This window comes from Barbatula barbatula (assembly GCF_947034865.1).
Source record: "Barbatula barbatula genome assembly, chromosome: 23".
NCBI classification, from domain to species: Eukaryota; Metazoa; Chordata; class Actinopteri; order Cypriniformes; family Nemacheilidae; genus Barbatula; species Barbatula barbatula.
Window position 1 is genome coordinate 17,201,178 of NC_136786.1, and position 121,896 is coordinate 17,323,073.

At 39.1% G+C, this 121,896-nt stretch overlaps 2 protein-coding genes and 2 long non-coding RNA genes across 4 annotated transcripts; 2 read left to right on the forward strand and 2 right to left on the reverse strand.

Annotated features, from left to right (window-relative positions):
- Positions 1–12,610: 12,610 nt before the first annotated feature.
- LOC306912297 lies at positions 12,611–13,971 on the reverse strand. The gene is made up of 2 exons (XR_013788330.1): positions 13,560–13,971; positions 12,611–13,481 (listed from the first exon to the last, which is right to left on the reverse strand). It is a non-coding gene; the product is annotated as an uncharacterized lncRNA (long non-coding RNA).
- Positions 13,972–36,574: 22,603 nt separating this feature from the next.
- prmt6 (protein arginine methyltransferase 6) lies at positions 36,575–39,569 on the forward strand. The gene has a single exon (XM_079447806.1). It carries the CDS (start codon positions 36,669–36,671, stop codon positions 37,713–37,715), a length of 1,047 nt encoding a protein of 348 aa, XP_079303932.1. The 5' UTR covers positions 36,575–36,668; the 3' UTR covers positions 37,716–39,569.
- A 3,631-nt stretch (positions 39,570–43,200) lies between these two features.
- ntng1a (netrin g1a) lies at positions 43,201–116,681 on the forward strand. The gene is made up of 8 exons (XM_079487674.1): positions 43,201–43,979; positions 49,221–49,879; positions 78,532–79,175; positions 95,188–95,360; positions 102,578–102,604; positions 105,255–105,299; positions 105,960–106,019; positions 115,078–116,681. The coding sequence occupies exons 2-8, from the start codon at positions 49,634–49,636 to the stop codon at positions 115,341–115,343; spliced, it is 1,461 nt and encodes a 486-aa protein (XP_079343800.1). The 5' UTR covers positions 43,201–43,979; positions 49,221–49,633; the 3' UTR covers positions 115,344–116,681.
- On the reverse strand, positions 114,361–118,394 carry LOC306911945. Its single transcript, XR_013788289.1, has 3 exons — positions 117,841–118,394; positions 115,626–115,811; positions 114,361–115,372 (listed from the first exon to the last, which is right to left on the reverse strand). It is a non-coding gene; the product is annotated as an uncharacterized lncRNA (long non-coding RNA).
- Between the last annotated feature and the right edge of the window lie 3,502 nt (positions 118,395–121,896).

A 121,896-nucleotide genomic window follows, 5' to 3' on the forward strand; every position in this document is an offset into this window, starting at 1 on the left:
CAGTCAAACCATTGGCTTACCTTTTTCATGACAAGCGAAGTTCTTCGAGGGAGAGAAAAGATGTTGTGGAGAAAAGTCTTGCAACATAACAAGAATCAGTGTAAGCGTTATCTTTGTCAGTCTACTTGTTTTCTTCTTGTTCATCTTTTCGTAATTTATAAAAAAAAGAATAATATTGTGCTCCCGCCATCGCAGCATAAAATATCTGAGGGGTCCGTGCATGTAAATGAAGGGGCCTATGCAATTGATTTGAATATACGCATTCATATAGAGTAGGGCTGTTCAATTAATCCTATTTGATTCTCAATTTCAATTTTAGCGTCCAACTATTAATTATCGTGCCACAATACTTAGCAAGGATTTTCTCGTTTCTTTATGTTTTTTATATTATTTATTTGAATGTATGCATTCATGCTTTAATTTATCCACGTCTTACTTTCATTTTTATTGGGTATTAGATTGTATCCAGTGTTAGGGGTCGTTCACATTGTAACTATAACTATATAGTGAACCATGACTATAATTATATTTTAGCGGATGATGACGATAACCTTATGTTTATTTAAGCTTGCGCACTGCATTTTTCCAAATCACTAAAATCAATGTACTGTACACCTGCGGCTAATGCTATTATTTTTATTCCTAAACGTCTTTTCAGCTGGAAAAAAGTATAAGTGAACCCAACAATATCGTTCTCTGAATCTTTATTGTTATAGTTGTGATGTGAACCCTGCTCCTCTTCTAAACCGACTCAAATTTGATAACGTTTTATCCCACTTATTGTGCTTATACAGTAAATTAATTCTCAGAATTAGTATAATATATGATATACAGTAAGACTTGAAAACAACAAAAAGTATAAACAGTCATTATTTGCAACGGTGATTTATAGACTGTTGCAACAACATAAAACACTTTAAATGCCCCAAACTTAACTTCCTGTAGACCTCTGCAAACAATCAATATGAATATGAATTAAATATGAATAAAATATACATTTAAATTTAAAAAATGAATTATATATAAATAAATTGTTTAATGATAACCAAACACAGACCGAATGTAAACTTTGGGCCATGCGCGTGTCTGCTGAATCCATTTATATGATTTACTAGTTTTTTGGAAATGTCAGTTGTTTTCCAACAAATACAGATGTGTAAAATCACCTGAAATTGTATGTTTCAAACAGACAGAAGCAAACGTTACAGACTGCGGCTGTGAATAATTTCTGATCATCTGTAGCTATATATTTAAAGCCTTCATTACGTTTTGGTGTAACTAAACATACAAAAAATATGTCACATTGCGTCAGCTTGTGTTTTTTCACAACTGCTTATTAAAAAAGTCATCAACATGTACAACACAGCAATTTTCATAAATGTTAGCGAACGCAGCCTCCCACGGGAGTCACTGAAGTCAGCTTATATGTTGGCTCTCTATGTTGGAGACAGCTCGAGTCGAAGCCAAGTCCCAGCTGTCAGATTGATTGAGCAGGGTTCAATATGAACTGCACTGCAACATCTTACCACACGATCGATAAATCAGATGCATAACTGCCTCATTGGAGCTTTCACAAACCAAACACTGCTAGCCCTACTCTGTACTCGTCACTCCTTTGATTTCTAAATGTCATTTTATGTATTTTTTTCTGTGCAGTTACACAGTGTTTTTGGCAAATGCTTAGTAAGTCAATCCATACGATGAGCCATTCGATCGTTTGCTTGCACGAGACATAACATTCCGCATAAATAGTTTGCCGTTTTCCATCGCTTTATGCACATTCAAAACTGTCTGTTTCGGAGACTTATACAGTATAATTTCAGCTAAATGTATAACACTTATAGATTAATTCAGTAAGAATAAAGCACAAGCACTAAGGGTACATTTACACGACAAGGGCGTGTAAACAGAGGAGTGCTTTTTTCATAAAAATGATCCCCGTTCACACAGAGCCATGAAAATGGCCTATAATGCTTTGTTATGCATGCTAGTTGGCGTTCACTTTGTTTACATGGTGTCCGTTTAATTCACGTTTTCTGAATTGACACAGAGATTATAAAGGCATCCATTTTTCCAAAAGTTTGCACTTTGAAAACGTTATAAAAGTTTGTGTTTTCGAATGCCAGTGTCATGTAAATGAACAGCTTAAATGCACAAAATGGAAACGGCCCTAAACGCAGTGTGTTTTGCATGTGCTTTCTGTGATGTTTTAGACAAAACCTGATTTATCCACAGTATATAAACCCTAAAGCTAATGTATGTTTTTAGCTTTTCTTGTGTACCCTTAAAAACGTTCTTCGTGTGGTAACATCCATAGTTTTATCCAGAATGATTATTGTGTTCAACTGAAACAACTTGAATACATTACTTTACATATTAGGGGTCAGGTAGAAACCTAACAGATGTTTGTAATGAAACCCTACAGTGGCACGACCACCATTCGATATCCCCCCGTTACGCTCATTTTACCATTAAGCCACGCTCATTAAACATGTCAAAACCAAGAGCCCGTTTGTGCAAACAAATGATCAGGGTGTGAACCTACTGTGAAACATATTCAGCTGTAAATGAAACATTTCATTTGTCAGAACAAAGGTGCCCAGAGGCAGTTTACCATCACACTATAAACATAGCAGTTTTGAGAATGCAATCAACACGATATTCTCTCCAGCGCTGACCGCATCCCTGACCCGTGACTGAGGCGTTTATCACATCTCTTTAGCTGCCAAACGCTGAACCCTCATTTCCATCAACGGTCTGAGCCACGTCTTCCCCTGGGATCTCTGTTTAGTATTCTTGATGTCCTGCCACGATGCTGGAAAAGATGCTCCGGCTCTCTGATTCCTAGCTGGCGTTCTTTAGTGGCGTCACTAGTTCGTCTTTGCTGGCTGAATATCACGAACGCTCTGTTAAATTGAAGATGTTATTAAAAATGTTGCGTGTGTCATGACTCCAGATTATGTTTGGTTTGCATGAGCAAATATGACAGAATTGCATACTTCTAAAACAGTCTGGATCTTCAAACAGCATCTGTTCGTAAAGTCATTTCACATGACACTCGTGTAATTGTGGTGCATACATTGTGTGAAATGCTTTGATGAAGCTACATTATGATTTCATCTATTTTTTCCCACCTCTCACACAACCAATGAGCTTATCAGTGTTATTCAACATAAAGAGGATGAATCGTGCAAAGGTTAATGTAAATCGTAAAACCCAAGTCCATACAGAGGGTGCAACAATATGTTTACGTGCATTCTGCGTCAGGAAACCTTTATTAAATTTTGCGTATAATAGATGGAGAACAGATGAAATTTCATCCAATGAAATTGTGGCTTTGCGGTTTCGCAGACATCCGGACGACGTGGCAAGCAAATTACTGCGAATGCGGTCAGAAAAAAAAGAAACCATTCCTGCCTCACTGAGGACTCTCTCACAATCAAACCATCCGAGTGACTCACCCTCACAGGAGAAAGCTTTACATGCAAATACCGTTAACACAAGCTGACCCCAGTGGAGACACTTGATGTGGGGTCTTCATCGCTCAGTAATACAAAACCATTCGAGCAAAGCCTGTCAGAGAACCAGAAGCCCACGTGAAGATCCGTCTCATAATCTGCCAGTAAACGTGCTTGTGGACCTCTCAGTGATCACATTGATAAGTCCCTATGAATCGTACCTTCACGCAAAACATGACTGTCGCTCAGATTAAGGATAAGATTAGAAAATCATCTGTGATGGTTAGTGCACCATAGAATAGGGACGAAAGTCAGCGTCTTTTCAGCACACCGTGCAAGTTTATAATGTGTTTTCAGTGGTATTTGTTTTCTTAGTAAAACAAACAAACAAAACTAAATAATAGCAGGTGGAAGTTCAGTCATAATCAAATCTTACCTTTACAACTCTTATTTTTTTTTTTTTTAAATATTAGTTTTGACTTTTTTACATATAGGCTTTTCTATTAACAACCCTAGAATGAAGATTTTCTGTTTAGAGGAATATTCACAAAACAGTTTTTAAGTCAAATAGACTTTACTTGTTTTTCTACATTTTGTCCAAGGGTGTATTGCTGTAATTTATATAAATAAGTTACAATTGAATTGCCTTTCATGAGATGATGTACATCAAAAACATAAAATATTACATTAATATAACTTGTGCCATTTTTATACAGTGTCCATAACTATATTTTATAAATTCACTGTATTTATTGTATACAGAGATATTTCAGAACAGTTCAATTCAGAGTGAGCTATGGGTTTTGAAATACAGTATCGCGAGGCCTATTATCAGCTTTAATGGATCTCCATCAAACTCAACGTTCAAGTCACATTCTTTGAAAAGCATCAGTCCACAATGTCATATTTAAAATGTCTTGTATCAGATCTCCTGTCTGGCAGCCTCACCCGAGATGAAACCAAAGTCAGATGCCTTCTCATGTCCAACTGCTGCCACGGGTTAGAAGTCGTCCTTCATCCCCTGAATGTTTCTATTTGTCAGTTCTGTCCAAATGTCAGAATATCTCGCTGACTATCAGCAGCTGTCTTCTGTGGTGAGAGATCTCAGTTAGCTTTAAATGACCTCATGAGTGGCACTCAGATGAGACTGAGAGGTAAAACTGAGATGTTGATGCCACAGCTATACTGTTGATCTTATTCATGATTGAAGTTGATAAAAAGCTATTTGGTAAATGGCACCGATTTAGATTATACTGTAGCATTTTTATTTTGTGTCCATGAAAAACCCCACACTTCTTTTCTGAGGAAAAAAAGTATAGTTGATTTTAAACGCTACTGAATTTTTGTGGATTTAGAAAAAAGTTATTTTGATATCTCAGCTTGTTTTGGGAATTTTAGTATTTCATTAAGTATCGAATGGCATATTTTAATAAATGCCTCTGTGTTGAAAAGTATAAGTAACTGAAGGTTGTGAGTCTATCTAACTATATTTTAATCCACTTTATAAAGTCTTTTTATATCAAAATAATCTATACTAAGTGTAACCTTATTTAACTGTTCAGATTGAATGTTTTCGTCATTTTTTGCAAAGTAAATAATTGCTTTATCTGAAAAACAACAAACAATATTGATCGACCAAAATGACATTAATCGCCTTAGTTAGTTTGATAGTTTAATGAGTAGCTTGTAATTTGACAATCTACAGCCTCAAAGTAGCTTTTCCAACCCTGAACTGCAAACAAACTGAGATCCACGAGGGAAAACAATCTTCAGTGACCTTGTAATTGAGATTTCCAATGCCTCTCTCTCTCTCTCTCTCTCTCTCTCTCTCTCTCTCTCTCTCGCCGTCTCTTTTGCAGTAGTATTTTTATAAGCATAACATACTTTACAACCTTATGGAAATGTTTTGGAAATATGGAAATATATATATGTGTGCGTGTTTTATATACATGTGACGAGGTGGTGAAATTTGAGACACAGAGTAAGTTCTATTCACGAATAAAGAGTCCGACTACGCCACCCTAGGAATTAATCCCAGGGAAAAATACTCAAACTATGAGCAAAGCACACAGGTTCAGTTCCCTCATGGAAGTAGACAAGAGACGCGAGTAATACAAAAATACAAATGTTTATTACTAGGAAAATCCTTTAAAATGTTAGATGGGACATTGAAACCCCACTTCAAATAAAACAAACAGAAACACATACAAACCAACTTGATATAGAGCAGCTGTAAAACAAATCTAAATACCAGCAGGGCTGAAGCTCCCAACGGCAGGAAGCACTGGGGAGTTCGATTCTACGGGACACACTTCCACACGACACTCACACCCGTGCAGTTTAATCACACTTTCACACACTCGAGTGTACACTGCACACGATAGGACCACCACCAGAAAGAGCAATCCACCCGTGGGACCTCAGCTCCTGCAAAATAATAAGAAACTATAACAATAAAGATGGCAGTGTTGACATTAATAGAGTCCAAATTAATAAATGGAAATAACAAACATAAAGAAAAACAATCCAGTTAGGAAGATCAATTGTTGGTCTACTACGAGACTTTAACTCAGTAGATGCTCACACACAAATAGGATTTCACAAACAGATGGTTGATCACAGATATCCCAAGCTATTAGCAATTTACTGCCCTTACAATAAGGAGCAGAGAGAAAAGCAAATAAATAAAACTAAACAAACCGTAATTCATGGAAATAAAAGTAACAAAACAAAAGAAAAAGGTTAAATAACAGAAACAACAGAAGGGAGCTAGCTCCGCTGCAAGCAGGAGGAGCTTAATAGTCCTTCCACACAAGGCAGAGATGTATGAAGCGGGATTATATGTATATATAACGCCCCGATTATAACCAAGCGAGCAGTCCCCTTTTGTTTACGATGATGGTCGCGTATACACTGGCCGTATAAACTGCAGCACTTTAATCGCAGCGTAAAATCACGGCATAGAACGAGAGGGAGAATCCTATAACAAACAAACGGAGATGTTACCCATTATAATACTATGACCACTCTTAGTCATAGTTACGTTAAAAACACTTACCATCAGGTTGTCAAGCTAGATAGCACACTTAACGGACACGGATTGGTCAGTCATGCCCACCGCGAACACAATAGGATACAGGGAATCACACCTATTTGATACCCGAAAAGCATGTTAAACCCACGCAACCATTTTCGCACTAGATCACAAGCTTTTAACCATAAATGTACCTGAGAGGTGAACAGTCATCAAACCAACTAAGCAGTATGCCGGGCAACACGGCACCAAAGCTGCACTGATTAATAAAAACAATTAAAAACTACGCACAACAACAATTCCAAGAATTATCACATAAAAACATAGCACGCTTACCTACAATCAGAGTCAACGCGATCAAAACAACGGGGAAATCGGACGTGACGCATACCAGGTAACAGCCAATCAGCCTTTAAATGGAAGGTACTACTCGCTGATAGGCTAACCCTGCTGTCAATCACCTAATCCCATTACATTCCACCACCAGTTTCTGCAACGTCGACCCGACGGTGAACCACACAGAATCCCACCTAGGAACTCTCAGTTCCAAGGGCGAAACAAGGTACCTACTGCACTACTCACTATAAGGGAAACTGAACCAGTACCCACTGCTCGAGGGAGATGGTACCTATTAGAGTGCTGACCTGCAGTTCTTCTACCAGTCCTTCTTGCCATCCCCTCGCCTACCTCCAGTGAATTTGTAGGTACTTCTGCCGGGGGTAAACCCACATCAAGCCCAGTACCCTCGGTTACCCTGAAGGTCTCCACAATTGGCCGGTCACCCGATATCTGAGGTGGGCCAGGAACAATGTCCTGTAGCCTCAACCCACCTCTGACTTGTGGTGTCTCTGACACAAAGACAAATAAATCCTCATCACATCCCTCTTCCAGAGACGACACAGATTCAGCCACTGGACTATCAGACAATCCAATCGGCAGATCCTGATGGATCTGAGCCTTGAGCAAAGATCGATGCACATGCTTTACTTTTCCCAGATCTGTAATGGGAGCAATGGTATATACCGCCCCACCGTCCTTAGGTGCTCTCATTACCTTGTACACCACTGAATTCCACAGGTCCTGGATTTTACATCTACCCCTCACACTATGATTGCGGAGGTACACCAGCTGACCCTCCTTCAGTGGTGCTTCCTTCACCCGCCGGTCATGCCGGGCCTTTCGCCGATCGGCTGCATCACCCAACCGTTCACGAGCACCCTCAAACGCAACCTGCAACCGATCCTGCTGCTCTAGAATCCACCTATTAACCCCCCCAGCTAATGGCTCTTGGACTCTGCCAAGTAAGAAATCAACAGGAAGTCTGGGCTCCTGTCCAAACATTAGAAAAAAAGGAGATTCCCCGGTTGCCTGATGAGGAGTAGTGTTATACGCAAAAAGTACCTGAGGAAGGCAAAGTGGCCAATCACCCTTTTGGGAGGGCGGCAAAGTGCGCAATAGATTATGCAATGTTCTGTTAAAACGCTCACACTGGCCATTTCCAGCGGGGTGATAAGGGGTGGTACGTGATTTCTCGACTCCATACAGAGAACAAAGCTGTTGAATTAGGACGGATTCAAAGTTCCGGCCTTGGTCGGAGTGGATGCGCCCTGGCACGCCGAATTTACAAAACCACTCCACTACAAGAACCTGAGCAACAGTCTCTGCTCGTTGATCTTTAGTGGGGATTGCCAAGGTATATTTGGTGAAAATATCGGTCATGACCAGCACGTTCTCAAGGCCAGACCTCGAGAGCTCCAACACTGTAAAATCCAAGGCCACAATGTCGTTCGGCCGTGCAGCCAACAAGTGCCCCATAAAACTACTAGGGGCCGTGGGGACACCTTTAGCACACTGGCACCGCTCACACTCATGACACCAGCGGTCGATATCTGCAGACATACCAGGCCAGTAGCATCGCTGGCGCACTAGCTGGAATGTACGCTCGACCCCCTGGTGCCCATGCTGTTGGTGAAGCTGGGTTAAGACATAGTGTTTCAGATCTGCCGGCAATAACACCTGAAGGATTTCCTCTCCCCCATCTGAGCGACACACACGCCGGTAGAGCACACCATCAGTCTCCACTAGGCGGTCCCATTGCCGGAGCAGAACAATGGCAGACCTGGAGAGTTTCTTGCGCTCTTCAGGAGTCGGGGGCAACTTACGCCTCCAAAACTCCAACAACTCTCCTATGACTGGGTCTGCTACCTGCTGAGCACCCATGTCGCCATTTGAAGCATCAGGAAATGAGGTCACCTGATTGACCAAGGCCACAAATCCACCTTGGGAAGCTCGCTGCAATGCCACTGGAACGGCCATACCGGAACACAACTGGGGCACTTCACCTGTACCTGAAAAGTTTTGACGTGACAAGGCGTCAGCATTGCGGTTGCTTCTCCCTGACCTATACTTGATCTCGAAATCAAATGAAGCCAATTGAGAAGCCCAGCGTTGCTCCATGGCACCCAGTTTTGCAGAAGTCAGGTAACTAAGGGGGTTGTTATCAGTAAACACCACAGATTTCTGGCCCAGCAAGTACTCTCTAAACTTTTCAGTCATGGCCCACTTGAGAGCCAAGAACTCCAGTTTCATGGAGCTATAGTTAGATGTATTGCGCTCAGTGGGCCTAAGACTGCGGCTGCCATACGCTATAGGGCGCACCTTGCCTTCTTGCTCCTGTGAAAGGACTGCCCCGAGGCCTTCATGACTGGCATCTACCTCTAAAATGAAAGGTAATGAAAAGTCAGCGTAGGCAAGCACTGGGGCTGTGGTTAATTTACCTTTCAACTCCTCAAAGCCACACTGACATTCCGAGGACCAAGCTTCAGTAAACTCCCGACCTCCCTGTTTCGGGCGCTTTGGGCTTGACAGCCGTGCCACCAACCTGTGAAGGGGGGCAGCCAGCTTGGCAAACCCCTCTACATACCGTCGATAATAGCTAGCAAATCCCAAGAAAGAGCGCAATTCTGTAACACTGGTGGGACAAGGCCATTGTGCAACTACCTCCACCTTACCGGGGTCAGTAGACACTCCCTCTGAAGAAATGACATGCCCCAAATAATGCACTCTCTTTTGGAAAAAAGCACACTTTGATAGTTTGACCTTCAAACCTTCTGTCTGCAAGCGGCTCAGGACAACCTCCATCCGAGCAAGATGTTGATCCACCGAGGAGGAAAAGACAATAATATCATCGAGGTATAAAAGGAGGGACTGGCACTGCTGCTCACCAAATAACCGCTCCATCAATCGTTGGAAGGTGCTTGGGGCATTGCACAACCCAAATGGCATCCTATTCCACTCAAATAGGCCGAAAGGTGTGCAAAAAGCAGTTTTAGATTTATCGACCTCAGCTACAGGTACCTGATTGTACCCGCTGGCCAGGTCCATGGTAGAAAACCAACGGGCCCCAGCCAGCGAGTCCAAAGTCTCCTCAATACGTGGTAGAGGGAACGCATCCTTCCTAGTCTTTGAATTTAAGCGACGGTAGTCCACACACATGCGCAGACTACCATCCTTCTTTTTAACAAGGACAATAGGCGAAGCATAGGGACTGCAGCTCTCTCGAATTACCTGAGTTTCCAACAATTGATTGATATGTGCCTTTACCACCTCATACTCTGATGGAGGGATTCGCCGGAACCGCTGCCTAACAGGGATGTCATCCAACAAGGGGATTTCATGGGATATCCGATTAGTACATCCCAAATCCCCATCGTTCATAGAGAACACAGGCAAATACTTCTCCAGTAATGCCCTGACCTTAACCTGTTCTTCTTCAGATAACACAGATAAATCAAGCATCGCTATCTTCTCCTGTATGGTAGAGGGGGCCTGCACAACCTGTGTATTGACCTTGGCCGTAACGGTCTTAACTTCTGTGACCTCTGGTGGCAAACTTATCACATCAACTTTATTCACTGTGCCAATAACAGTGCTAGCGTACAGCACTACATCGACCGTGCCCACGTTAACTATGGGCACATAGACTGTACCACGGTCTACCCTTAAAAGAGAAGGAGATGCCAGCAAGCCCGCTGGTAGACCAGAAACTGGTGGTTCAAACAGTACTGTAACGCTCGAATATGTCATCGAGCAGGTTGCAGCAACAAATGTCATTGTGCCACCTGAGATGCGACACGCCCTACGTCCCCGCACTTTGACTCGTCCCCCACAATCTGAAACAGACTGGCCGTCAACCTGATGGCAATGTTGTAAAGCCTGAAAAACAGAGTGAGGGGCCTGTGACACGACTGGTAGGTCGAAGAGAGCTGTGCCATGCTGGCCAAAGAGCTCCTGGTAGCAGCGTCCCAGGATGTTCATGCCCAAAACCCCAGGAACATCTGCACATATACCACCAGGGGGATCTCTGACCACCAGCACACCACAACTTAAAACTACTCGCCCACAGAGCTCCACGTCTAATTCCAAATAGCCGACATAGGGAATTGAAAGGCCATTGGCTGCTCGAAGCTGTAACCAATGGCATGCTCTAAGCTGTTCCTGACCCCACAACCCAAAATTAGTCACAAACCAACTTTCAGTAATGGTGGACACCATGGAACCGGTGTCCACCAGGCAGGGTACCTTAACCCCACCCATCAATACAACAAGCTGTGGGCAAGACGACATAAAACGTGACATAAAATCAGAACCAGATACATTTTTGGAGCCTACCCTTTTCCCAACCAAATTTTGGCCCTGCAACTCGGTGGGAACTAGTTTTCCGGCGGCTGTACGGATAATGGCTGTCCACCTCTCATTAAAGCAGAAGTCACACGGGCTGATGGTGGAACGGATATCCGCACCCCATCGCAATCACTGGCAAAATGGCCAGGTTGCTGACACCTTCTGCAAATTAAATTAGCCCTAAATGGTCGCGAACGTGGCTGGGGATTCTGCAGCTGAGCCATACCTTGGGTTAACTGATTCAGTTGTTGTTGCTGCTTTCTAAGCATTTCCCGTAGTTCACTCATTTCTGATGTTGCTGAACCACTATTTCCATGCTGATGTCCCTGCACCCCATATTGAATGCCATAAGCGGATGGAACAGACTGACTTCGACTACGCACCCCACCCGGCATGCCTTCTCTTTCCCAACGAAGAGCTTCACTGCGAATGTCGAACAAAGTGGCAGTGGGCTGGCGACGCACCAATTGCTTAAGTTCACGTCGAAGAGCGCAATCATTAACATATTCAACGAACTGATCTCTTAGCAAAATTTCGGCGTTAGGCATACCATGGGGTGACTGACTTTTAACTTTATCCAGAAGACTCATCAGGGCCAAGGAGAACTCCACCAAGGTCTCCCCGTCCAGTTGTCTTCTGGAAAAGAATGACTCCTGAAGTGCTACATAAGACTTATTGCAACCATATAATTCACATAATACTTTAATAATTTCATCCGGATCCTCCCTCTCGTTCCTCGACCGATAACGAATTTCTTCCCTCGCCTCACCCTCCAGATGATCAAACAAGAAAAATGCCTGATCAGCTGTAGACAGATGGCGAAGCCGCATACAGGCCTGGGCCTCCTCCACCCACTCATTGATGCCAATACCCGACCGGCCACTAAATTTTGGGCACCTACGATCGCGAGGAACGAAAACAAACCGCTCCGATGTTGAAACACCAGCACCAATACGTGGGGGATCTGCACCGACAGGAATAGTAACACTAGATGGACCCGGCTGTGCAACAGACACTGGCTCTTGCCGCAGCCTTTCGTTATCAGCTTTTAATTGAGCTACTAAATCCCTTAACTCGTTCAATTCATCCTCCATTTCTGTAACTGCACAAGCACTTACCACAAATAGAGATTAAAGTTAACTTGTGCCGATCCACCACAGAGCAACTGTTACTGTCTGGTTCCTACCAGAGAACAAAGAAAGAAAGAAAAACAACAAACACAAAATACCCACGTCTCTGTACTACACCAGAGGGGACCCTGCCGACTACGCCAGAATGTGACGAGGTGGTGTAATTTGAAACACAGAGTAAGTTCTATTCACGAATAAAGAGTCCGACTACGCCACCCTAGGAATTAATCCCAGGGAAAAATACTCAAACTATGAGCAAAGCACACAGGTTCAGTTCCCTCATGGAAGTAGACAAGAGACGCGAGTAATACAAAAATACAAATGTTTATTACTAGGAAAATCCTTTAAAATGTTAGATGGGACATTGAAACCCCACTTCAAATAAAACAAACAGAAACACATACAAACCAACTTGATATAGAGCAGCTGTAAAACAAATCTAAATACCAGCAGGGCTGAAGCTCCCAACGGCAGGAAGCACTGGGGAGTTCGATTCTACGGGACACACTTCCACACGACACTCACACCCGTGCAGTTTAATCACACTTTCACACACTCGAGTGTACACTGCACACGATAGGACCACCACCAGAAAGAGCAATCCACCCGTGGGACCTCAGCTCCTGCAAAATAATAAGAAACTATAACAATAAAGATGGCAGTGTTGACATTAATAGAGTCCAAATTAATAAATGGAAATAACAAACATAAAGAAAAACAATCCAGTTAGGAAGATCAATTGTTGGTCTACTACGAGACTTTAACTCAGTAGATGCTCACACACAAATAGGATTTCACAAACAGATGGTTGATCACAGATATCCCAAGCTATTAGCAATTTACTGCCCTTACAATAAGGAGCAGAGAGAAAAGCAAATAAATAAAACTAAACAAACCGTAATTCATGGAAATAAAAGTAACAAAACAAAAGAAAAAGGTTAAATAACAGAAACAACAGAAGGGAGCTAGCTCCGCTGCAAGCAGGAGGAGCTTAATAGTCCTTCCACACAAGGCAGAGATGTATGAAGCGGGATTATATGTATATATAACGCCCCGATTATAACCAAGCGAGCAGTCCCCTTTTGTTTACGATGATGGTCGCGTATACACTGGCCGTATAAACTGCAGCACTTTAATCGCAGCGTAAAATCACGGCATAGAACGAGAGGGAGAATCCTATAACAAACAAACGGAGATGTTACCCATTATAATACTATGACCACTCTTAGTCATAGTTACGTTAAAAACACTTACCATCAGGTTGTCAAGCTAGATAGCACACTTAACGGACACGGATTGGTCAGTCATGCCCACCGCGAACACAATAGGATACAGGGAATCACACCTATTTGATACCCGAAAAGCATGTTAAACCCACGCAACCATTTTCGCACTAGATCACAAGCTTTTAACCATAAATGTACCTGAGAGGTGAACAGTCATCAAACCAACTAAGCAGTATGCCGGGCAACACGGCACCAAAGCTGCACTGATTAATAAAAACAATTAAAAACTACGCACAACAACAATTCCAAGAATTATCACATAAAAACATAGCACGCTTACCTACAATCAGAGTCAACGCGATCAAAACAACGGGGAAATCGGACGTGACGCATACCAGGTAACAGCCAATCAGCCTTTAAATGGAAGGTACTACTCGCTGATAGGCTAACCCTGCTGTCAATCACCTAATCCCATTACATACATACTGTACATAAGTGCCACACACAACTCACCTTTGTGTCTGTTTGTTGTGTTGTTTTTCTCAGGGTCAGTTAATAAGATCTGCAGGCTAAAGGGACTATGGACTGAAATTGCATTTTCCAGCAGTGATATACCGGCTGTCAGAGCAATCAGTGGGGTCACTCATGTTATCCCATGTATTATTCCCCCATCTCATGTTATGCTCACAGGCAGAACCTGCCACGAGAGAGAGAGAACCGAGGAGAATTGTGATCACAAATGTATATGTATATACAGTATTACACAGAATACTACAGAATTATACAGAATATGAAATAGGTCTACTGGAAAGAAAGCAGTACGCATACATTGTGACAGAATGTGCGATGTAGACAGAACATTACTAGACTATTTTGAAAACATATCTAAAGCGATAAAGAGTGTATTCGATTTAGCCATTTTGCATCAGCATGTGTGTCTTCTGGTATTTGAACGCCCAACCAACATCCTTTACACCAGTTGAGTCATTGGAACATGTTAAGTGGCAAAGGTTAAGAAAATGTTGTAAAGTGTCAATACTTTCACTTGGTTACCACCCAACACTGTTAGACTTCTGCCATTTTATGTTCTTTAAGATGTTAACTTTGGAACCAGAAGCCTTAATTACTGTAACAGAATATTTCCAATGATACTTATGCACATCACCAACTTCCAGACCTACTTGAATAACCGCGATTGGGAAATGTGGGGGAAATTTTAGACTTGAACACATTCCGATGGCAAATATTTATGAATGACAGATTGCACGGCTATACGGTTGCAGAAAAATCTTTACGGAACGGAACATGAGCCCGGGACAGGATCATAGAGGCCTGCAGGGGCAGAAGAAACTCAACCGCAGACCAACAATCTCTAAGATTAATGTGTTTCCTACTTTCATAGCATAGAGATAAGAGCGACACAGTCTGCTAGTGGATGTCATTTTTGGAACATGATATAATAATGCTCTGCATTATCATATAGGAGAAAATAGCACGAGAGCGTTGACCTCTCGAAATTTCAGCTTGGCCTTGTATCCGGGTTGGGAAGTGAGAGACTGCTGTTCTGGCTCTTCTGCGCAGAGCTGTTTGCGCAGAGATGAAGTTCTTATCAGAGTCCCGTGTGTCTGTTTTGGACAAAACTGATTTCTGTTGATCTCTCTGGAAAATGATATCAGTCTAATTTAGATCAGATATGTTATAGCGGGAATGAGTTTAGCTGGGAAAATAGTACAGAACTTTGTCTGGATAATTTCTGTTTGTAGGAGGTGTTCTGGCATTTAGTGTGCATGATGGCACGCAGAAATGTTTGCACAGAGGTTATTTAATGAGGCTCTTATCGCAGTCCCATGTGTCTGTTTTGGACACAGCTGTTGATCTCTCTGGAAAACAATGTTAGTCTAATTTAGATCAAATATGCTTAAGTGGGAAAGAGTTTAGAGTAGAAACTGCCAAAAATGTTTCAAACTGCATTTGATTTGGTTGATTTGCATGTCGAGTGAGTAAAATGTATTTTAACCAGCATTATGTATTATTTAGCTATTAGGTTTTTGTTTGTATTTGGGATTTTGGCAATTGGCTATTTTTTTACGTTTAATTCATTTAAGGTTAATGGCAGTTAAAAATGTATTGCCTCAAACTTATTTTAGTTTATTCTTGAGGCAACATTTCAAATTTTTGTCTTAAGTTTGTATTTTATTTCATTTTAGGTCATTGGTTGGAATCTCAGAAAACACCTGATTAAAAGGAAGTTGTATACATCGGATAAAATTGCCAGTCGAATGTCAAAATGTTTGCATTTTTCAGAGTTTTAATTTACACTTTTAATATCAATCGAATGAAACAAACAGCACCGCTTCGTTCTCAAAATTGTTCAAAGAACAGTGTGTCTGCTTAAGGGGTAAGCACATTTCAAACATGACACAATTCTCACAGGAGAGCGTCAGAACAAGTTTGACTCGAGAAATGTTCAGACCTGTCTGAGGTGTTCAGAAACAGACCAGCATTCTAAAAAGGCAGACATTTTGTCCTGCTTCTGAACAAAGTGTTAGCCAGAGGGGTTTAAGTGTTCCATTTGTGCTGCAAAACCCTGAAAGCCTATAGTTGAGAATAAAATGTGTTCATTAAATTTGGAGATCTCTTCCAATCACCTCATCCATGCTAAACAGAACTGAACAGACCATGCTTGTTTGGTACTGGTGGACCAGCCTTGTTTTCTCTGATAAGTCTGGTTAATTTAGTTTAGACGTACTATATTGGCAGCGCCTCAAGGTTAGTCTGAGGCTCGCAAATATAGATGCATATAGCCACAAATGCAACAAGATAAAAACTGAAAGGATGGTGGTTCCTATACCCCAGACACTCTCTGTCCCTCTCCACAGAAATCAATACCGACCCTTGGTTAAACTCGTCTTTGCCCAAGTCTTGCTTGTTGACTCTGAAGCCACACGTATGGTTTTGGTGTGGCCGTGTACAGAAATGGATGTCAATACAATTCCTTTCCACTCTTCGAGCTCGCCACCTTCCACCTGAGACCGGCCCCTGAGTTTTGATTGCATTTTGTAACTTTGTTCCAGGAAGATAGGGACTTTTTACCATCACATTTGACTCCAGTCCTTTTCCACATTTCCTTCTTCTAGTCTGGACCTGTCGTCATCGTTGTGACAAACTTTAACAATGTGTCATGGGGAACTTATTTCAGTTTAAATATTTAATTGATCAGCCTCTGCTCGGCTTTCGGATTTCTACCTCTATCTACCTACCTACCTACCTACCTCTCTATCACATATCAGCTATCAGCTGTCTGTCTATCTGTCTATCTGTCTGTCTGTCTGTCAGGTCTGTCTGCCTGCCTGCTTGACTGCCTTCCTGCTTGCCTATCTACCTACCTACGTACCTACCTACATACCTACCTACCTACCTACCTACCTACCTATCATCTATCTATCTATCTATCTATCTATCTATCTATCTATCTATCTATCTTTCTATCTATCTATCTATCTATCTATCTATCTGTCTGTCTGTCTGTCTGTCTGTCTGTCTGTCTGTCTATCTATCTCTCTCTCTATATATATACCTACCCACCCACCCACCCATCCATCCATCCACCCAGTAATAGTAAAATGCATTACATCCAATCCCAATCCTTTCCCATAACTTGCTGCCTGTGCAAATGTAGTACACCTACTTGGAAACAAAAGGGAGTCAAGGTAGAAGGGGTGAGAAAAAGACAGAACAGGCTGCTGAAAGTACCTACACGTATAGTCTCCTGTGATAGTCCTAATTTTAGAATATGGCTTGTGGCCTTGGTTCACACAGGGGCCTCTGAATACTTAATTCAGGGAAAAAGGGGCAGACATTAATGACTTGGGAAATCTGTCTTATTAAGACAGGCTAAGTAATGTTTAACTCACACAAGACTTAGAAATACATGGTCTAAGGACATGTGGTTGGCCTATTTTTGAGGGCATTTAAGAGTTACTTACCAAACAGACTTGTATTAAGTGTAAAAAGTGTATTAAGAAATTGTGTCTCGATGTGCTTTTGTAAAAAGAGTGTGGAGAAATCGATAGAGAAAAGCAGAGGACTGCACTGATTGGATGAGAAACCGGGCTGTGAAAACTAAGGAGATTTTCTTCTGAAGGTTAAGTGTTGGTATTCTGTGTCAAAGTAGTACTTAAAAGGCAACAAATCTGAACAAAACATTAAGAGTAAGAAACAAGACAGGACTTAAAGGTCCAGTGTGTAATATTAAGGAAGATCTAATGACAGAAATGCAATATGCATAACTGCGTCTTCAGAGGTGTAAAACGACTTAACATAATGAAGCGTTATGTTTTTAGTACATTAGAATGAGTTATTTCTATCTACATACACCGTGAGTCCCTTTACATGGAATTCGCCATGTTGTTTCTACTGAAGCCTTTAATAGACATAAATAATTATTTCCTTCAGCAAAGAAGCGTTAAACGTGACGACATCTTGGTCCTGTGCAGCTAATGTAGTGCTTCAAAGGCAGAGGTGTAGTGAGCCTTTGCTTGCAATTTGCAACCTCACCACTAGACGCCTTTAAATATCCACATTGCTCCTTTAAACCATGTCTCAGAGTACAGTATAATGCATGTTTATCTAAAACAACTTACCTTGACCTTGATCTAAAATATATCAGTGTCCCAAGATGCACATTTAATTTGACTTCATTTATCATGTTTTACGGCGTAATCTTAACCCTGTCCAGGAAACCGCACCAAAGTGTTTAGAAGTCAGAAGTACATTTTTGACATATAGGAAATAGATGGATCAAATCAAGAGAAACTGGATATTTTTCAATCTTTTCACATGATAAATATTTCACATTGTAATCTACATGCATCTCACGTGTGACCAGATGTTTTTGCACATACAGTAAATATTTTCAGTCCTTTCCAATTAAAAATTTTATATTGACTTGTTGCATCTACATTTTTCAATTGGTTTAGTTATAGTTTTGTTTATAAGCGCCTTTTAAAAAAGACTTGCCACAAGAAATACATTCATGAAGCCTCAGCCGAGCCAGTTGAAAATGTTAGACGTTACCAGTCACCAGAAAGTTGGGTCTGAATTTAATTTTTTATGATCCACGTGATATTCATGTGTTTTGCTTAAGGATCAGGGAGAGAGAAGTAGAGATGGGATGTGTTTTGGAGAAAATCCGTTTTTGTACTTCTGTGGCTCTACCAGGGTCTGTATATATGTGGTATATGTGGCAAACAAGGCATACAGGGTAAAAAGATGTCAAGTTTTGTCTTGTGCGTCTGCTAGTGCTCTTGGCATCTGATGCTGGAGTTGATTGGTGCGACTCTGTTTCTGTGGTGTTACAGGTCTGCATTAACTAAGGCAGCACCAGCAGTCTGGGCCTTGAAATGAAACACCACAGCCTGCAGTTCATTCAGATGCATGTTTGATCAATGAAGCGGCTCTGTATGGACTGGAGTCGAGTCTATAGGCGTCACCATCCTGATCTGTGTAAGGTACTCCACCTGTCTATTGGGACAATGATGAAAGAGAGCGGGAGAGAAAAAATGATGCATTGATCATATAATAAAAGTCTTTATTTCTTTACAATTAAATTTTTGGATTTGTCATCTTAGATGCTTTATCCAAATCGACTTGCAATGCATTCAAAATATACATTTTATCCATATGTTTCTTGTAAAACCAATGATCTTTGAGCTGGGCCAGATTTGACTAAAGCATCAATGACGATTGATGTCAATCAGATTTTATTTGACTGCTCTGATATGGATAATCCTTCAAATGCCAAAACCGCTCCAGACTTTTCTTCCATATAACTACTGGGATATTTGTTGTCTGTTTATTTGCCCCTCTTTGCCCTTTGGTTTATTTGTAAAATCCAATGCGAAATCAATGGTACACCTGATCACGAGGGGTTTGTAATCCCTGTCAAAACAGTAAGAGCTGTGATATATTAAGTTGCATTGAATAGTTGTGGTTGAAACCTTGTACATAAGTTCAAAATGTCATGAGTGAAGGCTGGGCATACGGCATTGATCTCTGCCCGAAAACTCTCCCATGACACAACGAAGCCAATCTAACCGACGACGATATCCAACATCTATGGGTTGCCAAGTGACAGCTACTTTGATCAAAAGCTTGATGGATGTAAGTCTACACGTCATAATAATAAGGAACAACGCTTCTGACCACAGCTCTAGACGTGAAGTTAGAACTTCCTACCATGCAACTTTGCGATGCTGCTTGCGATTGATCGTTGGAACGATGACTTTGGGAAACACTTAAATCATTGAACTATGCTGGAACAGCTGAACTTCCGACCATTGTTGGCTTTGGGAAGCGCACCCCTGAGCAGTTCAAGGAAGGAGATGTGTTTTTAAGGTTTGTTTGATAATCTTCAATAAATGATGGTGTTTGGCATCTGAGACTTGTCTGTAGATGAGTCATAGTTGAAAAACAGGAGGAAAGACAGTAAACATTCGTTTGATTCATAGATCTAGTTTTTTATGCATTAAATGTTTGTGCTTTGAATATATTTTGGATGTCTTGTAAATCTAATGTTGTTCCTGTGTGGTTTATTAATTCTCTGAAATCATTCAGATGCTAGAACCACAGGTAGGTAGATTCACGCTGCACCTATAAAATCTTCTAGCACAGAGTCAAGACTTCTGACTTGAGCTGGATCAGTCTGTGCTATATTAAATCATCCAACTGAGAAAGATGAACAAACAGCTTGATGGGAGAACTGTAATGGTCCAGACAGCGTGAACACCTTTGGATCCCTGTTCCTCTAAACATCGGTCATAATAAGCGATCATCCCTATATCCATTATTCAAGGTCTTCTCATAACCTGTGTCTTTCAGTAAAAAAGATTGTGTTTAATTGTAAAATATGAGGTCTGCAACATAGTATAGATACAGCATCCAGACATACAGTAGACACGCTTTAAAGACGGTCCACTGACGTTGCCTACAGTTCTTTATTACTGAAAAGACACAGGTTATGAGAAGACCTTGAATAATGGATTTAGAGATGATAGCTTATTATGACTGATGCCAATATGCCATAACATTTAAATTCCCTAAAGTTAGGATAAAATAGAAATCACAGGTAAATATGAACTTTTTAAAACCTGTAAATATAAAATGTACCAAACATTGTATTTGCTAAACTAATACAATACAACAAGGCAAAAGTGTTAGCTAACACAACATTAAAGTTGCAATATAACATTACAAAACGTAACGTTTGATATTTATGTGACTGAACTCAAAACTTCTTTTATGAGCCCCAAAAACTGAACGAAGGCAAATAATTTGCTATTTAATTATTTATCTGAAATATTTGCAATATATTTGTTTCTTGGATCGTTTCTTGGGTTGGATTTTGTTATTTTTTTTACGAGGCTCTTACACAATTACATTTATGTATTAATCAGACTTTTATTTAAACCGGCTCGACACATGTAAAAACATTCAACATTTTATATATTTAAAATTATAACAATCATAAAAATCACACTGACAGTGGCCAATCAGAAATAGGCCCATGTTCTATGTGTGACAGAAATTGGAGCTCCGATGACAGATTACAGACCACTGGCATTAAAAAGAAATGAAAAAGGAGTCACGGAGAGCCATCCCATAATCCTCCTGGATAGCCTGTCTATCCATCAAAGAGGAGGAATACAAATTCTTCAGGGAAATTACCTGAAACTCCTCACATTATGAGGAGGACATCTTAATCTCTCCCTGCTGAGACTCTTTGGTAAAACCACTTGAAGTGTGAAAAGTTTATCAACAGGTCCACCTTGTTGAACCAAAACCATTGTCACATACTGTATATTGATAGTGTTGAAAATGTAAAATTCTTATTATCATTTTAAGATTACACCATTATATACATATTCCACCCCAATTTTAAGAAAAGTAGGGAAATGTGCTTGTACATTTCATTTTTCTGTTGAACACAAAAGAAGATATTTTGAAGAATGTAGGAAAGCACTCAGTTCTTGGGCACTTTTGACTACTATTTTCATTTTTCCCACTGTGGTAGTCAATGGTGGCCAAGAACTGTTTGGTTACAAACATTCTTCCAAATATCTTTCTCTGTGTTCATCATAACAAAGAAATGTATACAGGTTTGGAACAACTTGAGGGTGAGTAAATATTGACAGGACTTTTATTTTGGGTGAACTGTTCCTTTGAGTCGCTTAGGTCCAGCAAAGACTGGGTTGTACAGTATATGTGGATGAATAGATGGACAAATGAAATCAAAAGCATTTGATTGTGTCATCATACAAACATATAATCATCACGTGTTTGTTTCATTTCGTGTCTTTGGTGAAACGGTACGCTGTATATTCGCCCTGCAGAGGAACTTCTGTCAACCAAAAAGAGAAACAAATCATATCGCGAGCCTCACCGATCTCTAGAGATGATGTAACAGCATGAGAAAAGCCATTATTATATTATTAGGCAAAACTGAGGAATACTAATAACACAGGAGGTCACTTTAAGGCATACGCTTTATTTTTACATATCTTTTATTATAATGTGTGTGTGTGTGTGTGTGTGTGTGTGTGTGTGTGTGTGTGTGTGTACTATACAGTATACGTAACACGCATGTTATGAAGTTGATGTGCGTACAGTCAAATCTCTTTATTATGTGTCAGGTGGTCAGACTACCTACAAGCAACGAAGCTTTTGAACCACTGGAAGTCGTGGGACCTCCTCAGAATGCAGGGGCCATGCTGAACAAGCCCTTTCTGTGTTAATCTGCACTCCCTCGCTCCTTCTCCTGGCAGAAACTCCCGCTGAACTTTAATTCCAAGCTTTCGTTCTCTTGCTCCAGCACACAGCTCAGCTCCTGGGCTTCAAAGGCTTGTGGGAGGAGGTGTGGAGAACACTGTCAGCCCTTTCTGCGCCCTTGGAAGCCCTGTCAATCTCAACCCATCTCGGCCCTGTCGCCTGACTCCACTGATACAGGGGGAACCGTATATAATGAGTCATCCTAATAGTGTTTAAAAGCCACTTGTGGTTAATTATGAAGCAGATGCATCAAACTGAGACCCTAGTAGATATTACGTAAGCAAGCATGTGTATCCGTTGGTATAACTGCAGGTCTTTCATTATTAAATAGATAGTTGTGACAGGACAAATTGTTGTATACTGGCCAATAAACGCATGTGAATTTACAATAATATATTGTTTATTCAGCGTCATGTCAATTCAGACCTCTATAACTTTCTTTCTAATGCAGATCACAAAAGAAGATAAGTTAGGCTATACTGTATATTGGACCCCATTGACTTCCATTGTATGGACTCAAAACCACTGAGACTTCTCAACATATCTTCTTTTAAGAAAGAGTTTTGGATAACGTGAGGGTAAGTTAATTAAAAAAATATATATTGTGGGGTGATAAACACATGTTAGTGACTTAATGCGGCAAACACCATACACCTTTAACAATGACTCAGTTTCATAGAAAGTTTCTCTATGACGGTCTCAGCATGTCGACCTGTAACTGAGTAAGCAGTAGCAATCCAACCATACTTTCTTAAATGCAGCTTTACGTTTGGAGAATAGTACCGTGGGAAGCAGGTGTGACTATATCCCATGAAAGCAGAAGGGCTTTATATGGTCCAGTCTTTCTCTAGCCTCCAGGGCTACTGAGTCAGCACTCGCTATCTTTTTCTAAAGGACCTTGCGTGAACTGCCGTAGGTGTATGTATATGCAGTTCTGACTCTACTGTGCATGCCATATAATTGTTCTGGTTCAGGGCTTATTAAACAATGTTATTAAAGACCTTTTATTATAATGTCACTTGTTACTAGGTGACCCTGTCGGGCTAAAGGGACAAAATCTTATTATGATTTTGATTTTGAGCATTGTGATCGCAATATTTGACATGGCTTTTCTCAATCCAAAATATCAAGGTTATATGTGGAATGTACATATTTAGAAAACACTCATGTAAAATGACAGGCAGGGTGACATATTTGCGGTTATCGTGGCTCTAGAATCAGACATTGTGACGTGGCTTAAAATTTAAACACGCAATAAACACACTTTGTAATTTTTTTTTTATTGTTTGTCTTTGCTAAAAATAGCAACACTTTGTAACAGATGCTGTTCCCTAAATTAGTTCAGTCACTAATATGAATCTCACTTTAACTCACTTTTGGTATTTTAATATATAAATTATCACAATTCGATACTTCTGTGTTTTTCTCTGTTGGTGAGAGAAGGGGATGTTTTTGAGTTTGATTTAAGCCGAATATCTTGCTACCATAACTTGTTTCAAATAAGCCTGCAAATGACAAACATCAGTTTTTGTTATAGAGGACAAATAAAATACATATGAAAAACATCTAGACATCTCGGTAGACAACCGACAGCACTGTTTTATTGTTAATAAACACTTGAAATATTTCACATTTGAATCTTACTAAATCATTAGTGACTGTAAAGTTTTAATGTTACTAAATATTTGGTTTATGGTATCTGGTTTGATGTGTTATTTATCCTAAATACGAGTTGTTTGGAACAGCAGAAAATAAAAATGTATATTTTTAGATAAAATAAAAATATATACAAAATTTTTAAGTTGCTTTCGATGCGTTTGTTTAATTATGTTCGTCATTTACAATGTCTGATTCCGTAGCATATTCTTCCCACAAATGAGTATCTATTGCACGGCACCAAAAATGAACAGTTTTAAACTTCGAACTGTATTTTTCCATTCCAGGTTAAAATAACAAAGAAGTGTCACTTTGGTTTTTGAATTCAGCCCCACACTCGCAGAGCAGCCACTGGATATGAAACACTTTTGAAATGTTGAGATGAGCTCTTTGGTTGCTGGGCGTCTGTCTAAGACAGACTCTTTGTTAAAGATGATATTCCCAGGGCTTCCAGTCTGCTCACTGCCTCCAGATTCCCCTCCCCATTCCACACAGTGGAACAAAGCACTTAAAGAGAGCATTTTCAGATGTTAAAGAGCCACTCGTTCCCCGGGTCATGCTTCTGAGAGAGCGTGAGGCAGAATGGAGAAGTCAATGTTAAACGTATTAAAATTTGTGTTCATATTTCACGCTGCCTGTATTAATACAGACGTAAGGAGCCCGAGTAACCTGACATCAAATATTTCTCTTTTCTCTCTTGAGAGCCGGGCCCCCGGAGAGCTCCTTCAGCCCATTTGTCTATCATGTACTGCAAAATGCTCATTTTGCATTGAAGAGCTTGGATACGGGGGACGCCTTTGCTTTAACTTTAGTGTCCGATAATGTAAAAAAAATCTAAAGTCAAGAGTCATTTCCGCAGGAATGAAAAATATGCGTGTTATGGGAGAGCGGAATATGAATACATTTTCACATGACTCAACTATTTACCCGTCCCCTCCGATTTTCAGAGGAGAATCGTGCCTTGTGGAATTCAGCAGTTCTTTGCCTTACAGCTGTTTTCAGAGTTGACCCCGACGTATACCTTAACTAACACAAGCTTTTACCGCCTGAGCGAGGAAACAGTAATCTTTGTATAAGAAATGCACCATTGACTTTTAAACGTGGAGAACATCCGCAAACCCTGACCGTCACCGCTCTTTCGCTAAACAGTAAAACTGCAGAATTTGACCCGACTCCTCTTTCGTGGCATCGAAGTGCACATTGAGATTGATGGGATGGTTGGTGTTGGAAACTATAGTAAAGTGTCAAAAGCCAGCAGTTACCGCCTCGGTCACACGAACATCTCTGCACAACTCATTACACATTTTATCTGAGCTACCAGGACATAAAGCAGAAACTCTCTCTGCTCTGAACGCTCGGCTGGCTGAGCAGAAGGGACAGGAAATCATTACAGTCAAAACATCTCTGCCAAAGGTCATTTAAATCAGGAAAATTCAATTAGTCACCTTGAGGAGCAGTGAGATGTTGTGGCACGCAGAGAGGCCAGGTTAAGATGCTCTTTCACATAAAAAAGCATTTTTAAACCAGTTGCTAACTGCTTTTGCATGTTTAGTGAAAGTCTGATGTCTTATTTGAAGGCAGAACGGTTGCGTATAGTTTTGATGGCACTGATATAGATTATGACTTACATCCATACATTTGTGTATTCATGCATACATACATACGTTTGGGCATTCGGCACGACTTACATTGCATTACACTATACATTTGTATCAGAGTATGTGCAATCCCTGGGATCGAACCCATGGTATAGTTGCTTGCGCCGTGCTCTAACCACTGAGCTACAGTGTTCATACAGTGTTAGAATCCAGTTGCCAGTCTGGTAGTACTAAACATGGTTCTGTCCTGAGACACAATTCAGTTTTACTGTAAATCAGAGTGACTCCCGTGTTGAATGACCTGCATCAGAATATATATTTTAAAGACAAAATAATAAGTGTACATTGGTTATATGTCACATACCGGCATTACGCATGTCACTGTGGGTTAGACAAGGGAATGTAAGTATATCTATAGAAAATCTGACACAGGTTGGTTCAAGATCTAATGCTTTAGACTACCAAATGTACGTACGAAGAAATATCATAATCCAAGCATGTTTTTGTTGGGATATCAAACACTGACATGGTTCACTCAGAGAGACCATTAGCTGTAACGCTGAAGTTAAGAATCTGGTACTGTTGTCATGACTTTTCTCTCCCACGTTGACTAAATGGATTTAAGGGGAAAGGGGTCATAAACCATTGATTCTGTTCTTTCCGTTCTTTCTTTTCACATTATCCTGTAGTCATAGAGAAATCGGAGTGATTTCTATCATCTATAATGTGCTTCTATTGTTGGAAACTGCAGTTCAGCAAAGGTCTTACATTTTTTTGGTCATTAGTGTGATCAGGTTAACAAATGTCATATGCACTGTAGCTTCCCGTTGTATTTATAGAATCCAAAAGAGGAGATTCTGAAAGGTTATATATAGATCATTATATGGTGTAAATTATGCAAAGAATTGTGACCGATGTGCGTAATATATCATGTTACATTATTAGGTCTCATTTGGTTTTCATGAACTCGGGTGGGAAGAGTTATGTAAGTTTCGGCTTCTTCCTCTGGTCTTTTAGTAGCAACTCAAATCTTAGTAGTCTTTAAACAGTGTGGATAAAAACATGCAAGTGCACAGTCATCCACAGAGTAACAAAGCAGCTTTTATAATGGATGTGACAAATTTTGGCTTTCTACACATCTGCATATTTTGTCATCTTTATTCAGTAAATTTTGTCTTCTACCCACCCGGGATTCTCAACTTCCATGCACCTTTTGCCAAAATGGATGTCATATATTTCTTGAACAGCATGGCTATTGCTACACAAAAGCCGAGTCTGAGGGAAGTGTAAATTCAGTTCTAGACTGAGGGACAAGCTGTGCAGCTTTTACTCATATTGTGTTGCATCAGGTAATATTAGGTTGCATTTCTCATTTTGTTGAGTTTAGCTCATTTTGTGTTTCATCGGATCATTTTGTCTTGCATTCATTTATTTTGTGGTGCATTGACTGATTTTGCATTGCATTGGCTCATTTTGTGTTGCATGGGATGATTGTGTGTTGCACTGGATGATTTTGGTTGTTCCATTTGGTTGTTCCAACGTTGTACAGTATTAGCTAATTTTGTGTTGCATATGCTCATTTATTTTTGCATTAGTTCATTCTGAGCTGCATTAGGGCTTTTTGTGCTACATTTGCTCATCTTGTTCTGAATTTGCTCATTTTGTGTTCCATTGGCTCCAACATTAGTTCATTTTGTGCCACGTTAGCTATTTTTGCACAGTGTTAGCTTATTTTGTGTCGCATAAATTCATTTTGTTTTGCATTAGTTAATTCTGGGCTGCATTAGGCCTTTTCGTTCAAAATTTGTGCTGAATTAGCTCATTTTTATTTTCTAAATTAATCAAGTATCAACATTTATTTGTGTGTGTTTTCAGTGTATGCTAGTAGAATTTGCCTGCACAATATAGTATAACGTCCAGGAAATATGTTTGATCATTAAATATAAGATATCCATTGTGTATTGCATTACAGCAGAAAAACTCCAGAGCAATGTCACATTAATTGGGGAATACATTTTAAAATAGAAAAACATATGCACAGAAAAGGCACAAAAAGCATGTGCGTTTAGTTGAGAAGAGCTGTATGATGTCAGTGCAAGTGCCTGTGTGTGCATCATTCCCAATGGTTTATGAAGAGCCAGTTAACAATCGGCACCGGTTCAAAGTGTCCAGAGACTCATTGAGTTTGTACTGTGAAGACAGTTTAAAATGGTTGATCCGGCTTAATTTGACTTTATTACACAGGGCGATCTCAGTAATAAAGAGTCAAGCTAGTCAAAGGACGTTATTTAGAGCTTATTAGCTGAATGCATGCTGTGCGATCAGACCCGTGTTCCAATACCTCACTGGATAATTCTATCAGCACAAATGCTTTCCTCACTGTGCATTCACTTTTCTTAAACAAGGGTGGATTCTGTCCGTATCATAAATATGCTAATTTGCTTGCTTCCAGATTTTAACAGTGGCACAAGGCACCAATTAAGTCCGATATTATTTCAAAAGTTATTACGGCTACTCCCAATATGGTGTGTGTTGGTTGATTTAATGAAATAGTTTGTAAATGCAAACACTCTTTGGTGTTCCTTTTGTTCTGTACTGGAAAAGCACAAATGCATTGGGGTTTAAGTATTCAGGCTTGTATATGGATTGAAATGAAAAGAGTGCCTCTTACTGCGCTCGAGTGAAAGTTCAAGTCTATGTTGGGTCCAGTGAACTGTTTGTCCTTTAGTGGCCCGCGGGCACATGCCCACAGCCATCAGCTGAGCCCATTACTTGTTCCCCCAGGCTAAATTTGACCAACAGTGGCATGCAGTGCCGAAAAACACTACCTGCCAGCGACTTTACAGCCAACTCAAATATGGTTCCCTTTCGACACCAATAGAATTCCATCTTTCAGGCAAAGAGTGTGTCAACAGCACAGGAGACAAATTTATTTTCTATTGGCAACGTTTTGACCTTTGTTTGGAAATGTGTGCAATCTTCTGAAAATATTTCTTGAAAAATATTTCAGTGACCAGTTAAAATTAGAAACTCGGCCACAACAAACTTTTAACAGCACGCTAAACTACATACATTTTCCAGAAGTCCTTAAACAATGTTGAGTTATTGTTAACAAGTAGTGTAGCTTGATATGTTTTTAATGCTTAGTTGGGCTGCACTTGAACTACCTTTGGAAAATAGTCAAGAGATTGCTAGAGTTTGAGAGTTTCTCCCCAACAAGTATGTACCTGTAATGTTATCTATTGAAAGAATCGATACAATTTTAATGTATGAGCTGAAAATATCTTGAAACATTCATAAATAGATCTAAGACCACCAAATACAGTAAATAACAGCCGACACCCAACATAGAAATAGAAATGGTTGGCTGGGGGTAAACAAGACGGGCGGCTGTAAGTTAGCTTCAGCAGAGCGAATGTCTGGAACTTTTTGACCATCTTGTATTATTCACAGCAAGGAGAAAAATTGCAGGTGGGCAGTGTTAATATTTCAGTGGTTTGTAGGAGCCTTGAACATGCCTTGCATACCTGAGGTAAATAGTGATTTCTGTCAGGAACGGTCCTGTTGAACGTCCACTGTGTCCAGCACCCAATCAGTCATTCTTGTGATTTATTTAGAAGCCTGTGGTACTGGGGAGATTAAACGCCATGGGAGTTGTCCGCGGCATCTCACAAAGACGCTGCTTACACAAACAACCGAACGGAGATACCCGGGAGTGTTTGCTGATATCCCGACACCTGGAGCAGAATCTTAGTCAGAGATGCAAGTGAGAAAAGTCCACACACCATAGAGAATAAGACGGCAAACCTGCTCTTCTGCAGATCTGCAACGGAGATTGGCTGTGTAGAAATAAACCAAGAGCTATATGAAGCGCAATAAGGCAGCTCAGAGCCTGTAGGTAAAATGCACAATGACAGAAATAGCTTTTTTTTAAATCTATCTATCTATCCATCCGCCCACCCACCAACCCACTCACCCACCTATACATAATAAAATGTAATTAAAAAAATTCTTCTAATTTTGACAAAATGATCGCTTCGCATCCAAAATGAATATGTGCTATTACATGAACAGTGTTTACCGTTTGCCTTCCCCTAAAGCACCATGGCTGATCTCTTATTTCTTGCCATTAATTTGAAGGCTAAATGGGCTTATGATAGACAGCATCTCTGTTTAGAGAGTGGGCTCAGGTCTGTATTCAGCCTGCTGTAAGAAGCCGTCTCATAAGGGCTCTCTCTGCTTTGGTCTGCTCAAGAGAGCCATGTTCTTTGCACAGCCATCTAGGGGTCACCCATTTTATTTATCGGACCTTCAAGGTCAGGTTTGAGGAAGCAACTTCAAGGAGTTTAATTTCAGTCTTTCCTGGAGAGCAGTTTGGTAAACTGTATTTGCAGTCAATGGCAGTCATATCAGAGGTACAGTTTAGCCTTTTAAATGAGCCTCGTGCATTTGAATATTTTTCTTGTCCCCAATGTGTTGTTTTGAATTTAGCCACTTTGTCGCTATAAGGCAAGGAGCTTTTATATTCATATTTATGTATATTAAAAGCCATAACAAAATGTCCTCATCCAGCATTATCCCAATGGTATACATTTATTCAGGTAATAAATTGAGTTTTTCATAATTTACAAACTTCAAGCAAGTAATTCTAGCCCAAGCTTATTTAGGTGTTCTGCGAAAGAAGGTGTCACACAGATTTGTATAGAGGGTAAGAAAATGAATGTAGAAATGAATTCACCCCAAAATGAAAATTCTATCATCGTTTATTCACCCAAAGCAATTATATTCTACAAAACACAAAACAATATTCTTAGAATGTGTTTTACCGAACATGAGTTCATACAATGGATACAATTACAAGAGGGTGACTAGTGCCGTGAATTTAGCTCGTGGCATCAATGCCTTATGTATGAAAAGCTCAACTGGTTTCATCTTAAATCTAGAAGAAAATTTCATTGGTTTTTATTTATCTTTAAATGTGTTCATTATGTTTGTCCTTGGTATTTGAAACAGTACTTGACCCCGTGCCGATCTTCTCAGTCAGAATGTTTTTTTGTACCTAGAATATCTAGTAAAGCAGGGCGTAGGTCTTTTCATCATAAAGCTCCCAATGATAGGAATAATCTTCCTCAATCTTTGAGATCGGTATCTTCTCTATATTGTTTCAGGCTAGCCTTGTTTTAACTTCTACATTCTTTTGATTTAATTATTCTTCTTTTTTGGTTTTGGTTATGGTATTGTTGATTGTTTTTTAAGTATGCTGTGGGTTTTTTGTTTGCATGTGTTTTGTGCCTATGTTGTAACGTCTATAGGACCCCCTTGAAAATGAGATTTTAAATCTCAAGGGGATCTCCTCTTAAAATATTGAAATTTAATTTAAGTAGGGTACGAATAAACTGCATTCAAATTCAGAGCTGAGGAAAAATAAATGAGATTATTTTCAAATTGCATTGCAACCATCTCCTTTAGTTATACTTATATATGAATATGAATTTGGATTTCTGTCGGCAACACCAAAACAAGCTCTAGTCTCTTTCTGCTCCATCTGGTTTGTGTCTACCTTATTAGCACCTGCCTGTTAATTGGTGATGTTCCGATAGTGTCCAGTAAGGACACAGTGGGACGCAAGCCTTTGGAGATAAAAATAGATGCACAAATTTCACCTCACGCTGACAAACCGTAGACCAAACACCAAAAACCGTCTGATGCTTAATTGGCACTGCACAATGGGGCTCTTGTGGGGTTTTTTCCCCCACCCATATGGGTTTGTTTTTTACCATTGATGTCTAAGAATAGAATATTTGACTAATAATAATCAGATTTTGGTGGAAAAATACCAATCTGGACAGCGTGTTTGGTGTCCACGCTGATTAGAGCTCAGCAGGCGAGATCTCTTCTGTAAATATCTTGTTCAGTCCAGAGGACATATACTGTCTTTTTTTCTAGAATAACAAACACGTACCTTATGCATTGTAAGTCATTTTGGATAAAAGCGTCTACTAAATGTAAACACTTATTATACTAGACGCCAAGCTGTTGAGGCAGCTCTGAGCTAGCCGATAGCTATTAGGGGTCACATTGTGTAATATTCAGTTGAATATTCAATCAGTATGTGCTTATCAAGTCTGGACAAGCCCGTGGATATATTTTAAGCCTGCTATCCCAAGATTACCTGAAACCTTTCCGGGACAGCTAGAACGACATAATGTGAAACCTTCTGGGTTTTAAGTGGTATCAGTCTTCTTGTTGTTGATTTAATATATGCACTTTATATTAAGTAATGTAATCAAGTACCAATGTGTTGCAACTGATTCTTGGAGAGAAAAACAGATTAAGGGGTTTTAGTGTGAGTGAGATCCTTCTGTGGTTGTGGGTGGTTGGGCTTATGTGTGTGTGTTTTGTGGTTGCGGACATTGATATCTACTGTATATTCAGGATTAAAAACATGCTTGAGCATTATAAAGCTAACATTTTCTTTAAAATGGTGTTACAACACACTTAGACACAGTTTAAAATCTTTTTTCTAGAATCCAGACTTTGGACAGGGAAGGATGGGTCAACTATTGCATCTGTTGAGTGCGTAGCAAGCATGCTTTCTCTTTTCACATGTGAGGAAAGAAGTAACAGAAATTCGTAAAGGCAGCTGTGACCCTTTAAAAGGCATGTTTATAAATTACATCATATATTGACAGTTAATATATAGTAAAATATACATATAGATAATATATTTAAGAGAAATTTAAATGTCAAAATTGATTAACTGTATTTATAAATAAATACATATAAATATTTTCGAAATATATATATATATACATATATATAAATGTATATGTAGGTGTACGTTTTCTGTTATAAATACACAATTAATATTCTCAGTAGAAAACATATATTATGTAGGCTAAATACGAACTAATAATCACTAACGATGAATAATTTGACAGCCCTAGAAATTAGATTTTCTTTGCATGAGTAGAAGTGCCATTTGGTTTTACCTTAACCAATAAGAAAAATCTACGATTGGGTGAAAAATCTTATATAATTATATCTTAAATAAATGTCTGAGGCTGAAAAACGATTTAATCACATCATTTTCTTTTCCATTAACATATAAACCGACTCCCACATACCTGAAGTGTTTATATTTATCAGCAAACACCTCACATCTGGGGCCTCATTTATAAAACGTGCGTATGCACAGATTTGATCGTAAAGCGTGTATACGTAAAAATCCCCGCAAACATTCATAAATATAAAAAAGGTCTTTGACGTGGAAAAGTGCTTGGCGCCAGGTCAGGGTCTGAGCAGACGTATGCACGTTTGCTTGTCCGATTGCTGCTGCTTTTTTTTTTAAATAAATATAATCATTCTTGCGGCTTGTATAGGATTTGGACGTTGACAGGTGCTCTTTCATTTATCAATGACATTATTTATAAAGGCGGAAATCTGAAACTGTTCAGCTGCGCACAATTTCACTATCATATGCGATTTATAGATTTCACATTTAATAGAGAGGCCTACACTCATTTTCTGTGCTATGAATCACACATATGCACTTTGACAAATGATCGTATAATCCAATTTAGGATGGTTTCTACGCAACATATTATAAATGTAATTTTTTTCCTTTTTTAGTTTGAAAGCCAAATAATCTATTTTCATTGCTTGATTCTTTAAATTCATAGGTCGGTTTGAAACGGATTGCAGCGGTAATCAATGTTCACTAAAGCACAGATATCGATAAACTGCTGTTGTCTAATATGTGCCTCAACGAGAGTAAAATATCAAGGCACTTCCACATTGATCGTGCAGGAATCGATCCACAGCCAGAGCATCATATATTAATTTCTCAGAAGGGTTTTATTTTTGAATGGGCCGGCGTGACAGTGGGCAGATTGGCAGGCAGCGCTGCCCGCGGCGGGCCTGATGCTGATGGAAAGCTGCAGAAGATGGTCAGGCAGGTGACAGGTTCGTTGTCCTGTCAGCACTAAGGATTTCCCCATAGGCATAGCCTGACAGCAGCTGCCAAGAGGAACGAAACACACATGCATTTTAAAACATTTTCGTATGAGAGTTTACATTTCATGAAACTTTTCAAATCTTGTGTTTCACAAATTTGACCATTTACCTCTGGAGGCAACTTAAGAGCGTTTGCATTTAGTGCATTGCTCAGCTACATCCGTTTACTGCAATATTACCTCATGCAAAGTGTTACACTTTTACAACCTCTTGTCATTTATATTTTATTTTTTAGTTATTAATACTTGATAGGATATTGCAAGATACTAACATTTTGTACTTAGGAGTGAGATATAAATAACAATGAATCAATGGGACCATGAACTTATACTAGAAAGATGATAGGGTGAATTGCGTTTGCATATTGACAATTGGTTAACATAGATGATACCGATATCGCTTTATTCATCTTAAAAAGGACTGACTGCCGGACAGTTTGCTTCCTCTGATGTTAATTTTCTCACTCCGGCAGATACGAATCAGATTCGTACCGCCCCGGTGGCAATGCTACAACTGAATCAACCTACCAATACGCCGCACTGATTGCGACTCTCCCATCTAGCTTCATCCTTTCAACAGACTTATCGCATGTCCTCACCCTTAACTGATCCAACCAAACAACACAAGCCGCCCTGGAAAAATCAGCTCTAGCTGCGTTATCAAATGTTTTCAGGACATCCTTCATTGTACGAAACGATTTGGTTTCCCGCCGTCGCACCCATGGTTGAAAACCAGGGTCTTCCCTTCACAGAGCCCACCGTGTCTCCGCTCTGAAATAATCTCAGGCTTTCCAGATGTGTTTCAGGACCAGTGAGCAAAATCTCTTTCTGCGTTGCCAGTCTATCCTCTTCCATTCAGCTCAGGGGCTGTGCTTTAGATGGGCAAACAGTGATGTGCACTTTTAATTAAAGAGAGATCAGGTGCCAACGTCTGAGCAAACACCTGTTTTTTTATTTTCCAGTTATTTCAAAATGTGTAAAAACATTTCCAGGATGTGGACTTTGTTTATATCGTAGCTAGGATTTGAAGCTGCTACCCGGGGGAGATATGAAAAAAGAGAACCAGTTAGAACCAGAGAGAAAAAATTTTGCCCTCAGCTTTGTGCTGTTTTTAGATCTAGGTTGTTCCCAGTTTTCTTTTATACTTGTGTGTCCACAATATAAAAGTAAACACTTCTTATTTGTTTGTGTGTGGCATTCTATTACAAATAATAAACTCTATTAGTGTAGGATAAAAAAATTATTCACGTAGTTGAATTTCTTTAACCCTGCTCTTGCATCACAGGTTAGGTTGTTCCATGCATCCACTCCTGGGTTTATTATTCTGGTATAGTCAGGTTGTATAATGCCGGGGAAGCATATATCTGTTATCATGTCTAATATCATGGTTGGACAAATAAGTACAAAAGCACGCAGCCTTTTTTAGACTCTTTCGTCTTGTAAAATGAATCAGTGTGGATGAAATAGAAGAATCATACTTTCTTCGTGACTCCACGTTTGTCATCGTCGTTTGACATTAACTGTTTCTCTCAGATGCTGAAACTTAACACGTCAGGGTCTATGCGGCTGTACCAAGTTCATGAATATTTAATGAGGTGAGCGCTGAGGCAGTTTATGATTGGCTGTATATGTTAACATTCTGGCACCGCATCATTTCACACTGTATATCTTTGGCACCACAATTCATTACATTTACTCATTTGGCCGATGCTTATCCAAAGTAGCTTACAGCGCATTCCCTGCAACTGACCCCATGACCCTGGCATTGCAACTGCATGCTGAACAGATTTACAGGAAAGCAAGGGTAAAAGCAGTTCTAACTTCTTTTAAAAGTTAAAACATTGCGTAACTTTTTAGACCTTAATGTCTTAAGGAGAGAGCAAACCAGTCTTCTGAGCGACTCCTAAATGATATTATCGTCCGCAATAAAATATAAGATTTCTATAGTTTTAGTATTTTGAACATGCTTCTCCTATTACAAATACAAATGTACAAACTGATTTTCTTGTCCTGCCACTTCACATGGACTGTCCCTGTATATATGTATACTACATGTCATTGTCAAATTTTACATTTTCTCTTTCAGGAATTATAAAATGCTTAATATGGCCATTTTTCCCCTGATTTCCCCCTTTTTGCTCCATCAGTTCACATTGGGGAAAATGCCAACAAGGACCTGATCTCATAATCTAACCATGAACATTTAGCATCCTATATAAAGCAGAGGAAATCATAAAACACATGGATTTAGAAAGAATAGCCTGCTGTCCGTGAATAGCAACAGTCGAGGGTGAGGCAGGGCTTTTTTATTAAGGTTAAAAGCAGATCATGCTATCCATCATGCTGGAATGCGTTTGGCTCAGACGTGCCCTGGTGTTATGTCAGTATGGCTACAACTGGGCACAGTTTCTCTAAACAGCTGTCCTGGAACTTATGCCAGAGAGGCTGACAGCAATGCTACACACTTGTCGTTAAAAAAGAGAGAATTTATCTAGCTTAATCCACTTATTTGTGTGGGCCAGTGTTTGCAGCATTTAAATTAAATAAACCACGGCATGAATTTTATTACTGGCACATTTTAGATGCATATGAACCCTTTGAAAAATTATTCTAGGTACATTATTTCAGGAATTATTATTCCAAATTACTTTTAGGAATTATTATAATAAATTTTTATCAGAATAAGGTAGACACTCATATCACATTTAATCAAAAACTCTGTTCTATTTAAAATTACTAGCAGGTTACAGCTTCTAATATGGTCACGTCATTAAAAAAAATATTTCGTTTGACTTCGTACTTTTTAATAACGTTTCTAATTAAATAACTCGTTAAGTTATAAAAAAACACTATTAAACAAATATATAGCATCCCACAAAGAAGAAATTGTATTTTCTGGGAAGTGCAGTTCGCTAAAATACACTCTCTCATTCTCCCCATAAGCGCGAACGCGTTCAGCACTACACCTCCCACAGTGCATTTCGTCGATTGCGGAAGTTTGGGCTAAAATTATAAAGACGCACGGTAAACTTTGGCACAAAAATGTCACAGCAGTGCATTAAGAAAAGAAAATTAGACAGGAACGCGGAGGACCACATGTACTTTGACAGCTACTCCGATGTAACTATCCACGAGGAAATGATCGCCGACGCCGTGCGTACCAACGCGTACAGATCTGGAATATTTCAAAACAGTAAGTCAATAGAGGGGAAAGTGGTGCTGGATGTGGGTGCCGGTACCGGCGTGCTCAGTTTATTCTGTGCCCAAGCTGGTGCCAGGAAGGTTTACGCGGTTGAGGCGAGCTCGATCGCCGATCAGGCTGTGAGAATCGTAAAACTGAATCAGATGGAGGACAGGATCGATGTGATTAAAGGGACGCTGGAGACAATCGATTTACCCGAACAGGTGGACGTGATAGTCAGCGAGTGGATGGGGTACGCGCTCCTTCATGAGTCCATGCTCAATTCTGTGATCTATGCCCGGGACAAGTGGCTGAAGTCCGGTGGCCTCATATTACCCCACAAAGCGGATCTCTTCATCGCCCCCATTAACGACCTGGTGGTGGAGGGCCGATTGAACTTTTGGAGCACCGTTGAAGGACAATACGGTGTGGACATGTCCTGCATGACCGACTTTGCCAGGAAGTGCATCATGAACAACGACATCACCGTTAGTCCGGTGACTGTGGAGGACGTGCTCTCCCATCCGTGCAAGTTTGCCGAGTTGAATTTGCACACGGTGACGCTCGAGCAGCTCAAAGATGTTCGGGGCCTGTTCAGATGCGAGTGCTTCGGGTCGTCCTCCATCCACGCGTTGTGCGTGTGGTTCACGGTCGCATTCCCCGCAGATGACAAGGCCCTGGTGCTCTCCACGTCTCCGTTTAAACCGGAGACCCACTGGAAACAAGCTGTTCTGTACTTGGATGATCCGGTGGATGTGATGCAGGACACTCAAGTTGAAGGGGAGATCAGTTTGTACCCCTCTGAGAAAAATTCTAGGCACATATGCATCCACGTGGACTATGCCGTAGGTGACCAAAAAAAGCAATCCAAAGCTTTTTCTATTCCCGATCAATATTTAGAGGTATGACAGATACGCCTCTTACTAGTTACAGTAGGGTCACCAAGTTGCACAGAGTGACATTAATTTGTTCTTGGGAACTGTAAATCTTTTAATGTGTCATGTCTGCAAGAGTTCATGGTTACAAACATACAGTGTTGAAAAATAAACAGCTTGTAAATGTTCTGGAACTGCTTATTAAAATAGCAGACACAACATTGCATTTTTGTCTTGAAGCCTCACTCAAAGATGAAACCATTTCTCTCAGGGTTGAGGATGGGGCGTGAGGAACAGATGTGGCAATGATCAAATCATTCACAGTTTCAAGATTTAAAGATAAAGATAGACCCAACTCTGGCATCAGTGATGTTAGATCAACCGAGTTTATCCTGCTGAATTACGCCAGAGAAGATTCGTGTAGGATTCAACTCTGTGGGCTGTGTAGGATATGCATTAAAAAATCTGTTTCTATTATACCCTTAGGAATATCAACCATACGTTTAGTGGAAGCAAGTTTTACTATAAATATCATGGTTAAACTATGAATACGGTAATAAAACTGTGGTTAACTTGTGTTAACCTAAAGTGATTTTGGAATATTGAAATAACAGTTCCAAAGCCATTTTCATTTAGCAGGACACTGTTCATAATAACTACTTTATATGACTTCTGTTACCTTTATATGAAGAAAATATACCAAATAGTGTAGAAACTAGATATGTACTGACATGTTTCTTGACTATGCAAAATAATGATTTTCTTCGAGGGTTCAATCTTGTGAATCGGATTTTTATAGTAAAATTAAATATATGTACATTTCTTTATGTCAGCTGTTCATAGATAATTCCTCAGATTGTTGATGATCGAGTCCATAGGCAATGTTCCGGATTATTAATGGACACATTTTGAAAATATACTGTAAATAAATAATCCTCAAATTCACCAGGTATGATTGTTGCAATGCCAAGTAGATTCATTCAATTTATGCATGTTTATGATTTGTCAGAAGCATGTTTTCAGAGTCACGCTTGTTTGATGTATTCCATTTAATACCAATAATCGAAATATATTATTGTATTTAACAATTAGACGTATTTATTTGAGTCCTGCTATTAATAGCTGTGTAGATTGCAAGCAAATTAAATCAAAGCAGTGTCTCGGTCTCCTAGACAGCCTCGGTGAGGTTCATCCGCATAGGCATATCATTTATCCAATACATTCCTTGGTATGCTAATGATGTTACTGTAAATAAACCAAGAGAAATCATTTGCCGCCTGCCACTTACAGTAACCAATATTTGTTGACATCTCCTGAGAAGACAAATTGCAAGCATATTATTGACAAATCCTAATTTGGAGGACCGCATCCCAAGGCACTGGGTGGATCTCCATGGCCAAGCGGCGATTTATCATCATTATCATTAGCAGGCAAGTTTGCTTTCATTACCGTAGTAAAAATCTGCCCTGTCACGCTGGCGAGTGCCCGAAGGTCTCAGGTGGTCGTATCTGTCCTCATGCGTGATTTAAAACACAGAATTTGAATGAACAGCAGCTGAAAATCAGAAGTCCAAATGGGTGGTTTCAATTTTGAGGGGTTATTATATAATGTTTACTGTGGGTTTGGAGGTTTTTGTGGGCTTTGTTTTGTTTGATTAGATCTGAGTTTGAGGAACATCATCTGCTGCTGTGAATATTACCTTATCATGCCAGTTTACACTTCTGAAAATTAAAGATGTATGAGTGTGGTGCTCATTAAAGACTGCAAATAGCCAGGCCAGGCATGTGTTTTTGGTCCCAAATTTAAAGTTGGGTATTTGCTGTCATCTGACTTTTTAGCAGTTTCTATTTCAATTCACAGTAAGCTGTGGTTCATGCTTAAAGGGATTACCCCAAAAGGAAAATTCTGTTATCATTTACTCACCTTGTCATTTCGAACCTGTATGACATTCATTTTTCTGCAGAACACAAAAGAAGATATTTTGAAAAAGTTGGAAACTGAACAGCGCCGGCACCCATTCACTTCTATTGTATGCACACAAAACCAATGCAAGGGAATGAGTGCTGGTTGACGACATTCCATAAAATATCTTATTTTTTGCTCTGTGAAAGAAAGAAAGTCATGCAGGTTTGACAAGCAATTGACAAGATGGCGAATAAATGCTGACATTTATGGGTGAACTTTTACTTTGAGACACCTTTTGGTGAAAAGTTCGAGATGATTAGAATTTCTGGATTTAAATAAAGACGACATAGTGTAATTATGAGATTCGTAAATAACTGAACTTCTACAAATACATTTCTGATCCAAATTCTGTAATATGCTAAATCTGAATGTTGCATTAAATTTGTCATGACTATTGTTTGGGAATTTCTTTTTTTACGTGTGGACTTGGACCATAAATGGTTTGTTTTTTTCCGTACAGGGAAGTCGGTTTCAAAGAATCTAAAAAGTCATTAGATATTCACCTTCAGAAGAAATGTGGTTCCTTTTCCTTGGTTTAATGCCTTAACATCCACAATCATGCGACCTGCTTTAAAAGATTAGTATATTATTGGAATAACATTGAATGTCCATAAAAGGGTTGAACCAACTGTAGAATTGTCTCACTGAACAGTGATTTCTCTTCATATTTCTTGCCATGTGACAGATATGCGCTGGATGCAACAGATGAAACTCAATACTCTCATCAGATCTGAGAGACAGTGATGAGCCACATGAGAGGCAGTCATCAATTCTCAGATAACTGATAGCTCTTACAGTACAGAAGGAAATGCAGGCTGATGCTACTGGCTGTTGGAGTCACGTGAGACGCCCGTCTGTGTCAACTGCAGCGCCAGCGAGGTATTGAACACTGATAGATTTTAAGATGCATAGCTGTGCAGAATATGAAATAGTAAGCACAGATACAACGGATATGCTTGCTCTCTAAAGAAAGAAAATCGATAGATTTTTTATGTATGTGTGTTCTGGAGGCACACAACACCTGGTGATATGCAATATCAATTTACTTGTAAAAAGACAGCATTATTTTTGTTCTATGAAGTATATTTTTGTGTGTGTTGTACAACTAAAGGATGCAAGTCAGTTGCCTTCATTTTTTTCACTGTAGGAGCTATTTATAAATTACACCAATTAAAGGTATATCAAGTTGATCAGTTTCTTTCATTCTCCATCACTAATTTAGAGCAACCGGTGCAAATCCAAACCTCGACACAAACAATACCAACAGTACAAGTAATACAACTTTCTTGATAAGACAATGTGTTCTTATGTTGTTCAGAAGTGCAATAAAATGAATCAAGTATACTACATTCACTATTGTATGAACAATTGTTCTCAAGGGTTTAACATAAATTCATACAGAATACATTCTACAGTGAATTCAGAATAACTTTATAAATCTTGGCAACCTGAAATGAATTCTTGTCTGCAAGGTTTTGGTTTATTTTCAAGTGTTCTTTGGTGACAGACTTGTACATTGGTAATTTTCACTTATTGCTGAAGGCCCATTTAGTAGAATATAATGTTATTATCACTATTTGTAGAAGCACGGTGCATTTGTTATTTATTTCATTAGCAAGAGGAAAAAATTCTAGCTTGAAGTTTCACACATAACAATTGGATATCCAAATGTTGCGCAATTAGCAATATCTTGTTAATGTTTTTATACATCGTTGATAGTATTACAATTATTAATGAATTCCCTGTTATGTAATAGCCTACATTACCCAGACTCTTTAATTAACTCGCAACCACGACTATCCGCCACATGTTGATAATCCCACCCTAACCATATCCATCTCAGCACATCCACCCGAAAGAAAATAAGGCTTCAGCAAAACGAAGCCGGCAAAGTGCTTGCCCGCCGTCGCATGTGTTTGCTGAGTTGTTTGACTCGCTGAAGTGCCATTTGTGCCTTCGATCAGACCACCATTCTCCCGGAGCCGAGGACAGGAGTGGTCGCCTCCGAGTTCAGCTCAGCACCTGCGCGTCTCCAAGATGTCCCGATTCAAACACGTTAAATATCGGTGCGCTACATGATATCTCGTCGCACTGTTCGGAAAGAAACTTTGGAGTAAAGCTTTTGAGAAAAGGTGAGATCAGTAAAGGTTTTTTCTTTCAATGCATGTGTGTGTAATGGGTGCGTCTCTCCAAACTTTTGATGTGCGTTGGGCATTTTGTGGGATCGCCAGCGCGATGTGAATTAATTATGACTTGCTGGCTTTGAAAGACATCGTTTTTGGGAAAATACCGCGATTGTAATACGGTACGAATCGTGTGGTATACGGACCTGCTGTTTTTCTGAATGGATGATTATATTGTCCTTTGCCTGCAGTGCGTAAATTCTACAATGCCCTTTTTGCGCACTTGTAACTCTCGCTGTATATTTATGAAAACCTGCCTGTTTCAGTGGACCCGGCCGGTGTGAAACTCTTTTGTGAGATTTAAATTTATCTTTATAATATGTTTTAACATATTACCCATGTGCTGAAAGGAGAAACGCAACTACCTTATGTCATGACATTGGCATAAAAGGCTTTCTGACAGAATCTAAATAAACGATCAAGCTTTTAATTTCTCTAAGTAGTTATCACTATAGCTATTTTAGCATCATTGCTCACCAATGTTTCTAATGTGTGGCAACATTTGGTGATAGATTTCACCCACAACTGATAAGTCATTCATTTTATAAATCTTGACTTTGGATTTCTAGCTAACTATGTGTGTAGATTGCCAAGAACGTGTACATGTGCTGTTCTTTGTGAAAAAAATAACTTTTTACACCAGTTCTTAGATTGGATCACATTCCTAACGCATGTAACTTTATAGAGCGTCCATGCATTAAAGAAATAGTCTTATTTATTTTTGGACCTTAATACTTGGCCTGCTTAAATTGATTCTAAAGAATATCCCGGCTTCATTCATAGCCAAAATCCATCACCTTTTCATAGCATTTTCTCTTTAGTTCTAGAAAATGAGCCATTTGTTACATTTATGCCAGAATATTTATTTTGATCTGTGTCAAAGAAAACCTGGCATTTATTTTCTGGTCACAATCTCCTTTCCCTGTATTCCCTGCACAGGGCTGTTCACACTTCTACACACTTAGTATTGTGTTTGTAGACCCCAATGGCATTCTTTTGTAAAGTTAGTATAATTCACAAATACATGAATTTGACTTTAAGAACAATATTGTTCAATTGTGATATTATATATTTTATTCGTTTGCAGGAAATACCAGCTGTATGACTGATCGTGATCTTATCCCAAATAATGTACTGTGCCCAGACACCATAAACAGACAAATAGGAAGTTTTGTATTACTTAATATATGTATTTTAATAAAAAATTCTCGCTACCTTTAGGACCCTGCGGATGGCATACCCTATTCAGTATTTTGTTAAGAGACTTATATTTGTCAAACTACAAGAACAAGGAGGCTGTGTTTTCTGTCCGTTTAATCCTTTGCTGAAGTCCCATCTGAGTTAAAAACTGCCACGAGAAAGAAAGAGAGGGAGAGGATGAGGATGAGAGGATGAGAGGATGAGCAGAAACAGTGAGGGTTGAGTGGATGTGTAAAAGCAGAGAGTGCGCGTGGAGTGTCCAAGTGCGTAATCTTCCCTAGCCATCATTTCCCGCCTAACGCTCACGGTACAGGCGCGCGAGGGAATGCGCACGAGGGGGGATCGTGGACGCTCAATTGGTAATTGGTGCCGTTCGTGTCCAGCTCGACTGACTGACTGAAACGACGAGGACAGGGTGAAAATATCACCAAAAAACCCTGTTTTTCTTATCTCCGCCATCAAGCGAGGAGGCTCTTGGTTATTTTGGATACAGGGCGCATGAAAACAGCTGCTAGGAGCGGCGGACACTCGGCTATTCAAAGTTTATTTAGGTTTACGAGGTGATTGTCGTATCACTCGCAAAAGTAAAGACGATGGAGAAAGAGATATTGTGGGATGTGTGAGTTTGGGACACAGAGAAATGGAAGTCGCGCGCCGGAAAGGCTCTTTGGATAATCATCTGTCGTGTTTCCCTTCGAAGTTTGCCTCAGAGATTCTCGCTCCGGTAACGTCTCGCGCTTGACGGATGTGGTACTCGAGGAAAGATTGACAGACGCCGTGTTTAGTCAGCCCGTTTAGTTCGGGTGGAGGTGGGGGGCTCGTTTTTTCCCGAACTCATCGCGTTATGATTAACACGCGCCTTTAAGAGGATGCCGTACGGTCATTCGTGAACTTGTTGAACACTCAGCCCTCCGCGGGACCCCTCACGACGAAAGCGAATCTCAATAACGTGAGTATTCCGTCCGTCGTCTTCATTTCAGCTGGTTTTTGCGAATTTTTGAGTAATAATTTACTTCTGGTTTCGGTGCATGTTTAACTTTCTGAGTCTTGATTTAAATGGGTTAAACCAGTGTGTGATTTATTGTCTACTATTGAATAATTTAATCTATAACCTGCACAGGTTATACTTGTAAGCCTATATATAACTAGAAAATGCATAAAGGGTTTCAGCACCTTGGACAGTTAAAAGCGGTCAAGCGGTGTAGCGCTGCCTATTACAGAATGTGAATGCGAGCGCCCACTTGTGGCGGTATGCGTTTTATTGACGCATGTGCAAGGTTAACTCTTAACTGATATGCCTTCATTTGTTTTAATCGGTAATAGTAAATTGCTTTGCGAAAAAGAAGGAAGCTTAGAATAGTTCAGTCAAGTCATAAAGTGAATGAACATGACAAATTAAAACATATACTACCAACACCAGCTAAATTGTTGTCGAAACTTCGTCGATTCATTGTCATTCTTATGTTTCAACGACACATTTGGATAAAAATCTTATTTATATGTATTATTAATTTAAAATAAATTACATTTATTTTGTAGAAATCTATTAGTGGCTTGTTAATTCATTATTTTAAACCTCAATTGAACAGCTAAATTCTATTACTAACGGATTAATTGTTTATTACTATCATTTAATGGAGTTTCTTGTTTCTAGACTTGTTCTCCAAGGGTCCAAATTCAAAACGTATAGCGTCTTCAAATTAAGCTTTTCATCAGAACTGCTTTGAAATTAAACGTTTGCTTTCAGTACCTGTCTAAAAACAATGGCGTAGGAGTAGATGTTGCATATGAGTAGTTTATGTTAAATGTGCATTGAGTCAGTGAACTGATCTTATTGTGAACGAGGAAATTAAGTTTCGGTTATCGAAGCTGTGTCATGTTGACAGCGGATTTAGGAGTAGCGATAATGTAACTAAAAAGCAACAGGAAGAAAAATAAAGCACTTGATCTGCTTGAATGTCTATAGTTCAGTGCAAAATGATTCTCGAGATCCCAAGATGATGATTTCAAGCTTCGTTCCCCTAGCGGGCTATTGTGAGCAGCCTGACATATCGCAACGGAAACTGTGTGCTACAGCAGCCTTTTAGGAAAAGTATATTTAATAATGCATAACTTGTTCCGATGTCACAGCAAAGTGTGTGTCTGGCAGTGGAGGGTGATGTCTTGAGTGTTTGGGAGTTGTAGGGAGAAGGTTCTGTGACAACAGTCTTCTTATAGGAGCTTTTGTGTGTGGAGATTGAGAAAAACACCCCTGAAGCTAAGCTGCACGACACAAATGCCATTGCTGGAGCCGAGAGTCGCCCTGTCAAGCAGCCTGTGCCTTCACACATGAACAGAAAGTGACAGAACATTCTGATGAGACGGGAAGGAAACGAAAGAAGGAGAGAGGAAGAATGAATAAAGAGAAGGAGAGAGAGAAGTCAAGCTTGGTTTAGCAGCTGCGCTCAGGGAGATTCTTTTCTTCCGAGGCCAGGGACCTGTCTGCTGACAACCATCAGATTGCATTATGGGATAGGAGGTCTGCCAGGTTCAGTGGCACTCATGGAGTGCAGACAAACCCGCGCTTTGAATTGGCAGTCTACTGATAGGCTGAATCACATGTAGTGACGCTTTTTATTCACGATTGCTACACATTAAGATAAAAGAAAGATGGCACACCTGAATATTAGGAGAGTTGACACACCAGAGTGGATATAGTTCTGCAGTGGATAAGTCTGGATTAGAGCAGAGATCATCAGACTCTGTGGGTTTTTGTGTTGGGCTGTCATGTTTAGGGAAAACATGTTCACTCCCTGCTGCACTGCATGTTTATTTATGAGACCTGTCATATTGGCAGACTGTTTATGTTAGAATCAGTGATCCTGTGCGGGCGGGTGCAGAAATCCCAAGATGCTGCAATAGCACAGATCTCATAGAGCGCCACACCTCCCTTTATATCACAGGCCGAGAAAACAAATGACAGACAGAGAAATGTGGTAATGGAACGGAGGGTTTTGGAGAAAGAGATTTGCATTATGGAATCTGATCTATATAAAACAAAACAAGTTGACATCTGGCAAGTATCTACTCGGGCAAGTCTGGTGGCTAAGTGTATGAGGAGTCCACTATATGCTTTTTAAGAGTTTTAGATGTGCAGGCACGCTTCAATGGCCCAGGGAATGAAATCAAAGTGAAACCATATGATTTCAGTTCATCCTTGTTCTGTCAAGGTCATGTAGAACCTATGATTGACACAGAAATAAAACATTTAGCTCAATCTGTTGTCCAAAACTACATAAACACCTACACGTGTGTATCAAAAACATGTTTTTGATGGATATTGTCAGTGAGTCACCCTGGGGCAAAAATAACAACTTGGAATTAACAAACATATAACTTACATGATTACTATTGCTTTTACTTTTGAGATGTAGACAAGTACACAATGCTTTATAAGCTACATGCCTTGTTACGGTGGAATTATTTGTGAATCCGCTCATCAGGGGCTCATGTTAAAAATAATAGATGTTTAAGAAGGTGACCTGCCTCAAAACCCCTTTTTTTCTGTTAGAATACATCCCGCGCTGTGTGCCAGCCAGCCACCCTCCCTTCACCAGAGGTAGAGCAGAATAATTAAGGGGACTCTTATGTGGATCATAGAAAGTGATAACAAGTGGGCATGTGTGATCTTTAATGTGCCCTAGACATTTATCTTCCCTGTTTCTCTAATAGCCCATTACACCATCCTTTCCCCTCAGTCTTTCTCTGTCAGTGTATCCGTCTCTCTTCGGTTGCTCTTTTACTGGACCTGTCTAGTGAAGTCTTCTAGTTCTGTATACTCGGGGCATTATTCCACAGATGCCAGAAGGTAGTTTGATTAATTTTATTGCCCCTCATGCCCCCCACCTTCAACATAACAACCATTAAGAGATTTGCCACACCCACTCCTTTTGTCTAAAACGTCTTCTTTGTCTAAAATGTCTTTCGCTCTCCTCCCTCTGTCCTTATTAAATCTAGAGGATCTAATAAGACCCTCCATCCATAGCCCAGGATAATGGTCATTGTGATGGATGTAATGAGTTTTAATAGGACATGGTCATACTTTAATTTACAAGATTCTTTAAAAAAAAACTGACCTTTACTAGTGCTGCCAGTATCCATTTAGATTAATCCATAGGTTAAATGTCTAAGCCAACGCGGTGTAATATAATTAATGGATAGTCTCTATTGGATGTTTTAAATGCATTTATTAAAGTTTAAATACAGCTTTGTTGTCAGCTAATAATTTAAATACACAGGCTTTAAACAGGCAGTTTTTATCAACAATCTGACTGTGATTCCATGCTCCGTGTTTGCCCAATTGGGAATTATGCTCTATTACACACAAGCCGACTCAACTCCCTGTTTGGTAATTTTACAGTGACAGCAATCGTGCAAATTATTTTTAACCCACTAGATTATTCTTGGCAGAGCTCTGGCACAGAGCTCTTGTCCGAGGCTGGTTTGCTGTGAGGCTGCGCTGTAATCGCACTCGCCGCTCCGCCTCTTTTGGGGCACACAAGGTTAATTGATCACTGTGGGGCTTGTGACGGAACGAGTGTGGGGTCAGCAGCTGTATTGACTGGACAGACTGATTAACAAGCACTAAAATGCTCCTGGCCCCTGCGTTCAGAGCATTTGGTAAGTCGTCGTCAATTATCCCCCTGCCAGCCTCCATCAGGGGGAACTGGCAACCTTTGCTCTCTCTTCATTTTGGAGCTGTGCAGTGCAGAAACTGTGATTTTGCCAAACGTGCATAGACGACTCTAACAGCTCTGTATCGATTGCTCTTACTGGACAGCCAAAGGATTGCGAGCAGATTGAATCTGACATGTTGAATTTGGCTTCAAAAGGACAAAAAGTGATTGAAAGAACTTCATAATTCATACTGCACCCATTTCCTGATAACCGAAATCTTAAACGACAAGAAATAAGTAAATCCGCAGATGTCATGATGTCAAACTTTACTACATTTCGTTACACTGTACTTGTATATGTGTAATGACAATAAAGTTGAATCTAATCTAATCAAAGCTCAGTAGGTCATGTGTGTGGAAACATGTATGTACTTTAATAAAGTTTTAAAAACAAAGCAAGAAATTCATGAGCCAACAAGATTTATTATTTAAGATGTTTTTTTTAAAGAAGCCTTAAAGCTTTAAAACAAGCTTAAAAAAACAAGCAAAGATCTCACAATTACAGTCTTTTACTTTGCCTCTGTATACTGTAATAGTATTTCGCTCTTTTTTTATAATTCTTCTAAAGCAGCACATAAGGGCAGAACCTTTTAAAGTTTTTCATACATTTCTTTACACATTGAAGTTTTGTGTTTTAAGATTTAGAAAAAAAGAAATCGACGGACCATTGAGACTGAATGAAATCTCGGATGAGATGTGTATGCAGGACAATAAGATCATGAGAATGAAGCTCATAAACTCAGAAAAAGGGCCTTAAGTGCACTTGTCATCATAGGAATCCATCTTTAATTTACACTTCAACCCAGCTCTGCTAAAAGCTAAAGATTCAACAATTATTAAGTCAATGAAAGATATCACTCACCATTGCATTGATTACACTTAAAAGGCAGTTCTTTCCGCAAGTCATCCCTGTTTTTCAAGTATTGATGTAAACCGTAAATTCCATTCCATGATGTGTTTGTGGTTTCCGTGCACAGTGCTTGCTGTGAAATATTTAGATGGTGAAAATATAGCATGGTGCAGAACAGCCGATAACATGTGTCTATAGTAACTTTTGTGAGAGTAACCCTGTGACTTTTCTTATTCACAATTTCATCAATTTCTTCACAAAAGGCTACCAAGCAATCATCGGCTTTGCGGTGTTGGTCTGAATTCTAACCTCTTTATATTCCGTATTTTCATTTTGTGCCATATATCGGTGTCTGTCTTATATTTAGAATCAAAATATATTGTTTATGATCTTAGGTGTGGTGGAAGAGAATGGAGCCACAGGGGATTATGGGTAATGTCAGAAGTGGATGCATGGATTGAGTTTTCTTTGATGGCCTTTTAGATATCGGATATTTCTCTTTGGGGCACACCAGACACCTGACTGGCACCACCATAGAAAAGTTGGAGCGCAAATTTCCCCGTTGCTGTCAAACACAATCCCCTAGCTGATATTCACCATCTCCTCTCTTATTTTTTCTGTGCAGAGTGCGGATGCCAGGCTGCAACAGAGGATGACTGACAGAAAGCAAAGCTGAGACAGCTGTCAGTCAACATCCAGACAGGAAGGTGATTCGTCAGTGTGTCAGAAGCCCTGCTCTGTCTTCAGTTTAACCGATCGCTCCGTCTTCTCTTATCTTTACCGGCACCTCTGCCTCTGCCCAACGTAGACAATAAAGACCAGAGGTGGAGATAAAAGCAGTTCAGTTGGCTCTCAGCCCTGCCAACCTCACCAACAGGAAGCTGGCATGCTACCACACCCCATAAAACCCACACTCAATAAAAATTGGATTAATTTGTAAAACAGGCCTGCTTCTTCCTCTTCGCCTCTTTCTTTCTCTTTACTTTACACCGCAGTGAATAATCTATTAGAAGTGCGGCCCACCTAAAGGAAGCAGCCATGCATTTGCCGCTCCTGTTGACACTGCAAGCATCATGGCTGACAGTGTGTCAGGCCACGCAAAACTATCCCACAGCCTGGGGACACTACGACTTGTGCAAGTCCCATGGGTACACGGACGAGGGCCCGACCTGGTATTACATGGCCTGTCAGCCAGAAGCAGCAGACATGACCAAATACCTGAAAGTAACCCTCGATCCCCCCAACATCACCTGCGGAGACCCACCAGAGATGTACTGCGCCCTGGTGAGTGACTGAATCATATTGATGCAATCGATTTTTACTCCCATTTATTCCTATCTCTTTTAGTCTCTTCATCTCTCCACACTGCAGTAATATCATATCTCCGCTGTCCTTCCGAAATCTTAGATGTCCAAATTCACAGTTTTTCAGGAAATGGAAGAAACACTGTATTTTTTTAAATGATTAAGTACTGTCAGGTCAGAGTTGACAGACACTTAATTGGTCAGATATTTTTGTGGGTGACTAATAATTACTTATGGCAGAACAATAAAAAGCACAAAAAAGGGAGATTCAATGTTTCAGAAGGACTGAAGTGGTGGTGTACTTTATCATATTTTATTGATTTGATTTAATATTGTAATGTATTTTACAAATCAAATGTTCCCGACACATACATTTTTAAAGTGTGAACAAAATGTATAAAAATGCAGAACAAGTGTTAGGGAGAGCAAGGAAGATAGGAGAAAGTTTCGCAGAAAGAAAGACAGGTTACATACAGTTTTTGAGGATAAAAAATATGAAATGAATGGGGACAGGCCAATGAGAGTCCTCTGAGTGACAGAGGACCTAATATCTGGCATGCGGGCGGTGAAAAGTGAATTATTCAGTATGTTTTGTCGTTAATGTGTTTTATTCATAGGATACATTATTCAGAGCCATATCTGGGAGGCACTTTTGAAAATGCTGACTCTCTTTGATAGATTCCCAAGGTCACTGCAAGGGCTGTTCTTCATTTTGGAGGGTCACTGTCACAATACGGTTATGCGTTCTTGTTTCCCAAGGGTCTAGAGCGAAGAATTCACATAATTTCACCCCAGTTTACCAGTGTGTTGTTATTGCAATAACAGATGACTTACAGACAGCATTCGAGTGTTGTAACTGTGGTTTACATTACTGGCTTTGAAATCACCCTATAGTTGTACGATCTGCCCATGGTGGTTATGATGGGAAGATAGTTGGCTGTTGAGACAAACGAACATGTTTTACCAGTTGAATTCAGTCGTTTTCCTTATCGCCGTGTTATTATGCCCCCCAATTGTAGGGCAACATAAATTGCTCTTGACCAGCCTCGGTTTTCTTTCATTGCGATCAATTCCTGAGCTGTAAGACATTACAGAGATATACTGATTATGCCAATAACTGTTTTTTTGATGTCTGTAATCATTCTTTTATTTCCGGCTATTGCCATTAGTGTATTTTATACAAGAGCTCAATCCTCTTTAATTGATTTCTACTCAGGCTGGCCATGGGCTTCTCTCTCCCTCTCTTCCTCTCTGACTCTGCTGGGCTGTTTCCACTGATTATAAGAGCCATCGCGAGCAGACAGTGAACCCGCTGCAGGCTGGACAGAGCGACCGATTCAACTCGCTTTACTCAGCCATCTGAAGCGCTGGACTGATCCATTTGTGAAACGCTTTTATTCTGCAACGGGTGGTGATCTTCTTTGGGCAAAAACTTGACACTACACCAGGGCTAGTCAACTGGCAGCCCGTGGGCCAAATCCGGCCCGCCAATCATCTTTACCTGGCCGGCCTTAACATTTCGAATAAGTAGAGAGAATTTTAAGGGCCATTGCACATTGAATCTGAAATCTGCATCCGAAATTTCTGCCAGTTATAAAATGAATACGACCTCACGTTGTGTCAACCACATTTACACACAGCCTCCGATATTTTCGTCTGTCAATTAAAAACATCGGATTGGGTTGATTTTCGCATCCGTAGCAAGGTTTTGAGAGGCTTTTTCACAATTCAGAGAATAAGAATAAGAAACTTTTGGACTGTATGTGCAAAGACCTTAAGAATGATGTGCTTTTAGAAATTCACGTCCTGAGACACCAGATCTTTGAAAGTCTGCTACATTCGATACGAAAGTTATTACAGCAGCTCATAACGATTGTTGTCTTATAAAGCGATTTGATCGGTCTGTCCAAGGAAACGTAATGTTATTTACAACGTTATAATCAGCAATCCAGAGGCAATCGGTTTGCTCGCGCGATGGGTCACGTACCAAAACGCATCTTTTGCCCTTGAAAGTAACTGCAGGAAGGGTACACTACGTGAACCGTTGTCTCGGATAAGGGAAAAACTATGTTGATTTTATTACTGCATTCATTATGTGTGATTTAAACAGTTATATTTATGAAAAATGCTGTTCATCTCCCTCCAGAGCTTGCACTTCAAAGGATCTGCCCTTCTTAGTGCGTGGGGCATATGAATGCGATTTTAATTCACCCGAAGATGCGACAATAGCCATATCTATGATAATAACATGCAGTTTAACGTCAAGGGGCATGGATTACTTTTGTGCTGAATGTATTAGCGTTTTTAACTTTTATTCATTTGACTCTCACTAATTCAACCTAATATCTTCATAAAAATCTTCTTGAAAAAACATTAATTTAACCTGATCATTCTCCTCTTTTCTGCATGGAAAAGCTCTGCATGCCTCTCTGACATTTCATAATAAATTACTGACCATCACCTCAAGCTCTCGTACATCTCACATACACCTGCGATGCGTATCCTAAAAGCTGCCCTGGTATTTAACCTCTGCAAGGTCTTTGATGTTTGGCCTCTGCTCAGATCCCTACACCGTCTGCCAAAAATGTGCTTGAATTGTCATATGCCATAGTCTGGGCCACCACTACCTTCAGTCTCTCAGTTGTACATCCCATCCATTACTATCAGCTACTTTTGTTAAAATGCTTCTCAATCTATCAATCTCAATCTATAAATATTTCCATAGTTTTTAAGTTTCTTAAAGTGGAAATAAGTTGTTTTTCCTACAAGTTCAAAATTGAACCACTGAACAGATGCTGAAGGAAATATATTGTGGTAAAAATCATAATGGCTTTAAGCTGAAGATCGTCCCATTGCGACATTGCTTATGCTTTTATTATTCTGTAAATGACACCGCTTTATTTGTGTTTTGATATATAATTCTGACCTTTCCCTGCGTATTTCTGTGTGATATTGCAGAGCTCAGGGAGTGATGGAAGACATTTTGACTCATCAGCCTCCTCCCACAACGGTGCCATTCCTCAAGTGGCTAAGCATTGACATTTCAGTGAGATTTGAGTGTGTTGTCAGCTACAATATGCCTCCTCTCATATTTAAATGTACGTCTCCATGAAAGCCGAGGGGAAAAGGCTCCTGCCAATACAGTGTAGTCACAGACAAATGGTGACATTCGACTTTAATCAAATAGTTTATTCATGCTGAATTCATGCTGAGAGATTGCACAAAACCAGCCACAAAGCAAGTTTTTTAAAAGTGCTGACTTTTCATGAATGGACCGAGGCAAATATTTGCATTTTAACACTATTGAAAAACTAATTACTTTTTCAATAGAGCTGTTAAACATCTGAGGGGTTCTGCCACATGATTGATACATTTATTTGTTTTCGGTTTAGTCGAGCCGAAGAGCTGATAGAAATCAAAGGCTGATGCCTGGACTTACAAAAGCGCCTGCTCCGTATCAGTCCAGCAGTTTTGAACTGAACAAATCAGATGGAATTATCAATCTCAACCCGGCACAACTACTTTCAGTCAGTAGGATAAAAATTCAACACATGGCTGTGTGACATTCAAAGTCTCTAAGAGAATACTTTAACTGTTTAGCTTTCCAAAGTTTTAGAAATTAGCAAAGTTTGAGCAACGTGTCTTATTCACGATCTTAGAGTTTTGTTTAGCAGTTGAGCTCTTGACGCTAAGAGTTACATATATAACTACCAGTGACTACTTGGATAGGTTCCCAGCTAAACTTTATATACAAGCTGTTTGGTGTTGTTTTGTGAGAAAATGCTTTGCATCACGAATGGCTGATGGCTCTCCGTTCACAGCTGTGTGCTTTGAGTAGGTCACTTAACCTCTGTCTGCTCCAAGGGGTCTGCAGAATGACTGTGGACCCTTCTCTGTACCTCTTATAGAGAAGAGAAGTTAGAATAAAAAGCTGAATTCGCGTTAAGACCATATAAGAGAACAGCTGGAATCTGACTGAAACGTTATGATGTAAAATTAGTAAGAGTTTGTCCCGAGGAGGATGGCTGACTGTTTGCCAAAGGTTGAATGCACAAAAATCTGTTAGCCTTTACCTGTTTTTAGTTTTTTACCTCCAACAGTCAGGCCTGTTTGCAGGTACTCAAACTGTGGTACACACTCGTGGTACTTGAAGGACTCCGGTGGTACGTGAGGTGACACGACATCTTCATTTAGATTTCGTGTTTTAAATACAATTTCAAATGTTTTATATGCCTAAATGATTGATAAATTCGGATTACATCTCAGCATATGTGCAATTTAAAAATAGTTGCAAAAATTATTGTTGTTTATTTATAATTGGTCGATTGGTAACTCAGGCGCGTGACGTGCGGCTCAAATACAGAGCGTGAGCAGACAGGCGCTTGTGCATCTCTCACTCTCTCCTTCCGACGAGCTGCGTGCAAATGTAGTTTCTTATGTATTTCTGCACTTGAACCTGTAAAGTGCTAATTCAACACACGTCTGCATCTACTCGAGATTAAATCGATGAAGCGCATGTTGCAATGTATTTTTGAAACGCCACTTTGACAAAAGCAGCTGCAGTAAAGTGCGAGTCTCTGTTTGTTACATACAGCTGTTCTCATGATGTTAAAGTATAAGTGAATTGATCTATCTTGTGTTAAATATTATTTCCACGTTGTTTGTCTTTAATATAAGTTTGTTAGCTTTCTGCGAGTCCCCACAAAGTTAATAAATCCCCCATAAGAGTTTATAGAGCCTTGTTTACTGTGCACTACAGAAAAGTGTTTTGTGTTCACTAGTACTGCTGACTTACTTGAAAACATGGAGAAAAACATGTTCTTTAGTTTGAAAACAGCTGGTAAATAAAACAATTATTAATAATACATTGGAGGTGTAAAGATAAAGATTCACAGCTCTACTATTAATTTAAGTGTTTATTCATGTGATTTTCTATGGCGGTCATTAGGTGGTACTTGGAACAACATATTTCAATTAAAGGTGGTACTTGATCTGAAAAGTTTGAGATCCACTGCGTTCCACAGCATTTACACAACATACGGATGTGTTGTGGTCCATCTGTTGCACGAGCGGTGTGGTACAGCCATCGTTTACGCATTTTACGAGTCTATATTGCACGCACTGAATTAAAGTGATAGCATTTAGATTTATTCATTTTAACAGATGCTTTCATCTAAAGTGACTTACAAATGAGAAAGAAAAATGCATTTAACATTTTGTCCGTGAGCGAGAAACAATAATTGTAGATTACCAAACCATGTTTGCAAGTAGGATAATGGCTGAGGCAAGGGAAAAATGAACAACAAGAAAGAAACAGACACATTTCTAACAGGTAGAAAGTAGACTGTACATTCAGAACAGGTATGTTTTCAGTAACACATGGATCATGCTGAAAAACACAAGTAATCACGTGAAAATGTAAATGCATGTATTTAAACTATTCCTTTTATTCTGAGAAAAGCTAAACACCGGGAGTTGCAAAAAGAACAAATCAAAATTTGACGTAAAAGTATGTTTTTAACACAGTTTTATATTGTGTGTTGGGCAGAAGCTTCTCTGCACAAAGTTTAAATCACGTGTCAATTGTCAAATTTGTGGCACACAGAAGCCGCGTATCAACAGCAGACTGCAAACGAAGTATGTGTGAAACAGGCGTCTGTTTGTGTTATTGGTCCAGCTGTGCATTCAGGGCTTCATTTCCAGTAACGGAAAGATGCATTCTTTTCATGGGTGATGTTTCCTGTTTTATCTAAACTCTATCAGGAAATGGATTGAGTGCATAGAGCTGCTACAAAAAGATAAGAAAGTAGTTCCTACATGCCTCCCCGTCCCATAATGCATGCTGTCAGCTTTTCATCAAAAATGGGCAGAATGAAGAGAACCAGTGGAAATGTCCTATTATACTATACAGTAAATAACTTGCATTTCGAACGCACATACGGATATTGTGGCAACTTATCTTTCTCCTTTAAAGGTCGTGCATGCTAGCACCTACGACAGTTTTCGCATAAACATTGAGTCTGACGTTTACACTCACCGAAATTCTGTTCAACTCAAATTATAACCTTAAACTAATGACAGCATTTCTGAGTCACCATCAAACTCCGCGGCAGAATATTGGAAAATGATTTCGTCTGTAATTTGCTTTGTGAATATGTCCCAGTGGAGCTCTTGGCTTTCAGATAATGAGAGCACCGTCATTTTGTTTCCAGTTTTCATTTCTATGACACAGGGAATTTTCTTTAATGTATTCCATTTGACTAAGGGCTTCTTTTTTCTCTTTCTCTATAATGCAAGATGAGGCTAAATCCCTCTCCTGGTAATGGGGCTTTTGTTGGTTTTTCTACAGTTCATCACGCATGGAAAATTCTCAGCTCAAACCTTCTCTAAGGACGGCTTCTAAGAATAGGCCGAATTCTGTAGTAGCCTTTCTGAAAGGGGCCCTGGGATCCATTTACTTTTAATTGCTGTCTCTTCCTTTGGGCTACAGATCTTTAGCCCTCTTTCTTTCTTTCTTTCTTTCTGCCTCTGACACACATTTTATCCTTCTGTATTTGTTGTCTGTCTCACTCTGTGTTACTAGCATCATAACGCTCTCGTTGGCTGTGCAGTCATGGCGACTTTCACAATCTGTTTGGCATCAGAAAATTTGAAAAGGTACAATTGGAAAATATTGAATAATAGGGATGGATCACACATATACTGCAACAAAAACACATTTTCTAAATGCCTTTAGAGCTACCGCGTCTGTCATTTCACGTGAATCATAAATAAATCGCAAATGTTCTGATTTCATTTAAATGTAGTAATTTGCATTTTACAGATCTAACCAGGGGCGTTTCCTCCGAGGAGGCAAGGGAGGCAGTGTCTCCCCTCCCCCTCGAAAATAATCAAATGAGAATATTACTAACAGTTCAGAAATAGAATAGGACAGCGGATATAACGTATTGAGCTAAATATGAGATAAATCAGCGTGTAGAACAGTGTGAAACAGCGCCCCCGCTCGAAAGAATTCCAAAGGGAGACAGCGTTTCTCTTGCCTCCTCTAAGCTCATTGACTTTACATATACCCCCTAAAGCGTGCCGTGAGTTTGAGTGGGGGTAATTGAAAAGAATGGAGAAAAGTCACGTGAGAGGAGGCAATGCCTCCAACGGGCTATGATTGGATTAACTCATCAGCGAGATCCCACCTTCCTGCTCGTCTTCGTCATTCATTTTAAACTGCGGGCGCTAAATTAGATTGAACGTTAATTAAATTGTTTTATTAGTTGTATTAATCGGAGTTTAGGATTCGTGTCGGAGATGGCGGAGGCAGAGGAGTTATCGATTGTTGAAAGAATATTACGTGGTTCAGATTTGTTCAAAAACTTTTGCTTGTGATCAGGATAGCAGCAAGGCTAAAGTAAGTCACATCCAGCGCCGCCGGTCCTGCCACGCGAGACGCTTTAGCCTCATCGTTAGAGCGCTCGTCTCCTATTCGGATCGACGTAAGTTCGAAGCCCGTGCCTCGCGGGGCTAGCAATTTTAATTTCGGTGCAGCTTGCGATCTGAATTGAGATTTTACTGTTAAACATTGATAGTTTTTTGTTTTGCTATTCTGTTTACTGAAGAAAAGTTTGCACCTTTAAGGGGGGGGGGGGGGGCATCATAATGGAATTATGCTTAGGGCACCAAAATGGCTAGCAGCGGCCCTGGTCATATCTATTTGATTTGATCTCTTAAATGCTTTGAGTATTTCTGGGACTGCTAATAATTAAATTGATGGTATTGGTAATGATGTTATTCTTATATAGGAAATCCCAAATGTTCCAGAAAAAGATGAAAGTGGTGTTGATGTACCTTTAGCAGGGAAAATAAAAAACTAAAAAAATCAGAAGTACATACTGTAATGAACTTGTAGTAATTAAAAGGAATTTTTCATACATAAACACTGAAATGACACTGGTTTTCTGACAAACGCACTTGTTAATAGTGCAGAGATTAACAAAAATGACATGGATAGAAATCTGCCTCCTCATTTTTTAAGTCCACCGCACACCACTGGATCTAACATTATATGAAGAGTTTGGTTCCAAAATGAGATGCTGTAACTGTTGACTCTGTTTTTCAAAAATCTTGTTTTTTTTGTGCCTTACGATTACTATCAATCAAATTGTGTTGATTTAAGCCATAATTGCTAAAACTAACCCAGTAAAACACAATGAAAACATGATAACATAATTACAAAACATAATTTCAAAACATAATCTCATTTTGGAACCAAACTCTTAATGTATATCATTACTATAGGTGAAAATCATTTCTGACGCTGTTACTACAGTCCCAATTCTAGGCAGTTTCCGGAATCAGGCTTTCTTTATTGATTTCATTCTATTTTTACTTGATGCTTTCAGGAGGTACTTGAACAAACTGTTATTTTACCCAAAGAGTAGTCAAAAAGTTCAAAATCCAGGATGAATGCGCTCCAGGTTGTGCATCAACATAATTTGATTTTGGTGTTTAACAAATGTGATAAATAAAACAAGAGAGATGTTATATGAAATATACAACAATCTCATCAATTTCTGTTTAAATGGGATACAATTTCTATGGGACTATCGGTTCATTTTTTCTGAAACTTTACCACGAGGTTGTGTCGATAAAAGCAGATGTGTGTGATAAACGTCTAAGAATACTGTCTGAACAGGACTGAAGAGACCAGTAATGTTTTACCCACTGGTTTGAATTCACTGTATAATACAATGCCACAGATTTGGCGTTGCTAAATTACTACGAAGACTAGCTGGATATTGCCCTGGTACACTGGGAGTTTACAAAACTAGACCGTCGGTCCAGCCCTCTCATGCATGGAGCGCCAGACCCAGCCTCAGTCACAATCCCTACTGTGTGAAGGAATGGGGAGATTACCAAATGTGCAGACTTTCAAGATGTCAAAACCGAGCCATTTACTAATTGGAGACAGACAGAAACAGCTGAGTAAAAGAAAGACTAAATTGATTGCCTTTAAATGGCAACGTTTCCTGACCAAGGAATAACGGATTGATGAAAAGACTCTACAAACACGCGATTTAGGCCATCTCTCTCAGTTTTTTTTTCAGGGGGTCAGTAGAGGATGGATTGATAGGATTATTCATTTTCAAGAGGAGAAAAGAAAAGGGGAAAGCTGTCTTTTCAACGGATATCGGGCAATGACAAAAGGGCTGAGGAGGCTCTTTGCAGGCCTCGAGGGCTGGATCTCTCTTTCTGAGAGCCGTGTGAAGACGGAAAGAAAGAGAGAGAGCCTGTGTCTGTCTTCACTGTCCCCTAGACAGGCCACCTCATCTTGGTGACTGACAGTTCAAAAATGCAATGATCTGTTACGTCTGTCCCAGGCAGTGCTGAGAAAACTCTAAATCAATAACAATGCAATCAGAACTGGGAATCAAATGCTAAATATTTCCCTGGGCATTTGTGCTGAATGACATTTGTGCTTTTCAGATTAATTGCTAATGTGCTTTAGAGTTGCTTGTTGCCGGTGGACTGTATAATGAACTTTTTTTCTATATACTGTAAAAAAGGTTGACAAAATAATAAGGCAACCGATCACAAGCAAATTTATGAGTTTGAAGTCCACACAACTCAAAATATTTTGTTAATAAAACAAGTTGTCAAAACATAAGTTTACCTAATGAACAACAGAACCAAATATTTGTAAATAAATAGGGGACAGATTGATTATTTAAAAATAAACAAATGTATTGGTCTTGTTCTACATTTGCACATGTTTTCTACCTCAAACAAAAACTTTGATCAAGTACCTGTGTAACAATTTGTGTTGTTAGCAACAGCGGGTTAGCTGTTGTGCAATGCACTTACAGCTCAACATTGAACAAACAAACCTCAATCATGGTAACAATAAAGAACCATCATTCATTGAAAAAACTCTAAACACAAAAGATAACTAACAGTAACAATAATATTTAAGCATAAATGAAGCCAGCAGGAACTAAAACCCTAATCTTTCAAACAAAAACAAACACAGAATGAACATGCTGCAATGCATCCTGGGAACTTTCAAACTCTCGCAATGTTGTTTGTTCAGAATACTCAGTTTTGTAAATTGGGCAAACATTCTGACACATTTTGGCCAAAAACTTGAGAAGTCCAGTCAACAAAATAAAGTGTATGCAAAACAATTTAACAAAAAGAAAATTATATTCAAGTTACTTATTTATCTTCGCAGAGAGAACACTTTGCAAGTGGGATTTTTTACAGCGTATTTTTATTAATGTGTAATTGTTAAATTGTATACTATATGACTTTGTAAATTGTGAAATTGTAAATTGATTTATTATCATATTTCGGGCACCACCGGTTTATGGGTAAAGAGATCTAACAATATGGGATGTTCGTAGCTACAACGCAAAGAAAAAGAATGCATGGCACTTTTGAATGGTGTTGTATCAGTTCTGCAAATTTGTAATCTCAATCCAATTCATGAGGAATATTCCATTTCAGAAAATATGTTAATCTTTACATATGGACAAAACACAATTCCCGAGTACTAATTTTAATATAAATCAGTATTTACTGCACAAATGAGACCGTCCCAGGACCAAATTAGGAATGGCCCAGGAGCTTTCATTTAATTAGTGAGGCCCTGAAAAACAAGGGCGAATTACAGTTTCTTTGGAAAGAGAGGAAGAGAAATTGTTGTGTTAGTCAGAAGTTACAGAAGTGCTGTCTGTAGTGAGATTGTTAGCTCTTTATTGCTGCTCTCCAATCTGTAAATTGAGTCTGTTGGTGGATGGACTGCAGTGTCTGCAAGTCTTTGTCCCGCAGGCAGCCAGCAAATGTCTGGCATTTAAACCTCTCCTCTAGTCCTCTCTTTTTAGACTGACAGCGTCGGCAGTGTCCTAACACAAAAAAATGCTGTCTCTGCAGGTAGAATAGGCAGATAGAAAGGCATCAAGGAGCCGTTCATTGTTTACATTGTGTCTACTGAAATGCCTTAATTGGTTTTCTATTGAGGGCATCATAGATGTGTCCTTACGTCGCATAATCCTGTGTTCAAGGTTGAGTGATCGGTGGAAAGCACATGGTGTCTGAAAGAAGTTTATCTATAAATGATAAGTATTCATTTTATGTGTAAAGAATTCATTTTAGATCATGGTGCTTTGAAAGTATGCCCAAGTCTGACCAGTTTTTCCTCGTTTGTTAAAGGAGCTGATTTTACTTTTACCTTTTTCAACCATCCTTTACCTCCAAGTCATCTCGCTTGAGCTAATTTACAAGGCTTTATACAGCATATTTATACCGGCTTTTTACAGCATCGCCCCTGTAGTAAGCTTTCTGCATTATTTCACAGAGTAAACAAAAATGATTATTCAGCATTTTAGTGGCCATCCACGTACATTCTAAGGGGAGTTGCGTCTTTGCGATGAAGGAAGACATCGTAAGGAGAAACTCTTTTAACTTCTGGGGGTCGTTGTTTCAAAAGACCGGGTTTAAAATGCATCACGTATCCCCTCACAGCACATTAGAGAATAGAAATGAAGTGATTTAGTGACACACATTGAGCCTCAGATGTTGCTCTGGGAGTAACGGCTCATCTCGGGGCATGTTAAGGGGCTGTTTAATGGTGTTTAATGTGTTCATTCTCTCCCTCCCCACCAAACTTCATAGCTCAAAACGACAGCCGCCATACTACCGGGCTATTTTCTCTGATGTATGCTGGAATTTGTGGAAATCTCATTAGGGTCTTTTCTCAGAGCTCCTTTGGTTTCACCCTGCACACTTTTGAGGCGAAGCAGCCTTGGACAGAGATGAGAAAAGGCTTGCATGCACGGGGAAGAATTGTTGTGGATGTAAATCCGTATTGAGAACTGAGGTTTAGAAAAATAAGGCATGTCAGAATTATAATGTTCTAAACACTACTTTTTTTTCTAATACTGTATTTTCCAGCCTTTTCAGTCTCTGACCTGGCTAAAGTTGTTTTTTGTGATTATTGTTTTCTACTTCAAATAATCATACATAATGTAAATACCTTTCCGGAGATTTCTAATATGTAGAAACTAAACACTGGAATACTATTCTAGGGTCAGACAAACTCTCCCAATTTATATTTAGATTAAAGACATATATTTTCAATAAAGAATGCACTTAATGCATAATATGCTAAACAAACCACCGGGAGACTGCATTTATTAGACATTATTTACTAGAATATTCTTGCTTGTTCTATAAACACCATGCACTGTGCTTTGTTTTACCTGTTTTGTGTTTTTCTTATTTTTTCCTGTAAAGCTGCTTTGGAACAATGCACATTGTGAAAGGCACTATATAAATAAAATTGAATTGAATTTGATACCCATGTTGACCAGTGCACCGGAGAAAATGTACAGAATAAGATGGCTGCATGAAAATCACAGATCAGCATTTATAGCAATTGACAGGATATGTCTGGACCCTGCGGGCATTCTCCGCTCATTAGACGGTTTGGTGGTGACACCGGGCACTCTTCAAGTCAACAGTTGTAAAATCCCTCTATTCATTTTCGATCTAGCTTAGAAACGCCTCAGCAATTTGTTGTATTCCCTCTCGTGCAAATTACACCCAGCTAATAATCCTAATTAGTCCTACTAATGTATTTTCCCTCAAACATTTCCTCTAGAGTGAGCCTTGAGTGCACGAACCATTATGGTTGCCTAAGGCCCGATTCACATTTCACGTCTTTTCCACGCGCATTTCGTTAACTTAGACACGCGGCTTGTGCCAAATCGAGATGGAAATAGTTCAACTTTTCAGAGTGCTGCAGAGAAGACAGAAAGGCACGGCTGGCGTTTTCCGCACGGTTTTAGACGCGCAATGTGAATCGGGCCTAAAGCTGTCAGTGTAGTTTTTACACTTAATCTATCATCATCTCTATTATAAACATTGCTGTGCTGATTCTTGCGATTGGCAAACACCGTACGTCAAGCTTAGATTATTCAGTGAATTTCTGTGTTATGTCAGCCTAGACACTTTGTTATGGCCTTCTTCCAATTAATAGCACCGTACCTTGGGTGTCATGTCAGAACATGTTTTTCTCGGCTGCTGAGAGCAAACCTATTTAAAATGCCATACTATGGGAGTGCCGGAGATCTGTAACGGGCCTTTAAACTGCCGGTGAATTTTGGAAATGCTTTTGAACTCTGTTCTGCTTTCAGATAATGGATGAAAGCAGAGGTGTGTGCCAGCGTGCCATGTGTCACGGCGTCTAAGTTTATTCTACTCGTAGATAAGAACACAGCATAAGCCTCTCTTCTCCCCAGTCGACAGGCTTTTTCAGGGCATTATCTCCGTCCAAAGTTGTTCTCCTGTCTATTTTGAAACTGGCAATTTGGAATGCTAGCCGTGACTTCTGCCATGATTATTTCGCGTGGACTCTTTTTAGTAAAGAAATGGCTTATGTACAGCATAATCCAACTGAATTTAAGTGTCAGAAGTGATAGCACAGGCATTCTTCTGTACTATTTAATACAGAGTACACCTGAGATCACAGCTACTAACAATATGTTGAGTTTTATCCTCTCTAAAAATGATTACAATATTTTTGTAAATTGAGAATTTATTTTGTTTTATATTTGAATCAGGTTTTGATATGTAGTTAGTCAGTGCTAAGTATAAAGTAATGTTAATTATGAAATAAGTTCCAATCATTACAGTTCGTTCGCCCATCAGAATTTGTCAATATCACAAAACATACAGTAATTCAAAAGGCTTTCCGTATCTCTCCTGTCACATGGCATTCAAAGGAAAGGGTCAGCAAAAAACAAGAGTGCTCATTAACTTACATCTAATGGGTTTGAAGCTTTTATTATGAAGCAACCCTAAGCATGTTGTTGTCTTAGTGAGCTAAGACTACTGAATATTCATTGGATCATTTTTGAAGGCAGATATGTCTCTGACTGGCAGCACCAAAACATCTTCAATCGCTCCCTTTCGGCCGTGAATCGCCCGCTGCATCACAATTAGAAACTCACTCAATAATGCCGTTGACAGCTGTCACAAACTCAGATGCCTTTACTTGATTTATTTTCAGTTTTTGTCTTCAATTAATCTGAATGTGTTTGTTTTTGTGTGTGCGTGTCTTGGGATTGCGCAAATCATCAAAATGTTTGTTTTTGGGGTCTTGAACAGATGGCTTTGGGTCCAGTGGATTTGAGAATGTCCATCAAATCTCTCCACCCCACCGTGGATGCTTGTTGTGATCTGAATACTTAAAAACAAAGTTCCATATAAAACAATCTTTTGTTGTGATGAAATATTATTCAGTGCTGCGAATTGTAAACAGGTAAAACATTATATCAGCAGTGCCATTACAATATCCAATGTCAGGACGTTGCACATAGTTCATACGCTAATGTGGTCAGTCTTGATATACTTGACAGCAACAATCTGATGCAATCTGAAAAATAAGTCTTAATATTCTCATCCAGGGCAGTGGATCCCAGAGGGTGGGCAGGGTCGGAAAGGGCCTGACTCATGGGGTCAATGTGTGCTATTCCGGGGTGGGAGAAAAGGACAGCCAGTTAACCACGGTCACAACCTCAGAACATTGGTCCCTCAGAGCTGACACAGAGCTGAAAGTAGTTTGGCCCACACCCGACAGCTAAGGGGATAAATGACATCCAACCTGGGAAGTAATCAGCCCTGGGAGACAAGAGAAAGAGAGTGAAGCAACAGTGTGGGCTTGGCGAATGCAATTATGAAAACTTAAGATGTCTCGAAATGGAATCCAGTCTGAATGTTAAGATGAAGTTTACGAAAGCGAGCGAACAAGAGCTGTCAAATAATGCTGCTTTGTAACCGTCTTTCGTTTCGTTAGCATACGGTGGCTGCATTTTCAGGCATGCGTTGATGTGAGGACATTGTTTAGTTAAGCCAGCTTCACACCCTATTAAAACCAGTTGTGTGTCAAGTCTCTTTGTGAGTTGCTTTTGTTGAGTTTTCCAAATCGGTCACGTATGAGGTTCCATGAGGGTTAGGATGCTGCCTGTCTGTCTGTTTGCTCTTTTAACGTTATCAGGGAAACCTCTGGAGCTTTCATCTCTTTGTATCTCATTAGATTTGCACATCGGGACTATTGATTTCTTTGTATACATTTAGATGATCAAAAAAACACAAGTGCTCTGTGTGTTCGGTGACTGCAGAGCTGTTGGAAAACAACAGTAAGACAAGATGTAACACGGAAAGCAGTGAACAACACAGTTTGAGCTCACCTTCTTTATGTTCTCCGAGATATTTTGTGATTGACTTGTTTGTAATCCGTTTGTGTTTGCTGTCACATCTTTCAGTTGATCAACAAAAATGAACGCAATTAACAGAATTCCCTCTACAAAGTTATTTTACAATAATCGCTGTATGATTTAGATGATTTATTTTATTTTAGATTTACTAGCAGACACTCTGGAGACTCGTATGGTGCATTTAGTTCAGCGCAAGAATAAATACTTAAGCAAAAACAAGCATTCGTTTGACTTTCATTTAATTTAGTGTGTTTGTTTGATAGTCTGATAAGGAGATTTATTTTCCCAAGGGGACTTTTTTCATTAACTCTAGATTATGCAGGTCGGTATAATAGATTTTTTCTTTTGTCATTAATGAGATGATTGTCACTCAACAGCAGAAGATTTGGTAACGCTTTAGATTACGGCCTGCAACGTACTGCATAATTAAACAGGATTTACAGAATTACTAATTGTGACAATAATGTACCGCCACAGTATCTGTAGATAAAGGGAAACAATATGCAACATTTGGAGAATAAAGGGGTAAGAAAATAGTAAGGAAAATCTAAAAAATATTTACAAGGTAACTGCATGCTATTTACGCATCCAAATCAAACTGCTCTTGAAATACTTGAGTAAAGTCTCAAAAGATCAACATTGATTTCGCACATTTTACACATTAAAACTCATCCAAATAACTCATAATAACTCATCAATAAAATAAATTATTTGTGACCAACAATCCTTAACAGTCCAAACTGTTAAATTTGTTGACAGACAGTCTGCGAGTTTCATTCAAGCCGTTTGCTTGCGCAAAAACTGAACACATAATATTAATATCCCGTTATTTCATATTTGCTATAATAATAAAATAAGAAACCCCATACTTAATTAACATCCACAGCTTGTTTATGGATACATTGTGATTACAAAATGTAGTTTAGTTGTATAGGATACTGCAGGTCATGCCTGCTACGTAATATTAAAATCGTTACCCCTAGTTTTAAAATAGAGTATAAATATATGACTTCTTATTCCCCAAACGTGGCATATTTTTCCCTTTACCTACAGATATGCACTGTAGAGGTACATTATTGTCACAATTAGTTACGCTGTAACTAAAGCGTTACCGAAGATTTTTTAGGGGTTTGTTTTATTGTGGTTAGAGGGTAATAAATTGTATTCATTTTGTATCTTAATAATAGAAACTTAGAAAATATATTTTAATTGTAACACAAAGAAACACAGATCCCTTGATAGAGGACCATGTCGTGTTGGAAAACATCTGCATCCGTTCTTCCAGTAGACCTGTTTTTGCTTCGTGATAAATGTGTTCTGTAGTGCTATCTGACAAGGGACAGTTAAAACCAACCCCAGTCTACATTCAGCCCAAGCGTTCTCACTTCCTACCTCTGTCTGCCAGCATTGAATGAAGGATCGCTTTCACAGCCTGTCTCGGCTAAACACAATTTGAGTAAAGAAAACACTCATGCATGTCCAGACTACACGATAAAGCCAGTGAGTTCATCAGAGTTCATCTGTTCTGTTGATATTTGTCATGTTTTAGCCTAATTTCTCAGCACAAGATATATTATGCGACATTGTAGAATTGGTGATTGTTATAGATAATGCCTGAAGATGTGCGTCACAGACAAGTCAGTAATACTTTCCATGAAACCTAGATTAAATCCAAACCAATTACAGATCGACAATGTGATTCTTTTGATGTTGCCTTTTCACTGTCATTCTTGTAATGTAGGCAGTTATGCAGCTGAATGGCGTCCGATTTAATTACTTGTAGTGGGCTCCATATTCCCATCAGAGGGCGGAGGGAACGAGGGGGATTGGCAAGGAAATCAGACCTTTCTGCCAACAGCCAACCTCCCTCTGCCGCTGGTGAGAGCCTCAGACATGCTCCGCTGGAGAGAAGTGTGAATTTTTTATTGAAGATAGACTTCCGCTAACATGTTATTTCTGGGAACTGTAAGGCAATATTTAATACAAATAAAATAACATCAGAAAACACTTTGGACAAACTTTGAAAACCTTATTTGTCTTGAGACTCTTGCTAGTATTAAGATTATGTTAACAATCTTTTTCACTTTAGACAACATTTGTAATAATCTGTGGGTTTAGAGTGAGATGTTGTTAAGAACACTCTCTAGAAGTTCTTGATGACTTTTCCACTCAGAGGACTTTGCGTGTTATGTATCAAAGACATTGGACCTTACCCTGAGTCATGCAGGATTCTGCTGCCTCTGACCCTTTACCTCACGGAGTTGTAATGTCAAGGCTTGCCAGGAGCTATTTTTTAGATTGTTCTATTGCTTGACTCGATTGCTGGCAGCGCAGGTGTCAGACATAAGATCTGAGTTACCTGAAGGAAGTGTCACCCTCAGGGGTCACCAAGACGAATATACTGTATGCCTATATTTGGTTTTTGTTTTATTTAGGTAAATCATTTTAACTGAAATTGGGACGATCACTTGGCAAGGGCTTTTTAGTTCCAAATAAATTGCCTTTTTGAATAAAATCTGCTAAGCATTAATATCCAGGTTGGTTTATGCTTGTTTGGAGTTACATGGAATAGCATAGTTATACTGACCAAGTATTATATGAGAAAATGCATTTTTTTGCCTCATTTATGTTGTTTTCTTTTCAAATTGTAAAATAAAACGTGATAGATGTTGACACTGTTCATTTTTGTGTGAATAAAGCGAGGCTGTCAGTTCCAAATATTTTCATTTGTGTTCCAAAAAAGAACGGAAACATCATGTTCCAAATATTGACTGTGTTCATTTTTTGATGGGGATCCTGTTGGGGACACCGGTATCACTGTCTTGGGAATATAATCTAAACATTTCCGTTCACTACCTTTACAGCACTTGGACATTACATATCAGCATTCTTTGCAGCTCTGCATCAACTCACAAAATGAACACACACAAAATGAAACATATTCTTCAGTTTATTTTCCCAGTATTTAAGTTGCCAAAAGTCTGCAAAAGAATCTGGGGCAGCTTTGAGGCATGAAATATACAGTGGCTGATAGCACAGACAGGTGCTGCTGTGGCGTGCCGAGTGTGGGAAGCAGCGATCATATCCTCTGCGTGTGATCATGTGTTTGTCAACTGGTCTCCCGGCCTCATTGGCAGACCTGCATTATACAGGACACATGTGCATCTTTTCCATATCCGGCCTCCAGCTGTGAGTCCTAGCTAATAAAATAATTAATGTACCAACCAAAGAGACATTGTTTTCTCTCTCTCTCTCTCTCTCTTGGAGAGTGTCATAAAGACTGAGAGAGGAAGGGGAAAAAAGAGAACATTTCTTATTGTGGATAGGGAGGGTTTTTTGTGCCGTTTCGCATCTAAAAATCACAAGCCCCGCGTAGAACTTCAGACGGTGCTGTCAGCTGCATCGATCTCAAGGAGAGACGTGTCAGACAGAGCCGAGAGTCGGAGCTAAGGGGCCTGCTGGAGAAACAGATGGAATAGCAGAAACAGAGATAGGAATAGTTTGACAATAAACATCAATAATGAAAAAAGTTTGACAATAAACATCAGAGAAAGGAAAGGAGGGTTAAGACAGGAGGAAGAGGATGGGGTGGATTGTTCGGTTTGGTACAGGTTAACAAATGAGAAGGAAATAAACTAAAGTGGGCTAAATGTGTACGTTTTTTTATTGAACTTTGCAGTTTCCAGAGAAATAATATATTAATATTTTCTCGAAAAAATACTGGTGTATATATATATGTATATATATATATATATATCCCATGACTCTGTGACTCATGAACACATACAACCTCTCATTTACTCCACACTTAACCCTGACAAGTGCAGAATGAGTTTTCGGGCTTTCACGCTATTTTCTTGGTTGTCCCATTAGATTAGGCTCAGGGCTTCATTAGTCACTTTAAAGGAGTTTAATCCATCTTTTATTTCTGTTGAGTGGAGTTAATCAGCCAGGCCGGTCCTTTTAAAGATTTTAATAGCAGTTTGTCAGGAGCCAGAGGACTCAATCTGGCCCGAAAGACCTGCTGATGTGATTACTTACACAGCGAGACAAGAAAAAAAAAACACCAGGCCTGAAATGCACAATTTCACTTTGAACGTAGCAAAGCGGTGCTTTTTCTCAGTTTGTCTCTTTCTCTCGGTGGGTCTCTCACCTTGCGTGTGTGTTGTGTGCAGACATGAATAAGTCTTGCAGAGCAAAGAGGGCCGTGCTTTACTCCCCAGAGTAATCTGTCAATCATATCTCACCTTCAGCATTGAAAAAGAATAAGAGAATCCCAGACGGTTCGGCCAAACAGGCTTCATTGATCTGCAGGGGCGGCAGTACCAGAATATAAAGACCACTGAAGCAGGCTTCCACACACCCAACGACATTCAACGTCATATTTAGTTGAATCATTTCTCAGTTCTCCGAAAATGGATCAAAATACTGCCACTAAAAACGTGTTACTTATGAGATCGGAGAGGGCGTTAAATAAGGACATTTGCCTTTAGCAGTCAAACCCTCCACATTGAACACAACAGGAGAACACGGCCAACAGTAATTAATATAAGATTTCCTGTCAGCACAGTGAATCCTAATTATGTGGAAAAGAAATGACATTGAACATTTAAACTACATCACGCATCGGCGGCTGTTACAGACCTACGATTTCAAAGGAAGTTCTCACACCAGGGAACAACTTCCCTGTCAAAAAGATACAAATCCCAGATCATTGTTTCAAAATGACTGCAAATTAAACCCTCAGGCTACTATTTACAGAGATTCACCATCAACATGGCTCCGAAATTGCTTTGAAAGCGCAAATTATATCTGGCAGGGACAGAATCTGCCTATATCTCAGATAACGTAATAATGTATAAGACATTATGAATTGCATCTGCCAATCTCTATAACCAACTCTTGTCTTCAAACAAATATTTTCTGTAATGCGTAACTATTATCATATGCAGTGATGGGAATAAAGGCATTATAGATGGCTTTACGAACGCCGTTTGTTTTTTCAGTAAAGAGTTATCGAACGAATTACTGTTTCCCCCGTTACAACACCGTTACCGTTACTGACAATAAAATGCAGCATTACTGTAATTGCGCTCACTGAAGCAGTTTTCATCTGCTCTCTCTCATCCAAAGGGCCGTCAAAAGTATTTGGGGGGATAACCGCATAACTGTTGAGGATTGGGTTAGGTAAAGTCATTTTCATCTTTTGCCAACCAGAAGCAGACTAGGGCTGGTCTTCACACACACACACAGTCGCACAGGGAAGGCTACACTAACGTTTAGGAGTCAGAGAGAGATAGCATGAGCAACAATATCAAATTGGAAATATCAGCACTACTTTCCCCTTGTTATGGTGAAATACAAGGAATGTGTATGTATGTAATGTGCAACGTATTCCCAGGAAAAAAGAGGCTCCACGTCGGTGGCAGGTAATTCTAATCTAATTAAGCACCTCGCATTGTCACATGCCGCCACAAAATAAGTAGCTGTTTCCCTTTGAAAACAGAGTTTTCGTCCACACCTGCGTTTTCATGTGTTTTCCAAATGCTGCCTATTCACTCTGAAACGTATACATCCATGTTGCGCAGTAAAACATGACGCTACAACCTGTATCGGCAATGTAAAGCACAGAGACTTTTTAAATGGATGGAATGAGGCAGCTTCGGATAACACAAACAATTTATGAACTATTTCTGATAAGTAACTATAACGAATTACTTTTTTAAAGTGATCATATGAATAATAGGCTTTAGAAGCACAGCAAAACTATAAGACAAAGATGTCGAAAGATGGGTTTTCTGTTCAGGTTCTACCAGAGGATGTTGTGGTCAGCGATGAGATGCTTGTTCAGTCAACTGTAGCAGTGAAGCACAAAAAAGGACTGAAGGTTGAAAACGCAGAGGGAGGAAGACTAAAGAAAGAGAAAATATGATCTGTCAGTCTGTTCAAAACAAAGCCGGGATTACCAGGGCTAAGACAGCGTGGACTGCCTCTATAACTTCTGCTGCCGTAGAAACCTGCACAGTGGCCCTGGTCTTGGATTGTGTGAATGATGCTTTAATAGACTGATGATGGTGATAATCCTAGCGGGTGGGAGTGTGTTAGTAATTCTATGAATGCCATTAAATTCAGTCTTCCAGAACCTATTATATATTCAGCATATTAGTCACAGGTTTAGTAATTTAGTTTTATCTGCAGAAACAGCAAAGCATTTTTTTATTAATTAAACACTTGTTTTAGTGTTTAGAAATGATAGAATTAGTCCTGTATTGGTATTTAACTGCGACTGGTCATTCGGCTTGTGTGGTTGTAGAACAGATATCTATTTCTAGCTTCGTTTCAATGTCTGGATGGACTGGAGACGGAACTTTGCATTTTGAATGTACAAGTATGTCTACAGCGTGTCAAACATGTATTTCAAAAGAGCAGAGAAAATCCTGTTTTCCATGATATGCTGGATTTAAAAGGGTTTTGTGTGATGGATTTTTGTGATATAGGTTCTGTGTGTGTGAAGTCTGTGTGGTCCAACTCAGGCAGATCAAAAGAAGAAATAAGAGGAAGAGGTCATCAGACTATGACACTCTAATGACATCAGTTATGATCTGACTTCCCTACATGTAGTTGCTATTGCTCTGTTATGAAGGCGAAGAATGGGATGCACTTTATGTAATTGAAAAGATAAAATAGTTACCACCACTTAAACAAAGTTTTCTTTACTGCTACTGAGAACATTAGTGTTCGGGCAACTTTGTCCTGTTCTCATTTTCAAGCAATCGAAGTGAATCTGAACTCTGGCCCTGATAATGCTGACTGAGCACAACAAACAGACACATCCGCTGGCCGTAGAGACGTTCGCCTACATTCTAAATGGCAGCAGTTATGTTGTAATGTTGAGCTTTTGATAAACAGCTGACGTGAGACTTTATCTTCATAGCTTCATAAAACTAGTGCAGGTAAGTTTGTAAAGATGCAAACAGACTATTCATGTTATTCCTCAAGGAATCACCTTGACATATTGAAAGTCAGTGGGTGCGATCTGCATCTGTGAATACAGCCTCTTCAGTGGCGTCTTTGAATGAGTTTTTTCTCTTCTCACCATGTGTCCATTGGAAAGTCATGCAGGGCGTTCAAAATAATATGATGTTGGGGCTTTTTTATAACACAGTGGGATAGTCTGCAGAAGTTTAAAACGGTGCTTGTTATGAATATAAAAGCTTAAATTTACAATTTAATCATTTTGAGTCTGTACTCCTCACTGCTCCCTACTGCACAAAAGTTAAAGAGATTTTTTGAATTTCGCAGGAAAACCGAATTTGCGACACTGCCTGTGAAATCCAGGCTAAAGTCACTCGTTTCATAATTAACGACTATGGCTTTTTCTATTGCGTAATTTACCAAGGTAAACAATAAACACCTCCCCTCAAAAAGCTACTTGATTTCAGGACTCATTTGGCGTATTTCTGTACATGTTCAATGGATGTGCAATCACAATAGTGATGCTTTACATTCCTTTTCCCCTAATTTAGTGCGATCCCTAAAGTAACAGGTGTTTTGTGTCCTGTAGTGTGCATCCAACCAGTGCTACTGAAGATAAAGGAATCTTAAGCTTGTTTCCCTTTTCGTCTCCCACCACGTCTCATTGACCTCTGATTTCAAAATTTAACTGTAATTTTTACCTGGGTTTATCCTCAGGTGTATCACTCATGGTAATCTGCACATTCTCTATTCAGCGGCAGGTCAGCGATGCCTAAGTGTGTTTGTGGCTGTTCTGCAAGACCGAAGGTGCTTTGCGAGTGCGCGGAGGCAGATTGAAAACGAGTCGGAGCTTCAATCAAGCCGAGGGCCTTGGAGAAATCTATCCCTCCACCAAGGTCTCATTTATGCACAAGTGATGGATTTAACCGCAGTCTGGAGAAAGAGAGAACAAGAGAGAGAGAGAGGAAAATTACATGCCCCTCATGTTTGTTTGTAACACATGCAAGCCTCACTTGCGAAATCAAATTTGCTCCTTTGTAATTCAGTGGCTAATGTCATGTCATACGCACATGTTTGATTCAAATCATTCCATGTTAGCAGCTGGACGGTGTCGTACGGACTGGCAAACGGCCTCTGACAGATTACACATTAACATTTGAAGCGATAGTGGAGAAATCGCTCTTCACACTGTTCTCCTTTAGGCGAGACAATTACAAAGATTTCATGACGTGAACACTGATCTCAGTTTGGCCGCTGCATAGTAATTTCAATTCCAATGAATAGATATTGATCTATTTGTCATCTCTGAAATGCTAAAAGCACCACAATCAAATACGTGAAAGGCATTGAAGGAGAGGTATGGAATGCACAATAAACCTGCTGAGTTGTGATGTATTTGTGTGTGTGAGAGGGGCGTTCATGAGTACTTTTACAAGTTAAAACATTAACAGAGAAACACAGAGCAGAGAAAACGCTGGACAGAGAGCAAGCAATCTGTGTGTCAAACATCTGTCACACAAAAGGATTTGTCTGATTGGTTGGTCCTATATATCTCAGTCTGCTGTCGGCTGCTGGCAGTAAATTTATACTCTGTCACGTTGGTGATCTGGTAATCTGAAGCCTTGCCTGCCACCAGGGCAGTCGTATCTCACTCACTTCTGCCCTCGAATAGAAATTCCCAGCTGAGTAATAATTTTTGTGGTGACGCTTGGTCCGGAGCGGTCCTAAAATTCCTAATGTATTTCTCTTCATAGTGAATGTGTTGTGTTTTTATTACGTTCAACACTGGGTTACTCTGTAACTCTGACCCTTTTGCGCCATATAGTTTGAAAAACGGACCTGTGGCATTGTGTCATCTTTTGACTAGACAGGGCAGATCCTAAAATGTCTGTGATTACCGGCTGGAAAATATGAGTAATATAATAGTATAAGCGACAGGATTATGGCGCAGCTTTTATTTGTGTTTGTGGTCACATTTATAATATAGGCGCATGTTTCAAAGCCATGTGTGATCATCCATGAGAAAAACGCTCAGGAGGGCACTGAGCAGTCAAATGCCATTTGTAGGACAGATGGTTGATGAGACAATGTTTAGAAAACAGGAGAGAGGCGATTCATGAGGACTGGGTGTGTGAACACATTTAATGGAGACAGGCAGCTGAGATTAAAACCAGGCTGTGAAGTACATTCTTCAGTTTTCCTTTCTATCTTTATCTTTCTTTCTTCATCAGCCTTCGTCAAGCTTTGTGAATGGGATTAAACCAACCTGGTCATCAGCACCAGAATTGGCCACAGAAATTCAAATCCACAGACCCGGTCCAAGTGCCCCGAGCATCCTGGTCAGATTAGATTTAATAGAAACATCTTTAGTAATTACCGATCTTGTCCATGTGTATCGGTTTTAGTAATAGGAGTCAAACCATTAAACTAGAATAAAATTGCTGGAAACTTTTGTGATTGATTTTCGATGGTTGTGTTTAAAGGTGCTTTGATAAATGGGTTTTCGGTGACTAGAAACAAAAAGCTCAAAATTAATGGTTTAATGCAATCTATAAAGCAATCATTTTACGGATTAACGGACCCAAGCAGGGGGCCTAGCTAATTTAATATGTGTACATTTTTTATTAATTTAATTTTCTTAATAAAATAGCGCTGAACACTGTGGAATAAAGGTATTATTTTGCAGTTGTGAAGAAGGCTATTAACCGTATGGCAAATAAATAATCCTAAAGCATTGCCGCGCTGTTGAGAGGGACATCTAGAGGCGAGTAAAAAAACACTGTGTAATATAAGCGTACAGAAGTCATGTGTATAGGAGACAGTGAGGCAAAATAACAAAACGAGTTTTAAACCACAGAAAGGTGTCAAAGACATCTCTGTTCGCTGTTTTTAATGGCGTTTGAACACGTCTTGTGAGACAACTTGTGAGATTTGGATTACGTCGTGCAGTGGCGGTTCTACATTGAATTGCACCCCGGGCGAGACCACCTTTGAGCCCTCGAAAAATGTATAAATAAAAATAAAACAAACACACAAAATGATGACAAACCGTCATATTTTTTATAACAACATAAGTGAAAGAGAAAATTTTATTTCTCAATTGCACAAATCCGGTTCTTTTTGTGCACCTGATGGCTTTGACCTTTACCTGTCCATCTCTGTTTATTTGGTACTCGACAATCAACAGATTTCCCCCCCCAACACTGTCACTCAGGAAACGAGTCACGGCCATAATCGTTAATATTACTTATTTTTTATTAGTCATTTCACACAATTCAGAAAAACCAAAATGTGCAGGAACTATAGGCCTGTATTCATTGCATTATGGATAAAATGTGCGTTATTTGGAAGAATGTCGAGGTGGTGTGTGACTGACTTTAGCCCACTAATTGAATTTGCGTCATGGGAGGGGCTTCTGCCGCTCGCTAAATCATAATAGTTTCTTCCAAATAACGCAAATCTTCGGCGAATACCTGACAAAAAAAACGTGCACTTCTCAACAGGTAGTGGTCGCTTTTGTTGAAACTAACTTTGTTAGCACCTATTGTAGCCTACTATTGCTCTTTGTATGATATATCGCTTATTACTCCTCGAACTCTTTAAGTCGCTTTGGATAAAAGCGTCTGCTAAATGACTAAATGTAAATAATCATGGCACAACTAGAGAAAGCTCCTGATGGGCAGCGCGAATTTTCTCCAAAGTTCAGATTTTTCAACTCGCGCGAATCACGCGAACTCTCAATCGCCTCATTTGCGCGAATTGCACCGCAAGTAGGTCATCGCGTCTTTGCATTGACTTAACATGTAAATCACTCGTGCTTAACGCTTCATTCGTGTTCGGTTTGAACACCTAGAGGTGAACTATCCCCTGCGCGCCCCTCCCCTTTCCCCTTCACACGGCACCTTCTCAGCATGCAGGGGCACCAATTTGCCGATTCCCCACACAATGAATTAATGAATGAATGAATGATAATAGAAAACCGCTTCGCGGCGGCCCCGAGTTTTTTTTTTACTGCTCGTGCCGGTGCCGCCCCCCATGTGACATGAAAAGATGCCGGCCCGGGCAACTGCCCGGTTCGCCCGTGCCTAAAACCGCTACTGACGTCGTGGAAGAGTTTTCTCTGAGGAAATCACGAAAGATACCTCTCAACTTTTTAAATAAGTTTTATTAACTTGAAATGCTTCGGTGATTGATTTCGCTTAGTTTATAATGCATGGACTGTTAAATGCTCGTCTTAACGCAGAAATGTGAATTGAGTTGGAGAGTTCAGAAGATTTTTAGGTGTGGAGTACTGCGAATTATAAACAAACCAACTTGTTTTTTCTGGAAGTTTTTATATTCTGCTGAACTACTTTTATATAGTTTTTCTATGTAAAACACTCTAGACGGACGTGTTTAACTGTTATGCCTGCGTCTCGTGCCATTTGACGCTGTGTTAAGTTGAAATCACTTCAGCTCATCGATATCAGTTTCACAGCAGTGGACCAATCAGAAGACCCCGAAGGCGGGGCAAGTGTTATAAACTTTTGTTTACAGTAGCAAGTTGGCATGCGTTTTTAGATGCAAAGGTGAGTTCTGTGTGAACCGCTCCTAAGTCCTGTGCATTTGGGCATCGCCGCAACACTGTTCTGTGATCCTTTCACTGCTAAATCTGTGGTGCTAGAGGGCCTTTGAAACATCCATGCCCAGGCCCATCAACGTAATAATCTGTCCCTGCAAAACACCTACACCATTTCTGTCCCTTTGAATAAAATAACCATGACCAAATTGTAATGAGCCAATGAAGATAGTATGTATTGGATAACAAGATGCAATAGGTACATTATTCAGTATAATGTACTGAATCTTTGGACACATTTCACATTTACAATTAAATTTCGATTTCATTTCCATTCATTCCTGAAATTAGTGATGCACCATTACCAGTTTTTAAAGACAGTGTACAAGTACCGATAATTTGTATCTGTACCTTTTTACTTTTTAATGGACATAATAAAAATAGAATAGCTTCATAATTACAAACAACTCCACCTTAGACACATTATGAAAAACTGAATAGTTAAATGTGCTTGTCACAACTGACCGAAATTTTTTGCGAAATTTGCTTTGAAAGTTTATGTAACGAGGTATCGGAGGATTTTTATAAGTACGAGCAATGAGTACTTGGTGCATACCTAGTTGAAATCATATACAGTTTCCTTCTACAATACAATGTATGACATTTTCATGCATCCAGAGAGCCTATGTTTTCATACGTTTGTCAAATATTTTTTGCAATGACGAAAGTGACCTGCCTTACCACTCTCCCCTACACTTCTCAATATGCCTGCATCACACAACCCGTCATCCCGCTGAGACAGAACAGCATGAATTAATATATCTGCCCACTTGACTGGGCGGTTCAGTGAAAGGCGTGTGGACTTTTCATCAGTCGGTAGGACTAGTAGGAAAGCATACAAATTAAGAGTTCAAATGTCAGAACTCCATTGTCACTTTGCATTGGAGGACAAGGACAGAGGAAATGGTTTATAACAGAAAAACACATTTTCCTGCTTTCTCTGTTATTTGTTTTCTACTCCGCAGTCCCCTTCTCCGCCTCTATTTCATCACTGCACTCTTCCCCATGCATCCAGCCACGTAGATTCCCACAGAGAGACAGACTTCTTCCACTTAATCAGCTGCTGTGTTTCTTGTTCAGGTAAATTGGAAGCTTGTTTCTCTTGAGAGGTCTTTCCTGGTGGACGACACTGCCGACAGCATCGCAGCCGTACGAGCTCGGCGGAACATACTGGTGCAGTGATTAGTGTGAATGTTTGAGGGAATGCTACAGGGTGGGGATGGGTGGTTGACACTGCTCGATTAGCACCAAGGATCTTCACATGCAGTTAGTGAAGAAAGAACTCAACACCTCTTTCTGTGCAGCTTCCTTTCACTTTGAATTGCAGATCTGTGTGTTTTTCACCCGCCGATGATGGCTGTGAAAAGTGTCCTTACTTCAAGGTGCAGATCAAGCTACCCTTCATGCAAACGAATGAGTGGAGTGCATTATTCATTATTTGTCAGTCTGACCTTAGTATTTATCTTTTTTTTAATGAGCGTTTTAGCGTTGTATCACTGTCGATTTTTGTCTCTAAGTTCTACGGATAGGGAGAACTTAAAAGGGGAATCATCCTCTTATAAAGTAAGTGCTGATAAGAATGGTTTTACCGGTTGTTGGTGTGAGGGAACTTTATTTTTATGGCCCTATAAAGATCTGAGTCTTTAGACATTTAATGGTCAGTTCTTTTTTGCATTCAGCCAACAGCTGGAAATAGATCAAGGGACCTCTTGAATTATATCCACTTTTGTTGAAGTTCTTTCATTTTTCTTCTTCTTTATGTCTTTTTAGGAAAACCCCTACATGTGCAACAACGAATGTGATGCGGCCACTGAAGAGCTGGCTCATCCCCCAGAGCTCATGTTTGACTTCGAGGGTCGCAACCCCACCACTTTCTGGCAGTCCTCCTCCTGGAGAAAGTACCCCAAACCTCTGGAGGTCAACATAACACTTTCCTGGAACAAGACCATCGAGCTGACAGATGACATTGTTATTACGTTCGAGTCAGGTCGGCCGGAGCAGATGGTTCTGGAGAAGTCTCTGGACTATGGACGTACCTGGCAGCCCTACCAGTTCTATGCTACCGACTGCCTTGACGCTTTCACTATGGAGCCTAAGACAGTCAGAGACATTACCCAACACACACTGCTAGACATTATCTGCACCGAGGAATATTCCAGAGGCTACGTGTGGAAGAATGACAAGACAGTACGCTTTGAAATCAAAGACCGTTTCGCGCTGTTCGCCGGGCCCAAGCTGCATAATATGGCCTCGCTGTATGGACAACTGGACACCACCAAAAACCTGAGAGACTTTTTCACCATCACTGACCTGCGCATACGTCTCCTCAGACCTGCCACTGGCGCCACCATGGTGAACGAGAACAACCTTTCGAGATACTTCTATGCCATCTCTGACATCAAAGTACATGGCAGGTAAGACGTCTGGCTCATTCATGTGTCTATGTTGATTTTGCGGTCGGATTTTGAATGGAGATTGCCCTCAGCTATTTTCCTAACCATGTTTCTTTTTTTAGCTGCGCATTGAGAGGCAGGCTAGATGTACTTTCTTTTATATTTTTAGGGGTATATTTTCCAGTTCCGTTCATAGTCACAGTTTGGCAAAGCCATTGCGTTCTTAGCGTTTTTCAGCAGGTTTCCAAAATATGCAACCTAAGTTGAAACTCAAGACTGTGAAATTCATCGTTCTGACACCCGTTCTATAAACAGGAGTTCATTCTCCAATTAATCGCCTCCATCTCACCTCTTACCTATTCTTGATCTCTTTTGGTTGTAACAGGGTGGAAAGATGAAGTTCAGCATCTGTCGCTGTTTAGTCTGAGTGTCATGTTTTTCTAAATAACCCTAATAAAAAAAGGCTTTACCCAGGGTGTTTAGCGAGTATTATACTGACCATGATCTCTTTCATTAGGGAATGACAACAAGGAAAGCAAAGAAGAGGCAAACTTCCAAACTCCCAACAAAAACGTTTACAAAATTAAAACAAAATTTCAAAAAATACCTAAACCTAATGTCACTGCTAAAACAACTAAAACATACAAACAGATTTTACAAGTTGATATGAATAAGCCACCTCGTAAAATGTTTCCTGTGAGCTTGTTTTAAAACACCTCATCAGATTGCACAAATAGGTGTGTGTTACACTTGTAATGTGTGGATGTTGCTAAACTTGTTACTTTGCGATGATGACGACTGATCACAGCAGGCTGTAAAACTCCCTCAAGACTGTGTTCCTAATGTGACATGTCCGGATTGCTGAGTGTCAGATCTGACAGATATTTACGAAGTGGGTTTTTCCTTCATAGAAAATCACGATTCATCTCCTTCTACATGCTCACAGCAAGCGTACGCTTCTTCACCCCATGAAATGTGTTTTTGCCTGACTGTGCATGCACCGCTAGACTCCGGCAGAAGCCAAATGACCCCAAGCACAGGACCTCTTGATCGCTGAAGAGATTTGGTCTATATTGGGATGAAACAAAGAAAGGCTACTGTAAGTAGGTCAGCAAAATGAAAGAAACTGGTGGAGAATATACACTTCAAAGTTGCATACTTAAAGGGACAGTTCAGCCAAATATGAACATTTTGTCTTCAAGTTGTTTCAACGCTGTCTAAAATGTATTTGTTCTGTTGAACACAAAAGACGATATTTAGAAGAATGTGGGAAACTAAACAGTTCTGGGGCACCTTTGACTACCATTGTAGTTTACTTCCTTACTATGGAAGTCAATAGTGCCCCAGAACTGTTTGCGTACAAACATTCTTCCAAATATCTTTCTTTGTGTTTGTAGAACAATGAAATTCACAGAGAACTTGAACTTGGGTAAACGATGAGAGAATTTTTGGGTGAACTAGCTTTAACGTTTGTTTCGTGCATTTATGTTATATTATTAGTAGCTCATTATATTTAACTATGAATAATGTGCACGAGAAATTTAAGGTATTTGAAGTGTGAATCGAAATTGATATGTAAATGAAGCAGGCATATTGTTCGTATGAAAAAAATAAGGTGATGCATTTTAAATCTGAAGTATCCGTTTGGCTGAAAGCCCTGATGTTGCTGATGCAGGCTATTCTTCGGGAGCATATTAGTGGTCAAAAAAAGTTGCGAGATATAACGTCCAACAATGTTTTTGGTCTGTATCCCCAGATTTTGACAATCTAAAGAAATTGAAACGCACAGGGTAAATGCTTTAAACCCAGATATCTGTTGATTAAAATGTAGGAATACACAAGTGTACAAAAGATAGCCGACATGGACTACAATTCCATTTCCAATATTAAAAACTGCACGCAACACCCTGTCTTTTCATATCTTCCCCCTTTCTTTCTATTTCCCTTTCAATCTATTCCTCATTCCCCCTCCATCTGTGAGTTGATCAATAGAGTGTAATTAAAGGAGGGATGAAGCAGGCTCCTGAAGGAGCGCCATCGAATCAAACTCAGTCTCCTCTGACACACTGCTGGCCCTCACTCATTCTGATGTATAATGTATGCATTATACATCAGCCCTCTCACTTTATCCACCATAACCTCTGCAGGAGAACCGAAGGCTCCTGCTGTTCCTGGTTAGCTTGCAGAGAAGACAAAGAAGGGTGTAAATGTCTGATTAATGTCTGTGAGACATCATCAATAATGTGAATCATAACTATTTTTGCATGATTGACATGCCTTTGTACTTTAAACGGGGAGAGAAATGAAATTATCAAATGTAATATACAGTGTTACGGCATTATTAACTTCGTGCCAAACATAACATGATGTTCTGTGTCTGTGTCTTTCTTTTTAAAGCCCAAAACCGCTTTTCATAGGAGGGACCAGAACTGTTTATTTACCAGCCCAATGGGTTCCTAATCGGCAAATAGGTCTCTTTAGCCCCACTCTATATTGGCCATATGGGTGTCACTGCACATTGACCAGTCGCAATTGATTATCCCATCGCACGGTTCCTTCGATTAGTTATGTCTGAAAAGATTGAGTTTTGCCCTTTTATTGAAAGCAAAAACGGATATATGTCAAAACTTGACAGGATCAGATCAGCGTCATACGCTTATGATATTAAAATCTTGGAATATAATCTTTGAAAAAACAGTTCCTTACATTCTATAAAAAATTTTAAGAAAACAAACGGTTCTTGAAAGATGTGAGATGTTTCAAATGTTTTGTTAACAGTGCAAAACCGTAGCATTTTTAGTTCGGCCCGGATACAGTTGTCTCCCCCGAGGATCGATGATACAGTGATTGATCCTTTAATTGCGGTCCTTCTTTGCTGCTCGGATGGGCAGTCGCTCGCCAAGCAGTCAATGTGTTTTTCTCTTTTCCTTTTTTTCCGGCCTGCTTGGCCCGTGCTGAGGCCAGGAACCGGTGGACAGATAATCTATTTGTGCTAATTTCAAGATTCATCCCACACCCCGCTCCCCTTCCTGAATAAGTAATTCCGCTCTGTATCTTCCTCTTGCCATCTCGTGTGCTGCGCTCTGCACTTCAGCTCCTCCACATCAGCACATTTCAATGGTCTGGTCATCTGATGTTTCAGCAGTCTTCTGTTCCACAGGCTCTTCCTCCATAAAACTTAATCTAATCATGTTATAGCCTCCCGGCCTCCAATGATCGCCGTCCGATTTGCATCGCTGTGTTTTTATTGAAAGTGTTTGTTTTTGTTTTTGTAGCAAAGTGGGAACCGTTTTAGTGTATGCTTTTGAAGAAACGATCCGAAGACGGGTTTAGATGTATTTTGTTTGACCTCTCGTACCATTGACGACGGATCAGGAAGCTGCTGCCCAGGCAGTTCATCCGAGACGCGGTGTATGTGCGTGTGCGCTTCCACTGTTGAGAAACAAAATCGGAGGAGAGGGATCTAAATGATAAAGTGTAATTACACACCCAATTGATTCTGGCACCTCATTCATCATCTAGTCATCATGTTATTCACAATTGCTGTTTCCACGTGTCAGCCTAGCTAGGAAAACAATTTAATGTGTAAAAACATACCGGTGACCCAGCAGATACATCGCTGTCATCACTCAACAATTCCTGAAACCAGCTCTGCAGAATTTATAGCTCCTATTCTCAGTCTCTCAGATTCCACGGTCTAAATGAGACATTATATTAAATCATCTCGTCCCAAAAACGTTTTTCCCAAAGATGTGTAAATTATTCCTTATGCAGTTTATTTATTTATTTATGCAAGTCTCTCTACGATTAATGAGCACATTAAGTTATTCTATTGTCTGCATCTGCTTATTTATGTTCAAATTGTCACCCTCATTATGGTACATCTTCTGCAAGACCACTGTTCTTCCTCAACACTCATCACACACACACACTTTTTTTAAAAGTAAATACTTTTAGAACCATATTTTCCTTTATATAAAATTTAAAAGCCAATATATAGATGTTCATACAATGTAGATGTGGAGTTTGTTATTGGAGCTTGTTGCTATAAATGGATTATTAACAATAAGCTCATTTATCTTTTCACTTATATTTTATATGTTTAGTTACATTAAATCTATTGATGAGGACAGTTTGAATAGTTACAGAGGGTTCAATATTTCTCTTGATTTGTGTTACTGTTTAAAACCTTGTTAATATGTCAATAATTCTTCATTGTGTTTGTATAACATCTGTCTATAGATAGTATAGTACATAGTAAGTGCAATTAAAATGGCTTTAAGTAAGATTATAGAAACAGTGAAGAATGAAGCCATGAAAAGAGATAAGATAAGGACGTGATATGTGATCTTAAATAATTCATATATCAATGATAATAATAATATTTGATATTATTAATTATTAACAAAGTATTATTAACGTTGTTGTAATTATTAATATTGTTATTAACATTATTATTGCAACTAATGGAAAGTGAACTAAAATTCTCTGGAGCAGTTTAAAATGGTTTGAGCATCAAAAAAGCCATTATTGCCTCACTCTTGATTGCAAAGCTAATAGTATTTTTCTTTAGCTCATTGTCTCTGTTCTTTAGCAGCACATGCAGCATCACTCAAAGATATAAAAGGTGACACCTGCCTTTTAGCCTGTTGCCAAACTGCAGAAACCATTTCAACAAGTCACCATAAGAAACACAGACGCACCCACCGTCCGGAAAATCTCTCATTCCTTCAATTCGTCTTTCTTATTGTATTTTTTGCTGTCTCCCGCTGACCTCCGCACTCTTAACTTATTTACGGATAACAGATATGCTTGTTGGTTCTTCGCTGTCTGTGGTTTTTATACAAGGCTGCTTCACATATTGCCTAGCACTTCTTGTCGGAGCTAATGGGGCTTACCGCTCTGTCTCTCTCAACCATCGCCTCCCCATAATAAGACACCCACTGCTTTGAGAGTTTCTCAAGCAGTGCACCTGCAGACCATGGAGGTAGTAAAAAATGAGGAGGAGTAGAGGGAAAGATAGAGAGATAAAGAGAGAGGGAAAGCAGGAAATATATGGCAAATAAAAACAAAATGCACTGTATCTGGGCAGCCCAGCTGCCAGGTCCCAGATGTAAGTGTTTGGTGTGCTGGGCTTATATGCGTGACTGACATGCTTGGTCAGGGTTATTCCAAGTGCATGTTTAATTAGCTTGTGTGCTGTTTGTTTGTCAAGCCAATTGATTTGATAAATTATGAAGAAGCAATTTATGATGGCAAACTAAACACAGACTCCACCCTTGAGGAGCACGTCACACCGGTTAGCGGCCAAGAATTGAGGACTTCAGTGAGCTGCCGTCTGTCAACGGCTCTTATTTAAATAAATGTATTTGGCGTGTATGTCAGTGTTAGTGGATTAAAAAGCTTATTTGAAACCAAAGCGAGTCTGTCCATGCTGTCTATCACCTAATGTATATAGTAAATACTGTACATAAATCAGATCTAGACAGAGAGAGAGAGACCCTGATTTATCTATATATACAATATATATATATATATACTATTCTACACGATACGATACGATACGATACGATACGATACGATACGATACTATACGATACTATACGATACTATACGATACTATACTATACTATACTATACTATACTATACTATACTATACTATACTATACTATACTATACTATACTATATATGGTACTACTTTCTATTTAGACCATGCGCCCAGTCGTGGGACATCACGTTTAAACCATCCACCGATAAACTGTCAAAAGTGGATTCGGATCCGCCCTGCGCTTAGATTGTGAAAATAGGCCCCACACTGATAATATTCAATTGAATGTTTGTAACAAAAACAAGCTATAAATATACATTATCATTATTAAGTGTGGCATTTAAAATTTCTCCTCTTTCAGCTTCTCATTTTTGCATTCCCATAACACAATAACAAACAAAAACAAAACTTAAAAAATGCCAGGCCTAAGCAACCAGCAGCCCGAGTAAACATGCTGATAATTATTTTACCTGGTTGACATTAAGTAAGGAGAACAGCCGACTGCTCAGACTTCTCAATAATGTAGCAGTCTAGCAGAAACTGTGAAATGCAGCATTTCTCCGTGAAGAGCATGTTGTGTCTTTTGGGAGTTTGCTTACTGACTGAGCACTGTGTTAATGATAACATGCTGCACGTTTGGATGCCTCCAGACACTCTTACTGATTACCAGCAGACTGCCTGATCCAGCACATTCAGTTACAGAAGAGACAGACCATAGCCTACAGGGTGTTTGCAGGCAAGTCGCCCTGTATTGCTGTACACTTTTTGACCCTTCTAAAGCAATACGCCACATTTAGACTGAACACATAGCTGTCTATAAGTGGCCAAATCCAAAAATATTTTCTTGCGCGTTTGGAAAAATATAGTTTGATGTATTATTTTGGACAGCCAAACGTTTGTGTTTACATGATACTGTATATGTCTGTGTACTGTGCATATGAATTCAGTATTTGTAAAAACATATATGCATATATTTAAGATTTCTTTATTAATTAATTTTATTAATAAACGTATATATATAATTTTAATATTTTTTGTAAATTTACATCAAAAGATCAAAATATTTCCTAAATAAATGTGTATGTTTTGTGTTTATAAATACAAAATGTAAACACAATCATTTATTCTGGATGCGATTAATCGTGAGTGAACGTTTGTGTTTTATTTAGACACTCTAATGTTTGCCAGACAAAATTCTCATACCCAGAATACCATTAGTTTGTGTTTATGAAATGCTGCCACTAAAAAGCTACCTACGAAGTTTTATTTAAATAAAAATGAAAAATCTAATTATAAATAATGTGCACTTGTAAGTGTGCTTTTTTAGTGCTTGACAAGCTTTTCATTTCTTAGATGAGGGGGTCGACCTATTTACACTTCATGCACCTACGTGGCATTTATTATTTTTGAGTCATTTTTTGTATGGAGTGAATGAGTAAGAAATGACTGCTGTATTTATTTCATTTTCATTTTATCTTTTAAGTACCGTTTAAATATTTTAATCTACAAAGCAGGAATATAGTTATAAACTGTGCTCTAAAATTAAAACGTGATCTTACATAAACAATTAAATACGTCCAGTATGACCAGCGATTCATGCATTTTTGTCAAAGTGTTGTGATGCTTTGGAGATTAGCGTATTTCTGAGATGTTTGTTTGTGTGTCTGAATCTCAGTTTAGAGTCGTATTTCTCCCTCACGATAACAAAGCCTTCCTCCTGAGTTGAGCTTATTTGCATTCCACTCACTCATACCATTTCTGTCTTTGTCTCTCTCTCTTTATCTCTTTCTGACCTGATTGCTCACGAATGGCACAGCCCTTATTCTGTTCCTCCTCTTTTACAGGACGCACATGTGTGCAATCACAACACAAATGGATTAATTATGTGATTAATTCAGAGTCGAGCACAGATAAAACAAACACATGAGGACATTGTAATTCAGTTTGCAATCGGCACTTTGGGTATGCAATCTGCACATCCTGAATGAAAATGTTGCTCGCCACAAAGCCTTATAGATTTGCATGTTCACAAACAGCCTTGCGTACAGATGCATGCACAAACACATATAGAGTATACACACAGCTTAGCACCGTAAGCAGGGATGAAACCGAGGTGATGGGGGGAGTTTTACACCGCAAAGCCACACTGTTACCCCGGAAAAGGCTGATCCCATTTAGAGGTTCCAACAAAATCCCCATTCCATTCAGAGCCATTGACTGGAATAAAGCTATTAACTCCCTCCAGATTAGCACTGTATGGCAATAATTATTATGTAAATGTGTCAAAAGCATGGCTTAATTTATGTCATTTCTTTCTGATGAGGAAAGTTTGGCCTGTCGTTAGGGTTCTTGTTTTGTTCAAAGTTATCTGTCCTCTGTTAAGGTAATTGACGGCATTGTACTCACTACCCAAAGGAAGTGATACCTCAGACATTTTTCATCTCAAATTTTTCTCCCAGACATGTATGAGGAAAGCAAATTAAAATGTTTAAGTCTCCAGTATCTCGGATATCGTTTCCGAGAAAAGATGCAGAAATCAAATGAATGTTTCCATTAGTCTTTTAGATATATAATGTAATGTAATACGCAAACTACGCAAGTTGCGTGGTTCAGGGGGCCTCCTTAAGGACTGAATCAAAACACGTTGTAAAATTGTAAACAAGAAACGGATTGTGGATGTGTGTCATCACATTTATAGAATAGCCTTTTGTATGCTTGGCTTTCTTGAGTAAACTATCCTTATCATGTTTTATTTTTGTTACTCACTCATTTGAATAGTAGAAAGCTAGATGGTTCCACAGCCATGTGAATCTTTCAATTTTATACTTACTGTCAGTTTAAGTTTTTTTGTCTTTAATTGATATGTTATTTTTATTTCTTATAGTTTACAGTTATGCTTATCTAATTTGAACTGTTATAACGGGTGCCCCTCACAAAGGTTTCCTGACGTCTAGGATCGGCACTGTTTTAAAATGATATATTTTTCAAATGAAATAATGTAAAACTGTACTATATTTATGTATATTTTTTTCAGTATACAATAAACATTTCCATTGAAAATGTTTCCAAATCCAGACTATTTTACATTTGCAATTTTGTAGCTCCAAACTCATAATGAATTTTAAATAATTGTCTTAGATGTTTCTTAGAAAATTTATAAAAACAGAGACTTAGTCCATATTTCAATGAAACTCAAAATCATATCCCATGAGCTAAGCAAGAGCAACCTCTGAGCAATAACACTTTACTGTGGGTAGGATATAAGTATATAAGAAACCTGTTGCCATTTATATATAAATATACAGTATATATTATTAATGTATTTAAATATATAAGTAAATCTATTTGATTGTTTCCTTTTTTCATTTGGTTAGCTGATATTCTGCATTCAAATGCTTGACCCTATTTATTATAATTGTTTGCAGGGGTGTTGGGCAGCTGGTCACTCATAATGCGTTGACAGATATGTATGAATAATCCCCTCATTGACCTCACCTTCACTTAATATCTCTGTCTCTAATAACACAACCTCCTTTCCCCACCCCAAACCATCTGACGCACAGACACACAGTATGAAAGTACAGCTGTGTGTCTTCCATGTCATCCTGCTTTAGATCAATGAAAGTCACAATTCAGTCATCCATGCGTAGGAATCTTTCTCGTGCATTATGAAAATTTTTTACAACATTCTCTCTGAAGATTTAGGCAAAGTGTATGAGTGTATTTTTTTATCTGTCTCTAAAGAGATGCCTGTTGTGTAAGACAGATGAAGGCGGGCAGAGCACTGTAGGCTTCCGATCACAGACTGACCTCTAACCCCGGACACATCTGTGCCGTTCAGGCCGACTTTGATGATGGATTAACAGTCTTTAATCAGAGCGTCTGGGGAGAACTTGGGCAATCTGAGCCAGGCCAATTCACCGGCCCCATACAGCAATGCATCATTACAACACATATCCTCTGAACCCCCACGCCTCCCTCAGATCAGACACATTAAGATTTAAATGCATCCCTCATCTGCCAGACTACACAGGAATCGAAGAAGGTTACGAACCCTTGTTTTTCTAGAATGATAATACTGTGGTGCAAGCTGTTAGCTGCAGTGGTGAGTAAAGGACAAGGAACCAGACAACAGATTGTCTGTGTATAGCCAGAGTTTTGTTTAAGATGAATTCCCACAGAGATTCTCCATCAGAGAGGGCTGTGTTGACTGCATAGTCATGGCAGGCATGTGGTGAGCTCGGCTGTCAGGCTTATAAGGGCTTTTCTGTTTCTTGTGCTGTGAGATGCGTAGTAAACCAGAGATGAGCTCTGCAGATGAATCGATTTTCAGAATCTTCCTCTTGGAGTTTTGTAACATTTACAATGTTGTCCACCAAGGGTAAAGTTGTCAAATTGTGCAAATATTCAGGAAGGACCGATTTCTGTCAGGTAGAGCAATTTTACATGATCAGATTGAATGGATCCACTACGGGGTGGTTTCCTGTACAGGGTCTAAGACTAAAATAAATGTTAGAGATGTCTAAACTGAAAACCGTTTGCACTGACATAATAAAAAATACATCAGTATACATTGTTTTGTCTCAAAATGCATGTTTGTGAAAACTACTTAAATGTCTTAATTTAACTAAAGCCTAGTCTTGGTTTAATCTACCGCCCCGACACATTGGCTTTTATTTGTTTGAACGTCTCTCCTTTGTTATCGAATTTACATATTCCCCTAACATTTAGGGGAGGGTTCTCACAACCCTTTCGTGAATGAGTTTTTCATTTTTATTTAATTTAATTTTATATACAAAAATAATAGATTTATATAGATGCCTATTAATCCATTTTATTAAACTGGATCTATGTACCTGGAAATCCAGCAAATAGATTGTGTTCATGGTTGTAATAAAATTATTTGATAATATTATTTGCTTCATGTGATGCTTGATACAGAAATTTCAATTCACATCTTTGTTTAACCTCATAATGAAGACTTGATTTAATCTAATAAATCTAATGAAGAATTCATTTAAATTGCATGTGGCATATGGTGTGGTTTATGATATCCGAGGAGGTTAAACATCACACCACGTTTTATAAATACAGTACTATGTTTTTCAATACCTTGTCTTTGATCCATGTAAATTAAGAATTACTTCTACATCACATATACAGTCTGTGATAAAACAGAAAGTAAAATGACTCAATGTTTTTAGCATTTTAAATGAGTTGTAGTTTCTATTCCAATGTTTGGCTTCAGGTTTGGTCCATTTCTTTTTTCATTTTAACTCCTCGATGACAGAGAAAGTTCTGGCATGAAACTGCAGGCCTATAGTCCTATAAACTAATATGACATTATAACTTTACCACACGGCACAGCTGATTTGTTCCTTCTGTATCAGCAGCCAATGAGCTTGCTTCTCAATGTTTAAATCTTGACTAGTGGTTGTTGTAGCAAGCAGCGCGATTCAGAAACCCGCCTCCTTCCCCAGCTCCACTTGTATAGATCTGCATACTGCATACATTTCATGCATACTGGGTTTATTCGTGTTTTATGTGTAGCATACTTACATGCACTAAGCAGCATTTTGTGGATGTATTGGCAGTAGCAAGTCGCTGCACTTGCTCCGCCGCAGCAGCATCACCAGTAGCAGCTACAGATCTATTCCGCTGTATGTACACTACCATGGTAAACCCTCCGAGAGTTGTCATGACAGAACTGCATTTAGCTAACATCTTTAGCCCCCAAACTCTCCAACACTCACTACAACATCCACAGTTTTCTGCTTATAACACCAAATATATATTCAAATCCACAGAGGCCACTTGAATTGTCATGTTTGTGCTTCATTAGTGTTTGAGTGAGAGGGTTAGCACGGTCTAGGTCATTTTCATCAGAACGTGTTGGTTTCAAAGACGACACTCCTGAAGAAGCAAGCTATAAGCCTGTATACTTGCATATAACTTTTCTCTGTCTGTCAGGTCCATGCAGTTAAGCAGAAGGCAAGCTGCACAGTTTTATCACCATCTTCTCACTTCCCGTGCTGCGGCGCTGAGCAGTTGTCTTTGTTTGTCAGGAGGCAATTAGAGTCGGCACACAAGATGGTCCGTTTCATTTATCTTAAATTCAGAGTGAGGAACAGCACTATAAGTCAACATGCTGTTGTTAAAATCATGCTGTTGCTTCCAACCCATCGTATAAAGTATAAAGCTGAATAGAGTTGACGAAGAAGTTTGGTAATGTTTTGGAGTATCTACTGTCAGAACTAGATGTATAAAGACCTTACATTTGAAGCGTTATGTTTTTATTACCATAGAATGAGTCCGCTGTAGACACCGTGTTACAGGGAATTCGTCATGTTGTGGAAAAACTTCTCTACAGAGTGTGCTACATAAAAACGGTATTTCTTTGTTTTTGCATATTAGAAAGTTGACAACATCTTAGTTCTGTGTCAGCAAACATAGTGCTTCGTAGTTGCAGTTCGCTACCTCACTGCTAGATGCCACTTCATTTCATACACTGGACCTTTAAAAGCCATTGACGGCATCAAAAGGGTATTACTTAACATTTCGATAGCCTTAGTGGTTTTAAAGAACTGTTTTGATGGCATCAGTGACTTTTTGTCTGTGATGCCAAAGGTCCCTGTTGATGGATAACCGACGTCCTGACGGGAACCAGTGTGAGGCCGAACAAACACTACAGACACACTGACACTTAGCACAGCCCTCACATTTACAGAATGCAAAGAAGCAGCAACGAATCAGCAACCAGACATATGGATGACATCACAAATGCACTCCTGTCTCATTAACATGAGTCTCATTTGGTTGATTTGCACGGGAGGTTTTATACGCTGACGTGAGCAAACTGTTTTTTGAATGAGAGTTTTGACCTTGTTCTTTGTATAACTATAACACCTGCACCTTTAATGAAATATAATTACTTCACTTAGCTCACTCGCGGGCTATGCTGTCTGCGTTCGGCTTGTTTTGGTTGGATCAGCACGCTTAGCCATGCATGTGTAAGCTTCATTTGGAGATAATTGACAATAATTATTCACTGATAAGTTTGTACAGCGGAAGGCAGCCCAGGAACCGCGGCCGTTCTGCTGTCAGTTTTCTGGCGTGAGAGCGGTGTAGATGTGAAATGGTGAGGTTGTGCAAATTTTTTCACGATGATGGATCATTTAAGAAAGAAGAAAGGGGACTATAGTTATGTCTGCCCTCTCATTTTCAATCTGGCTTCCATTACTTCGGAGGTCACAGACTCGGTATTTCTATAGAAGATAGATAAATAAATTAACTGTTATAATTTCAAGGAGGATTTTCGGTAGTGATGCACCGACACCATTTTTCAAAGACTGAGTATGAGTACCGATATTTTTCCGAAGCCTGTACCTATTTAAAACACAGTGAGACTAATAAAAATGGAATAGCTTCATGGTGAAAACAACTCCACCTCAAAAACATTATGAAAGGATAAGCACAATGTCATGTGCTTTTTACAAACTTTCAAAGCAAATTTCACAACAAATTTCTGTCTGTTCTGTCTTTGGTATTGGTGCATTTTTCCATTAAACTTTTTGGTTAGACTCAACGGCCTTACTGAGAAGCATAGTATGTTGATTACTTCCTAGCATCTCATTAACATTCCTTTAATGAGATTATTATTTTTCTTATATTCAAATTAATTAATTACAGAATTCCTGTCATTACCCTTGGAAATAGGCAATGCATATGTTGCTTTAAAATTAAGATGGACAGTTTCTATGGTAGAGCAGGAGAGCAGCTTTGGCATTAAAGTCTAATTAAATATATTTTTATGGCGCTTCTCCTTGAGGCAGTTGTTTCGCCTTGTCACCCTCAGTGACCGGACTAGAGCGAGAATTCTTCATTTCTGTTAGCGACGCTACCATGCCGACGGCAAAGGGACCCGGTGGGCTCTCGCTGTGTCCCCTTCATTACATCAGCAGCACAGCTCTGCCTCGTCTCAGCACCATGATTAAAATGTTGCTGGCGATAAGAGGATATGAAGGTCAAGCTACAAAAAGTGTGATGTAGAATCTAAGACCTCCAGCTGAACTGAACAAGCCAGCGTGAGGGCCTCATCAGGATGCCAGGCGTGCCGGAAACCCCTTGCCGGTTGACAGCATTTCATCCGGTCGCTGGGCTGGCCTTGTTAGTGAAGCCGGCAGATATTTACAACAATGCATAGCTGTTATATAAGTACCTCATTGTCCACTGGAAATGTTGCGTGTCATTGTAAAACAAGCCATTTTTACGGTTTTTACTCCTGCGTCGTTTTAATATGTCTCCGAAGTCTATTACTGGCTGTTTATATGCAGTTTAATGACCCGCCATAATATCAGTGTCTAATTTGCATCATATGTCATTATTCAACGGGAGCCTTTACGCGCGCAAGCTTGCTGACATTTCGCAGATTCATGCTTGGCTGACAGGTGCCAGTTTGAAAGAGGGTCTCCTAGACATGGAACAGAATCTTGCGATTTGACATGCCCTTCTGCTAAATTAAATATAAAAAACTCTCAAAGATAATGAGATGCAAATCAGGGTGTCTGGAGAATAATGCCCTCTCATTTATTCTGCCCATGTATACCTGCAGCGACCGAGCAGTCATTTGTCACTTGGAAACGTGATTCGGTGCATCACATTTATCAGCCCCTGTACGCATATCTCTTCGGACACAACACTTTAATGGTTTTAATAGTGCTTCTCCACGCTCACGCCGAGCAGACCGTACACATGTGCGAGAGGGAGAGACAGCAGACATCAAGAGCCCGGTTATGCCCATAATCCATGCGGAGTCTTAGCTTGGAAAGTGGTAGATCAAAGACGAGCGGCTGATTTACAGCTCTTGATTTCCCGCAGTGTCACTTTAATCTGTCTGGATGATGGTGAGCAACTTCAATGGAAAATCCAGTCATGTTTTTTACCTTTTTGTCATCAAAATTTTGCGATGTGAACTTCAGGTTATACCATTACTAGCGTGGGTAGAGTTTGCTTCATGTTTAAACCATGTCTCACAAAAATCACAGTGTGTTCTTCATACTTCATAGGAGCTTACTGTATATTTTTACTTTTTTGGATATTTATATTCAAACTAAAAAAAGGAGTAATTCACATTGATAAATGAAAAAGCTTTTATAGTTGAAATAGCGAAAACTTTGTTTTTGCATTGTTCTACAGATCAAGCATGGGAGGTACGAGAATAACAATTAATCTGTGATAATGGATCATAGATTAATAGAAATCTAAAGCAATCTAATTATATTTTCTAAACCTAATGTTGACATTATATTTAAAGTCTAATGTCTATTTATTAACATATCTTCCACTTTTTCAAACGATTTTTGAGGAAATTTCAACAATGTGGCCCCCACAGGTATAAGCAAAACCTGCACAAAAATATTTTAACAATTTGTATTAATTTTTTATTATAAAAATGTGGTAATTCCATAGACAACTGTTGTTTTCAAACACATTGCAACCGAATACAGAAACAGTTTTTGCATATTAGTATTTTCCAAATGCCCCCAAAGGCAAATTTCGTCAGATGTAGGTCATTTATTTTGACAAATTTGTACTCGAATTGTAGATATGCACATGAACACAAGATTCCGTCTAGCTGCCCTGTTCTGACTGGAAAAAACAGGTTCACATAACAACATTACAATTTATTTTTTTCTCGACAGCATCTATGCAACCAAATCCATCTTTTGACATTTTGCATACAGAATCAATTTTCAGAGAGTGAATTGGAAAAGCAAAGCCTGCATCACATCCGTGTGGAAGTGAGACAAATGCTTGTATAGCGGGCATGGTGAATGTATAAACCAATAAAAAATACATATTTAAAACGGGTAGACTCATTTACAAGTGCTTTGGTATTTATTGGGGTTTATATAAAATAAGCATTGATATGACAACCAATAATGAAACAATCAAATCTTCACATTATTACAGAAACGTTTCACTTGTGTTGGTATATACTATTGCAAAACTTTTCTCAAATCTTTTGCATAATATGCTTATATTATGGCCTCATTATATTTTTTGCACACTTACAGTATATAGGCATGTACAGTATTTCCTTAACCATTTTTACATCGATTATTCTCATTGAAAGTTTGACCTGTCTGTAATTATTCCTTCTCCAGTGGGACAATTATAAATAACCTATCTTTTGAGAGAGAGAGAAAGAAAAAATAGATTAAGCAGGGAAAAATAATGATGTGGATTTTGCTGAATCCTTGACAACACTGTTCAAGGTTCTAAAGTCACTTTCGGGAAGGCTTTCAGAAAAACACCACATACAGATGCACGTTTACTTGAAATGCAAAGGATTTACAAGTTCATTTTGGTCTCTAAGTGCTGGTTCCAATTTTTCCCTCTCTCGGGTGTAATTGAACTCCACAATTGAAAATCCACAAGGGCAGATGTTTTATTTCCTCCTTGTTTTTCCTTTTCACGACAGGTGCAAGTGCAACCTTCACGCCAACAGCTGCATCTTTGACAAAGAGAAACTGACTTGCGAGTGCGAGCACAACACCACGGGGCCCGACTGCGGCCGCTGTAAGAGGAATTATCAGTCCAGAGCTTGGAGCGCTGGATCCTATCTTCCTATCCCCAAGGGCACAGCAAATATCTGTGAGTAAAAACACACACACACAGGCTCCTATTCCACTTACTGGAAAGAACAATACAGGCTGTATGTGTGCGGATAACAAGGCACACGTCCTTTTTTCTGACCGTAAACCATCTTTCTTGCTGCTGTCCTACCTTTCACAATGTGCTCATGGTGTCTCTTCAAAAGCCATTACCCTACTTCTTCTTAAAAACAAGGTCCTCTCAGGTACTCTGTCACCGAGCGTTCACAGTCACTTCTCAACTTTAAGAACACAGTCTTGGTTTTTACTTGATTCAGTTCTGTTGAATTACTAAATATTTATTCTTTACTGGACAGGTTCAGCGACCCAAAAAGTGTGGCTGTACTGTTGTCATGATATTAATATCCTGACCAATGATATATGTAACAAAATAAATATTTTAATTTAGGGCTATATGTTTAAATAATATATTTGTGTGTGCCATGTATATTTGATGAGTTTGGTTCTAAAATGTTTACATTTTTCAAAAAATTATGTTTTTCATTGTGTTATGTTTTTATTTGGTTTTATTGTGTTAGTAAGCTTTATTTTTAAATATACACACACATTTAGGCTACTATATAAACACAAACCTTTTTTTTCGATTAATCATGATTAATCCCTTTTGACATCCCTAGTTATTTTCGTTGTCTTTCTTTAAATCCAGTAATAGTCTGTTTACTTCTTGATTTAGGTGGGGGAGATTTTAATGTCGTCTTGAATTTTTGGACCCTTTACAGAAGTTATATTTAAATAATAATACTTTCTAAGACCATGACCATAGTTTGGTCATAACGACAGAATATTGCCCTAAAAATGGTACGGTAATGTTTTTTCTCTTCAGAATGATACTTCCTTAACAAAAGCAGCAGTCACATACTGTATGTCAGATGTTAAAACAGAAGGAGAGTTAGCCTTTCGAAACCCACGCTGTCTGTACTATTATTCCAGCCTGGGGACAACACCACCACTGCAGTATAATTCAAATGACAGGAGACAGATTCTTACATCCAAAACACAGAATGTATATCCAGAAGTAAGGTAACACTGTTAGATGCTCACCATATGCTTCTGGGATCAAAGCAGTGCTATGTATCAGCGATATGACCTTAGCATGCATAGCAAACAAACTGTGTATGTGCCAAAACTATATGACTGGAACGTCAGTTTTTCAGTTGTGTGCATGGTAGTGTGTGTGTGGAGAGAGCATGCACGAGTGGAGCGACGTATGCCTCCTGGCAGCTGTTGTACCTCATGACTCACTTGGAGCCGGTGGAGTGTTTTGAAGGAGTGAGATTGACAGGGCATTATTAAAAAAATCTGCACAGACTTTGAGCCCAGTATAAAACACGACCTCACCTTAAAGTCCATTATTATAGTCCTGTTTGAGGAGAGTGAGAAATCCATAATTTAATAATGCCTTAAAAGGCAGACTGCTAGTTTATTCCCAGTGGATTAAAAATTATTGGATTAAACAATAGCAATATTTCAGGCAAAAGAAAGGCGGGTTTTCATTTTAAAACCGATTGAACTGAAATATGCCTGACAGAGCCACCATGCAGCATAATAATTACAAACAATGGTAAGCAGTGTTATAACGAACACAATAAAACACAATATAGATGTTGCACATTTAGTACTTTTAGATTTACTATACGGAAGTATGATGTAGTATTTTATGGTCCTTCATCCCTTTCTTTAAAGATAATTGTTTATAGCTACTGTATATACTGCTACGGAATAAAATGAAAGACCCTTCAAAATTTTCATTAATTTAGCATTGCTAAATGTATAGGTCACTCCAGTCCAGTGTGTTCAATTTAAACAAAATCAAACCTTAGGAGTGACAAAGTCATCCAACAGCAACGTGAAAGACTGACGGAATGACAAGGTCAATAAAAAGTCAAGGTTACCACATAAACAAGTTATTTAACTTTTTTCAAATACATGTACAAATATTGCTGTTGTAGTGCTTAAAAGTGAATATGAACTTGTTTTCTTTGCAGTATTTGAGGTCTGATAAAATACAGAGCATTCGCTGTCATTTTGACATGTTTCTCCAGTTTTCATTTCTGCAAATAAACGCAAATAGGAACAATAGTTTTACTTAAAATACGGGAGAAATGTTAGTAGTTGATCAACTATGATAATTTTACATAAACACATAAATAGTACATTCCGAAAGACAGATTTATTGTTTAATGGTCTCTTTTTTTCCACGGCTTTACACGTGTGATATAGTAGCAACATGTTCATTGAGGTAACAGGATGGAAGAGTGATGTCACCTTTTTTGCACAGACTGGTGTGGTTAGCCTTTGTGGGTTTGGACAAAATGAAAAAAACTGAGTTTGAGAAGAAAGAAGTGGGTATCGCTCTTCTGCGAAGCGCAGGGGCTAGATTCTCGCTTCACATCGGAACGGCCAGTCTGAGAGCGATCAGTTGGAGAATTAGCCATGACAGACCATTTCTGCTGTCGGGTGGAGGGGAAGTGATGAGGGCGCCCCCATTTTCTCAGACACAACGTTTTGCCCCGTGCTGATCTGAATCTAAAATGCCTTCTTAAACTTGACTAATGTTTGTGTGTTTTACGGGTTGTCAGAATGATGTAGGATTTCTCGACGGCGAGTCAAAACAAGGTTCCGATCTGCACCTCGCCTGCTGTTTTTCAAAGACCGCGACTGTGGGGCGATTGCTGCGTCTAATAACAGAAGATCAGAAAGCCCTTAAAAATCTGACAGGGGGATTATCAAGCAACGCTAATTGTTTTCCGCCCGCACTCTCGGCCGAATAACACTCTGTGGTCCGAGACAGGGATTCTTTACAGACTAATTCTTCTTGTCCTAGTAGGATTACACTGTGCAAATGAAACTTCAAATCAAACCGGTCCGGCTTTGTAAATTACTCTCGATCAAAGCACTTAAACAGAGATGTGTCCCGACACTGTTTCAGTACAGGTTTTATCGGTTCTCATTGACCTCGGTCCATGAGGATAAAAGCCGAACATGATATACGCTTTTATGCCACTTATTGATTTGATAGCTTTTTAACATTTAATTATTCCGATATGAAATTCCTCTCTGAAAACAACACAGGAGCCATGAATATCACGCCTGGGTGAGATCCACCGAGGGGGAGGTTTCATAAAACCTCATTTACTTCTGTTCAGCCCAGCTAGGTAAGACAGCCCGACACATCTGGAGATGACAGTTGCAATGAGAGTAAATTGTTATCAGCGGTGCCGTAATGTACTGATGGCTGATTTTGTTTTTTTAATTAGTGTACATAAGTACGGTGGTGCCAGATGTCAGCGTGTTTCCATGCCATTGTTCAGCGTCCTTGAATCAAACCGTTCGTTCCTGGTCTGAAACTTCAACAGCTGTAAGCTTCCTAACTCCACCCTCACCTGACATTCTCAGACACGCAAACTCCTTATAGAAAGAACATCATGGTGGGAACAAATGACTATTCCCTGTCGCCGATGCTCCTCCGCCTTGTGCTCTGGAGAAGATGTTTACCTTTCTTGTTTTGTAACATGAACGTTCTTGAAGTGGGATTAGGAATGTCCTCAATCCCTGTTCCAGTGCCGTACGGATGTTCTCATTAGTGCTATCTGAATGGCCAGGTGGCCATATTGTCTTCTCCCAGAAGAGGAGTTATTTGTATCGTTTGTGTTATCTAATTATTCATTTTAACATCTCCACCCTGAATGCACACATTCAACAACCCCCACTCTCTATTTCCATCTCGACTCACGTATAGTGTCATTTCTAAAACCATATTATTCTCTCTATCTCTCTCTCTCTCTCCCTCTCTCTCTCTCTCTCTCTCATTCCTTCTCCTTCTTCTTCTCTTTCTCTGACTCTTTTTCTTTGTTTTGTCTTATGTTCTCCTTATTCCCCCTTGAGACCTGGATTGTTTACTCTGCCTTTTTCACATCTCCGTGCTGCCGCAACGGTAATCTCTCTTTCAAATATTTGTTTCTTCCATCGCAAGATTTTCCACCCTGCGTCGCATTCCTGGAATCTTAAATGTGACTCACCGCAGATGCTCTTTATACTTACGTACAAATCTATTCACTCTGCCCTACAAGACGTTCATACCAAAGGCCCGTTACTGTAGCAGATGTTGGGCTCAAAGATCCACCGAATCTCTTCGGCTTGATCCGGTGTTCGGGGGATTGTCACTTTTCCTTCCGTGTTGAGTCCCACGCGGTTGCTTGTGCTCGTCATGCCTCACGTCTGGGTAGAGAACGGATGATGGATAGCCAGGAGATGTAAGTGGCCAGAGAAAGTAATTACCAACTTTGCCTAGGGTAGAAATTTCGTAGATAAGCTTTACCGGAATGTCCAGGTGGACGGAAAAAGCAAACAGATGAGACTCTGTGAAGGTCAGAATGTTATTCTACCAGAACAACAATAATGAGGCCACCAGCAATTCTAACTAGCTCCGTTTTCAAAGACAGTGGCATGAAAACACAGACATTTTGGCCGAAGGTGTTGTTTCATTGGCTTTGGAAGTGGGTGGTTAATGAACAGATTGGCTTTTAAAAATGGAAAAAGGGAAGCCGTCACAATTTTCATGCCGTCCGGTGGGAATCCTTCAAGCAGGATGACTTGGCAGGCGAGTGAGTGTATTATGTAGGGCAGGACAGATCTGGTATCTTGCCCAGGTTGGGTTAATTATGTCCTGTCAACCTCTGGGAGGAAGCCTGAAAAATTAACTGTCACTATAACATGTGTTTATGTATGTGTGGGTGGATCGCCCCGGGAGGCTTTTTATTTTTTATTATTTTGTGCAGCTTCATACAACACAGTAGGTGTATTTTGACAGATAATTATTATTATTTTTGTTGCTTGATTGGGAGAAAGTGAATCGTATGTATAGAATAGTGAGGTCAACTTGATTAATCGTACTTAAATAATAATAATAATCCAAAAGAAATGTTTGTGTTTAAATAACGTGTGTATATTTATATTAAGTATTTATATGTATAAATGCACACACATTAACGTGTGTGTATATAACAAAGATTAACATTAATATACATTTTGTATATATTACAGAATTGTATATATTTTATAGAAAATGTATATTTAAATATAATTTACATCAGTATAAATATATATTACTTATGTATACTACATGTATTTAGCCTATATGTATATTTTTTACTTGAAAACTGCAATAAAAATCGAGGTTACTAAATAAAATAAAATAATTTTGAACGGAATACGGTTCTTTCCCAAATACATGTAGAAAATGTACTCTTGGATTGTTGGATGTGAAAATGAACTTGTTTTCTTTGCAGTATTGAGGTTTCCATTTTTTTCCAGTTTAAGTTTTCTGCAAATAAATGCAAATAGAAACAATATTTGTAAATTGCAATTTGCGACAATTTCAACATTTATAAAAAGGCATATTATAAATGTAAATATTAGTAATATAACAATATATCATCTTTTCAAAATGTTTGCTGTCACACCATAGGACACATGTATATATACATATAAAAATAAACACATCACGCTATATATTATATAAACACACATTTTTGGGGGGGAAATCAATTAACCGCAATTAATCGATTTGACAGAACTAATATAGAAATTTTTTTATATGTATCAGCGATGTACAAACAAATTGTACAGGTAACAGGATACATTGCATAGGATATAAGGAAGGTCCACCCTCATAATCCACTTATCCTGCGGATAGCTGGAGCTTATCCCAGTATTTTAGGGCACAGGCAGGGTACACCCTGGATAGTGAAGTGGAAAGATTTATATGTACTGTATATCATACAATGTTTATTTAGCAGCAAATCTATATCATGTTTTATATCCACACAACTCTGGGTGTGTGTGTCCGTGTGCGCATGCTCACGTCTGCGAGTGTGTCTTTGCACATTAACAGTTGATCTCTGAGACTGAGTGACCCCAGAGTGCCGAAGTTTAGATGGTAAAAATCAATAGCGTGTGCAATAAACATAAGCAGCCTAATGCGTTTCAGCATCAGGCTTCGCAATTCGATTCACATAATGGAGAGTTTCAGCAGGTGAAGAGGCTTGGAAACCGCCGTGATTGAAAGTTAATCTAATAACTTGACACATGATATTTTGCGTCCGTCTCAAGGCGGACGACTGTCCAGGAGAGATGAAAAAATAAATAAATTAAAGCCCAGGTCGTATCGCACTTACATGAATCGCAAAGATGAATACAAACACGGACACTAAAAGCCTGCATGTATTCAGAGCTAAGTTGCGAGTATGCTACCTGGGGGGGGGGGGGTGCTGTATTACAGTGAGGATGCTGTTTGGAAATATCTGTACATGTTGTTGTAAATTAAAAGTTTTGAAAAACTTGTTTTGTTAAGGACCCTATTGGTATTGCTACATTAGATAATGAAAGCAGGACATGATTTTCAATTTTGTATACCTTGTGTTCTCTCTGCATTCTTTCCTCCCTTTCATAGAGGAGCCTGGAGTCTGTATTTACCCAAACATTTCTCAGCCCTCGTTCCAATAGGTCATACATTTCGCTCTTAACTGTCCGTGTGAAGCAGAGATCAGGGGGAGAGATTAGATGTTGCGCACTAGATCGATGGCACATGGCAGGGCCGTGGGTTCACATCCCTTTCTGCGACCTGACCATTATGTCCGAGAGCTCTCCAACGTTCCCGAAGAAATCCTCCATTCGTCTCTCTCAAAACGGACAAGTACATTGACCGATTGATCCGTCACGGCATTACACCACCGGGGAATGCTGGTGGAACACCAGAACAAACTTTACATTATTTAAAAATATAAAATAACTAAAGAAAAGTGTTTGAATTTGCCATAAAATAGTGTGTTATTTTTTATACACTCTTAAAAATATAGGTGCTTCAGAGTGATGCCATAGAAGAAACAATTTTAGCACAAAGAAAAATTCAGTCCAAGGTTCTTTAAAGAACCGTCTCTTTCTTACCTTTTTATAATGGGAAGAACCTTTTTTCGCCACAAAGTACAGAAAGGTTCTTCGGTTGTTTATGGTTCTTTGTGGAACCATTTAGACAAAAAAAGCTTCTTCCAATGGCATCATAAAGCACCTTTATTTAGTGTGTGAACTGTATGTCTGTGGTCATGTAATTGCTTAATGCCATTTTCGATATTCTACAAAGTCATTGTAATTATTTTAGAACAATTGTTTATAAAATCTCTTTTCTCATTTCTCTTTCAGGTCTGCCAAATAGCGTTGGCCCAGTTAGTAAGTAACAAATTCATAGCTCTAAATCAACATGAAACACATGCACAGCTTTGCTTCTTACTTCTCCACAGGTCCACTCCTGGTAAAACCTTTATTTCTGATTTTCAACTGCTCCATCAAATACAAAACTGTGTGACCATACATGAGTACATTTTAATAGAGTCGATTTCTAGACAATGGCAATATTGCTTCCAGCCATATAAAAGGTTGTGCAAGAATAAATCTAAAATGCTGAAGCTGAATTCAAAGGCCAGTGTTTTGCATGCATATAGAATACCATTGTTTTTCTCTTTAATATATTCTAAATAAATAGCACAGGGCCTTGTTGAAGTTCTGGACCCCTGCAGAAGTAGAAAGAGGAAAAGATCATTTTAATATGAGAAATGCGGGTGTGTGTTATTATCTGGTCCTGCCAGAGGCCTTGTGAGCTGGCAGACAGATAAAGTTACAAGATCAGGAAGGCTGAATAGGAAAACCGGAGCCACAGAGATATTGAACAAGTCCGAATGCATGTAGAGCCCTAAATATTTCTACACATGCCTTACGTCTCCTGGTTCCAGGACAAATATACACGGTGTAATTTATATCATGGACTCATGCGGTAACATCTGAATTATTAATTAACAGAGTCTGATTTACACATTGTAAATAATGGTTGCCATTGACCCTCTGTTGAGCTCTGATGAAAAATCTAAATTGGTTGTAAAACTCAAAATGTAACATAATACCAATATTGGAGATTTAATCAGAAATGAAGGCCATACCAAGTGGACCCCTCCGCCACTCCCCACCATTCAAGAAGTGTTGTTTGTTTGGCTGAAATGCATGGCCTGTGAAACATCATTTTTGCATGAGCTCAGACAATATCAAACAGCCCTCCCACATGCTACTGTACCATGAACATCCATTCACTGTCCTTCATGGTGAATTTTCCATCTAGAATGACACAAAGAGAGGACACTCGCAATGCAGCCAAGGTCCTGAAAAATCTGTTTTCTTTTTGGTTTTTTAACTCCAGAACAGAGATGAGTCCACAAAAACTGTCCTCTGACCATCACTTTTACACCTTTACAAACCTCAAGAGAGAGAGAGAGAGAGAGAGAGAGAGAGAGAGAGAGAGAGAGAGAGAGAATGTAAATAGAAGTTGTCCTTGAGGATAGTGATGCAACGCCTCAGCTTGAAAAGGAAAACAATGCCGTTTCCTCTGAGTTGCTTGAGGATAATTGAATTCATTATTAACTTTTCTCAGTTCTATTTCAAGTTTATTAAGAGAGCCAGAATTGCCTAATGCAGGCTAAATTAATATTCTGAGATGAGATTTTGGAAGCTCGGAATTGCATTTTATTGATGCCGTGGCATTGATTAAAATCTGTCACTTCTCCTTGATGTAATTTTTATCAGCCAATTCACTAACAAAAACATGAATGAAGAGCAGATGCGACAAGCATTGGGCTTAATCGCTCGCTAATAGAGAACACATTTAATGTTAATGATAAAGCTCCAACGGAAAGCCTGACACTGGCTCTCGAGGGAGTGAAACATAACAAGAGGGGACTCTCATTTTGAGGACAGATTTCATCCAAGCGAAGTTGTTGCCATTTGCTGTGTGCCCACTCTCGGTGTCTCACAGAATACAAAAACAACGAGACACATTCCTTGAAAAACATAGATTTTGTGAAAAAAGTGTATCTCTGATTATTAGATTAGTTCGATAAAGATACGTTTTGGAAAGTTTGTTGACAAATTAAATTTGAATTTGTTTAGAAATGTATACCAACAAAAATAGTATTCATCAATGTTTTATTATTATTTGTATAAGATAGATCAAAAATGCTAATCTAAAGGAAGAGAAACACTTTTCACGTTATGATGTAGACACATCCTCAGTTTATTAATCTTACACCTTTATTTTCCATCTTTAATTTCATAAAACATTACTGGAGCTTGAACTGAAAACTCAGCTGTGTTTACGGAATTCCGCAAATCACATGGAAAAAGTAATTTCTCCCAATGTGATTGGACATAGAGATCATTTCATAACGGGTCTTCAGGATGGGTTTCCTTCAGTCAGTATTCTGCGTGTGCATGCATTCTGAATCCCCAAACCACCATTCTATGTCTCCGTGAACCAAAAACAATTGTGTTTTGGACGTGTCCTCACTGGAATTCCTGCACCCTTCGTCTTCGTTTCACGTGAGGGACAAACCATGTTTGTGTCAGAGCGTTTGGCTCGGTCCTCTCGATTTAGCGCTGCCTCTTAGACTCCATTCCCAGCCGTAATCTTTCCACCTTCAAAGAAAAGAAGGCATAAAAATTATCAGTAAAACATTACAAATAGTTTAGAACAATTTTAAATTAAAACAAAGGCTATTGTCACGTTCCAACTGACTGACATGATTTCTTCTCATATCTGTCAGCTGTCATTCCCATGTTATAAAGAGTGAGCCACAACACACAGCTCAATTACGTACAATCTCTAGGGAAGATCTGTGATTGGTCTGTTGGTTGCTTGTTCTCAGCTCACCTTTATGAATGACCCATCTGGAAATATGATGTGTAGCTGTGTATGTGTACATGAGCCGCACCCGTCTTAGTGCATCTGAAAGCCAGTGCATTCAATTAACTCTTGATTTCTCCTGCTTGCACGCAGTTCGGCAGAACATATCATCCCTAGGTGTCGCTAACCGAAATCAAGGTAGGGTCCATTTTCAACTTGGATACAATTTCTTAATCTGACTCTCAAAATAATTCTATAGGCTGCTGTAGGAGTGAAGATCCATCCAAAGTCGTCATTATAGATTTTTTCTTTATTTATTTGTTTTGAATTTCTTAAAAAAACATTGTCAAGCCTAAGAATAGACATGCACATCTGCACACATACCTATGATAAGTATAGATAGGCTGATACAGGCCCGGGTTGGTCTTTGTTGCCATTGGGTTGTTTTGTGACGGCACCATGAGCGGATCATTTAGGGATTGTTCTGAGCTTTGCATTCTGCTGTTGTGTTGGAAAGTATGTAGAGTCGTAAGCCTTTACAAGCTCTCACACAAGAAACCTGCGAAGCTCAACCGCAGTAATGCCAGCTGAGCAGTTTCTGCCAGCAACTCAGACTTTTCATTTTACACGCCCGTCAAAAACTTCCAAGTAACAACACCTGCAGGGAATAAACCATACACGGTCTGTTTTGTGCGTCGATTATTATGAAAAGGCGTACTTATTCATGACACAGAAATAGGATTATAACTGACAGCATTCAGTCTCTATTTATGAAAAGAAAGAGTAATGTTTATATTATTATTTGGAATATCATTTAAACAAAATTTTCTTTGCTGTTTTATCTTTATTTTTTTCTAGTAGCTCCTCAAGTTGATTTGTCAACCGTTCCTTCTGTACAAGTTGCAAACAGTAAGAGAGGTAGGAGGGCTATGATTCATATTTATATATATTTGGACGAAAAACCTAAATATATAAAGTTATCATCTGTATAATGTTTTTCGTCCAAATCATCCCCAGCCATCTTGCCCCTTAAAGGAAATGAAAAATTCTATCATCATTTACTCACCCTTGAGTCGTTCCAAATCTGTGTACATGTCTTTGTTCTGATGAACACAGAGAAAGATATTTGGAAGAATGCTTGTGACCAAACAGTTCTTGGCCACCGTTGACTATCATAGTAGGACAACTTGCTTAATACATTTCTTTGTTCTGTTGAACACGAACGAAGATATTTTGAAGAATGTAAGAAAGCAAACAGTTCTTGGGCACTCTTGACTACCATTGTAATTGTACCTACTGTGATAGTCAATGGTGGCCAAGAACTTCAAAGATTATTCCAAATATCTTTCTATGTGTTCACTTGAACAAGGACATTTAGGCAGTCTTGAAACAACTCGAGGGTAAGTAAACGATGGGTCCTGTAACTCCTCCTCGTCCAGCCCCTTTTCTAACCTTATTTAATAACAATTCATTCCCTTTTTGCATAGTATGTTTTTCACTCTGTTGTTTTTCTAGCTATGCTCGTTGAATTTTTCTAAACTCGGTCCCGTTTACTGAAGTGCCTGAATGCTTTGGGGAAACAAGTCTTTGAAATCACAGAGACAAAGATTCAACTTGATGAATCAGAGGGGAAGCATCATGTTGGATCAATGCGTTGTATACAGTCAATCTAGCAGATCCACGTTCAGATGAGAACACAGAATCTGATATGATTCCGCAGTGGCTCGCAGGCGAGAACTTCAGTCTGGTTTTTTGTTAAACCATTTTCCAGACAGAATGATTGACACATCCAGGCAGCTTTAGAGATCGTTTTACAGGAGATATATCGGTCTCGCTCCTCGACTCACGGGACAGAGGAAATGGATGTTGAGGAGGCCTGACCTCAATCCAGATCTTGATAACCAATCCTTCTATTTCTCCCGATAGTCCCAGCATCAACTCAGGGTTGAAAACTTGGGACTTTATAAGCGCAACGGCCTGTCCGTGACATGCGGTAGAAGATTTGTAGAGGGCGTTGGTCCGGTGGTTGACCAGGTGTTCCCGGTATGCAGGGCATCTGCTTATGTTTGCATCCAAGCATTGAGATTTAACTTCACTTTGAAACTAGGGCAGACTCCTGCTGGTCCTGGATAAACGTTGTTTTTCGAGGCTATGGGGAAATAGATAGGAAGTTATTTCTGATTTGGTTGTGCTATTTCTCATTTTGGAGATGACAGAATCAATACTGGAAAAAAATGCTTTGTCTTTCATTTTTACGGTAGTAGTTCTGTGGAGAGTATACAGTTTGTGTACCCATTTCCGACCTGGGTGCTTTTTGTTATTTCGGGGGTGTAGAAAATAGAAGCCATTGTTTTATTCCTGTGTTTCAAAGTTCCAGCTCCTTCACTGCACTTTTCCATCATCTATGACACAACTCTCCATGACCAATAGAATATAAATACTGCGGATGTAAATTTCAAACAGCGTGTGCTTCTGCATTCTGCCGGGGTTGAAAATTACATCCGCTGGGGTTTTTATTTGTACCCTGTCGTTTCCATGTAACATGTTGTTGTTATTTTCTCCATCGCTGTGGTGTGCTCGAGGCAAACTTTCTTATAACAACACCGCTTCTCCATTCATCTTGACGTGATCTAACACCGCTGGCTGCATCCATAGCAGTGCCTGCCATCCTTTTGCTGTTTCAGGCCATCCAAACCTGGCATGCGATGGCACCAACACGACTCGTACACACTTACCCTAAACACAGCACCATCTCTCTCCCCTTTTTGCAAGACTGCGAATGCTTCAGTCACTCCAATCGCTGCAGTTACATCGAGGTGCTGAACACCGTCATTTGCGTGGGCTGTAAGCACAACACTAGGGGGCAGCACTGCCAGCTGTGCAAGCTTGGATACTACCGCAATGCCTCGGCAGAGCTGGACGATGTGAATGTTTGCATAGGTCAGTCCTCTAGACCTCCCATCCACAAACATGGCTTATCACACAGCCCCAAAATCTGCCATCTGGCCTTCCCTTCTATCGCTCTGTCATCTTCCATCCATTCACCCACTTTTCTATGTTTGTCCATCCCACTGCCGTCACCCGAGTCTCATAAAGCATGCGTTTATGCACCACATTGATTCCTTAAAAATGTGTGCGTATATCCACAAGCACAAAATCATCAAGTGTTAAGCGTAAAGACGCAAATTGTAAAATCTTAGACATTTATCTTAGACAATTACACATTGAATCTGGATATTCAGGGTTTTATTCTGAGAATAAAGGTGTCTAGACATTTCACAAATGTCACAAGCTGGGCTTTTCCAGGAGCAAATTCTGCATTAAGTAGAGATTTCAGAATTCATTAATTATTCTCTAAATTGTGCTCAGTGCTTAATGAATATTATATATCTATATTATTACTGTGCATTCTCTCATTTGAGTATGTTTTATTTTGTTTTTAGAGAAAATTGTTTTTATTGGAAAGTTGATTTAACTTTGTTGATCCTCCTGACTGTAACTGTAGAGCAAAAACATAAAGAGAAAGAGAAAGCTACTAAGAAAGAAAAAAGGAAAACAGAGGTGACAGAAAAAGGAAGCAAAATGAATAGAAAGAGTGGATGTAAGAAGGAAAAAATAGAAAGAGAACGTGAGAAAGAAAGAAAGAACGAAATATGAATAAGTGACAAAGAGGGGCAAAACTAATAGAAAGAGTAGATGGAAGGAAGTAAGAAAGAAAGACAAGACGTAGAGTCATAAGCCTTTACAAAAGACAAAAAGGAAAAAATAGAAAGGAGAAAGAGAACGTGAACGTGAAAGAAAGGAAAACAAAGCAAGTGGACGGAAGAAAGAAAGACGAGACAGACAGAAGCTAGACATAAGTGTAATTTTGTGACAAAGGTGATGTCTGGCATAGGACTTCTCTGTTGATGTGTCTGGAAGGACTAACACCCACAGATAAAGGTGGTGCATGCTGGATATGTCACTCTGGGAGAAAGAGAGACGCTAAGAGAGAAACAGGTCATGGCTTTAGACCTACACCCATCTTTAGGTGTTACAGGTCACAGATCCTGACCTCCACCCAACAACATCAGTAGTCAGAAGAGTACTCACCGAACTGACAAAATGTGTGAAAAGTGACTCATGGGAGAAGTTTACAGCGTTTTAGCAAAGCATTAATAATAAATGAGCTTTAATGTATTTGCTAAAAGTCCCACGTTTGAAGGCTGCATTTACACATATACGGTTTTATGTTGGCTGTTGCTCTAGGAGGCTTAAAATAGTCTTGTGTGTATTTTGAAAAGCAATAGTTGCATTAAAAAAAGGGATTCATTGATAATTTTAATATCAATGGTTATGTTTTAGTTTGTAGTTATGATGAGAAATATCTTCACACACATCACTCACTGGGATGTAACGATTCACTGTGAGCCGATTCAAAATCTGTTACAATATGACGTTAAATGAGTGGCGTTACATGTTTTGAACAGCAGGGGTTGATGTCTTTACTGCAAACTTGGAAAACGAGGATATGCTGAATTAATTCAAGAGTTTCTTTTTACTCTTCTTTCGCTCTTCAACACGTTATTTTTTACTCTTTAAATGTTTTTTTCATCAAACATTTTTCTTTTCGCTGTTCAAGCCTTTTTTTTGCTCTTCAAAATTTTTTTTCGCTCTTCAAAACTTTTTTTTTCGCTCTTCAAAACTTTTCCTTCACTCTTCAAAACTTTTCCTTCACTCTTCAAAACTTTTTTTCCACCGTTAAAAACTTTTTTTCCGCTCGCGAAATGGTTTTCCTCCAAAAAATATGGCTAGCTAACATTAGCATGCGATACAGACTTCGGCCACCAGGTGTCACTATCAGTATGTATGAAATCCGATTTTTTTTTTCTCCCCATTTTTTTTCACCTCGCTATTCAGGGCCACAATATAAAACATTTTGTCTCAACTCATTTTGTAAAGAAAACCGTGAAATAATCATATCGTAAGATCATTATCGTGAATTGAATTCCATCGTGAGCTGAATGAATCATTACATCCCTATTATTATCTGTTCATATCCACCTGTACATTAATGTTCATAGTATATAGTCATCTGTATATATTGTTCATAGTATATACCTTCTGTCATATTTTCATAGAACACACCTACTGCAAAATATTCTCATAGTCCATGCCCACTGTATTATATTCTCACTATTGTATTCTGTATTTATTCACTGTATATCCTGCACTTGCTAACTGCACTTCTGGTTAGACCTAAACTACATTTCGTTACACTGTACTTGTATATGTGTAATGACAATAAAGTTTAATCTAATCTAATCTAATCTATTACCTACTGATCAAACCAGGTTTATCAGAGACATTTTTAAAGAAACGTTTTCTATTTTAGTTGTTTTTTCTATAAAGAAAATATGTTTTTTTTATTATATTATATTATATTATATTTTTGATTTATATAAAAGCATCTTCTAAATGACTAAATGTTAATGTAATGCATCTGCAGAAATGACTAGTAACGTCCCCTGTAAACGTTTCCATTGATGCAGGTTTCCAATGCACCATATGAGCAGCCCGTCACTGTTTAAAATGCACAGTGTAATGTTGCAGTAAAGGCAGTAAAACATCATCTACGCTTTCACATTATGGCCTTTCCAAGACGTTAAACATTCACAATCTCCATGAAGTAAATACCATTGTCTCATTTCCACCCTCACTCACCTTCCCCAGCTGAAGCTTCTCATTTCAATCCTGTGAAATGGTAGACGTGAGGTAAATATTCAGCGATGCCGGTGATAAATCTGTCTTTTGTAGACTAGCAATGAGGCAGCAGAGGCCCATTTCAGGCCACGAGCGCAGTTTGTGTAGAAAACACAGAAACGTTATTCGTGAGGCTGAAGAGCGCAGACTCCGTCTCTCCACTGTGTGTATGTGTGTGTCTTGTTTCTACAGAATGTAATTGTGATCCCTTTGGCTCAGAAAATGTTCGCTGTAATGGCACAGGATACTGTAAATGTAAGAAAGGAGCAAGAGGGGCTAAGTGCGATGAGTGTCTACCGAAATATTTGAGGGACAATGGCTGCAAATGTAAGTAGAACCTTCACCCAACATGCAGCTTTGGTCCCCGCTATCTCTCTTTCTCACAAGCTCTCTCGCCCTCCCTTCCTCTCTCCCTTCTCTGTCTGTTTGCTGCTGTATTTTGGCTAGAAAAGAGCAGCTTGGTTTGCTTACAGCGCTCGGAAAAGGACTTGGACCGACTTCCATCAGAGGCTCAGTCGCACCTGTTATGTAGTTCTGGCAGCGGTTTAACTGTAGATTTAGATACTAGATCATTTATTATACAAGATAATTATCACCATCAATTGTTATTTATTAACACTGTTTTTGAATAGAAAGTAGACATTTTCTACAGAACCGAACGAAGCGATGCAAGTAAATCCCAGCAGAATTTCATGCATGCGTGTTTGCGCTGAACTGACTCAGGATCTGCGAGAACGTGGGCGCATGATCGCAGACAGCTGAACTAATATTTGGAGTGAGCAGAACGTCTGATGCCTGTGCTAACGCTACGCAGCGATGGCTGGTGCTTCTCCTTTGGCTCCGAGCATCGCGGTTTAAACGATCTGCAGGTCAAGCATTGATTTGTATTCTCTGCTATGAGCTTCCGTGGGCTTCAAGCATCAAAGGTCAACATTTACCAAAGCCGCAGATAACACAAAGGGGCGTTGAGCCAGAGTGAACAGGAAGGCGCATGTAACGTGAGATTGAAAATTTGGTGCATCTGTCTATCGAGTCATTTCTGAATGCAACAGTGTGAGGCAGATTTATGTCACGGGATATTGCGAGAAGCAGAAAGTCACACCCTGGCACGTGTCACAAGATTAAAGTAAACTATGCGGTTGGATGCAAATGAGCAGATGCTCCGTTTATGGTTTGGTCCGGGAGACTTTACATACACATCCATTTTCCAACATGCAGCATGAAGACGCATTACCATGTGACTGACTTTCAGCCAATGTTATGCGACATGGCAAAGCACAGAATCGTTTTAATTTAGTGCCGTCATCAACACAACAGCATCATACCCTACGCAAGAGATTTAAGCTCTAGTGATTGAGCAAAGTCTCGAAGGCCAAAATGTTCATGCCAAATAAAAAATCCAAGGTTTTTTCAGATGTATTTGCAGTGCGCAATTAAAGCTCAAATCTTTCTTCAAATAAGCTTTTGATTTCCACAGCACCGTGCAATCTACTGTCGCTCTCGACAAATATTATCTCTCTTATCGAAAGCAAACCCATTAAAATGCTCCATTTATTCTCTTATGGGTTTATTTACACGCCGGTAAATTATAAACGTGTAGGGTTGGAGCCTATCCATGCCTGTTTTTTTTCCTTCTGCACACGCTTTAATTTGGAACATTCAAAAGCTTTTAAAAGACCTTCTGTAGGTCTTTTAAGAAAGGTGCTCATATTTATTCCGTGAAAATGCCTTCCCGGACAAGGCCTCTAGAGAGTATGGCATAGGCTGTAGAGGTTAAACAGTGTGTTGCACCTGAACGATGTGTTCTCAACCAACAGCACAGTGAGCAAATAGTTTCCATGTCCGTGTTTGTTAGCACTCATAAAAGTCATAAATCACTGAAAGGCCTTTCCCAGTCTCCACTTATTTACCCGGTCATGAGGGACATCAAACCTGAGACACAGAAAGAGTTGAACGCACAGTGTGAACCAAAAGAAATCTCGCGTGCAAAACTGTGTCTCTGAATCTGTCTTCAGACGAGATACAGAAACACTCCTGCCGAAGGCCACAGCTGTGGAAAAGGTAATCGGTCAATTTGTTTTATTTTTCTTCAAAAGGAAGCCGTTCAGCACACAATTCACTCACAACTTGCCTTTCTTTGTAGTCTCCTTTTCATGGACGGTTTGGTAACACTGATGTTTCAAAACCAAACAGTCAGTACAGTCAGTATGTCTTACGGTCCAGTGTTAAAAAAATTACTGAATTTGTAGTAAGAAACATTTACCCAATTAAACAATACATTTAAGGCAACAAAAGTAAACTTTTAGACAACACTAAAGGTCATTTTAAGGTCTGTCAAACGATCCATCGCAAAGAAGCATTCAAAATAAAAAATGCACAATATTATCTAAAGACAAACTTTTATTCTGGATGTGATTAATCTAAGTTAATCATTTGACAGTCCTAGTATTTATTCATTTGTAAGTCACTTTGGATAAAAGTGTTTGCTAAATTAATAAATGTAAATACAAGTTAATGCTGCGTGCTACATAATCTTTAAATTCATTGTTACTTTATTATTATTATTTATTTATCGGTAATTGTAGATTAAGTTTGGTTATAGTAACTAAACATTTCTTTACATTTAGACACTGATATAAGTCATATTAATTTGATAATTTCAGCTTGTTTTTAGATATAAAATGATTTCTAATAGAAACAATTTAATAATGTATATTATTGAAATAATAAAAAAAACTAATCTAGTTTATTAAACGATACATGTGGCGCTTATATCATAAAAGTGAATTAGCAATAATAGTAATAATCGAAATACCAACAACTATTATTATTATAATTCTTATTTCATTTTTATGTAATGATAATTAATGAATTCGTTGTTATTTTTATTATTATTGTTATTACGTGTGTACTTATATATATATTATGAAATATTAAACCCCATTGAATTAAACATTCTGTGCATAATCACTCCATAAATGTTGTTTGTATCTGTGCTTCTCCAACCATACAGATATGATGATGGAACTACACTTTATATGCAAATGCCTACGAATGTAAATAAGACTATAACACTAATTGAACACATTCAGTCTTTGCGTGTGTTAATCACTGATAATCCAAACAGCTCGTTCATCTTTCAGGTCTAATGCCCGAATGCCGTGTTTTGTGGTACGCGTGTGGGTTTTCACCAGGTAGCGATTGATCTGCATCGTAAAACGACTCGGCAGTGATGAACAGAGGGAATTATGGACACAAACAGGGTCTCATTTTTCCCTGACTCAACCAGTTCATATCCACACAGGAGATGGAGAGAGAGACTGGAGACCGTGTAGTTCTGCCAACTCCCTAATCAGCCTGTTATGACTAGAAGAGCTACACCTTCTCGATCTATCATCCAGTCGTTTCCGTCAGCCCCGTCTGTCCAAAAATAGCTCGGTAACAGACGCTGAAGGCGCAAGGCCTTGTAGAACCGTTCCTCTGCAGCTTATAGAGACAAAGAGACTAGAGAGGCATGGCTTGTTCATCAGTTTTTATTTGTCTCTGATGGTTTGATAGTTTGCAGTCTGTTTGCCTGCAGCTTGCTCAACAGCTTGCATCAAAAGGGAGCAGGTCTGGGCTCGGTTTCCCCATTGGTGCTGATGTCCGATGTGCCGATTAACATGAGGGGGGCAATGACCGGCAGTGCCGTAACAGGAGGAAAACGTTGTGAAAACTAAAGCCTGTTAATGGGAGTTTCTATTTTAAGTTTTCTTTACAATTTCTTTAGTTTAACATGTTTATTGCCAGAAACAATCTATTTTCTAGGGTATCTTGAGTAAACTGATTTGTGCATGTACATGCTTTTAAACATATTAGACAGAGATATCGTTTCTTTCTTCGTGTTAAACGCTTTTAATGGAAAGGGGTAAAAATACTTTTTTAAAACACCAGGGAGAAGCAAACTATTCATTCTGAATTACTCGTGTTTAATCAAAACTTAATTTTTATCGATGTTGTTCACATCTGAATTTCTATTAATAAGGATATGAAATTTTGTACTTGTGCTTCGTTTCAATCAATATTTTCCCTGCACTTTGTATTGACTATTTCTGTCTATTTTCAGCGATAGATGAATATGTGATATCTCAGGATAGAGCTCCATGTAATCATAGAAGTGTTCATACTTGTTTGGGTGTAACCTGTGTGTGTGTGTGTGCATCTTCTGCTGACCCTCTTCCTCTCAATGCCACAGCCCAGGTGTGCGACAACGAGCTCCAGCATTGCCAAAATGGCGGCACCTGCGAGAAAAACGTCCGTTGTAGGTGTCCTTCGGGTTACACCGGCCTGATGTGCGAGCGAGCCGAGAAACCCCACTGTGAGAGCGAGCCGGGCGGCTGCAGGGTGTCGTTCACGGGCCAGGCTTCTTCCCTCCGGCCCCCTGCGTTGATACTGCTTTTGCTGCTGTCCGCGATGGGTCCCAAACTCCTGGTGGCGGTCTGCTGGACCAAGGTCTTTTGAGAGGCAGATCTTCGAACCTCCAGCTTCTTCTGTTTGAGCAGAACACCAGACCCACCGACACTCGGCAAGCCAAGTGGAATGTGCCCAAATAAGCGAAATTTAAGAGGATGATGGACTTAATACAATAAATATCAATAAAATAGTATTTATAAAGAATTGATTACATATAAACGTTTTAAAATTACAGAAAACAAGGTGTAATTTATAGAATTTATCTGAGCATATGCTTCATAAAGCAAATAACAGGAAGTAGACGCGAACTAAGCCATAATAGATACTCACTTCCCCAACAGAAAGCTACAGGGATCCGAGCGGACGGACTCATCCCTTTATCACCACGGCAACGGCTGCCTTCAGCCAGCGGCATGTACCGGTCAGCTGTCGCCCCTCACCTGAGCCATTCTGGGTATCATGTTGGCTAGACTGCTTTTGGCTACTTTGGAAAACTGTTCGGGTTGTGTGAACTGGCTGTTATGAAAAAATATGGTTAAAAATAAAGAGAGCAGTAATAATATTGAGACGGACTCATGAAAAGAAACATAAGCATTCTTTGCTGTCAGTGCATTGTGGATATAAGAAAATCTATTCAGACTGTCACATTCGGACCGCTTTCAAGCCGACCCCTTACCCCATCCTCCCGAAAGGTGTGTGTCCTTTGTGTCGAAAGCCCCCCTGACTCTTCCTCGACCCTGTGCTTCTGTGAATGTATACTGTAACCCCTGCTGAGTCCGAATGATGTTTTTCTTTTTAATATTTCTGGTTTTCTTTCGGTCCGTGTGATGTCAGTCACAATCCCACACCCCCCATCACCCTCCAAAAATGATTCTAAAGAAACCCATAATGTTGAAACGTGACAGACTGTTTGCTGAGGCCACGGTCAAAGATGTATGTTTTCACCCACACAGATGAAGTGCTTAGACAGTCATAAGTGTATTTAATTTTTGTATTAATACAGAAGTTATTTTCTTGACAGAGTAATAATAATGTAGAACATATACTTTTTTGTATTATTGCTGAAATGTGTTCAAGGGCAACATTTAAGTGTGTTCAATCGAGGTGCAGAAGGGAATGAAATGTTCGGTTTTGTTCGTCCGAGGTTTTATTTAATTGCATTTTTTTTCCTTCGGTTGGATTGTGAAGTTTTCCTAAATTATATTGGCAACGTGCTGGCATCAAAGAATATCAGTAAACGTACGGTATATATACTGTTATATGTACAGCATATATACAGTATATTAGTGTAAAAAAAGAAAATCACACCAAAGGACATTCTAAATGTTTTTTGTTGCTTTAACACTGAACAATTTAAGTGAATAAAACTTTAAAAGGACTTTACGTAGCTGTGTTGTACTGTTTCACGTGTCTGTTTATTTGAAATGAGAAATCTGCGTTGAAAATGTAATGAATTATTGCATATGTCTTTATATAACGCATGCATATAAATTGCGTACTTTGCAGAACGGTGGAAAATGCTTTAAGCCTCAGAATTTTCCGCACACCATTTATCTTGAATTCAATACAGTAATGATTTGTTTCAGTGAAACGCATTATCGGATGGGCAGAATTAAATATTAACAGCTATTGATGCCTCTTTGAGAGGCTGTTTTATGGAGTTGGTCTTGCCTGTGAGTAAACTGGCCATCAATCGCACAGGCTTGTTTAGAAACGTTTACAGTTGGTTTCACGATTATAGACTGTTGCCTTACAATTATATAGAAATGATTAATTTTTTCAAGGAGATGCATAAGACACACTTGTCCATATCTGCAAAAATGTATTAACTATGCTGATTTATAAATCTATATATTTCGACTGTGTTTGTGTGTGTCAGAAAACAAGACATGTTGGTAAACTTTACTGATCAATACTGAACAATACTTCTACAGCATTTACTAATACTTGTTGAAAATCAACGTTTTAACATTTCTTTTAACATTAGAATTGATGAACGGACAATGAACAACAGTATTTGTTGACCAAATAAACCGCACATGCATTCTATGGTGACAGCAAAAATGAAAAATGTAAATGTTAATAATAAAATAATATATTATTAACAGTTTGCTTTCTAAATGTTGGCTGTCACACCATAGGACGCACTTGCATGGATACAGTTTATTTAAAAAACTGCACATTTGTATTGCTGTAAAATATATTGCTCATTGTTAGTTCATGTAAGCAAATGCATTATTGTAGAATTTATTGTTATGCATTTAGCTGTCAATTAAAATGCCACTTTCCATGATAGTATTTGAACAATGCAAACTCATGCTGTTTTTAATCGTTTGAAGTGGAATTGTATAAAATTATCGGATATTGTTCATATAGGAGCCAAAAGAATGCCTCGTCTTTCTTTTGATACTGCAAATGGCCCGGAGTTTAAAGTCCCCTGTATGTAGTTCATATTCATCAGAGACTGTTAAAAAAAGAAAATCTTTCCAACCTGCAAACCAATTATTTGCATTTTAAAGACAACTTAAAGATCATTATTGTTTACCCCGATTTGATGTTTATCCCAGCCCCTGATCCTGTCATCTCGGTGGCAGCGCGGAGGCATCTCCGGGGCCCTGCGGAATGATCATGTTACCCTGTTTCAGGCTAATAATCTCTTTGGATGTGCTGTCGATGAAAGGTTACAGCTGATATGGCCCCACAATCGCACTGTGATCCATTTCATTTGTATAAAGGTAAGATGAATCGTAGTTTAAGAAATGATGCTGTTTTCATATTTGTTTTTTACCGTGTTAATCAAGTATGCAATGTTTTCTTTCTGTTTTGACTTTTTTTCATTATTCTACTAAATAAAAGGAATAGTTGACCTTCTCCTTTTAGATTTAACATTTTTTAGCATTCCAAATCAATAAAAGAAAAATCCTTCACACTATTTAACCTTAAAACTAAGAAAAAACCTTAAAACTAAAAAAAAATGTAATTACATCTTAAAAGTCCAAATAGTGTTATCCTGTGTACCTATGAATTACAACTTATTTTAATCACATGCAAAAATGTTGACGCTGGAAAAGTGAATGAACTCAAAAACTAAACAGAAGCAAAGTCTTCATTCTGTTCTGTGTCCTGGTACAGCAAACTACTACAGTGCATATTTGCACAATGCTGCACATTTTTAACAAGACAGACATAAACAATACTGGCAATGAAAATAAACAATGCAGAGAATCCATATACTTGGCAAATCCAATGTATTCAATAAACTCTATGAATCAACAGCCGACATCAGCCACAGGGTTTCCATTATTCACTTCAGCTTATATCACAGATGACTTTCTAAAGAGATCCTTGCAAGTGTGGTTCTTGTTTCATTTCTGCATATTTTATCACATTTCTTCCTTCAGTTATATTTTAAAGCGACGTGTCAACTTATGTCTTCCTGTAAATCCTTCACCATTAATTTTTGTCAAGTTCAGCTTCCGAAAACCTTTTTTCATGGATTTCATTCCTGTTGATAAATTGGATTGGAATTTATAAAGCAAATTATTTATATTGGTGTTGATTTGTGATTTACACTTTATCTTAAAGGTGTTACAATAATACTAGAAAAACATAATTTGATGCAGTACTTTTCTCATATTGTATCATATACCGCAGCATTACAAAGTTGAGTCACTTGACAAATGTTTTTATGATCTTAAAAACGAATCTGAGGGCATGTGTCTTAATGTTTGTAGTGAGTTAAATGCAGCAAAAAAATATTTTGCCAACATATATCTTCACATGAATTACAAAGTTTAACATCATCCATTATTGTCTTTCCTTAACAAAAGTATGATTTTGTGGCTTTGGAACTAAATCCTCCTCCTGCAAGAGTAATGAGGAATATATATTTCTGCTATTGTGCAAAAACACATGTAAGGACAGAAAACACTGGGTTTGATATCCGCCCGCACAAGCGTTTGACAAGTTTGATGGAATAGAAAAGCTCAGACCCAAAAACACATGCTCCTTCTGCAAAACAAGACACGTGAGTTCACGAAAAAGTGAATGTATACACACATGAATTGTACAGCTTTGAAGGTCAAACTATTGTGGAAATGTAAAAGGTCCTTGCATGGCATTAAACGTTTGGTAAATAAGAAAAACAAAGTAAAAATAAGTGGCAGTCTCAAAACATGGGCTACTATAAATTTAAAACAAATGGAAAGACATTTACAACGTTTACTGTATAATAGTCTAATAAGAAGAATAATATACTGCTTGTTTTCAACACAAAAGGTGCATATTTTTTATCTTTTACTGGCAAATACAGCAATAGTCATTCCGTTGGAAAGAATGGATTATCATGCAAAAGCAAAAGTTTGGTTACAAATGTTATTGTAGAAACAAAACCTATTCAGTTGCATTTGTCATTTTTTCTGTAAACAGATAAAGTGTGTGCCGTAGAGCTGGTCACATGACCTGACTGTCAACATGAGGTGGAAACATCCCAGTTGATATTTATTGCTATTTTATTCCTGATGTCACATCTTTTTAAACACAAAAGTCCTTTAATAGCACCTCAATTACCCCGAACAATTGCAGGCGAAACACTTTGAAACTCTGAATGTTGGCTTCAATAAACTGATGTGGCCTGTAGCCCAGATTACTCACCCGCAAATTCATTAAGCCACGAGCGTCATGTGACAAATGCATACAAATAAAAATATTCTCCGGCACAGCCTCGTCCCCGGGGCACAGGCAGGTGTATGACTGAAGATTATTCTTGCCATTTTCCCAGTTAGTTTTTCACACCTCTCCAGAATACAAAACTGAGTCACAGAGATCCAAATATACAAGAGGCATATTGCAGTCTGTCGCTCTCTTTCACACACAGCTCAGCAACACTGCAAGCATATTTTCTATGGCAGTGAGGAAAAAGACTACTTTTTCAGCATGGCCAAGATAAACTAAAGATGTAATGCATTATTTAGACCCACGGCATGCCCTTTACACCGACAGATAAGCAATAGGTGTGAACACCAGACGACCACCCCATACACTGTTGGTTTTGAATGACAACACAGTTTCATGCAATGAGTTTGAGATTAGAATGCGATGCCGTATTACTGACTGTTGGAAATGCATCTCTATTTTTACACAATATTGCATTGGTTTTTAAAAAGTTATGGGATTTATGTTCAAAAACTGTGTTTATTGTATAAAAGGACACTTCATAGTTGGAATGACCCATGATTTTACACGGTCTGGCTCAACTGATGACAACAATAGTAGTCATTGATAACTTTCTTTTGTCTTAATGTTTTTAGGCGGTTGTTGTGAATGTATTAAGCTTTGATATGAAAGATGAACGAAATGTTAAGATCTTTTAAAGGTTTCTCCTCTTTGTTTCAAAGCCCTGTGTTACCATGAGAACATTTACTCACCCCTGTAATCATGCAAGAAGTTTATGTATTTTTTTCTTAAGTCAAAATAAATGAAGGTTTTTGATGAAAACGTTCCAGGATTATTCTCCATATAGTGGAGTTCAATGGACTCCAAACGGTTGAAGGTCAAAATTACAGTTTCAGTGCAGCTTCAAAGGGCTTTAAACTATACCAGATGTTGAATAAGGGTCTTATCTAGCTTAACGTCATTTTCTAAACAAAATAAAAATGTATATGCTTTATAGACACAATATTCTCACCTTGCTTTGTTGTGCAAAGCGCACTCACTACGTTGAGAAGGTCATGCTTGACATATGCAGAAGTGTCAATGTTTACAAGTTGAACGTAAAAATACTAACTGAAATGACGTTTACAAAAAAGGGAGTTCAAAGGTAAAACAACGATGTCGGACGATTAGGAACTTGGAGGACAAGATGAGATGGATTTTTTCACCCTGCTCTACCGACGTCGACATAATTATGTATTACATGAAGTCATGAACACGCTTTGCAGAACAGGGCAGGGCGAGCATTTGCGTTTATAAAGCATATACATTTTTATTTAGTTTAGAAAATGACCGATGGTTTCGCTAGATAAGATTCATCGTCTGATATTGTTTAAAGCACATTGAATCTGCACTGAAACTGTCATTTTGACCTTCAACCGTTTGGAGTCCATTGTAGTCCACTATATGGAGAATAATCCTGGAACGTTTTCATCAAAAACCTTCATTTATTTTGGACTAAAGAAAAAATTGCATAAACATCTTTAAAAAGGGGTGAGTAAATGATCATGAAATGTTGAAAGTGATCAATTCCTTTAATATGTCATTACATTGTTCAACATCTGAACAATGACAAATCAAAACACAAGATGGCGCTTTGATGACGTCAGTTTCAATCCATATATTCATACCTTAATTAAATATATTCTATTCTCATGTCATATATTCAACAAATCATATTATGAATACTTTAATTTCCTGAATATTGCATGCCGTTAAAATGATATATACTGTGTGTATATAGCGGATATATATGTATATATTTTTTTCTGGATGTCTGCAGCGATTAAATGCATTGATAAAGCTGAACTATCTCAGCAGCACAATATCAAATTGTAAATGTTCCTGCGTTGTGAAAGCGCAAATCCTCTGTTTTAATCAGAGATCATCA

Excerpts from the sequence above, each read along its gene's own strand:
- prmt6 (XM_079447806.1), top strand. The coding sequence starts at position 36,669 with ATGTCACAGCAGTGCATTAAGAAAAGAAAATTAGACAGGAACGCGGAG.
- ntng1a (XM_079487674.1), top strand. The coding sequence starts at position 49,634 with ATGCATTTGCCGCTCCTGTTGACACTGCAAGCATCATGGCTGACAGTG. Across the intron at positions 95,361-102,577 it reads CAAGGGCACAGCAAATATCT|GTCTGCCAAATAGCGTTGGC; the intron begins GTGAGTAAAAAC and ends TTTCTCTTTCAG. Across the intron at positions 106,020-115,077 it reads AGTTGCAAACAGTAAGAGAG|CCCAGGTGTGCGACAACGAG; the intron begins GTAGGAGGGCTA and ends TCAATGCCACAG.